This window comes from Coregonus clupeaformis, chromosome 35 (assembly GCF_020615455.1).
Source record: "Coregonus clupeaformis isolate EN_2021a chromosome 35, ASM2061545v1, whole genome shotgun sequence".
Classification (NCBI taxonomy): domain Eukaryota; kingdom Metazoa; phylum Chordata; class Actinopteri; order Salmoniformes; family Salmonidae; genus Coregonus; species Coregonus clupeaformis.
In genome coordinates, this window is record NC_059226.1 from 7,843,418 (window position 1) to 7,987,596 (window position 144,179).

Sequence of the window (144,179 nt, forward strand, 5' to 3'; positions counted from 1 at the left end):
TCACCGGGTCCCTCTTAAAAAGTGCCCCTTTCTGTGTTTAATCAGCAAAGCCAAAGTCTAAATACTCTGATTTAAACACGATTAAATTCTATCACAGTGTGATTTCTAATTCATTTATGGCCATCTGATATCAATAGCATGGTGAAGTGTTCCCTTTGTTTGGATAAAGCAGAAGTATACAACAAATGTAGTTTTTGATTTGCCCTAAGAGCCACATCCCTGTCTTTTAAACTCTGAATGAACCCAAAATGACTGGCCACCTAAAGTTAGTTGTGTCTGTCGCCAAGGTAACCGGCTAAAATAGCAAACACACAATAACATCAATGAGCAGTGGTAAAAAAATTGTGATTATGTAGGTGTTGGAACTGCTTGCCAACAATAAACAGAAATCTATTTGATTCCTGTATGTTGTCTCCCTAAAGTGGGGAAACTCTTGTTCCTTTTAACCGCAGACAATATGTGAATATCCACCTTCTTATTCAGGGAAAGAAGGCAGCATGACATGCTACAGTATCCTACGAAGATGTAAAGGAAATCCCAAAGAGCTGTTTCATCCTTTGTATTCATCACATTTTCTTGCACAGTGTATACTAGGTGATATTAGAGTGCTTTATTTCAGTCAACCTTCACAGGTAAAAGGAATCTGCTGCAGCAGATGGGCACAGAGAAACACTGGTATTTCACAAGGCAAACCCCGCACTCCGATAAGGAGGTGCACCTGGGCAAAATTAGCCTAGATGTGACACATCACACATGTAAAGAAACAAATGAGTGCTTTAGTAATTTGGGTGAACTATCCCTTTCAAACTACTCTGTCCAGTGACAAATGAAACTCCACTAGTTATGTTACAATTAATCTACTGTAGGCAAATGTTCTATTCATGTCCCTCAGATCCTCCATATCTTCATTCCTGCCCCACAGCAGTTCTATTGCCAGATTTTGATGTTGGATTTCCATATAAAAATGATGGGAAGAGCAACAGTACTTATCGCTATGGAGAGGCAGCTTTATGGTAGCATTTATTTGCACAGAGGGAGCTGTGTCACTTAAGAGGATACACCAGTCTCAAAGATGAGAGTTTTAAGCAGTGAAATGCGCAGTACTTTCATTTCCTTAGTGACTCAAACGGTCTTTGTTGACAAGCTGTCTCCATTTTGCTTCTTATTATATACTGATGGTGTGAGCAGATTTCAGCTAATAGATATGAGAGAATAGAGAATCAGGGTTGACGTAAAGTAGGCACTGTAGACTAAAGAGGGAAATGTAGAGATGTCCCTCAACTGTACACAAGATCCTGGAGATGGCCCAGGCAGTCATTAGTCTTTATTGTGTGTTGCGATTTCAGCATGGATTGCAATCAACTCAAACCCCAGAGTCTCTTCCTCTTTGCTTGAATCTTATTCGCACCACAAAAAGGGTAGTTACTATGTAAATAGCAACAAAATGTATTCAAATTTGTTTTGATATATTAATTCAGGCTTTCGTTCTATACGGTACCATAGATACATTATCTCAGTTGGAGACTCCAAGTCAAAGTGAATTGCATTCATCATTACTTGATTATTCACAAATATAGTATACTATTCAGTAGGAAGCCATTTCTGATCTGCAGGATGCTTCAAAGATAGCTAGCTGCCATACAAACCAAAGATCTGTCTGTTCTGAGATGGCAAAGTCATCCTCCATTTCCTCTCGCATAAGGAAGAAAATATTGTGACCAACAGTAAAGATGGGGATTTGCTAAAGGCAATGACGTTGCTAGCATTGTTGAATGCATAAGTAGTAATAATAGCCAACATGTAATGTATGATTTCCTGGTCCCAAACGATAATACTCAATTCAATTCCATTTTGACTACTAGCGTGGTCTCACTGAAATTTATATTATTCTGTATGTAAATCTGTGACACTCCATTTAGTATAATATGTTACGTTACATACATTATGAATGGAATAGCAGTCATACAATATCATACGAATTAGAGGATGTATAGTATCACATGTCTTACCCGGACTTACAAAAGCATACGAATTGGATGATGTAACTTATCATACATCTTGGAGGGTGTATAGTATTATACATCTGTCTCTGATACCAGGTTGCTTGTTGCACCACAACAACAAAGGATAATTACAAGGGCAATTTACTTTGGTGGTTAGGTCAACTAACGACAAAGGTTAGAATAATTTACTTGGAAAGTTAGGGGAACTAAAACGACAAGGGTTAGGTGAATTGGGTTAGTTTAGAATATGGGTTAAATAAAATGCTACAGTTGTCCACGACGAGACTCGAACACACCTTTGGATTGCTAGACAGTCGCGGATTACAGCTACCCATCCTCCCCAACCAACCTCCCTACTTTCGTTTCTGTCTAAAGTAACTAGACCATTAGTAGGTATCATACGTCTTGGTTGTGCTCAGAAATACGTATAGTATGTTTCGCATGGCTCTGAGGCCAGGCTAGTATATCCAACATACATTCAGAGTGAATGAATAGTTATCTTGACCATACTCAAAAAGGTATAATTTCTTCCAATCACTACACTGCCTGTATTACAATCAGTGACAGCTTCTGGACACTGATTGTTGGACAGATTTGAAGAGTAGACTTTGGCATGTGCATCAGAGAGGATTCAGCCCAGGAAGGAACGAATGAGTGCCTCAGAAATCACAAATGAACTCCCGCAGGGTCAAAATCAAGTCTATGATTGAAGTGTTTGATATATTAACACTAACACACCACAACAATAACAGGTCTGTAGTAGGTGTTCAAGGAGGGTGCTCAACAACCGATTGGTTTAAGTCAACAATAGAATTATGATTATATTATAACGACAGAGAATGAGAACATTTGCCTTCTTTCCGGTCGGTTTTTATATCTTGACAATCAGGACGATTATGTTTCTGTTTATGGCATTAAGCACAATCTCAGACTCATAATTCCAGGTGTATTGATTGATAGTCGATAGAGAGGTTGTCTTGATAGTGGAGGGATTCTGCATTGAGGAAGTGTTTTCAACCTGCCTGTTACACAGTATGTTGGATAGTTACCTTGCTATGTTTACCCACGTGTCAGCCACCCTTTACATTCTCAGCACTTTAACTGTAAACACTTGCATTTACTGTAATCGTTATCTTTGTAAGTGTGTCAGATATTATACAATATAATTAATTTCCTGATGTAAAGAGAAGTGTGATACTCAGTGTTTTGTTTTGTGTAGTAGCCTACATGATCTGTAGGCTAACTAATCGTGCATATCTGCGGGCAATGTTGATAGAACATCAGTGTACTGACCAGAGTTATCCCTAATATACTCTACTGTTTAATGTCTTTTTTGAAAGGAAAAGCATTTCATCTATCGTAAGCATTTGCAGGGGAGCCCTCACCTCTGAATTGAGTGGTAAGCAAATTAATAAAGCTACAAGGGGGACATAATTAAAGCCTAAAAGCTGTTTAACTTCCACAAGAATGGAGCCATTGATTTTTTTCCTCAGCTTCCTCTCGTTTGTACTCATCTATGATCAGAAGAGTCTTTGTTTGGTGAAAAAAATTAATGAGGACCAAGATGTGGAGAAGAGACAGGCGCGCTCATTATCACCAGAAGCAAAAGTTCCTGGAACAAAAAGTAATGTGACCTGTGTGGGCACTCTTCTAATTTTCTCCTGTCTGCCATGTGAAGACTCTTTGATTTGCTCACTCTTTTATATCTTAATGAGCAATACGGTTTAATCCTGCTCCAGCGATTCCCATTCTTTCTACCTGCCACTGGTGTTGACTGGCGGTCCCTGTGACCTGCCTTTGCACAGCGCTCATTTGAGGGTTGGCTCACTCGCTCTCCCTGCTTGTCACTGGGGCTTCACTCTGGCTGCAGTGCCTTGTATTAATGAGCAGGTCCTGGCTCCTTTTGCAACATCCATCAGCATCCATCTTTTTTAACTAGAGTGGAGGGATTCAACCCAACAAGATCGAGACACTCATACATCACAGGCCAAGACTCCCCTTTGGTAATAAAACCCTAATAGATTTGCTTATGGATAGACACCTTTGCATAAGGCAGCAAATGCATCGAGATTGACTGATATATTTTAGGATGGTTCCTTTTTTTGCTTCATAGAAAGTGAAAGGGATTTTCAGATGAATTTAGACCTGATTTGGACTTAAGAACTTTCAATCAAATTAGCTATAAGCAAATATATGAAGTGCATACATCAAATCACACAGTGGAGTTTGATATTCGAAAAGCTTTTTAAGTGAGGCTGTATAGCTAGCTATCTGTAATCTTCTGAATATCATCACATCCTTCAGCTGTTAGCTTTTCTTCTTCTCTTAAGAGTTTTATATGGGCACGACATAGTAATTATACCATCCATTTTAGCTTTGAGCTTTGCCAGTGGAGATCTCATTTCGAAGTGCACTGTAGATCCTGTATACTCTGTACTTGATCACCCATATCCTATTAAACATTAGCTACATCTCTGAAGAGTGGAGAGGAACTTTTGGTGTTTTCTCTCTTTTTCCACTTTTCATAACTTTTCCTCTCTGAGCCTTAGTCACGCTCTGTCTACAGCTGATTAATGCTCTCTCCACCATGTCCAGGGGAAACTCGTTGGCTTCCATCTCTAAACTTTGTGGTGGGTGATGACGGAGAGGCTGGCTGGGAGAAAAGAACCATATCTTCCCTAGTGGGAATGGATTTGACGAGACAAAATGAACGTTTGTTTTAGCCCATTGCAGCCTTAATAAAACTTATATATTCCAATTCATTTTTCCCCATTATAAGAACCTTGTGAATTCAAATGAATGATGATCAGACCTGCCTATGATGTACAGCCATTGCAAAATTACAATGGCTTAGTGGGCATATCCCCACTTTGAGACTCACAATTCAAAAGAAGTGACTCAGCTCTGCACCACCAGCTCTTTACTATTTGACAATGGATAATGTGAGGGTTGTAAGTGCTTAAGAGTTTGACAATGTACAGTAGTGCACGCAAAGTGCTTCTCCTCACACAACTAGCTGTCGACACGTAATAGTAGTTCATTAGTAAGACATTTAGTGCTTAGAGACATAGGCCACACATTAATAAATTACCTTTTGAACATTTTGCCAGTAAAACCTAATACACTTCCCTGGATGTGGTATGGTAGAAGAAAGAGGCATGTGCTGACTAATTATTTAACTGTGTGAAGTTTCACTTTATCAATGATTCATTTTGCATAAGGTTAAAAGCAGCAAACACAATTCTTGAATAAAAATCTGATTTGGCCACATAAGAACATCTCATACCAAACTATTTATTTACACTTCCTTGTTAAATGCTGCAATATCTCTACGTGTACTACTACTAGCAAGATTCAGCTTCCTGAATTAATTGGGGCAAACCCTAAGGTTGGGTATGTGCTCTCTCCCTGACAGTGCACTTTCAATTCTGATATTCCTTTATAAAACTGGAGCCTGGCTAGATTAAAGGCAGCGTGACGTTGACGCTTGGATGCTTTCAAAGAGGGCCTGGTTTATCTTATTTTCCATAAAGCCCTAAAGCAATGGTTCCATACTTATCAGTTCTTTCCAGAATAATCTCTGATGACACTATCCATCCTATTATTTCTGCTGTCAAAAGTACCATACCTTCCTGGAGATATGAGTCCCTAGTTTTAGATGAATTGGATGAAGATTGATATTGACAAGGGATTTACAGAGGAGTAAAATGTAGTCTATTAACTGTATCACACTGAGGAAACATTTTAACTACTCATAAGTGTTATTTTTCTAATTCATTCAAAGCCTCCAGCAACAATATGCTTATCAAGTCAACATAATTTGCCCTTGACTGAGCAATCAAAGAACACCTTCCTGTTAGATACAAATTGCCTGTAATAACATTGGCTAATCGCAACCATTAAGAGCAGGTCGAAGCACCGGCATTATACTTTCCAATAATTACGTTCTTATAAAACCAGAAAGTATTCATACCCCTTGACTTATTCCACATTTTGTTGTGTTACAGCCTGAATTCAAAATTGCTGATTTTTTTTTTCTTTTTCTCACCCATCTATACACAATACCCCACAATGACAAAGTGAAAACATGTTTTTAGAAATGCGTGCACATTTATTGAAAATTAAATACATAAATATCTCATTTACATAAGTATTCATACCCGAGTCAATACTTTGTAGAAGCACCTTTGGCAGAGATTACAGCTGTGAGTCTTTCTGGGTAAGTCTCTAAGAGCTTTCCACACCTGGATTGTGCAATATTTGCCCATTATTATTTTCAAAATTCTTCAAGCTCTGTCAAATTGGTTATTGATAATTACTAGACAACATTTTCAGGTCTTGCCATAGATTTTCAAGTAGATTTAAGTCAAAACTGTAACTCGGCCACTCATGAACATTCACTGTTGGTTGGTAAGCAACTTCAGTGTAGATTTGGCATTGTGTTTTAGGTTATTGTCCTGCTGAAAGGTGAATTAATCTCCCAGTGTCTGGTGGAAAGCAGACTGAACCAGGTTTTCCTCTAGGATTTGGCCTGTGCTTAGCTCCATTCCGTTTCTTTTTTATCCTGAAAAACGCCCCAGTCCTTAACGATTACAAGACATTTTACATTTTAGTCATTTAGCAGACGCTCTTATCCAGAGCGACTTACAGGAGCAATTAGGGTTAAGTGCCTTGCTCAAGGGCACATCGACAGATTTTTCACCTAGTCGGCTCAGGGATTAGCATACCCATAACATGATACAGCCACCACTATGCTTGAAAATATGGAGAGTGATATTCAGTAATGTGTTGTATTGGATTTGCCCCAAACATAACACTTTGTTTTCACGACAAAAAGTACATTGCTTTTGTTGCAAACAGGATGCATGTTTTGGAATATTTTATTCTGTACAGGCTTCTTTCTTTTCACTCTTTCAATTATGTTAGTATTGTGGAGTAATTACAATGTTGTTGATCCATCCTGCTTTAAAGTCACCATAGGCCTCATGGTAAAATCCCTGAGGGTTTCCTTCCTTTCTGGCAACTGAGTTAGGAAGGACGCCTGTATCTTTGTAGGGACTGGGTGTATTGATACACCATCTAAAGTGTAATTAATAACTTCACCATGCTCAAATGGGATATTCAATGTCTGCTTTTTTCTTTACCCATCTACCAATAGGTGCCCTTCTTTGCGAGGCACTGGAAAACCTCCCTGGTCTTTGTGGTTGAATCTGTGGTTGAAATGCACTGCTCAACTGAGGGACCTTACAGATAATTTTATGTGTGGAGTGCAAAGATAAGGTAATCATTCAAAAATCATGTTAAACACTATTATGGCACACAGAGTGAGTCCATGCAAATTATTATGTGACTTGTTATGCACATTTTACTTCTGAACTTACAGTGGGGAAAAAAAGTATTTAGTCAGCCACCAATTGTGCAAGTTCTCCCACTTAAAAAGATGAGAGGTAATTTTCATCATAGGTACACGTCAACTATGACAGACAAAATGAGAAAAAAAAATCCAGAAAATCACATTGTAGGATTTTTAATGAATTTATTTGCAAATTATGGTGGAAAATAAGTATTTGGTCAATAACAAAAGTTTCTCAATACTTTGTTATATACCCTTTGTTGGCAATGACACAGGTCAAACATTTTCTGTAAGTCTTCACAAGGTTTTCACACACTGTTGCTGGTATTTTGGCCCATTCCTCCATGCAGATCTCCTCTAGAGCAGTGATGTTTTGGGGCTGTCGCTGGGCAACACGGACATTCAACTCCCTCCAAAGATTTTCTATGGGGTTGAGATCTGGAGACTGGCTAGGCCACTCCAGGACCTTGAAATGCTTCTTACTCCTTCGTTGCCCGGGCGGTATGTTTGGGATCATTGTCATGCTGAAAGACCCAGCCACGTTTCATCTTCAATGCCCTTGCTGATGGAAGGAGGTTTTCACTCAAAATCTCACGATACATGGCCCCATTCATTCTTTCCTTTACACGGATCAGTCGTCCTGGTTCCTTTGCAGAAAAACAGCCCCAAAGCATGATGTTTCCACCCCATGCTTCAGAGTAGGTATGGTGTTCTTTGGATGCAACTCAGCATTCTTTGTCCTCCAAACACGACGAGTTGAGTTTTTACCAAAAAGTTCTATTTTGGTTTCATCTGACCATATGACATTCTCCCAATCCTCTTCTGGATCATCCAAATGCACTCTAACAAACTTCAGACGGGCCTGGACATGTACTGGCTTAAGCAGGGGGACACGTCTGGCACTGCAGGATTTGAGTCCCTGGCGGCGTAGTGTGTTACTGATGGTAGACTTTGTTACTTTGGTCCCAGCTCTCTGCAGGTCATTCACTAGGTCCCCCCGTGTGGTTCTGGGATTTTTGCTCACCGTTCTTGTGATCATTTTGACCCCACGGGGTGAGATCTTGCGTGGAGCCCCAGATCGAGGGAGATTATCAGTGGTCTTCCATTTCCTAATATTTGCTCCCACAGTTGATTTCTTCAAACCAAGCTGCTTACCTATTGCAGATTCAGTCTTCCAGCCTGGTGCAGGTCTACAATTTTGTTTCTGGTGTCCTTTGACAGCTCTTTGGTCTTGGCCATAGTGGAGTTTGGAGTGTGACTGTTTGAGGTTGTGGACAGGTGTCTTTTATACTGATAACAAGTTCAAACAGGTGCCATTAATACAGGTAACGAGTGGAGGACAGAGGAGCCTCTTAAAGAAGAAGTTACAGGTCTGTCAGAGCCAGAAATCTTGCTTGTTTGTAGGTGACCAAATACTTATTTTCCACCATAATTTGCAAATAAATTCATAAAAAATCCTACAATGTGATTTTCTGGAAGAAAAAATCTCAAATTGTCTGTCATAGTTGACGTGTACCTATGATGAAAATTACAGGCCTCTCTCATCTTTTTAAGTGGGAGAACTTGCACAATTGGTGGCTGACTAAATACTTTTTTCCCCCACTGTATTTAGGCTTGCCACAACAAAGGGGTTGAATACTTATTGACTCAAGACATTTCAGCTTTTCATTTTTAATTTGTAAACATTTCTAAAAACATAATTCCACTTTAACATTCTGGATTATTGTGTGTAGGCCACTGACAAAAACATCTCTATTTAATCCATTTTAAATTCAGGCTGTTACATTTTACATTTTTTGTCATTTAGCAGACGCTCTTATCCAGAGCGACTTACAGTTAGTGAGTGCATACATTTTCATACTGGCCCCCCGTGTGAAACAAGTCAAGAGGTGTGAATACTTTCTGTAAGCACTGTATGCAGGGCAATACAAATATTATTCGAAGTCGAATTTGAATATTTTTCATGAGTCTTATAAACCGTATAGGCTAATACATTTATGAATACATTTAAATCTAGAAGTCTTTGCAGCCCACATACAACCTGTTTTAAATATGGAGTCATCTATCATTGTCCCTTTTTATAAACCAGAGGAGCCCGAGACAAAATGCTTTACCAGTTTCAATGAGCATATGGAGTTGAATTTGAACAGAGAAGACATTACTTTGTTTTAATTAACCCAAATGTGCAAATGTACATGTGTTTTTAATCTTACCTAAGAAACACTGTCAGCTGGTTTACACCGAGTTTCATTTCGACACTTATAAGAGGCCTCTTTCACTCCATCAGAATTAGAAACAATAGATGGCAGGTGTGTTTTACAGATAAATTAATCAAGAATATTAGCTTCCTTTTTGCTTACAGTATTATCTGTATAGCTGCTGAAGCGTGCAAAGGCTAGCATTTCAGTTGTAATTTCTGAAACAGAGAACATGATATCACATGCAGAAGTCAGTGTGTTATATATAGTGCATTCGGAAAGTATTCAGACCCCTTGACTTTTTCCACATTTGTTACGTTACAGCCTTATTCTAAAATGGACTAAATCTTTTTTTTTGGGGTCATCAATCTACACACAATACCCCATAATGACAAAGCAAAAACAGGTTTTTAAACATTTTTGCTAATTAAAATAAAAACGGAAATAATAAATTTACATAAGTATTCAGACCCTTTACTCAGTACTTTGTTGAAGCACCTTTGGCAGCAATTACAGCCTCAAGTCATCTTGGGTATGACGCTACAAGCTTGGCACACCTGTATTTGGGGAGTTCCTCCCATTATTCTCTGCAGATCCTCTACAGCTCTGTCATGTTGGATGGGGAGCGTTGCTGCACAGCTATTTTCAGGTCTCTCCAGAGATGTTAGATCGGGTTCAAGTCCGGGCTCTGGCTGGGCCACTCAAGGACATTCAGAGACTTGTCCCAAAGCCACTCCTGCGTTGTCTTGGCTGTGTGCTTAGGGTTGTTGTCCTGTTGGAAGTTGAACCTTTGCCCCAGTCTGAGGTCCTGAGCACTCTGGAGCAGGTTTTCATCAAGGATCCCTCTGTGCTTTGCTCTGTTCATCTTTCCCTCGATCCTGACTAGTCTCCCAGTCCCTGCCGCTGAAAAACATCCCCACAGCATGATGCTGCCACCACCATGCTTCACCATAGGGATGGTGCCAGGTTTCCTCCAGACGTGACGCTTGGCATTCAGGCCAAAGAGTTCAATCTTGGTTTCATCAGACCAGATAATCTTGTTTCTCATGGTCTGAGAGTCCTTGTCACGGTTTCGGCCGAGGCTGCCTCTCTCCCTTGTTCGCGCAGGCTTCGGCGTTCGTTGTCTCCGGAATACTAGCTGCCACCGTTGTATGTTTCATGTTCGTTTGCTTTTGTCTGTTTGTTGTCACACCTGTTCTCGTTTAGCGTAATTAGTGTCCTATAAGTTTCTCGTTGTGTTTGTCTAGTGTTGTGTGTTATTGATTTTGGTCTGTCGTGTGTAGGGCTTCATTTGTGATTTCGCTCGGTTGAGCTTCCCTCCACTGCGTTGGAGTGTTACGCACCTGTTTTGTGCGCTTTCGTTTTGTTTCGCCTTCGTGCGTAATTTCGCCTTCGGGCAAGAGTTGTCTTATTTCCTTGTTGGAGATTACTAAAGTCTGTTGGACTATACTTCGGTGTCCTGCGTTTGATTCCACCACTGCACCCACCTACAGCACGCGTGACAGTCCTTTCATGTGCCTTTTACTGAGGAGAGGCTTCCGTCTGGTGGTTGGTGGTTCCAAACTTCTTGGTGGTTCCAAACTTCTTCCATTTAAGAATGATGTAGGCCACTGTGTTCTTGGGGACATTCAATGCTTCAGACATTTTTTGGTACCCTTCCCCAGATCTGTGCCTCGACACAATCCTGTCTCTGAGCTTTATCGACAATTCCTTTGACCTCATGGCTTGGTTTTTGCTCTGACATGCACTGTCAACTGTGGGACCTTATATGGACAAATGTGTGCCTTTCCAAATCATATCCAATCAATGGAATTTACCACAGGTGGACTCCAATCAAGTTGTAGAAACATCTCAAGGATGATCAATGGAACAGGATGCACCTGAGCTCAATTTCAAGTCTCATAGCAAAGGGTCTGAATACTTATGTAAATAAGGTATTTCTGTTTTTATTTTTAATAAATGGTCAAACATTTCTAAAAACCTGTTTTCATTTTGTCATTATGGGGTATTGTGTGTAGATTGATGAGGTATATAAAAAAAAAATCAATTTTAGAATTAGGCTGTAACGTAACAAAATGTGGAAAAAGTGAAGGGTTCTGAATACTTTCAGAATGCACTGTAATCTGATAACACCTGGGATATTTTGGTGACAGTTACATTATGTCTGAGAGAAAAGGAAATCGCTTTTTTCAAATGGTACCACAACTGCTAACAATCTCCCGACCTCTTATCTATTGGACGCTTTCCAGTCAGTTGCAGATGCTGAAATGTAATCTGAGATATAAAGATACACTTTCATAACAAATACCTGTGTTATTTCCCATCATTCCTCACACATTTCAAATATAAGTGCTGTTTTAACCTACAAACAAATCAAATACATATATGTATTAGGTGACCCTTACATGTTGTGAAATTATAGTAATTTTTCAAGAAAAGCAAGAACTGTGTTCCCTGCTTGTTTTTGATGTGTTGAAGACATACTAATAATGACTATTTTTGCTACCCCTCCACTTTTGCTGAAATATTGGCATGACCTCAAAAGGTAAATTAAAATATCACTTTCTAAGCCAAAAACCCTTAAAGGGATAGTTCACCCAAATTAGAAATGACATATTGGTTTCCTTACCCTGTAAGCAGTCTATTGACAAAGTATAACTGCAATCCATGCTTTCAATTTTGTTTTGTAGGTTGGCATTTATTGTCATGAATCTTGCCCTGGAGGCAGCTCTGCAGAGAGGTCACTAGCTGGCACAGCCAGAAAGTCGTAAAATCTGATTTTAAACCTAACCTTAACCCTAACCTTACATTTTGTTTTCAATAATTGTTTTGATATAGACAATTTTGACTTAGCAGTTGCCCCTATAGCGGAAATCGCTCTGTTCTGCCTCCAGGGCAAGATTCATGTCAATAAACATCAACCTGCTTTTGCTTTGGATGCTTTGGAAACATATTGGTTTACTTACCCATTCCATGGTCCTGTGTAGATTGTCAAACAAGCGTGATTGACTCTAAGAGCATTCCTTATAGAAGTAACACAGTATGTGTAGTCAGTATGGGGTTTCAGGTTTTTAAGTTCAATGTTCCCCAGTTGGCACTTTTAAGGTTAAAATATCTGACAACCATTGGGGACAAGACAAATTGATGTTATTTTTTTTTCAAAGGAGAGGCAGTCCTAGAGCTTGATTCAATCCATGCAGCTGAAGATAAGCGCTGTAGTACGATTGAAATGTAAAGGTAATTTCCGATTGAGACGACATGTAGCTTTACCGTGAATGCAGTCTCCGCGAACGCAGGAACGTTAAATGAAATAACATTTCTATCACGCTTCAGCGCAGGTCTTCAGCACTACAGATTGAATCGAACCCTCAACATTTTGTGAACGTAATAAATATATTCAGCTCCCAAGATAAATGCATGCAGTCACTTCTTCATAAGCACTTGCTTTGATATGTTCAGCAGAGCATTGGAAACACAGATGGAAAAGGTTTAGTATTACAGGGCAGCCTACATTTGAATGTTTAGCTATACATGAATAATGGTATAGTTGCTTAAATTCCTGGACTACAGAATATTATGAAAATATTCTAATTTGGTAGAACCACTAAAATATCATAAAAACATGTTAATGATGTGTGTGATACAAAGAAGCAAGTTTACTCATACATTCAGGATTCCATACATTCAGGATTCATACCATGATTCAGAATTCAAAAGCAACAAAATAACATAATGAAGATACTGATGGGTGCACCCTTTATTTCACAGTACTTTGTCTGAAAGCAGATAACATAGTATTAAGAAATAAAATAAAAACACTTTATTGTGCTCTTGTTTGTTTCTGGTGTACTTAAACAACAGCTGTTCACTGTTTTTTCCACCGGTTTCCCAACAATTCTAACTTTTATGAGACACAGAAGTGCTACAATATGCAGTATAAAAACATGTAGCTTACTTGCTAATTTATCTATAAATCTGACAGCTCTTGGAATCTATTGAAATGCATTTAGAAAAATTACAACAAAAAAAGACTTGTCAACAATATCAACACTGAAAGAAAAATAATGAAAATTACAGTCACACACATATCCCAGAAGTTTAAGGCGGTTGAAATAAGAACTCAGACAGCCAAGTTACCTCTTGTATCCACTCAACAAAAGTGTATAGATAATATACAAATCCAGCGGCAGATGTTTCATTCAGGCATTCATGGGACATTTTTTAATAGTGAACCCAGGCATGTTGATATACCTCTGATAGGTGGCTTCTTAATTTACAAAAGTTTCATAACAGCCACACAGTATAGGAAAATATCCTTCAACAAGAGCCTTCAGTGAAACCAATGACTTTGCTGTTTTTGACTTTGTTGGCTGAGAATTGTAGACAAATATTAAATATGATAAGTTATGGGAAATATATTCATTGATAAACTAAGTAGAGACAAAGGAAACTGGAGATTATGGTTGTAAATAGCAAATAATAAAAATCTCTCTGAAATAAAATTAAAAAGCTGCCATATACAGATTTCATCATCTATGTTGTACATTCATCCATCGGGCTATAGGACAGATATTCCAGTAGAGAATGTGAACTGCATTCTCAGTATTCTGCCTAAACAACAGGTGAGAAACTACGGTTGCCTTCTGTGGAAAATATTGGTAATATAAAGGTGAACGGTCAATTACACTTTTAACAAAAGTAACTCTTAAAATGTTTTGGCTCTTTGAAACACAGTAGAACAAATTCAAATGAAATGCATATGGAACCTGATTTACCACGTTAACACACATCTTAGACCAGTGTTTCCCAACACCCCTGTACATATTTTTGTTGTAACCCCGGACAACCACACCTGATTCTACTTATCAGCTAATCATCAAGCCCTTGACAAGTTGAATCAGGGGGTTTTGTGCGGGGCTACAACTAAAATGTGTGCTGTTGGGGGTACTTGAGGACCGGAGTTGGGAAACACTTTCTTAGACCATGCAGAAAGAAAATGTTGTAAACATTCAGCTTTTTCGACTTTGGTTCTAAAGATATAACTAATGGCTCACAATGCCTATGCCTAAGACAGACCATCAGCATCAGAATAATACAATGAAGTGTCTTATGTGGAATATTACATGTAGAAAATTCCAGCCTTTTAATATTGTGCAGTTTGTTTAGTGGCCTCTAAAAATGTATTATGTGATAGTGCTGTAAATAGGGGAAGGAAAAGTTAAGAGGTCTGGGTAAGATAATACCAATTATCTGACCAGTGTAATGTTTAGCAGTTAGGACATGGCAATCATTAGTGAACAAATAAAGTAGCTGTCTTTGAAATTCATGGGCTAAACCTGATTCAAACACATTATATAATTTTTTTTCTTCTGTTCTTAACAGCAAACATTGCAGATATAGAAACTGTATCAGTACATAGTTCCGTTGTAGAATGAAATATATGTGGGGAGAAAAATTGTTCTTTTCGTATGATTGTTCAGTAGTTCTTCAAGAAAAATATTGAGGTTTCAGTAGACATGTTTTTCAATGTTTGTTACAGTATTTTCTCAAAGTACACAACAGCAAATCCACTGTCACAGGACTTGGCCATGCGATACCCAAATACCTATAATCCATTGCAACATATAATATGTATATTCTTAATTTGCAATATGTTTTCTTCTTGAAACGTTAGATTACAGTTTATTCCCATAAATTCCATACATAATGTGACAAATGTAAGATGGTAATTTCCAAGATGGTCATTTCCAAGGTTATTTTCCTATTTTACTCACAGTCAAAATATGTTGCTATATATAAGTTTAAGTAGTTGATCGCAATATGGAAGTATCCATCCAATCAATAGTGAGTTTCACATATAAGGTTTCAGTGTCATTTCTGAAAGTTGTGGTCCAGTAAAAAACACTTGGAGAGATTAAGATTTCTGTTGAGCAGATACACCTTTCCAGTAGTCTAAAATGTCATGCAGGTCCTCATCCTTGGCAAACTGCACTTTTTTACGTAGCGCATGCCCTGCAGCCATGTACTCATCCTCGTCTTTGTGCCGTTTGCCGCGGAGTTTGAAGCGCTCCCAGAAAGTGTGATGTGGTTTGCAGTAGTACTCAGGACTGGAGGAGTAGCTGAGGTTATGGTACTGAGGTGAGAGCGGAGAGTACGCCATGTCTCTGGGGCGGGGCCGAGTTAGGGGCTCCAGGATGGAGGGCTTGTGGCTTCCGGGCCCTTCCAGCTCCTCGATCTGCAGCTGGTGGCTGTCGGGATAGGAGTGCCGGTGCTCATTGTACTGCCTGATCTTCTCCGCCTCTGCCCTAAGAATGGCAGCGGCTGGTGTTACAGTGAGGATAGTCTCACCCGTTGGCGAGGTCTTCTCTATGTACTTGGACTCCGAGCGGTAAGGCCTTGGGCTCCGCATGGGACCTCCAGTGGCGGTGCTGGGCCGCTTTGGCGGGACATCCGAGGTGTGGTGCCTCTGTAACGAGTGGTGGTAGCTGTCCTTATACACTGGGGACAGGAAGCCAGACTTGCTCTGCGGCTGCTCTGATATTAGAACCAGCTGGGGCTCCTGGGTGGACACAGCTCCTGATTTCACCCCTTGAAACGATGTGGATTCTGACTTCAGAGCATCAATACAGTTGTTAATGATCTGATTGACCTTATCCACCTCTTTTGCAATGGTTGAAATCTCAGCCACTGACCCTTGGCTGTTCCCAGGCATGGACATCTCACACTCTCTGCGTTCATGGTGGTCCCCGGTTCCTCGCACCTCTATGTAACTTCCCTTGGCCATTTTAGGCGTGTCATCTCTTATCTCCTGCAGTTTGTACTGCTCCATTTCACTACCAGATGGTAGGTATGGCATGCGGGACATAGTCTCCCCAGTCATCATTTGCTTCTGTGACATCCTGGAAATGGTTCCCCCTTCGAGCTCTTGTCCGTACTTTAATTCAATTATACTTTTCTTTAGGCTGCCTGCCTTTTTGTGCTTTTCATCTTGCTGACGTTTTTTACGCAAGCAATAGTAGACCACTCCTAGGACAATCACCATACTAAAGAGACAACCTAGGATGGTCATAATGTAGTGGGTAGCTGTTGCATGGTTTTGTGAACGCTCGTTCCCATTCCAGGGTCCTGTGGAGACTGCCAGACAAGTATGATTGAATCTAAGATTATTCTTTATAGAAGCGACACAGTATGTGTATTCAGTATGGGGTTTCAGGTTTTTAAGTTCAATGTCCTCATTCTGAATTTTGAGGTTTTGAATATCAGTGAAAAAGCTGTTATTGTAGAGAACCAGGCTGTACATCTTCTTGAAGGGATGGGGGATCTGAACAGTGATGGTGGCGCTTGTTTTAGAGACTTGCTTCAGCTTCATACTGGGTTTTACATCCACATGAATCACTGTTGGGTTGATACTCATACTCTCATCTGGCTCAGTTCCGGAGGGACAGTCCTCCAGCCCACAGGGAGTGTAGTCTGGTGGAAGGGTGGTGGTCTCAGGAGGCACAGGTATGTACGGCGTCACATAGTCGTCTGTACACACAGTGGAGAGCATATGGAGGGCATTCCGAAAAGTCGGGTTGTTAGGGTTCTGGCTGAGTAGACTGTAGCCAGAGACACCTGATGGGGAGTCACAGACCATCCGTTCATTTGTCCTGTTGGGGAATGTAGAGAGCCACTTCACAAAACCAAGTAGTTCACAGGAGCAGTTGAAAGGGTTTGTGTAGAGCTCACAGGTGGTCAGTTTAGTCAGGCTGGTAAACGTGGTCCCATCTAGCTGCTGGATACGGTTCATGGAGAGGTCGATGTTTTCGAGGCTATAGCACTCCAAAAAGGCATTGGGTGTCACAGTCTCAATCAGGTTGGCCTGAAGGTAGAGGTACTGCAGCTTGCCCAAACCCCTGAGGATGCCCTCAGTCAGGTTACGGAGTTTGTTGAAGCCTAACTGAAGGACCTGTAAGTTGAACTGGGCAGAAAAGGCCCCGTCGTCTATGTAGTTGATCTCATTCTTGGTCAGGTTTAGGTACGTCAGGTTGGCGAAGCGGCTGAGGGCAGAGAAATGGATACTTTTGATCTTGTTTTCATTGAGCCGAAGGTCCACGATGGTGCTATTGATATGCGTGGGGATGGCCTCGTATGGAGGCTGGTTTTGGCTGCAGATGGCCAGCCACACAAAGCCCTTCTCGCCTTCGATGAGCCAGCAGTCCCCATTGACTTTGCCTGTACAGGTCAAATACACTATGGCCACAGACCAGAAAAAGGCACTCATTACCATACCTCCACCGCAGGCCATTGGTGCTCCTCTTGATGTCATTGGCAGGGCCAAAAGCTCTAAGATGGGAACACCACTGTGGTTTCTATAGATGCTGAACTGAACTCTTTGTAATCTAGCTGGACTTTCAAGTGTTCTCCTCAGTGAGGACAATCAATAAATTGGCCTTCTGTCCAGTGAAGGATAATTCTGTCCTAATGTTCCAGCCATTTACAAAAAGATGTTAGGCATGTGCATTTATACCAGCATCCATCCAATGACTTTAGCCTGGAGTGACGTTTTAGAGATGGTTCACTGAGATTCAGTATTTCACCACCTCAAATTGGCTTGTGCTTATTTCCCCAGGGCTAACATCGTTGATCGGTCTCATCCTGTTGTTTCTTCCGCTGTCTTTCTTGCTGGGTTGCATTCATGGGCTCAGAGGAACTCCCTGAAGAGAGAAACAGGCACACGTTAGGGGAATAAATAACTGCTTAAATGTGAGGTTTACAATTTGAATATAACCACATTTACACCACTAAATTAAAAAATAGATATATATTTCTTGCCAGAAATATTCAGAATACATGCCATGCTGCACAAATATAATAATATTTATCCTGAACATCTATAGACCATTTGTAGCAGACAAATAACGTGTTACCCAATCTGTATTTATATTCTACATTCTATTAATCTGTCCTGTATACTGAACATATGGATCCAAATAATCAAGACACATTTTTGTTTTGCACATTTATTAAAAATAGCAAATATAATTGTAAAGGCAAAATAGGATTAATGTGTATGCTTCCTCTTTCATGACCATCCAATTATTTTGTACACAATTTCAGAGGTGATGTACGGTCCCTGTGGCATATTGCTATTAAAGGAAACCTTTGGCCAATTACCACTTGACAGGTTGGGGAAAGCAGGGTCTCTATTTTCACACCATTAACCTGGGGACTGTCAAACACAACTGAGTCCAACTAATGTTAAGATGCCGCATTAAATGAATTACTCTGCACCATTATGAAATGTTCCTTTGAAACTGAGTCCTCTCGAGAACCTTATAGAATCTGACAACATAAATAGAACTTAATGACTTTCAATGCTATGGATGTGTCCCCTAAACATCTTACGGAAACTACTGAGGATACAAACCTTGAACCAAAAATAGCAAACTGTTCATTATCAATTTGACCCTGTCAGATTGTTCCCCCGGGAAATTGCAGTGTTCCATTGGGTCTGGTTAAATCATTTGACACAATAAATGTAATCAATTAAAGACACAGCACAGACAGTCCCAACATCCCAATGTTTACGAATAAAGTTGATAGCTGCAGGAGCAAACCTTGGAGCTGGTTGTGTAGCCTATAGATCCTGGTTTTATGGAGATGTATTAATGAATTATTAGTCCTAAACGGCAGGTGACCTCAGCATGGGAGGTGCTGAGAGGAAGGAAAGTCAAATGTTTAAGTATCTGAGTCATTCTCATAATAGTCTTAGGTAATAACTTGCACCACGGACGACCAGCACAGCCGTGGTCATAATCAGCAGCAGTGGCCAGAGATGAACACTGAGACACTTAGTCTTCCTGCAACAATACCTTTGTGTTTGGATTACGAATTGCATACCCTATTTCCATTCAAAGAACTACCTTATAACTTTGACATTCCCACAATACTAAATCATGATGCTTTTTCCATTTCTTAACGAATTTCATTGTGCTGCAAATAAAACATCATGGGATAGGCTACTGCATGTGCCAATTTTCGATATTGATTTATATGTTATGACTGCATGCCATATATAAAAGTATTTGTTCTCCTTTTTGAGAAAAATAACTGAGGCTACAAAATGCCGATGGAGGAATGAAAATGATTTACTGCATGCCGGACATTTCCGACTGAGAGGGGAAACATTTCATCTGCATTCACTAACGTGTAGTCAATACATTTTGCTGACCCAAGGGCTATACTTCATTGTCAGTGGCACCTAGTATTGCTTTTTTATCCAAACTTGAGCCACTTAACTAGCTTTCAAATCAGATTGGACTCTGTCAGTTATTAATTTTTTCCTTGTTAAAATTCAATATGAAGGCAAATATAGCCAGAGGAGGAACGCTCACCACCAAGGCAGGGGTCTCGGCTCAGAGCGATGAATGACATTTTCTCTTCTCCGGTCCACTTAAAGCAGCCCAGACATCTCAGAGGGAGATATTTGTTTAGACCTCGTTGAGATGTGTAGCCTACTGTACACAACAATACCCAGTACCTCATGCTTACTGCTGTCACACTTGAATATTTATAAGAACAATGAGAATTAAGAAGCCATCCTACCTCTACCCTGCAAAGACAGAGTGTCTGTATATTAATAATTTAACAAAGTCAATAAGAGATGTTTCAATTATGAAAATTCTGTTTATGAGGAGCAGTCATTTATTTTTCATATTTTACAAATGCTCTTAAGACCTGGAAGGAGTCCTACTGTAGATAACGTTTTTTTATAAAGAAAGCAAATCAAATTTTAATCCAATCTAATCCAATATATTAGAAATGCATGTCACTGTTCAAGTAACTGTTAAGTAACATCAAATATTCAACTCTTCTAGATCCTATGACTTTGTTACTACAGCCATTAATTAATTGCGAATGGTGTGGGAGTGACTGACCATGAAAGTGGGCTGCAAACTCAAGTGATGGATAGGTTAATCATAGAGGACAGCAGTTGAATACTTTAAACCCAGAGGTATGTGCCCTCACCGCTAGCCTCTCTTAGCCCTCTGATGCAACTGCTGACATAGGCCCGGAAGTGGATGTGTTGCCTTGTGGGAGACCACAGGGGGTGAGAAGAAAGGTGTCCCTAGGTGGTAGAGGACATGGGCCTTTACATAAAGGGGGCAATCATGTTGCTACAACAGGATAATTGTGACAGTTTATGGCAGAGGGAATATACCTCCAGCAGTCTGTTGACCTTTTGTATGGTCTGCCCAACACGCTCCAATTAGGCCTAAACAAATGTTGTGTTGCCATCTAGCATTGCTATCATAAATGAGGAAGTGAGCATACGCTTTCAGGAAGTCAAAATAACCAACTGCCATACCATGATCTCTAGGGCACAATACTGTACTGTTCATATTCAGAAACAAAACTGCCCACATTCCACGAACTAAAGGACAATATGACTAGAATTTTCATTGTTTAGTATCCTCTTACTACACAGTGTACACGATGCTGGCTTGATTGGATTGGGAGTCACTGATAATAGAGGAAGTATGTCCATTGTTCAACATAAACCTATTCAGGACTACACTGGTCAGCGTGTTTGCACATAAGTGCTGATTGGGACAGAAACAGGGTTGTTGAGGCTAAGATTCATCACTATGCATTACTGATACAGTCATCAGTCAGTGGAAATGTTACAATGATTTCATTTTTCAAATATGCTCTACCTCAAAAATATCATTTGTTATATCTGTGCAATGATTAATTATACTTGTAGCACCTTTCATTCAAATCACTGCTGTAACTGAGTCAAGCTACTTCTACAACTAATATGTATTTTCCATTTTAATTTAGATATTTAAACCTAACTAAAACAAAAGAGTGGAGCCTTTCGTAACGCTGTCTTGTATGGGGGAAAAGCACACTGGGGCTATGGATGAGTTCTGACAGTAAATATGTACCACCGGATCGGAGGGAGCAGTGCTAAAGTAACCTACTGAGGCACTGTTTGTTTTGCTTGGATTTGTATGAGCCCTGAGGGAGATATTACACACAAATCTAAAGCCCAGCTTTATCTACTCGTGCCTGGGTTATGTGTGAATCGGAAACCCGATACATTTGAATACTAAATTAGGAAGGACCCTGTAATACAGTACAATAGCACACTGGGTTGTCTCCCCTTCTCATATTTATGCACCCTCACCATTCCCATACACAGTCTGTCCCCATACATACCAAAGATCCTCCATTTTGGGTATGCCTTTTGTGGGGGACGTTGAGCACTGTTACAAAAATGTACTTATTTTCCATTGAGCTTGGGTGGATGTTTGGGTCTGACAGGCTTCTATAAGGCTGGGGCCGTGCCGGCCCCCTCACATCACTGAGTTCCACTGCTGTGTGACATGGTCACCAGAGGAGGCTGGTAGGAGGAGCTATAGGAGGATGGGCTCATTGTGAAGACTGAAATGGAATTAATGTAACAGTATCAAACACATTAAACATATGGAAACCGTTCCATTGATTCAATTCCAGGCATTACAATGAGCCCGTCCTCTATAGCTCCTCCCACCAGCCTCCTCTGATGGTCACACTTTATGTGGAGCACTCTTTTAATGTCTGTCCCTTGAAACTAGAGGGTTTTGCTCGCACTGAAGAGGACTGTGCCTGTTGGCTGAAAAACGCATGTGGCCCAGATTTTTTAATCAAAAGCACATTAAGACTGCCTTTTTTGAGTACATGGATGTCATCTGTCCAAAGTATTTAAGGGTACATTTTGTTTAGCATACCTATTTCCCACTATATCATGGGCATGGTAAAGTGGGTGGAGTCACTCTGTCACCTGCTAGCCTAGACATAGAACAGGGAAATACATTCTGCACCTCCATGCACTGTGTGGAAGGCTCTGCAAGGAAATGCCAAAGGCTACCACTACAAAACCACCTCTTTAACAACAAAAGTGCATTTACCAAGGGGCATTCAAATATAATCACTATTTAAACCCTCTGAAAGAAAGAAGGTTCCCGTTTGGAAACCCAAACCAAATGTTCCATGAAATGAATATGAAAAGTACAGCTCTGGGAAATATCTGGCATGGCGAAACTTTTAAAGAGAAAATTGTCTCCTATCATTGTCCCCTCATTCTCTGACCTTTACTGTAAATACCGGCTGGCAGTGTCTGAGAGGCGGTCTGACCCGACCTCAGCTCTCTCTCAGCATGGTGTTGTTGCAGGATCCCTTTAGGTGTTAAATGGAAGTTGAAGTTAAACCTGAAAAGACTTTCTCTCATTAATAATGCATAGAGGGGTTTGTTTGTTCGCTGTGACTCACTCCAATAGGCTCCGCATCAATTCCACCACCGCTACTGCGGTCCACAGCATAAATTACAACCCTGCTAGTTCGCCTTGTTACAGTAACCCGCTGTTGCATATGTATGTTAGCAGTGATTTAGCTACCCTTTGCATAAACAAACCTCTGATCATACATTCAGGTTTAGTGTCTTCGAGTGCTTTAATGCCGCCCCGGTTTCTATATGCTTAAGCAACAAATCCTACAGTGCTAACTAATAAAAATACATTGGAGACGGTGGGAAAAAGAACAATCAATGGTGAAATCCAAATATATGTATGCATTAGTTTCACCTAAAGCGTGGCACATACTGCAAATGAGCTTAAGGCAGTTAGGGCAGCATGTTCATCCTCATATGAGCCTATAGGTCTATTTGCAGCCCTGGACTCTGCTCACTTTCCCTAATGGCAGCAATCTCTATGGTCCAGTGGTAGTGTAGCCCTGGACTAGTAGGCCAGAACACCCAGGGCATCAGCACCAAGCTCCTCTCCCAGTGGACACGCAGGCAGCCCAGGCAAACATTCCCCAGTCTACTTGCTCCCATTGGGGCCCTGCTGCATGCAGGGTAATGATGGATTTTCTTGTCATCCCCTATGAACAACTAATGACGCCCTGCTCTTGAAGACTGATTCAATGGCTGTACATTAAGTTGTTGTAAATTCCCACTGTTTTGCTTGCTCAGGGCACTTTCATACACTTAGATAGCTACACTTTTTGCATTGAATATATTATTGGTGGATTTTGTTTGAGAGACCTACTGTATTCTCCATAAGCAGTCAACGTTGAGGAAAGATACATCTTTCAATTGATGTTTAACTCAGAGTGTAGATGCTATTTGATCTTTGATTTGAGTAGTTTCCTTCAAAGTGCCTACAATTAACATATTGGGGCAATACATAGAGCCAATGTTTACCATATGACAACTGACATAACACAGCGTAACTGTGAGGCCAAATAGTATTACTGTTTGATAGAAGCAGGCAGACGAGGGTGCTTTGGAAGCTGAGAGCTCATGTTACCTTGAAGGGAACTCTTTCAGTGCTCTGAATTCAAGTCTGTGATTGCGAGACAGGCTTCTGCTCTCATATGCGGAGCCTCAGGGGTTCTCTCCTCCGCAACAGAGAGCCAGGGCTTCAAGGCAAAGACATGACAGAATCTCCCATAAGCCTTGTGGATGAAACAGATACAGTAACTAGTGTAACTGTCTCCCCATGAGGTACACTGTATATAAAGTTGTCATACTGTATCCTCTCTCTCTCTCTCTCTCTCTCTCTCTCTCTCTCTCTCTCTCTCTCTCTCTCTCTCACTGTCTCTCTCTCTCTCTCTCTCTCTCTCCTCTCTCTCTCACTTCTCTCCTCTCCCTCTCCCTCTCCCTCTCCCTCTCCCTCTCCCTCTCCCTCTCCCTCTCCCTCTCCCTCTCTCTCTCTCTCTCTCTCTCTCTCTCTCTCTCTCTCTCTCTCGGAGGAAAACGCACATTTGCAAATCCTATTAGACAGTCTGTATTGGTCAGAAGGACACGGCAAGACTGGATTCTCAGTTTAATCTGTTCATATCTGTCCTGTTATATATAGTCATGTTATCTCACTCCCATATCTATGTGTCCCCCCCCGTCTCTGCTGTTCGTCTTTATATCTTGTCCCAACTGACGGTGAAGGTGCCTCAGTCCCCTGAGACCGCCCTCATCCCTCCCAATGACTGCCCTTTATTTGATTTCATTGAAAATGCATGCACTTCTTGCTGGGAAATAATGAAAAAGGTAAAGTTGGGAGAATCAATTGAGCTGAAATGGAACTGCTTCTCTTGGGGAAGGAAAACATTGTGCTCACTGATGTACTGAATTGCTTTGGAGAGAAAGGGAGGAGGTGGATGCATGCTTCAAGTCATGCATTAATTACTAAAAGGAATATTGCCTGGAATTGAATGGAATGTTCTCTCTAGCCCGGAATCCTGTTTGTTTGGAGATGTGCTTGCTTCCTTTGTGACATCGATGGCGTACTTTGTGGACATGCCAGGCCTCTTCAGAAAAAGGGCCTCGTACAGGAGCACGGACAGCTGCAAGGCACTGCACACTAATTTGTTTTTATCTAACTTTACTTCCCTGATAAGTGAGAGGTATTGTGCTGCAGCTCTGTGCGTTGAATTGTTTTTCAGACAAAGCCCTTTTATTTCCCCATGACAATTGGAATCGCCTCATATAAATTCAGGCAGGAAAAGCTTTCACAATGGTATTTATCTCAATGGAGGCGAATGAATGTCACCACAGTGATCAAAAACGTGACAAAAACAGATAAAGGAAATACGTAATGATAAAGTACTGTATGTGGAGATGCACACAATTTACAGCTTTGTGCTCTCAACGTGCTCATCAGACATTCTTTGAGACCACTTGAAATACTCATGACCTTCTACAGCAGAGGCAGAAAAGGAGGTGTAGCAAGAACTATACCAGTTTCCTTAATGTTTTGCTAGATTGCTTTTCAGTGTTGTCACATACGGTATATCCTGTGGTGGTGGTGGTGGTGGTGGTTGTGGTGGAATGACACGCTTGCACTATGTATGGAAAGTGCAATACAAACCAGCTAACAACTTCAGCACGATGGACAGCAGCAAGGGAAAGAAAAGGTCAACCAATGCATAAAGACATAGGATCTTAATTTGAGCCAGTTTTTTACAGCAGGAACATAATCCTGCAGCAACAGGAAATGTGGATTATTATGTGGATTATAATTAATCAATATTTTTGTAGGGGTTGATACATTTTTCGTAAGGGAAAATCAAGTCTGAAATTTGCAACAGCTAATGGTGTCACGCCCTGGCTCTGGGGACTCTTAATTGTTGAGCCAGGGTGTGGATTTTCTATGTTTAGTTTTCATTGGTTTTTGTTCTAGATCGTTTAGTTTCTATGTTGGCCAGGGTGGTTCCCAATCAGAGACAGCTGTAGCTCGTTGTCTCTGATTGGGGACCATACTTAGGCAGCCTTGTGGCATGTTAGGTGGTGGGATCTTGTTCCGTAAGGTTTGTGTTGTAACCTAGGACTTCACGTATCGTTCGTTTGTTGTTTTGGTTCGTGTGTGTACTAAATAAAGAATGTACGCTTATCACGCTGCGCCTTGGTCCGTCTCTTCATCAGTCAACGATCGTGACAAATGGGGATCTTAATAAAATACAAAATACCAAATGAGGTGCTGGTAGAAGAAAGTAAGGCTTCGTTTAAACAGGCAGCCCAATTCTGATCTTTTGCCCAATTGTTGGCAAAAGAGCTGATCTGATTGGTCAAAAGACCAATTAGTGGAAAATATCAGAATTGCGCTGCCTGTGTAAACACAGCCTTACACAACTCTTCCCCACAGGGGTAATCCTAAAGAGCACCAGTTCTCCTTTCGTCGGGATGAACTCTGATATATGTAAATGTTGACGATTTGTGCGGCATCTATTTCAAATGCATATCTGCTGAGAGCACTTTTTAAGTTGCTGAAAGGCATTCTGAAAAACAGCTCCACTTGCCCAACCAAATGAGGGTGAAACTCTGTGCACACCCTTTTGCATGTTTGTTTCCATCTCCCCTAGCTAATTACTCTGAATAGCCAATTAGCCACATATATTAGCATTTCATACATCCACCTCTGTCATAAATCTAGCTTAAGTGTAGTGTATTTGGCCATTTTGAAGGTAGAAAATTGGCAAATGTCAAATAGTGAATGATTGGGCTAATTAAGTGCTTGAGGGCCAAGGGATGAGGCCAACTATGTAATTCCAGACCTACAGAATTTGAATTTTACACAAATGTTCTATTCTACAATCATATTCAACTAAAACTTTAAATGACTTACTGCTCTGGCATCTCTTGTAAATTCCCAATACCACACTCAATTGTTCTTCAGTGGATCGAGTCCTTCAACAGGCTGATGACCTAGTATGATTCTCACCTTTCCAGGGAACAAGAAATCTCATTACAAAGCACAAACTCCATTCTGGATGGCACTTTAAAAAAAGATGATAAGCCATGGAGAATGGCTTAGAATTACAGTGTGCACTGATGGAAACGGTAGCCTTAATGGATAGAGCTTTTAGAGCTAAAGTCAAATCCAAGGTGGAGTTATTGGGAACTGCAGTATGAAAGCGCTTCGGACAGTTTGCTCAGTTGGTACTATGAGCAAAAAAAGAAAATATAATGGTCTGAAACTGTAGATCTAATACGCAAAACCTTCCTTTAACGACATTCATTGATTTGCAACATAAACCAACAAAACAGTAATGGATTTGTCCCAACAATAATTGTGCATTATGCCACAGACTTGTTTTGAGTGAATCTGTAGATAATTAAATTACACTAAGGCCTACTACAGACAGACAAACCAATTGAGGTATTGTCAGAATTGGCTTAACCAACAACAGGAGAACGAATCCAATGAGAAAACAATTAGGTTGTAGACAGCCTGTATTTGTCATAAGAACAGGGAGAACACAACACTTACAGTTTAATTTCATTACGTTCATGTAAGAGTAAGATACAACTTGGGATAATACCTGCAGGTTTTAATGCAATTTTCCAGACCATCAACTCAGCACTCACTTCTCTGGCCTTTGAGCCTACAAGCTGCCGACGGGCAGGAGGATGTATGCCGACACCTCTCCTGCTGCTGACTCAAGACATGTCGGGCTAAACTGGGATCTACAGTCTCACATGGATAGTTCACCCAAATTACTAAATTACATATTGGTTTCCTTAAGCTGTAAGCAGTCTTTGGACAAGGTTTGGCAGCAACCCATGCTTTGGTTTAGTTTCTCTGGCACTGTTTCCAAATGCTAACGTTTTAGCATTTGTGGCACAAATCACATTCAAGTCATGGTACTGTTATTAGCATTTTTCGCACATCGTATTCAAATAATCTATGTGACTTTGTTAAGCTTCACAATCAATTTCGATACTTTCGGATGGATTTGGACATGATGCGCAAAAAATGCTAATATCGGTACCATGACTTGAATGGGATTTGTGCCACAAATGCTGGAAACTGTACCAGGGAAATAAAACCAAAGCATGGATTGCTGTCATACATTTTTACATTTACATTTTAGTCATTTAGCAGACGCTCTTATCCAGAGCAACTTACAGTTAGTGAGTGCATACATTTTCATACCTTGTCCATAGACTGCTTACAGGGTAAGGAAACCAATGTGTCATTTTGTATTTTAAGTGAACTATCCCTTTAAGTGTGATGTTAGATTGTACGATAGACGGAGCACATATTGTACAATAGACGGAGCACATTTGCCTGCTGCACCGTCCTGCTGCTGTTGTCAGTACATGCTGTGTCATACTGTATATAGGGCCTGTCTGTGAGGTAAAATCAGTGCATACAGTTCACGTATGCTAACTATGCGTGTACAGGAATAACGCCACTAATTCCCTCTTCTTGTCAATTACTTTGCTCTGCCAATGCAGCTTTCTACCCCACTAATTAACCTTCTGAAGCCGAGTGGAGTTCCTCAATCAAATTATGCTGTGGGAGAACCCGGTTTCTGAGTGACAGCTAACCCTGCCTCAGCACTCTCATTAAGAGGATATGAGCAGCATGATTCACTGACTCCTCCTTTTTCTCCACTCACGTCTATCAAATTATACATGAACATTTTTATCCGTTCAGGAACCTGTGAGGTTACATGGCGTGTTTAGGGACAGAACACTGACACTGTGTGATATCCAGTTTGGCCAAAAACAAATGTCAGCGTGGCCAAAAACAGAGTGGTGGGAGACAGAGAACACCTGGGGGTCTGAGCTTAAAGGTCATGAACAGTCAAAATCATGTTTTTCATGAAATTGGATGATATTTTAAGGAAACCAGATGAAAATATGATGACCAAAGTATGAAAAATGACTGTTGCTTCTACATTGATAAAGGTTGATCATAAAGTTACTGGTCCCCTCCCCCATGTCAAACACTTGGATTCATTATTCATTAGTAGGCCGTCATTGTAAATAAGAATTTGTTCTTAACTGACTTGCCTAGTTAAATAAAGGTTAAATAAAATTAAAATGACATTATTAAGGGGACAATGTGACATCACCTTAACTCTCATTTTAATACACCAATGGTAACATGATATTCTCTTACCTAATTTAAGTAACCAACATCGGTGTGTTTTCAGAGGGGCATAGTTTATATAGCTAGATATAAAAATTGGACTAGGGTGTCAGCAAATATAATTAAAAGTTTACCCTATTCATTTATGGCAAAGATACTTCTATGTTTCCCCTTTCATCTGTGTCTGGTGTTAGCTAGTTACTGGCTAGCTAGGTCTTCATGGAACAAAATCGTTCAAAACTCAGACGCAGTTGTCAAGTCAACACATCCGTCAGTGCTGCTGTGAACCTCATCAAAAGAAACATGGCAAATGGCAGATGTATAGAAATATATATATATATATAATTGATGCAATTTCAATGTTGTTTGAGTTGCTTTGTGTATCACCAAATTAGCTTGAGATGATTTTACTGCAACACTGCATCCAAGTTGTTTGACATAGGTGTTTCAAAGAGCTGTCAGTCAAGGTGAGCTCATGAATTTAAGCTCTCCGCCCACTCAGCCTGTCTTTTCAACCTTCCTGGTAGTTAGCCATGACAGAAAAAGTACTTTTCAGAATGACTGTTCAGGACCTTTAACCTAGCGGAGAGATTCACTCTGCTTAAATCCCAACAGCACCTGGATCCACTAGAGCAGAGTACATCGTATGTCTGTGACTCTGTGACTCACCTGACCAAGGACCAAGTACCTACATCAACATGACATTGCAGAATGTGGGGTGAAGCTATTTCACAGCCAACATGTAGGGCTTATTTCAGAGATGTATTTGTTGTGTCCTTGAATCATTCCTCTGCCAGATTCTTACGCACACAGTCTGTAGTCCTTGTGCCAAACATTCTACGTTATCAGCAATCAATAGAGTTACTGTATATAATGTACATACAGTGAGGGAAAAAAGTATTTGATCCCCTGCTGATTTTGTACGTTTGCCCACTGACAAAGACATGATCAGTCTATAATTTTAATGGTAGGTTTATTTGAACAGTGAGAGACCGAATAACAACAAAAAAATCCAGAAAAACGCATGTCAAAAATGTTATAAATTGATTTAAATTTTAATAAGGGAAATAAGTATTTGACCCCTCTGCAAAACATGACTTAGTACTTGGTGGCAAAACCCTTGTTGGCAATCACAGAGGTCAGACATTTCTTGTAGTTGGCCACCAGGTTTGCACACAGATCTTCTCCAAGTCATTAAGGTTTCGAGCCTGACGTTTGTCAACTCGAACCTTCAGCTCCCTCCACAGATTTTTTAAATGGGATTAAGGTCTGGAGACTGGCTAGGCCACTCCAGGACCTTAATGTGCTTCTTCTTGAGCCACACCTTTGTTGCCTTGGCCGTGTGTTTTGGGTCATTGTCATGCTGGAATACCCATCCACGACCCATTTTCAATGCCCTGGCTGAGGGAAGGAGGTTCTCACCCAAGATTTGACGGTGCATGGCCCCGTCCATCGTCCCTTTGATGCGGTGAAGTTGTCCTGTCCCCTTAGCAGAAAAACACCCCCAAAGCATAATGTTTCCACCTCCATGTTTGACGATGGGGATGGTGTTCTTGGGGTCATAGGCAGCATTCCTCCTCCTCCAAACACGGCGATTTGAGTTGATGCCAAAGAGCTCGATTTTGGTCTCATCTGACCACAACACTTTCACCCAGTTCTCCTCTGAATCATTCAGATGTTCATTGGTAAACTTCAGACGGGCCTGTATATGTGCTTTCTTGAGCAGGGGGACCTTGCGGGCGCTGCAGGATTTCAGTCCTTCACGTCGTAGTGTGTTACCAATTGTTTTCTTGGTGACTATGGTCCCAGCTGCCTTGAGATCATTGACAAGATCCTCCCGTGTAGTTCTGGGCTGATTCCTCACCGTTCTCATGATCATTGCAACTCCACAAGGTGAGATCTTGCATGGAGCCCCAGGCCGAGGGAGATTGACAGGTCTTTTGTGTTTCTTCCATTTGTGAATAATCGCACCAACTGTTGTCACCTTCTCACCAAGCTGCTTGGCGATGGTCTTGTAGCCCATTCCAGCCTTGTGTAGGTCTACAATCTTGTCCCTGACATCCTTGGAGAGCTCTTTGGTCTTGGCCATGGTGGAGAGTTTGGAATCTGATTGATTGATTGCTTCTGTGGACAGTTGTCTTTTAAACAGGTAACAAGTTGAGATTAGGAGCACTCCCTTTAAGAGTGTGCTCCTAATCTCAGCTCGTTACCTGTATAAAAGACACCTGGGAGCCAGAAATCTTTCTGATTGAAAGGGGGTCAAATACTTATTTCCCTCATTAAAATGCAAATCAATTGATAACATTTTTGACATGCATTTTTCTGGATTTTTTTGTTGTTATTCTGTCTCTCACTGTTCAAATAAACCTACCATTAAAATTATAGACTGATCATTTCTTTGTCAGTGGGCAAACGTACAAAATCAGCAGGGGATCAAATACTTTTTTCCCTCACTGTATTAAGTAGTGGTATTTTAACTATTGATCTTAATAAATGTAATGTTGGGAGATGTGGAAGGTACTTCGGCAATATATCGTTGATGATTTGTAGACATGTTAAAACAAACAATACATAATGCTCAAGGCAAAAGCACTGTTGGTTCGGGAAAAAATGTAAACTCCCAAATATCAATCTTTTTTTAAATATGAATACACCAACAAATTGCTCTTATATTTTCAAATACTAATCACAATTCCCTGACAGAATATTTCATGCTGCATGTCTGATGATAATGGCTTTGTGTGGTTGTTTACGTTTTATATGTACGCCAATAATGGAACTGCAGTTTGGACTCTTAGGCTAATTGTTACAAGTCACTATTCAGCTTTAAAAGCTCCAGCGATCCAGAGAACTGCATTACACATATCAACCCCCAATGCTCTCCCAGTCTGTGGTGACAAGGAACTATACCAATAATAGACATGGCACATCTGATTCACTCTGACCTTGGCAGCCCTCAGAGGTCACCATCCCTCTCCAATAGATCACCCATAAAGAAACCCAGCCTGCCTGATAATAATGCTATGGCAGCTGTATCATAAACACATATGGTCCTGCAGCCACCACCATGATGTGTGATGCATCTTCATTAAAGTTGCCCTAGGAGTTAAGACATGGAACATAGAATCATTAACATAAGAGCCTACAGGTAGTGAGCCTTTATTTGTATTTATTTGTTTAACTTTAGTTTCATACAGTATTCTGCAGTGCTCATATTTCAAACTCTCTTAAATAATTATCTGAGCATTTCCTTTCAGCTTGTAATATGACTCCTCAATCTGATTCAGTAGAGTTGAAGATGGAAATACCTAGAGTGCTTACTGAATATACAGTGGGGAAAAAAAGTATTTAGTCAGCCACCAATAGTGTGTCAAGGCGTGCTGTAGGTGCAGTGGCGGAATCAAATGCAGGACGCAGACGGATAATCCAAAAGACTTGTATTGAGCCGAAACACGGCAAACGGACAACACTTGCCCGAAGGCGAAATACGCACGAAGGCGAAATGGGAAAAAACAGCGCACAAACAGGTGCGAATAACTCCAGCGCAGTGGAGAGAAGCTCAACCGAGCGAAAACACGTCTGACAACAAACAATAATACACAACACCTGACACACACAACGGGAACTAAATAGGACACTAATGACACTAACTGAAAACAGGTGTGACAACACTCAGACAAAAGCAAACGAACATGAAACATACAACGGTGGCAGCTAGTACTCCGGAGACAACGAACGCCGAAGCCTGCCCGAACAAGGGAGAGAGGCAGCCTCGGCCGAAACCGTGACAGTACCCCCCCCTTGACGCGCGGCTCCAGACGTGCGCTGACTCCGGCCTCGGGGACGACCCGGAGGACGCGGAGCCGGGCGCGTCGGGTGCCCACGATGGAATTCCGTCAGGAGAGACGGGTCCAAAATGTCTCCCCTCGGCACCCAGCACCGCTCCTCCGGACCGTACCCTCCCACTCCACTAGATACTGGAGACCCCCCATCCGACGTCTCGAATCCAAGATGGACCTCACGGAGTACGCCGGTGCCCCTCGATGTCCAATGGGGGCGGAGGAGTCTCCCTGATCTCACTGTCTTGGAGTGGGCCAGCTACCACCGGCCTGAGAAGGGACACATGGAACGAGGGGTTAATACTTTTATATTCAACAGGTAGCTGTAATCTATAACACACCTCGTTCAACCTTCCCAGGACTTTAAATGGCCCTACAAACCGCCGACCCAGTTTCCGACAGGGCAGGCGGAGGGGCAGGTTCCTGGTAGAGAGCCAGACTCGATCACCAGGTGCGTACACCGGTCCCTCACTGCGGTGGAGATCAGCGCTCGCCTTATGACGTCGGAGGGCCCGCTGCAGGTGGACGTGTGCAGCGTTCCATGTCTCCTCCGAGCGCCTCGCCCACTCATCCACCGCAGGAGCCTCGATCTGGCTCTGCTGCCAGGGTGCCAGAACCGGCTGGTAACCCAACACACATTGGAAAGGGGTTAGGTTAGTGGAGGAATGGCGTAGGGAATTCTGGGCCATTTCGGCCCAGGGAACGTACCTTGCCCACTCCTCCGGCCGGTCCTGGCAGAATGTTCTAAGAAACCTGCCCACATCCTGGTTTACACGTTCCACCTGCCCATTACTCTCCGGGTGGTAACCCGAGGTGAGGCTCACCGAGACCCCCAACCGCTCCATAAAGGCCCTCCAGACTCTGGAGGTAAATTGGGGACCCCGATCAGACACAATATCCTCGGGTACCCCGTAGTGCCGGAACACATGGGTGAATAGGGCTTCGGCAGTTTGCAGGGCGGTAGGAAGGCCCGGCATGGGGAGCAAACGACAGGCCTTAGAAAACCGGTCCACAACGACCAGTATAGTGGTATTCCCCTGTGAAGGAGGAAGGTCAGTAAGGAAATCCACCGAGATGGGACCATGGTCGTTGTGGCACGGGCAGGGGTAGTAACTTACCCCTAGGCAGATGTCTAGGCGCCTTACACTGGGCGCACACCGAGCAGGAGGAAACATAAACCCTCACATCCCTTGCCAACGTGGGCCACCAGTACTTGGCACTAAGACAGTGCACTGTCCGGCCGATACCCGGATGTCCAGAGGAGGGTGACGTGTGAGCCCAATAGATCAATCGATCCCGAACCTCGAGCGGAACGTACTTCCGACCCTCCGGGCACTGTGGTGGACTAGGGTCGGTGCGTAACGCCCGCTCGAGTTCAGCATCGACCTCCCACACTACCGGTGCCACCAGACACGACTCCGGCAGTATGGGAGTGGGCTCCACGGACCTCTCCTCCGTGTCATACCGCCGAGACAGCGCATCTGCCTTACCATTCTGTGACCCAGGGATGTACGTGATCTTAAAAGTAAACCTGGTCAAGAACATATTCCATCTTGCCTGGCGAGGGTTCAGCCTCCCCTCGCCGCCCGGATGTACTCCAGGTTACGGTGGTCCGTCAAAATGAGGAAAGGGTGTTGAGCCCCCTCAAGCCAGTGCCTCCACACCTTTAGGGCCTGTACCACGGCTAACAGCTCCCTGTCCCCTACGTCATAGTTCCGCTCCGCCGGACTGAGCTTCTTAGAATAAAAAGCACAGGGGCGGAGTTTAGGTGGCGCGCCAGACCGTTGTGAAAGCACGGCTCCTAGACCGGCCTCTGACGCGTCCACCTCTACCTGGAACGGCAAAGAGGGATCCGGATGCGCCAGCACCGGGGCCGAGGTAAACAGGTCCTTCAGCCTCCCAAACGCCCTGTCCGCCTCGGCCGACCACTGCAGACGCACCGGACCCCCCTTCAAAAGAGACGTGATGGGAGCTGCCACCTGTCCAAAACCCCCGGATAAACCTCCGGTAGTAATTCGCAAACCCCAAAAACTGCTGCACCTCCTTCACAGTGGTTGGTGTTTGCCAATTACGTACGGCCGACACTCGGTCTACCTCCATCTTCACCCCTGACGCAGACAACTGATACCCCCAAAAGGAGACCGACTCCTGGAAAAACAGACACTTCTCTGCCTTCACATACAGGTCGTGCTCCACCAGCCTCCGCAACACTCTACGCACCAGGGCCACATGCTCGACACGGGTAGGCGAGTACACGAGAATGTCATCAATGTACACAACCACCCCCTGCCCCTGCATGTCCCTGAAGATCTCATCCACGAATGATTGGAAAACTGACGGAGCGTTCATCAACCCGTATGGCATGACCAGATACTCGTAATGGCCCGAGGTGGTACTAAAGGCTGTCTTCCATTCATCGCCCTCCCTGATGCGCACCAAGTTGTACGCGCTCCTGAGATCTAATTTAGTGAAGAAACGCGCCCCATGCAACGACTCAGTCATGGTCGCAATCAGCGGGAGTGGATAACTGTACTTCACCGTAATCTGATTGAGACCACGGTAATCGATGCACGGGCGCAAACCACCATCCTTTTTCTTCACAAAAAAGAAACTTGAGGACGCAGGGGAAGTTAGAAGGCCGTATGTATCCTTGTCTCAGAGATTTGTCTATGTAAGTCTCCATAGCTTTCTTCTCCTCTTGAGACAGAGGATACACATGGCTCCGTGGGAGCGCAGCTCCTGCCTGGAGGTCTATCGCACAATCTCCCTGCCTATGGGGCGGCAACTGCGTCGCCCTCGCCTTACTAAACGCAATAGCCAAATCCCCATACTCAGGGGGAACGTGCAATGCGGGCACCTGGTTTGGACTCTCCACCGAGGTAGCCCCTACGGAAACGCCCAAACATCTACCCACACACTGAGCAGACCACTCCATCAGAGCCCTCTCCTGCCACGAAATGGATGGGTTATGGGTACTCAACCAGGGCATGCCCAGCACCACCGGATACGCAGGAGAGTCAATCAGGAATAGCTGAATCATCTCCTGATGACCCCCCTGCGCACACATCCTAAGTGGTGCCGTGACCTCCCTGATCAAGCCCGTACCCAACGGACGGCTATCTAGGGCATGAACGGGGAAAGGAACATCAACAGGAAGAAGGGGAATCCCTAACGCTAAACAAAACTTTTTATCAATAAAATTCCCAGCCGCGCCTGAATCTACCAGCGCCTTATGCTGGGAATGAGGTGCTACCTGTGGAAAACGCACAGGCATACAAAAATGTGCAACAGAGAGCTCTGGGTGAGTGGGGCGCCTACTCACCTGGAGGGAATCCCCAGTGCGGGACCTGTCGTCCTCTCCCCTAGGAGGCCATCCCCAGCACCTAGCCGCGGTGTGTCCTCCCCGACCACAGTTGGTGCAAGGGATGGACCCCCTAGTAAGCCGACCCCTCCTCTCTCTAGCGCCAGCGCCCCGAGCTCCATGGGGCACGGCTCGGAAGCGCTGGAGGGTGAAATGGACGGACCCCCTCGGAACGCCCACGGGTAGCTAGCAGGTTATCCAGCCTGATGGACATGTCGACCAACTGGTCGAACGTGAGGCTGGTGTCCCTACAGGCCAGCTCCCGACGGACGTCCTCTCGTAGACTACACCTGTAGTGATCGACGAGGGCCCGATCATTCCACCCTGCATCTGCCGCTAGAGTCACGAAATTCGAGGGCGAACTCCTGAGCACTCCTCCTCCCCTGCCGGAGGAAGACCAGACGCTCCCCCCGCCGCTTTCCCCTCCGGGGGATGGTCAAACACCGCCTTGAAGCGGCGGGAGAACTCGTTGTACGTGATGGTGTCCGCGTCGATCCTCCTCCACTCCGCGTTGGCCCATTCCAACGCCTTCCCGGACAGGCAGGAGATCAGGGCGGACACGCTCTCATGTCCCGAGGGCGCCGGATGCACGGTGGCCAGGTACAGCTCCACCTGGAGAATTAAACCCTGGCACCCGGCCGCGGTCCCCTCGTAAGCCCTCGGGAGCGAGAGACGCACTCCTCGGGGTTCTGGTGCGGGACTAGGCTGACTGGCCGATGGTGCTGGCACGGAGGGTGGCGGTGGAGGCGTCCCCCAGCCTCGGATGGTGGTGATCACCTCCTGCAGTGCGGTCCCCATCTGCAGGATCTGGTCCCCTTGCTCCCGGACCCTGTCCTCCAGAGTCGCCTGGGCTGCTGCGGCTCCTGCTGATTCCATAGGTGGTGTATTATTCTGTCAAGGCGTGCTGTAGGTGCAGTGGCGGAATCAAATGCAGGACGCAGACGGATAATCCAAAAGACTTGTATTGAGCCGAAACACGGCAAACGGACAACACTTGCCCGAAGGCGAAATACGCACGAAGGCGAAATGGGAAAAAACAGCGCACAAACAGGTGCGAATAACTCCAGCGCAGTGGAGAGAAGCTCAACCGAGCTAAAACACGTCTGACAACAAACAATAATACACAACACCTGACACACACAACGGGAACTAAATAGGACACTAATGACACTAACTGAAAACAGGTGTGACAACACTCAGACAAAAGCAAACGAACATGAAACATACAACGGTGGCAGCTAGTACTCCGGAGACAACGAACGCCGAAGCCTGCCCGAACAAGGGAGAGAGGCAGCCTCGGCCGAAACCGTGACATAGTGCAAGTTCTCCCACTTAAAAAGATGAGAGAGGCATGTAATTTTCATCATAGGTACAAGTCAACTATGACAGACAAAAGGAGAAAAAAAAATCCAGAAAATCACATTGTAGGATTTTTAATGAATTTATTTGCAAATTATGGTGGAAAATAAGTATTTGGTCAATAACAAAAGTTTCTCAATACTTTGTTATATACCCTTTGTTGGCAATGACACAGGTCAAACGTTTTCTGTAAGTCTTCACAAGGTTTTCACACACTGTTGCTGGTATTTTGGCCCATTCCTCCATGCATATCTCCTCTAGAGCAGTGATGTTTTGGGGCTGTCGCTGGGCAACACGGACTTTCAACTCCCTCCAAAGATTTTCTATGGGGTTGGAATCTGGAGACTGGCTAGGCCACTCCAGGACCTTGAAATGCTTCTTACGAAGCCACTCCTTCTTTGCCCGGGCGGTGTGTTTGGGATCATTGTCATGCTGAAAGACCCAGCCACGTTTCATCTTCAATGCCCTTGCTGATGGAAGGAGGTTTTCACTCAAAATCTCACGATACATGGCCCCATCCATTCTTTCCTTTACACGGATCAGTCGTCCTGGTCCCTTTGCAGAAAAACAGCCCCAAAGCATGATGTTTCCACCCCCATGCTTCACAGTAGGTATGGTGTTCTTTGGATGCAACTCAGCATTCTTTGTCCTCCAAACGCGACGAGTTGAGTTTTTACCAAAAAGTTATATTTTGGTTTCATCTGACCATATGACATTCTCCCAATCCTCTTCTGGATCATCCAAATGCACTCTAGCAAACTTCAGACGGGCCTGGACATGTACTGGCTTAAGCAGGGGGACACGTCTGGCACTGCAGGATTTGAGTCCCTGGCGGCGTAGTGTGTTACTGATGGTAGGCTTTGTTACTTTGGTCCCAGCTCTCTGCAGGTCATTCACTAGGTCCCCACGGGGTGAGATCTTGCGTGGAGCCCCAGATCGAGGGAGATTATCAGTGGTCTTGTATGTCTTCCATTTCCTAATAATTGCTCCCACAGTTGATTTCTTCAAACCAAGCTGCTTACCTATTGCAGATTCAGTCTTCCCTGCCTGGTGCAGGTCTACAATTTTGTTTCTGGTGTCCTTTGACAGCTCTTTGGTCTTGGCCATAGTGGAGTTTGGAGTGTGACTGTTTGAGGTTGTGGACAGGTGTCTTTTATACTGATAACAAGTTCAAACAGGTGCCATTAATACAGGTAACGAGTGGAGGACAGAGGAGCCTCTTAAAGAAGAAGTTACAGGTCTGTGAGAGCCAGAAATCTTGCTTGTTTGTAGGTGACCAAATACTTATTTTCCACCATAATTTGCAAATAAATTCATTAAAAATCCTACAATGTGATTTTCTGGATTTTTTTTCTCATTTCGTCTGTCATAGTTGACTTGTACCTATGATGAAAATTACAGGCCTCTCTCATCTTTTTAAGTGGGAGAACTTGCACAATTGGTGGCTGACTAAATACTTTTTTTCCCCACTGTACTGTATTCTCCAGAAATACAATCTACTTAGTAATTCTGCTAGGGTACTGTAGTCATTTCAGTACAAGAAGCATGTTCAGAATAATCTATGTTTCTGACTGTTCATGATAGGCTACATCTCTTTGTCACTATGGAGATACTGTACAATATCTCTAACCTCCATTCCCAAACATATGAGTAGCAGATGATAGCAGTCAGCAATGGAATGAAGGAAAGCTTCAGGATTGGATGAGATAGTAAGGAATAGAATCAATCATTGAGAGGCACAACGGCAGCAAGGACATTGGGCTTGTCCGACTATTCCACTGGCCACATTTGATCTATACAGAAAGCCTCAGACTCTAGGCTGGAGAAAACGATGGATGTGGGAAGGTTGGAGGCAAAATGGAAACATTGAAAGCTGTCTAGTGAGATGGCTATGTTGGGGAATAAAATTGTTTCCGTCTTTTGAATTTGACAAGGCATATATTCCAGAGGGGACAATATGGAAGGGAAAACATGTTTTAGTTAAAGTTAAGCTATACTGAACTGACGGGATAGGATGTCTGGTGTACAGTATCACAAAAAAAGAAGAATAAAGTTATATTCTGAGAGGGGAGGCAGGCAAGAACATGCTGGTGATAAGGATATTATCCCAGTTAAGGTGTGATAGATGCAACAGTGTAAAAAGCATTTAAATACTGACTGCTGGTAGAATTTATCAGCATTTGCATTTTTATTGCTATTGTCCATTTGAGTGTTCTCTCACAAACTCATCGATAATGGGATGTGCATTTGCGAGGCTGTGTATGAGCAGATGCTACCTCACCTAAAAGGCAGAACGGACATCAAATGCGATGCTACATTCCCTGTGAAATGAAATAATCTAGTGCTTAAATTATAGCCCTCCCAAGTAATGTAAAGATGTCACAGCTATGCCGGCACCCTTCTGGTTCGATTTACAGCAGTTCCCTTCCCTGGCAGCATGTCTTCTTCCACAGCAGCAGCCTGGCTGTGGAAGCTGCACCCTCCATCCGCCCACCCACAGTGATCCACAGGTTCCCTCACAAACAGGGATGGTGGAGTCACCAAACCCTAACCAACCAACGGCAGGTGTTCCACTGTCAGGTATTCTACCCACCATCATGTCACTTCATAATGTATTCACAGTGGCTGGTGCCTTCATGGCCTGACAGCTTCATAGCTACTCACACTAACAATTATACATACAGTACAAGTGCCATGTATTATTATTTCTGACATTTTCATGCACTTACTGGAGTTACTTCACATCAAAATATGAAGTTAGGAGGGCTACTTTTGTGCAGTACAGTAAAATTGAATATTTTGAGTTATGTAAAGCAAAAATAGATAGTCCCCATAATACTGAAATATATCTATACCAACTTCACAAAAGATTCAAACAAATACTTGTTCTGTAATTTTGAGACTCTCTCTTTAATAATTGCCTCAACAACATTCATAATAAAGTGTATCCGGTAGCTGTGTCCTTTGTAAAATATGAATACTGTAGGAAGTTTACAAAGGGTACATGTGCTGTAAGCATCCCTCGATTCATAATGTTCTGAATTTAATTAGCTATCGAGTATCTTTGTTGAGTTCCCTTGAACCGAGTTATAATACAGGTCACTGCAGAGATATGTTGCACAATCAGGTCACATAGCTGTTTTGTTCACATGGTGACACATTCAAGATCTTTGCCTGTTACATAAATAGTTGAGAGACAATAAGGTGCATATTCAGAAAGAGACAGTCTAGTAGAAAATACTCCCTCCACACTCGCTGGAATAATCATAGAAAGCTAGGATTGATGGCTCCAAGGCGGGGGCCACTTAAATAAAAAAATCCACATATATTCCGACACACTCCTGGTCTGTCTGACAGCGGTTTATTTTGTCGGTTGATGTGATGATCCGATTAGAGTTGATAGTCATGACATTTATCTGTAGCGTATGTCTGATGAAGTATAAACCAGCTTACAGTGCAGAATGTGTCATAGGGAAGCTGCTGAAGAATGCTGGCTTATAGTCAGAAACTGTAATCAAATCTATTCTGAAGGAGAGGCTCAGGTATAGACGTAAAGATCAAGACTAGATTGGATGCCATTCTCTAATCACTTCTGACACAATTACCCTTATAGAGCAATATGGGAGTCCTCTCTAAGGTCCTCTTATCTCATCCAGAGTGCTCTACTCTGAACTTTGTCCCAGACCCAATCGTTTGAGCAGACAGGGCACTCGCCCAAATTAATTAAGGTTGACTCAGATCACGCTAAATGGACCCTCATCCAATACAGATTGGATGGGTTACAGAGACTCGTGCCTTTAGGCCTACTTCTAAAAGAAAGAGTTGTGAACTGAGTCATCCTCATCAAAATAATCCAGGACCCATTCAAGATGCAGGTTTGATACCTGCAGGGAAATGAGAAGCCTGAACTGTAGCTTTCTTCCATTGATCGTCAGTATTATTCCAAATAAGAGCAAGAGTCTCCCTTGGGGGTAAGCATCTACTATACACCACAGTATGTGGTGGAATTTAGGTTGAAGTGAATTTAGACACGGAATGACTGTCCTCATCCATTCATATTACATTGATGAGCTAACTACAGTATGTAAAGATTGGGCGGCAGAAATGTAGTCTTTCATACCAGTTAGAACTCTGGAAAGGCTTATTACATTGAGGTGTTTGCCAAAATAGTAAGCTATTGTTAGAGCCTAGGGTTGACTAAGCCCTGGTGTGAGGAAAAACAGAGTAGGATAACTAGTGTTCAAACAAAGGTAAATAGGATTCTTCTGCCAGTAGATGGCACTTTTCCCACTTCACACAGTCTACTATCTCACCTCCCACAATCCGGTTATCACTGAGATCACTGAAAACATCTCAAAACCACTACTATGGCAGCCTAGACATGTAAAATGGAGCATGTAAAATTTAGACAGTCTATGATATGTTCTTTCTTCAAGTACTGTACCTTTAGCACCAACAGTTCCCCCCCCCCCCCAAAATGTAAACCCTTTCTAGCTATTTTAAGGAAATGATCAACCCAAGATCACAAGAAATTACATTAGAAAACACCTACACACATCTCTTTGTCCAGTCAATACCCTGTTCTCATGCAGTTAAGGAGAATAATGTTCTCCTTCAGAGAACCATGCATTCATGTTCAGTGTTGCAATACATTATTTACAGAACAGACTTATTTAACAGTGGTTTATGTCTGAGACAATAGTACCAATAGTCACCAACAGCAGCTATGACCGATAGGGTCTCACAAAATATTATTAATGGTTTTAAGTACAGGTATGCCCAATTGTTCCTTCAATGTGTTTTCATACACAGTCTCGGCATTTACGAAACTGGCTTCAGCAGAACGATTCTCAGTGTTCTCACAACACAAGATTGAATAGTAAATGTTACAAATACATCTTCAAAGGAAATGCACCTCTTGACGAGTGTGGGGGAGGGGAAGCATAAAAACAGATGGTCAAAGATCCTACTTTAAAGGTGAGTGGCCTCAGGTCTAAGCTTTTGTTGTGAGCTGAAAAAGATAAACCAAAGCCTGTACCGTCCCTTTCCTCGCCTGAGTACGCTACAAAGTGAAGTGAAGGCAATTCTTCAATCTCATGTACTATGCGAGTAAATAAAACATTCCTTTTGCAATCCGTCACTCATTATGTGAATCAGAGCATCAGATATTTCTATGTTAAATGGATTTCTAAATGTCACAATATTACAAAGCCCCACTCCACCCCCAACCAACCCTTCAATCTCTAACCAGGAGCTTGACATGACTTGAAGGTCAACTGGGGTGGCTAGCTGGCTTCAATGTGAATGGGATGTGACGGAACAGAGAGCACAAATGAAGTTTCACGCAGGGCAACCTAGTCACAGCTTACTGTCAGCAATGAGAAGAGAATGATCAGGGGTGTCTGTAATAAATGGGTGACAGCTGTCTCTCAACGCAGCATCCATCGCCCTGTCTTAACTCACATTTATTGTCCCCATGATTGCCTCTCTCAATGCTAATTTGCATGTGGAGAAGGATGCGCCAGCCTCCATTAACAAGCTAGTTTGCGCCGCGACACTAATCACACTCATTATTAATCGTGAAGTGTAAACCAACCATTTACCCTTTTCAATATGGACGATCCCCCCATAAGGAATACAGCATGTTTCATCCATCTTGTGGCAAGGTCACAGTAAAACAGTAAGCAACGATATCCCACTTTGGTTTTATAATGTCACACTGCATTTAAGCCATTACCATAGTGATATGGCGCTAACGTAATCATTAATAATGCCTGCGGAGCACATAAGCAGGTTTGATCACTGTTCTCAGGGCTGAATGAAATAGAATGACTGAGAAATAAACAGCCATTCTATTTCGTTCCACCCCTGAGAGCACTGATCATTTCTGTCTCCACATTACTGGAAAGCAGGGACGGAAAAATCACCACAAGAACAAGGCCTATATGCGTTCCAGCTTGCATGAGAGCATGCCTTTGAAGAAAGGGAAATAAAGGGTTAAATTCCCTCTCTGCTGAGTTTGAGAAGCATCAATGGCTGACTCTATAATGTTGTTTTATGATCACTTTATGTGTCCACCTAAAGGCTCCCCCCGGAACTCCGTCTTTCATAGGCTAATCATAGATGGTCTCTTCAATTCAATTAATTACTGGTCCAGGTAGACTAGAACCAGGCACTTAAAGCTAGAATTCTTAACGATAACAAAGCGGACACCCCGCCTGTGTTTTGGTAAAAAGCTGAGGGGTGGGCCTGGAGAAATCTAACCACTCTCAAATTCTTAGACTGGGCTATGGATGCAAGGACTGACCATCCATGATATCAAAATTATAGTTTTAACCATTTGTTGAGGCTATACAGTGTTTGTTTACATGTACATTGTTTACAAACATTGGAGTAAAACAAGCTTGCATTTTGGGTAATGATGGGGTATGACTGTTGAACTAAGCTCATGAGGCATTTACAGTATAAGTTATATTCTTCAAGAATCAATGGGTATACACTGAGTATAGCAAACATTAGGAACACCTTCCTAATATTGAGTTCCACCCACCATTTTGCCCTCAGAACAGCCTCAATTCGTTGGGGCATGGACTCTACAAGGTGTCAAAAGTGTTCCACAGGAATGCTGGCCCGTGTTGACGCCAATGCTTCCCACAGTTGTGTCAAATTGGCTGGATGTCCTTCAGGTGGTGGACCATTCTTGATGCACACGGGAAACTGTTGAGCATGAAAAACCCAGCAGTGTTACAGTTCTTGACACAAACCGGTGTGCCTGGCACCTACTACCATACCCCGTTCAAAGGCACATAAATATTTTGTCTTGCCCATTCACCCTCTGAATGGCAAAGATACACAATCAATATCTCAATTGTCTAAAGCCCTTAAAAATCCTTCTTAAACCTGTCTCCTCCCCTTCATCTAAACTGATTGATGTGGATTTAACAAGTGACATTAATAAGGGATCATAGCTTTCACCTGGATTCACCTGGTCAGTCTATGTCATGGAAAGAGCAGGTGTCCTTAATGTTTTGTATACTCATTACTCAGTGTATATAATTAATGTCCAAAAATGGATGTAGCAACTAAGGATTACAGCTTTAACAGCACATTAGGACTGAACGCTTCTTGACCACCATGTCCTGGTGGCTAGTAGTGGGTAGTGTGGTGTATAGGTCCATTCCGTCTTTACATTCAACTGTAATATTTGACAGCTGTTTCTTGTAGACTAAATATAGAACATGGAAAATCAATTGTGTTGATTGAGCACCACTGGGCCCTGGCCTTTTCACAAGTGTTTATGGATGTTTTCATTTGAATTCTCATAACTGTGTTTTTCCTCGAATTCAGGCTATAGTTATATGAATCGCAATGCATCACATTTAGCAGGCTGCAGGAAAAAAGCATTGGCAGAATGCATCTTCAAGCCTGTTTGTTGATTAAAATGTTGTTCTCTCAATCCAGGCTCTGTCAGGTGGATAGGATTGCACTGGGGATGTTACATATGTTTGCTTTACTGCAAGTGATAAAAGCACCTGAAATAAATCACAAGGTCACTCCTATGCCTCCAACCCTTGACCTGTCTCAACACTGAAAACATAGCCCTCACAGTATCAATTTAGTTTTGATACCTGTATCAGGTATGTATGAAACTGACAAAAAAAACAGGTGCCATTGTCTTTCTCTGGGTGCCAACATATATATATATATATATATAACCTGCTCAGAAGACTGGTATCTGATAGTTCCAACCTGGCCGCAGAGCGTTTCGTATTATTCTGTACGTAAACCCGAGACGCTCCATTTAGTATGATATGTTACATTTGGTATGGTATGTATTAATTTGTGGTTGTCCATCACCCATTTCATATGATATGTTATGAATTACAATTCGTATTATATGTTACGAATTTTTCGAAACTGAAAATATGTTACAAATTTGCAAAACGTACTATATGTTACGAATTTGCTAAACTTATGACATGTTACGAATTCTAGCTAGGTGGCTAACATAGCTAGCTGGCTAACGAGGGCTTGGCTAGGGGTTAGGGCTAGGTGTTAGGGTTAAGGTTAGGGTTAGCTAAAAGGGTTAAGGTTAAGGGAAGGGTTAGCTAACATGCTAAGTAGTTGCAAAGTGGCTAAAAAGTAGTAAGTAGTTGAAAAGTTGCTAATTAGCTAAAATGCTAAAGTTGTCCATGATGAGATTTGAACTCACAACCCTTGGGTTGCTAGACATTTGGGTTATGCACCCACTTATCCACCTCGACCAACCACACTACTTTAGTTTTTGCCTTAAGTAACCATCCATCTTATGTATTTTTTGATGTATTTTTATTTTATTTTACCTTTATTTAACTAGGCAAGTCAGTTAAGAACAAATCCTTATTTACAATGACGGCCTACACCGGCCAAACCCGGATGACGCTGGGCCAATTGTGCACCACCCTACGCCACTCGGGAGCCCATCTTATGTAACCATACCAAACGTAACATATCATACTAATTTAAGTCTCCCAGATTTACATTTACTATGTTACGTCTAGTCTATGAGACCAGGCTGATAGTTCTTGTTCCTCTCACCATGAGAGGTTAACATGGAGATAAGCTTTCACAACCTGCACCTTATCAGAGGTGTGATTGGTGTTTATTAATATTCTCACCGTCCAGTGTGCAGTGGCATTATGGTGCTAAATGCCAGTCAGTAGAGATGAGGAGCAGTTTAAAGCTGATGCGGCACAGACCTACTCTACTCTTTTTAAATGACTCATATAGATAAAATGATTGTGCAGGGGAGTTAATGCCTGTGGGAGGGACAAGCACCAGGGATCCCCTTGATGATGGAAATGGTGACATTTGGCATATGCAAATGTACAGATTTCTGCTGCAGAACAGCGTTCATGACACAGTGGAAACATATATATATAACAAACAGTATTTTGTTGTGTGAGACATCCTGCATGTGGCTTGAAAAATAACAGCCGTACAGGACAGCAACGGATCTCATCATTTCAATTCTCGCTTGAGGTTATTTTGCAATAAGGTCACCTATAGCTTTCACAGAGTATGATATACTTATAATGAGTATTTTTTTCCAGCTAAATGCAATTTTGAGGACATATACTGCACAGTATATGTATGAGGGATAGTATATTGACAATGCAACCATATGAGACAAACAATAAATAGTAAGCCTCTATGTGATTCAAGGCCATAGGTGAAGGGAGCATGAAGATTTTTGCCAGTGGAAATCTATTCCCAGTCTATGTCAGTCAACGTTCTCTGATGTCATGAGCATGTCTTACAGGGGGGGGGGTTCTCAGTCCTCTAATCTCACTAGCAGTGGAAGATTTACTGTCCCCACTGGGGCTTTAATGAAGGGGCCTGGATGTACAGAATAAACAAATAAACAAATAAAACCTCCCCTGTCTCTATAACTTAGAGGGTAAAGGTTTTAAACATTGTCATACTGGTTTCTTACTATTCTCCATTTTGTGTCATATTGTACATAATGCCACTGTGAATCTTGATCTCAATCGCCTCTACAGTATCATGGGAACAATAGGCGATGTTCCATTGTTTTACTACAGCATGCTTTCTGGACAGGCTCTGTCCCTTGTGACACGTGTCAAAGAAAGCAGCTTGGCACAGAGGGCCCTCACCTCTTTTCAACTGTTTAACTCCCAGACATGTCCTCAACATCCGTCAAAGCAAAGCGTCAATCACGGGTTCAAAGTGCTCATTAAAAACCATACTCACGGTCTCATCAGTTCCAAGGCTACATCAGTTAGAGGAGCTAAATAGAATGAGTGCATGGACTTGAAGTTGACCCCTTGGATCATCTTCAGATGAGAAGTCAACACGTTGCTTTTTGCTAAAGTAGCGCTCCTGAGGGCAGTACATCACCACTGTCTATACTGGAGAGATAACACAGGATTAAATCAACGCCAGTCAATTGATCTAGCTATCCAGGCGTTCACATTGATGTGTTCAAGTGTGATAACATTTTGAAGTCCTTCCAAATGTGCCACTCTTGCTCGTGATTGACAAAGACACATCAAAAGGCGATCTGGCTCACATTGAAATCTAGTTGCCATGGACACTGACATTCTTTGAGATCAGAGGGAAACATTGTCAATATTAGCTCCAGTTTGAAATTATAATCAAAAACTGTAACAGGTCAAAATTATTAAAACATGAAAGACTAATAGATTTAAGAGTTCTAATCCTGCTCCGCATTTGCATAATCAATATTATATCTTTCAATTTTACATTTGAGTGACCCTGCCATTGATCACTCTTGCAACTATTGACGGTTTGACCAATTCAGTCCATACACAATTGTAAGTTCTTAGATGCCTTCTCGAAGATTGACAGAGAGCAGCATACCACAATGTGTTGTATTGTATAAAAAAAACGACAGAGATTTGAGCCTTTACCTTTGCAGCAGACAACATGTATATCTGTGGTTCTACCAACAGATTCCATCCCTTTAGGGTTTAGGAGAGTTTGAGGCTTTCTAGCAGGAAACCTTGGTTAAATTCCTGTCACCATGCTGTTTATTCTCCACTGCCCTCGGATTCTCCACAATGTGAAAAACATGACAATTGAGGTACTGACTACAAGTTCTAAGTGAATATGTTCATAGTAGTGGTATGTATTTTAGGGAAATTCCACCAAATAATTTCAAGATTGCCCCTTTTGAATCACTTTACCATTCAGTCTCTAGATTGCTGGTACTCAAGCAAAGGGAGGGTAGTGTGTTTTTTTATTGGGCACAGGGGAGGGTAGTGTGTTTCTTCCCTGGTTTACATTCACTCTTTTGCCGTGCCAATATATCCTCCAAACACCGGCTTCGAGGGCATTATCACTTTTAAACAACGGGTTACCAACATATTCAAATAATGATTGACATATTTTCATTAAAAACATTATTTTTAGGAATTTATTCATACTATTTAATCCTTCCACAAGATATAGTCCCGACACAAATCTAGGGTTGCTACCCAAGCCGGCTGGTAGTTCGTTCTATCGGTTAGGTTGCCAGAGACGCGACCCAGTCGTTCAGTCTTCTTGTTCTGTATCTTTTGTTCTAAATGTTCCATTGCCATACTAGCTGGCAATGTTCTTATCCCTTGCTTGCTAGCTAGCCAACTACGGCTAACTTACAGTCACGTCAAACAGTGCAGACAGAATAAAACAGTAGCTGCATTTGCATTTGTTTAAGCTGTTTCTAGTGACATTTATTTGGATACATCCATAACAATGAGCTAATGAGGCACGATTTCGCCTGGCATAGAAAATGTGTTCTCTCATTAGGACACTGTTGTTCAGAGGAGCTAACCAACAACACAGCTAACAATTTCACTTCAAACTGAAGCTGGAAAGACTGCAAACTAGCTGCACATCATTTCGTTTGACCTTTTTTAAATTGACATTTCTTTGTATATATCCATAAATGATGCCAGCTATATACCCATAAATGATGCCAGCTGATTTCAACTGGCTGAGAAACGCTGCCTGCCTGTCTGTCTCGTCCCAACTCCCAACCCCTACATGTTCATTACAATGGGACAGCTGGTGATCGAATTTGAATATTGAAACAAAGTTGCAAATGTCGGAGAGACAGACAGCATGGTTTATACAAATCTCCGCTGTTTAAAACTAAATGTTAGTCTAAAAGAAATGTGAGATAATGTCTAGATGCTTTTTATAGTGGAGATCACGTTTATAAATTGCCTGGTTGGGCTGATGAGACATTGGATTGAGCAGTCAGATGGCAATTTTAATGTCATAGATTTAGCCGGTGGTAACTTGTGGAATAGACACCAGCTGGAATACGCTTTTAACCAATCAGCATTCAGGATTAGACCCACCCGTTGTATAAAGTCTACCAGTCTAACTGTCTATCCTGCCTTCTATCCACCATTCATAGTGACAATAGTGGTAGGTGGATCGTTTGTCCAGATTGGCATTAGGCTAACTAGCAATCATACCACACATAAAAGCATTCAAAGCTGCATAAATTTTCCATATGAATACACAATAACAAATAGGTATAGCTGATAGGCAGCGGAGAGGCCAGGTGCATAATTGCGCATGAAAGGACAGTGAAGACATTAGACATGCAGCTCAAAAAGCGGCCCTATTTATCTTGTTTAGGGACAATACAATTATCCTACCTATAGTAGCCTACAACACCACAATACAATGAATAATTGCATTATCATACTCTAGGCTGCAGTGAAAATGTAATTTGAATAACAGCACAAAAGCCCTGTGATTTGAATGTTTCATTCAATTTGGATCAGTTGTGGGTCTTCTCTCTACAGTTTATAAGGTCTAGAAAGGCACAGTAGCAAGCCAGTCTGTGTGTATTTTTACTTCTATTTTATTTGATATTTTACTAAGATGCACTGTCTGTTGCAGATCATCATTCTCCCAAGTCCTCCTATAATAATGTGGCTACATATGCTCGTGGCAGTCCCAGTTATTCAGGAACACTTAACACATGCTCTGCCTCCTCTCCAACCTGATCCGCTATTCCTCGCGCACCTACAGTAGAACCTAATGCTTCAATATAGCCTAAATATGTGTAATTTAACTATTAAAATGTATTACTTTCTATATGCGGCAGAAACACAACCAGTCACAATGTTTAAATCTGATTAGGCTACTTCAAAAGTCTCCTGTTGGCATGCGCATGTTCATCCCAAATACAATTTCAGAATCCTCAAAATGGCTTGACATTAACCAGGTTTCCATCCAACCTCTTTATGCGAGTAAAGTACATGTCAGATGAAAAATGTCAGAACATCATGGGAAAGCATACCATTTATTAGGCTACAGATGAAATAATGATGAATTTTCACAGGGTGGTAAAGTGCACAGCGATGAGCTTGATGCTCCTTTCAATAAATATCTAGGGTCTTATTCTGGTGTCATAATGATCAATGCTTGGCTGCTGTTTGACAAATAAAAATAATATCACACTTTTGTCCATAATGATCTGATCATGTAGCCTATACCCGCTCTGTATCTGCGAGCTGTTGGCTACAGTGCACATGCCAATACCAGAGTGGGCACATTCACTATACCTACGCAACATTTTTGATGACAAAACCATCAGCAGGCCTAGAGTTGAAAATGCAATGGAAACCATTTTAACTTGTGTTTTTTATTCAGTACATGAGAATTTAACCACAAAAGTTATTGTTATTTTATCCACAACACATTAAATTAGATGGAAACTCTACTCTGATGGAACAGCACAATCTCACACTCAATATGTGCAAATATGTAGAAAAGTACAGTACTAGTCAAAAGTTTAGACACACCTACTCATTCAAGGGTTTTTCTTTATTTTTACTATTTTCTACTATTGTAGAATAATAGTGAAGACATCAAACCTATGAAATAACACATATGGAATCATGTAGTAACCAAAAAAGTGTTAAACAAATGAAAATATATTTTATATTTGAGATTCTTCAAACAGCCACCCTTTGCCTTGATGACAGCTTTGCACACTCTTGGCATTTTCTCAACCAGCTTCATAAGGTAGTCACCTGGAATGCATTTCAATTAACAGGTGTGCCTTGTTAAAAGTTAATTTGTGGAATTTCTTTCCTTATCAATGCATTTGATCCAATCAGTTGTGTTGTGACAAGGTAGGGGTGGTATACAGAAGATAGCCCTATTTGGTAAAGGACAAAGTCCATATTATGGCAAGAACAGCTCAAATAAGCAAAGAGAAACGACAGTCCATCATTAATTTAAGACATGAAGGTCAGTCAATACGGAACATTTCAAGAAATTTGAAAGTTTCTTCAAGTGCAGTCGCACAAACCATCAAGCGCTATGATGAAACTGGCTCTCATGAGGAACACATATTTTATATTTGAGATTCTTCAAAGTAGCCACCCTTCGCCTTGATGACAGCTTTGCACACGCTTCGCATTCTCTCAACCAGCTTCACCTGGAATGCTTTTCCAACAGTCTTGAACGAGTTCCCACATATGCTGAGCACTTGTTGGCTGCTTTTCCTTCACTCTGCCGTCTGACTCATCCCAAACCATCTCAACTGGATTGAGGTCGGGGGATTGTGGAGGCCAGGTCATCTGATGCAGCACTCCATTACTCTCCTTCTTGGTAAAAAAAGCCCTTAAACAGCCTGGAGGTGTCCTGTTGGAAAACAAATGATAGTCCCACTAAGCCCAAACCAGATGGGATGGCGTATCACTGCAGAATGCTGTGGTAGCCATGCTGGTTAAGTGTGCCTTGAATTCGAAATAAATCACAGACAGTGTCACCAGCAAAGCACCCCCACACCAAAACACCTCCTCCTCCATGCTTTACGGTGGGAACTACACATGCAGAGATCATCTGTTCACCCACACCGCGTCTCACAAAGACACAGCGGTTAGAACCAAAATTCTCAAATTTTGACAAATTTCCACCGGTCTAATGTCCATTGCTCGTGTTTCTTGGCCTAAGCAGGTCTCTTCTTCTTATTGGTGTCCTTTAATAGTGGTTTCTTTGCAGCAATTTGACCATGAAGGCCTGATTCACACAGTCCCCTCTGAACAGTTGATGTTGAGATGTGTCTGTTACTTGAACTCTGTGAAGCATTTATTTGGGCTGCAATTTCTGAGGCTGCTAACTCTAATGAACTTATCCTCTGCAGCATAGGTAACTCTCTGGGTATTCCATTCCTGTGGCGGTCCTCATGAGAGCCAGTTTCATCATAGAGCTTGATGGTTTTTGCGACTGCACTTGAAGAAACTTTCAAAGTTCTTGAAATGTTCCGTATTGACTGACCTTCATGTCTTAAAGTAATAATGGTCTGTCATTTCTCTTTGCTTATTTGAGCTGTTCTTGCCATAATATGGACTTGGTCTTTTACCAAATAGGGCTATCTTCTGTATACCCCCCCTACCTTGTCACAACACAACTGATTGGCTCAAACACATTAAGAAGGAAAGAAATTCCACAAGTTAACTTTTAAGAAGGCACTCCTGTTAATTGAAATGCATTCCAGGTGACTACCTCATGAAGCTGGTTGAGAGAATGCCAAGCGTGTGCATAGCTGTCATCAAGGCAAAGGGTGGCTGTTTGAAGAATCTCAAATAAAACATTTATTTTTATTTTTTTAACACTTTTTTGGTTACTACATGATTCCATATGTGTTACTTCATGTCTTCACTATTATTCTACAATGTAAAAAATAGTGAAAATAAAGAAAAACCCTTGAATGAGTAGGTGTGTCCAAACTTTTGACTGGTAGTGTATTTTTGCGTTTTAGTGTTTTGTGTGACTTCATTCATAGGAAAATAACAATTTGGGAGGCAAGCTTTGGAACAATCTTTTGAAAAATATTGGAGCAATGCATTTTGGGCAATGATGTTCTACGCTGCCTTTTTTTGTATCCCACATTTATTTATATAAAAAACCAAACGTATTAACAACCCAATATTGTTAATCAACTAGGTTGTCACAGAAATGCTTACAATATAATAGTAGCCTTAAGTTTTTTTTTTTTTTTTTTTTTTTATTAATGCCAATGCTGTTTTCTATGCTTGTTTTCACTTAATATTTTGTGATACTGGTACTATATCTGATTTTATGAGGGTTGCCAGATTGGAGTAAGAAGCTGTATTTGTCTGTTTTTTTTTTTGTGGTATCGATGAAGGTATTTGATTGGGTAATGGGGATACATTTTCATGATGGGAAAATAATTCATCAATAAATGTGGGGAAACCATCTGTTTGGTTTAAATTCCCCTGGTGCAACTGTGTGGTATTTGCAACTATAACGAGTCTGGACTATGATCAATTAAGCCATATCAATGCAGTTAAACAGGTTAATGTAAAATAATGAATTATGTTGTCTTACACTTATGGCACTTCCAAGGCCGTTTCATGATGATTATTACGGTTGTGTCAATCATGTTATATAGTTAGGCTATTGTAACAAAGCATATGCCAGCATTGTAGGCTTACTGCCACTGCCCAGAGGCCTACTAGGCTTTCATGGCAACGGCCGTTAGAGCTCACTTTGCCACTTATTAGCCCTGGTTAGAGTCCCTGTTGCAGCTTTCACTTTCTTCTGCTACACTGGTGGCAGGGTTAGGATCACATCCAGCTCACGCCTAGTTATGTGATCTAGTGGTGGGAAGCATTCTGTTCTTCAACATTGTGTTGGGTGTAATTACATTGATATATCTAGTGAACAATGGATAAGCAACAATGGATAAGCAACAATGGATAAGCAACATTATTCACATTTACAAACTACCTGTTTAAAGTGTTATTACAACCATGTTGTTATTTTGTTACTGAAGCTTATATATCCAATAACCTGACAATGATCCACATCATATGGGTAGACAAATAATGTAAGTGCATTATACCGCAAAACACAACTATCCTTTTTTTAGGATGCAAACCAGTAATATGAATCACTGTTGATCCAGCCTTTTCTGATCTAATGAGATGGATGTAGGATTTTCTACGGCCTAGAATCGAGGCCTTTCACAGTCATGAAGGACGAAGCTCCACTTGGTTCTCATTGGTGAAGACTGATATGTCAGACTTTCTCACTGGAAATTGCTGCTGACATTGAACATAGCTTTGGGTTAGGGTATTTAATTCATTTCAGACTCTCCTATGCCAATATTCCCAACATCTTAGGTTGTAAATAAACCATTTAAAAGTTGATATAGCTTGTAGCATTATTATAGGGCTGTGAAACCCATAGCTGTCACGACTTCCGCCGAGGCTGCCCCCCCTCCTGGTTCGGGCAGGCTTCGGTGTTCGTCGTCACCGGAGTACTAGCTACTGCCGATCCCATTCTCATCACTCCACTTGTCATGTCTTGTCAATCACACACACCTGGTGCTCATTCCCCTAATTAGTATGTGTATAAGTGTTCCCTCTGTTCCCTCTTGTCTTTGTGAGTGATTGCTTGTTGTGAGAGCGTGTAGCTCGGTTGAGCTACATTTCACTGTGTTATTGCCAAGGTGGATGTTTTCCCTTGTATAGTTTCGTTTGACGCTTGGGGCGTTTGATTTATGCAAACGGAATAAACTCTGGACTTCGGTATTTTACCTCCTGCGCCTGATTTTACCTCCTACACCTCGTCACAATAGCCAAATGGCTTCATTTATTTATGGAGAGCAATTTACATTTTATAACAGGTAGTGTCCATTTATTTACAGTAGTGTATTGATTAATTGTTGCTTTAGTCAGTGGAAATACAGAATGTGTATAAAAATCCAAATATACCAAAAGCTAAATCAAGCAGAGATTTAGGACTATTTAACCATGTTAATCATTACTGAAACATGCAAACTACAAACATTTAACCAGTTAAAGATAATGAATATATGACAACTACATGCAAATATTTAATTAAAAGTAATTCATACAAAAGTCAAGAGTTGGCTATAACATTATAACAAACAAAGTGAATGTGTGTATATGTGTGTAAGTGTTTGTGTGCGTGTGTGTGTATTATGGTGTGTATTATAATTTCCCATCATAAAATTGTATCCCCATTCCCAATCAAATACCTAAAGAAATAAAATAAAAATCTGTATTTTTTCTCCAATCTGGCAACCCTCAGAAACTTCGACATGGCCTTGTATAAAATGCATTATGAAAGAAATGGTGTAATGTACAGGAAAAAGTGGAGCCTTTGTATTAAATGCATTATTAAGAAAATTGTGTAATGTAGGCTTCACGAAATATGAAATGTGTTATGAAGAACATGGTGTAGGCCTACTGTTGCCTACATTAATAAAGGGCCTTTCTGACTACAAGTGCACCAGTATCCCAAAGTATTCAGTGAAAACAAGCATAGTAAACAGTATTGGCATTAATAATAAAAAACAACAACATAAGGCTACTATTATATTATAATTATTTTGGTGACAACCTGATTGATTAACAATATTGGGTTGTTAACACGTTTGTTTGTTTTATATAAATAAATGTGAGACACAAAAAAAAGGCAGTGTAGGTCACCATTGCTCTAATAAGTTTGCCCCCACAATTTTTTTCTTTACTACAAAAACGTGTGTCTTTCCTTACGAATTAAGTCGCACAAAAATGTTTGTCTTTCACACAATAATGCACGAAATCTGCTGAAATACTTTTTGTACATATTTGCACAAATTGAGTGTGGGATTGTGTTGGATGGGAAAATATTTTTTTAATGCATTCTTTTTATATTTGCATTAAAATCTTTTGCCAATTGGATGGCAACCTAGCTATAGACACCATAAAGACTCTGGCAAGTGGGCTAGTCCAGTGTCACTTTGATTATGCCTGCACATCCTGGTTCACCAGCAGCCCCAAACATATAAAGAATAAGCTACAGACCAGCCAAAACAAGCTTGTAATTGTGCTTAAACTACCCCCACATACTCATCTGGAGGTCAAGCATTTTAAGCATTTAGGCTGGTTGTCTGTAGAAAAAAAGAGTAGTATTAATTCAACTTGGTCTGGTCCACAGAATTATCACGGATTCAGCCCCCAGGTACCTATCCAACTATTTTTCATTTGTTAAAGATGTCCAGCATCATAATACCAGAGCCAGAGACTCCAATATTCACTGTTTTAAATATAACAGTCTACCTGGTAAGAACACATTTCTATATACTGCCGCTGTTGAGTGGAACAAACCACCACAGCAAAGCCATACCAACCATAAACACTTTTTTAAATAATGTCAAAAGCTGGCTAATGTGTGAACAGTAGAACCTTTATTTGTCTGTATCTTTGTAATTGTACACTGAGTGTACAAAACATTAGGAACACCTTCCTAATATTGAGTTGCACCCCCCATTTAACCTCAGAACACCCTCAATTTGTTGGGGCATGGACTCTACAAGGCGTCAAAAGTGTTCCATAGGGATGCTGGCCCATGCTGACTCCAATGCTTCCCACAGTTGTGTCAAGTTGGCTGAATGTCCTTTGGGTGGTGGACCATTCTTGATACACTGTTGGAAACTGTTCAGCGTGAAAAACCCAACAGCGTTGCAGTTTTTGACACACTAAACCGGTGCACCTTGCACCTACTACCATACCCTGTTCAAAGGCACTTCAATCTTTTGTCTTGCCCATTCACCCTCTGAATGGCACACATACACAATTCATGTCTCAATTGTCTCAAGGCTTAAAAATCATTTTTTAACCTGTGACCAAGTGACATCAATAAGAAATCATAGCTTTCACCTGGATTCACCTGGTCAGTCTATGTCATGGAAAGAGCAGGTGATCCTAATGTTTTGTACACTCAGTGTATATGAAAATGCAAACCATGATATTGAAGCACCGAAGTCAGTATGCTTTATTTATTGGTTGTGTGGTGCATTGGTACAGAAAGCTGTTAGTGGAACATTTGTTGCATATATTTTATATAATTATAAATGCGCCATCAAAATGTAGCAAATCTGATTTCCCCCTAGCTGATCATGGTCTGCAGCCGGCTCTGATCGTAGTGTAGGCCTAGTGAAACAGGCAGGGAGAGCAAGCTTGTCCGTGGTGGTCGGCGAACCCTCAACCTTCTGGCCCGTAGCCCTGCGTGGCATCGACTGTGCCACAAAAACATGCCGAAGTGGCAAAGTCGACGTTTATCCACATTTATAAACACAGGGTCGCTACAGTTATTGTTATTTGTGGTCATAAACATGTACAAAGGGAGGGTCAGGTGAAAATATTTGTAACGTTGGGGAGGGGGGTGCTTTTTTTCATGACCCCCCCAGTGAATTTAGAACTGTCCCTTTGAATGTATTTTATTTTGTTGGGAATGCCATGTCCTGTGAGTGCATGTCTTGTCTCTTGTAGTTATCCAAGCGTATTGTGACCGGTAGATTAGAGATAGATTCCCCGGGATCCTCTTAGGGACACACATTACAGGGCAGCGTATCATTGGGAGGGAGTCATCCTAAGGTTGAATCCATGCCAGTCACTGGACTTACCTCTGCTATCTGGGTTAATGTCTCTGATAAGTAAAAGCATCTCTGGGATCCTCCAGCAGCATCAGTCCAGTCCTCATGGATCCTTCTTCTGGTCCTCTGGGGAAACACACAGATAATCGAAGGCTAAATCCAACTGCTCTTGTTTGCTCTACGCACAGGAAAACATATGGCAGAGTGCAATGTGTGAATGAATCTCTCAATAACGTTTGAGTGGTTTTAAAACATTTCTGTCCAAACAAAGATAGAAATCCTGGTAGAAATACATATTTTAGTATCTAGTATCTAGCCAGCTCACGTATGCGGCACACTGCTGTTTTGGTTCAGAACAGGGTCATGGGTTTTAGTAGGGCTCATAAAGCAGTGGTTCCCAACTCCGGTCCTCCAGTACCACCAACAGTATACATTTATGTTGATTCACTCTATAAACCTCAATTAACAGGAACAAGCTAATGAAATCCTGTATACCATATTCTGGCCATGCAACTTCCTGTGATCAGCAAACCCCTCGTACTAATTAAACAAAACTCAATTTGCTTTCCTCCCTCTAAATGGCTTCCCGTATAAACCCAATGACTAGTTTCCATACTCACTGCCAAGGGGGAACATGGGTGTTCTCTCTGTTCATATTACAGGAAAGCAAGACAATGATGGGAAACGGATGCTTTGTACCCAGTATATGTAATTTGCTAGCTAAATAGAACATGTTGTCTTTACTCATGTTGGTATGATCCTGTTTATGAAGTCTCTACACAACACTGCACTAATGAAAAGTTCCTATATAGAGACACTTACATACATATTAACGCAAGCTTCAGATGAGTGCGCTATCAGTATTCATATCTGTACTCTTGTTCAAATGAAATGATTCTCTATTCCCCTCTCCTGTGATCCACTGTTTGCGTGACATGCAGTGACTGGAGAAAAACACAGACAGAAATGCAATGTTGAACAGCAGCTAATGGACATCTGAAACACAGCTAGAATTTCAATAAATCCGAGGACGATAGATAAAGCCATTCAATTAGTTGGTAAGGATGCAATTTGCATTCTGTTGAAAGAGGTGATAGTTTGAGTGCCCGAGGCAGCTGCCCTAACGCCTATGAAAACCCCCAAAAGACGGCGGAACCAAGAACCAAAAGAAGAGTTTGGGGAGTCTTGGGCGCTATTCTTTTAATTACTCATCATAATGACTCCATTTAGCTGTTCAAAGACCCATTTTATGCCATTGAACAGGCCTGGGAAGCCCTGTGTCCTTGGCAGGATCGATCCTGCAGCTGCCCCAGCTAGCCTACACTGCAGAACTGAAAACCCTTCCCTCGGCTCAGACCCCTGAGGGAATACAAAGGGTCTCGCAAATATTTATATAAAAAAACAACACGTCTACATGGGTCTTCACTGTTATTAAACACATTCGTAACTCAATACATTATTTTCCAGAGAAAAAATTTTAAACCGAGAATAAAATATAAACGGACGAGAAGTGCAAAACCCCAGGAGGATTTCAAATGAAAGTAAATGTTGTTTCTTGCACATATTTGTAAAAATCAGTTAAGTAATTAAATTAAGGAAACAGAATGTCACGTAAACAAGAATCACATCACATCTCCTATTAGAGCAGAATCATCCCCTCCCCCCATGTTATCTCAGATGCTGATGCTCTTCTCTACTGATACGTGTAGTTTTGACAGAAATCTGACCTATTTGTGATGTAAGTGTTTCTGAGGTGGGGCATGGGGCAGGGGGTGGGGAGTGGGCCTCAGGGGGGAGCAGGAGCCCAGGAGGAGGTGCAGGCCCCATATGGTCTTGGAGAGAGAGAGCAGGAGTTTATGGCACATCACCGGCACACTGACCCTGAGCACTGAAAGGATGGGCATCAACTCAGTCCGATCTGACTGACTGACTCTGCTCAGCTGCTGACAAGTGCAGAGGGGCACACATGGGTATGTGGACCAAAATAGCCCTGCTGTGGTCCACTTCAGTTTGACGCAATTGCTCACAATTTCTAAATCACTGCCATGCACTTTCCTCCAAGATAGTATTCCATAAAATAAGCTATGTTGCACTGGAAATGCATTCCCTTTGTGTCTGAAATAATATACTAATGTATTAATTATTGAGGACACCCTGGACACCCTGTTTCAATTCGTGATAATGATAGCAATATTACAGGACATTGCTACAAGCGATTAGTGAAGTCCTTAGGTATTACTGTCTCAAGTTAATGATGTTCCCCATGGGTATGGGGTTGAATTTCCTAGACCATTAATAAATTATTGCTATGAAGATACTGCACGTATAACATTCTGTCTGCCAAGATACACAGATTGCATTACAATCTGTTCTATGTCAAATATCACACAAATTATTGTGATGAGTGTGATGAACGGAGTCAGGCGCAGGAGGGTAATCACCGAATACAGAGTTTATTCCTTCGTTGACACACAAATGCGCTCAAATAGCGATCAATGAAACAGGCACAGGGGAAACTATCATCCCTGGCAAATACACTGTAACGGATATCCAATAATACATAGGCACAGGGGGAAATCTACCCTGGCAACAATATGTTACGAGTAGCTCCACTGAGCTACACTACTCTCACAACTAACAATCACCCACAAGGACAAGGGGGCAGAGGGAACACTTATACACTGACTAATTAGGGGATAGGAACCAGGTGTGTGTGATTGACAAGACAAGACAAATGTGATGATGATTGGGGCGGCAGTGGTTAGTAAGCCGGTGACGACGAACGCCGAAGCCTGCCCGAACAAGGAGGGGAGGGAGCATCGGCCGAAGTCGTGACAATTATAAAGGGAACCACAGAAAGCAACAGTAATGTCATAGCATTGGTTATACATAGTGATGGAATTAAGTTAAGGCCGGGATTCAAACCACACAGATTACACGCATCACACCGATTAGTTGTCTTGGATGGAATGTCAACAATATGGATTCCCAATACATTGTTTTGTCTGGCTCGATTGTACTTGTACTTTATTCACTGTGAAAGATGTGTAGTAGAAAGATGTTGCCAGTTAGTTGTGAGATAACCATCTGTCCATTCCACTCCCTCGGTCTGTCGAGAAGAAAATACAATTAATTTTGTACTAAAGAAGAACATGACAAGGCTGAACAATAGAACATTAATACAATGTCAGCTGTGCCTTAAGAACATTTTAAACTGGGGCTTTTAATGTGGAAATCCAACATTTGCCAATTACAAACTTTGTTGTGTATTCCCCTCTATGTTAAATACTTCAAAGCAGTGCAACACAAAAGAGTGAATTCAATGAATAATGAAAGAACCATTCCCTGGCCAATTAATTTTAAAGAGCATTTTGAACAGAAAGTAAATATGGGTTAGTATGTGTATCTTTTGTTATTCCTTTGCTCTGAAAAGATCCTATATTCACCCTACTTAAAGCAATCACAATAATGTGTGATATGTGTTATTTGCAGAAAATACAAATACAAAAAAAATTATAATAATCTTCCAGGTATGAAAAAATGCCATAGGCTCACAAAAGCTTTGTAGAAGAAGAAAGTGAATTGCTAAGTGCGGTGGCTTTTTGTACAAGAGCGTAATTCCAAGGGAATATTCCCAAAAGGCAGAGCTGGAGACAGGTGCAGCACTACACAGCACAGTAACATACTGTAGGATGATGTAAGGTTTACAGCATTTTTAGGACCTAGTAATATTAGCATTTCACTGCACCTGCTATAACACCTGCTAAATTGTGTACGCGACCAATAAACTTTGATTTGATTTGAGGTGTCTTAAAAGCAAGACCGCCATAAGAGAGGGCTGAGGGCTTTGCCTCTAGTGGCTGGCCTTCTTGGAGGTCATTTTAAGAGGAGAAGTATGCAGTCGTGTGTTCATGAGTATCACCATAATGCTTCTTGGTGATGGGCTGAGATGCACACACTGGGTTAATGCTTAGACAATCACCACGAGGACACCCTATGAAAATGAACAGCCTCCACATGATGGAAACAGAAGCCCCGTTTATACCTGATTTTGTTCACATTCTGATTGTGCACACATTTTTAGACACGTGTAGATGATTTAAAGATGCATTGCGATCTGATTGTGATCAGATCTTCCTGACTACCTCCGGAGGTAGTCAGGGATCCATTGTATCTGGATATCAATCAAGTGTAAACAGATCTGGATAGTCAAACCATTTAAATCATAATTATACTGGTCTGTAAAATGGAAATATTTAGACCACACAATGAATCATCAGTTGGATTGAAAAGTGACTATAGAGATATATATGTGGTGGTACAATGCAACCAACCTCTCTAAATGCAATGCAACCAATCTAATCTAAAAACAATGGATTCAGGCAATTAAGTTAAGTTTGGGTGGAAAATACTGATTCCAGGAAGACCACATGGATCATTTTCCAAGGCAACTATTTGTTTCGTATTTGTTGAACTCTCACTTTGTTGGGCTATGCTCAAGATCCAGTAGGAAAACAGACCCTGTTTCTGTAAACTTGATTTCACATCTGAGTGAGTCAGTCTCTCCATTAGACCTGGAGGCAAGGATGCGAGAAGCCACACTGTTAGTTCCCCCTAGGGAGACTGAGAGAGTACGACTTTTCTGATGGACACGCAAACAGCAAGCCACTAGGAAAACAACACACACCGAAATCCTTGAAATGAACATGCCAAAAATAGATTTTATAGTGTTATTATCTACCATCAGGCAATGTAAATATTCTCTGGCCCTTCCAAACACATTTCAAACAAATTGGTTTTCCAGATACTTTTAGTACAAGTTTACTGGTTCAATATTGAAGGTATATGGCATTATTGTACAAGCTTGTGTACTTTAAATGTTAAGATGGGTTGTTATACTGAAAGAAGTGTGAGAAAAGTTAAGTTAAATTCAAACCAACACAACACGTGTGAGATACATTTCTTTAGTCCATGGGGAGCTGGAATCTTCAGGCGATCTCATTTAACCAACCACCAAAGTGCTAATAAGCAAAATAATTAATCATAACAACATGCTTAATAACGCACTACCTTAGTTAAAGGAAGGACCTCAGGACACAAGGGAGGAGAACACTGTTCATGTTTTTTATTTGGTATTTTTGTGAGAAATTAGAGATGGAACTTCAGCTTGACTCTAACTCATTTTCAAGCTTAATGCTCATGACCAGCTGTAATGGTGAGGTTGACTAACTACTCTAGAGAGAATTGATAACAGCAGCGGATATTGGCATCATGTACAGTACGTCCTTATTGGACTCTGGAGGTGTAGTGGAGCATTTGTGTAATGTGATACAATGAGGACTATACTGCATATAACCATATTTTGTAACGCCTACATGTTTGCTAATGTTGATGCTCTGACGAACGCTAGAATTACAAAAAAAGTGAAACTCTTCAACTATGCTGTGATAAAATAACATTCCATCATTACTTAATGGCTTTCACCTTTTGCGACCAGTCAGTTGAAATGCTAACGTTCATATGACATTCATGAGCCATCTAAAAATGTAATCATGTCATGAATACATCAAGATGACATTGTCATGACTGTAAGGAATTCACTGCCCCCCACTGTCATTTTAGAAGCGCTTCATGTCCAAATATGATGTCTGCTAACTATTCCATTATGTAAAGTTAATGCTTCAACCTGTCAACGTAACAAATGTCGCGCTCAATATTATTGTCACGCCCTGATCTGTTTCACCTGTCTTTGTGATTGACTCCACCCCCCTCCAGGTGTCACCCATCTTCCCCACTATCCCCAGTGTATTTATACCTGTGTTCTATGTTTGTCTGTTGCCATTTCGTCTTGTCTCGTCAAGCCTACCAGCAGTTTTCCCATACTCCTATTTTGCTCTAGCCCGTTTTCCAGTTTTTCCCGGTTTTGACCATTCTGCCTGTCCTGACCCTGAGCCTACCTGCTGTTTTGTACCTTGTGACACTGTTCTAGATTACCCAACCTCTGCTTGCCCCGACCCTGAGCCTGCCTGCCGTTTCTGTACCTTTCGGACTCTGCTCTGGATTACTGACCTCTGCCTGCCCCGACCCTGAACCTGCCTGCCGTTTCTGATCTGGATTACTGACCTCTGCCTGACCTTGACCTGTCGTTTGCCTTCTCCATTTTTGTAAATCAAGTTTTGCTATTTTGAACTGTCTGCATCTGGGTCTTATAATAATAATAATAATATGCCATTTAGCAGACGCTTTTATCCAAAGCGACTTACAGTCATGCGTGCATACATTTTTGTGTATGTCTTATCCTGAGTCATGATAGTTATAGCACCTAAAATCTGTATACTTAACTCTTGCCCTGTAAAAGGGCACTATGCAGATCTGTGTAAGGCTGAATTTGAGACATTGTTTCAACATCTTTTGTTACATCCACTTTCATGGAGTATAGGGACTGGTGGTTGTGAACATGGCTGTTCTACTCTAAAGTAAAAAGGAGTGAATGGCGCACTGAGGAATGCTAGGGGAAGCTATTAAATGACATGTTTTTTCCGTGTACTTCGCCGGGGGAATTATTCATTTAGTAGCTGATCTTTGCCTCTTTGGGAAGGCTCTGTGTCTGAATAGTAATATGCTCCTGAGAATGGCCTCATACACACAGATGCCTGTTTTTGCTCTCAAGGATCATTCACCAACAGTATCTTCATAGAGATTTCTAATGGGCCATAATGACTTTTATACTTAATCAAAGCAGGATCTCTTAAGTGACACAGGCAATCATGTGTTATTATACTGGATATGTAGGGTGGAAATATTAGCATGACAGTATAACAGGCTCTCTGCATGTGTTGTTTTTTTTTACTCTGGGGCTATTATTGCTTTGAGCAGCTTTTCTCCGGGGCCTCAAAAGCTACGGAGAGTTGCATGGAAATCCAGTGTACAATGGTGATCTAGAATTGCTTCTGAGGCACAAAAAGGAAAGTGTGGGAGCCCTTAAGACACTAATGGATCAAGATTCTTTTCAGGAATAGAAAAGATTCTTTCAACATTGTGTGCTTTCAATACAACAAAGACGAAGCTACATGAAGACACCAAAGTGATTGATGCAATGGGTATTTTTCAAACATGAATGGCACACTATAAGGTAACACTTTATTTGGATAGATCAGTAACATTTCAGCTAACTACAGTGAGGGAAAAAAGTATTTGATCCCCTGCTTATTTTGTACGTTTGCCCACTGACAAAGAAATGATCCGTCTATATTTTTAATGGTAGGTTTATTTGAACAGTGAGAGACAGAATAACAACAAAAAAATCCAGAAAAACGCATGTCAAAAATGTTATAAATTGATTTGCATTTTAAAATTACAGACTGATCATGTCTTTGTCAGTGGGCAAACGTACAAAATCAGCAGGGGATCAAATACTTTTTTCCCTCACTGTATCTACTAACCCTGACCCTAGTTCTAACCATAACCTTAACCCTTATCCTAACCCTAAACTTAACCCTAACCCTTATCCTAACCCTAAACTTAACCCTAACCCTAACCCTAAACTTAATCCGTATCCTAACCCTGATTCTAAACCTAACCCTAACCATAACTGTAACCTTAGCAAGCAGTTGCTTATCAACAGATAGTTTGTTGATAGTATGACCATCTGTAGAGCATCTATAGATTGAAAATCCAGACTATGCTAATTAAGTGTGACCCACTATAATTAACGGAAGAGATAGCTTGATCAGTGACGAGATGAGCTTTAGAATAGTTTCCATTAAATCTCTTAACCCATGACTTCATCCATTAACCTCTGAAACACCACAAGTCAACATGCTGACACAAACAACTGCCCCCCTTTTGTGAAGTCCTTTTCAAGTCGCGTTAAAATAATTATTAGATAATCCATTGAAACTAGAACACAACACCATGAAACGAGTAGCCTGCTCACTGGTGCCTGATGCATTTTTCATCACAGTATAACAGCTTGAAGAACATCTATTTTTAACCAGCTCTTGGTATTCAGTTATTAATGAAACATATCAAGTAACACATCATATTTATGTGGAAGATGACTTTCCTTTGTAATCCCTGCTACAGGGTTGGAGTACTGTAGCAGGCTAATCAGGAAACAAAAAACAAAAGTGAGGCTAATTAACAGTCCTCATGGGGTACAGTTTCTTTGAGGGATACAGCTAAGCCTGCTACCTGGATCACAACCAAGAACGTCGATAACCGACACGTCTCACTGAAATGTATATTCAATGAAATGTTATAAGGAGGTCAGGTGGGAACAAATTTGGTAACAAAACTCTGGAGGCACAACAGAACTACGTCCAAGAATAAGATCTTATCTAGAGAATATCAGTAAAACATCAAAATAGTTAGGAGTAGATCATCTCCTGATATGCCCCAAGCTTGAAATGAGAATGAGAAGGCCTGCAGTGCCTCCTGATCTCTCAACAACTCTCCCTGCCAGAAAAAGATGGAGATAACTATTGTCATCAGTGCCATTAGTGGGTTTGGACTCAGTGGAATTCTGGGGACATTGAGCAGGACCACTGGAGCACTGCAGAGCATCACAGTGCTGAGTCATAAAGTTCATCTCTCTGTCTGAGAAGAATATGAATCAGAGTAAGTTGGACATATTCAAAATGTACTATTCTAGACTTGGAGAACAAATAGCTAATCCAAAATGAACTCCTGGTGACATTGGCCTGCAGATGTATTGTGTCAGACTGCACAATGCCACATAATAATGAGCTACAGCACCATGGAAACAAATATCTTCTCATTTAAACATGTATAATAAATGCCTCCCTTATGTGTGGAATTTCAAGTTATGCATGTAGATCTGAAGGAAGGATGTGGCCTGTAATGTGCAAACAGCATTGATATGCCATGAGGATATTGTATAGTCAGCCCCCCATTAAGGCCAGTTGCACTCTAATTGATGGAAGCAGAGCACTGTGAGGTGTAAGTCCCTACACCCTGTGCTGCATGTTGATGTCCATCACATTTTCAGAAAGCTTGAGGGATAATGCTGGAAGAAATAGCAGGGTCCTCTCCAAATACATAAACAAAACAATTGCAGATTGCAAATGACTTGAAGAGCGTTTACTGGTGGTGTGCCTGCGGCTAGACTGAATTGTACTGTACTGAACGATGCGAGAGGTTTGTACATTCTTTGTGGACAATCCAAAATGAGGAAATGACCTGAGCTGTCTTTCCCCTATTTCACCTAACTCTTTTTAAGTATCGAGTTGAAGGAAAGGAAGTGCAACGTTGAGGGTGGCTGACTGTAGGGCTGCACCAATCATTAGGGCTGTGTTGAACAAGCCCACTGCACACAGAGAGAAGTGCCCTGTACTTTTAACACATCCTTGTCCAATGCTCCAAAGCAATGAGTGAAAGTGAACAGTCATCCAGCCATCCGGCCAAGCTCTCCCACACTGTTAATGTATGCCCATTCAAATATTCAACATTGATAAAACTAAAAGTGGAAAATCAATTTGCTGCTTCTGATTCCGTTATGAGCATGTTATCATTCAGAGCACACTGGGCTTCTGCTGCAATGTGGCCCACTGAAGCCTCTGGGAATCACTCACCACCACGACATCCTACTTGTCAGGTTAGGGCACTTTGTTCTGGCTGCAGTATGAGCTCAATAAATCACCACACAATAACCTGGATCTTTCACAAGAGCTGTGTGGCCCTTCTGAATATAGACACCAATGTCAATAGCCATGCACATATTGCTGGACCAAGTCTTGACACAATTTTTGCACACTAGGTTCTCTAAAACGATGAGCCTCTTGGATTCTCTAAGTGATCAAACACAAATGGATACATAAATCAAGAAAAGGACGAATTGTAATAAAATCGTCCCGCAGCTGATTTTTTTCAGTTTACTTCAAGAGCGCTCAATAGTGGAAAGATTCAGTAGCTGAGCGTTTGCACTCTAAGCATTACACAACGTCTTCATATTAATGACTGTTGCCACAGTTGATTCATTAAAGGGCCTGAGAGAGCTGGTAATGTGCTTTTGGGTCTGATAAAGCCACAGTGTTGACGTCTAGCTTAGAATCCAGAGCAGCACAGTGCAACAACATCTTCCAAACACAGCTGTGGCGTAGCATTCGATACCACACACCATACAGACATTTTGGTTTGATACAATAACTAGGAGATATCAAGATTTTTGGACCTCTTTAAACAGTTGCTTGACATGTTTACCATTCCTTAATAACCCTAGCCTATTTAATCATGCTTTGATACAAGGGGTAGATGCCATTCAACTATTAAGATAGAGGAATTCATTTTCTTAAATTTTATTGAATTATAATTATGCCGAATTAAAGTGAATTGGACATTCTCAGCTATTTGAGAGGACACAAAACACGAAACGGGACACAAATAAATCATCATATTTATTTTGGGTCAATGTCATGTATCTAGAATGATTCTGAAGTATGATTGAACTTGCACAGAAGTGCTTACAAAGGAAAACATTATGCATTAAATTATTTAGAGTTTCAAATAATAATATTGACTCACTGAAAGTGTTCTCTTTCTAGGAGGAAAACCTGAGGCAATGCTTGAGCCCAACGATCCAGTGTTGATTTTTATTAATTTGTTAACACTGCTGCAAGACACTCCACAAGTGACTTGTGACTCGGCAAATTCACACAATTCGTTGTTTGCTTGTCGCCGCCACACCTCTCTGCCCCCCTGCCTGCTCCAGGGCTGTATTGTGTTCGTGTGCCTGAAGCGTGAGCCCTTCATTAGAGAGACACTCTGAGAGCCTGCTGAGGCTTAGCCCAGACTGGGTCTCCTGCCATGTCAATCAAACAGCAGTACAAGGGGACAGAGCCGTTTACAATCTCAAAGCAAAGAAACGCCAGTCAATGCACCCCAAAATAGATTGATGAGCTTGCCTTTCAACGGTGCAACATGTATAGCACCTGGAGCGCAGACAAGGAGTAGCTACAGATTGGAGTAATTGGCAAAAAGATGGCCACAAGCTTTACTCTGTACCAGCATCACCAGCATCCTTCATTTTGAGCGGACTGCTGTTTGTTAGCCCGCAGTAACGGAAAGGTTTCGACTACAATTCACAAGAGGTGAAGCTAAACCCTCAAGGCCAAATGCTTTGTCGTTTCTTATGCACCACTACCATTACTGTAGGTAACTCTGGTGTACAGTACAGTAGTGTTACTGCCTCTGGTGTACAGTACAGTAGTATTACTGCCTCTGGTGTACAGTACAGTAGTGTTACTGCCTCTGATGTACAGTACAGTAGTATTACTGCCTCTGATGTACAGTACAGTAGTATTACTGCCTCTGGTGTACAGTACAGTAGTATTACTGCCTCTGGTGTACAGTACAGTAGTATTACTGCCTCTGGTGTACAGTACAGTAGTGTTACTGCCTCTGGTGTACAGTACAGTAGTATTACTGCCTCTGGTGTACAGTACAGTAGTATTACTGCCGCCTCTGGTGTACAGTACAGTAGTATTACTGCCTCTGGTGTACAGTACAGTAGTGTTACTGCCTCTGGTGTACAGTACAGTAGTATTACTGCCTCTGATGTACAGTACAGTAGCGTTACTGCCTCTGGTGTACAGTACAGTAGTATTACTGCCTCTGGTGTACAGTACAGTAGTGTTACTGCCTCTGGTGTACAGTACAGTAGTGTTACTGCCTCTGATGTACAGTACAGTAGAATTACTGCCTCGGTGTACAGTACAGTAGCATTGCTGCCTCTGTATTGATTTGAAATCACACCTACTGCATGACAGCTGCTCTCTGAGCAATATATATATAGCTTTCTCTTTTCTATTCTTCCAGTGCTAATGGGTGGAAACACTATTAGCACTAGTGCATACTACTGTACCAGCTAAACCATCTAACAATACGTGCCTGAGTGACATGGTGCTTAATATGGTTATATAAGCACTTAGTAGTAGTAATACTGTTTCTATGCTGAGAACCTAAAGAGCAGTCCATTAACACCCCATTAACAAACCATATCTCCTCACCACCATTCAACAGCCATGGGCTGGCTATATTAAAGAACCAAGAACCAATGTTTTGCCTAAGGCAATCCCACACACTCAACATAATGTAATTTCCCTCAGTACTATCTGAGGTATTAAGGTTCTAGCTTTGAAGGACACTCCCACCTTATCTAGGGAAGTCTTGACCACGCCTTGCTATGCCATAAAGGTACCATACCTTCTGATCCGAGAGGTGGATTCATTGAAATGTAAAAAGTGCCTGAGTATAAAGTAGACTCAGATTCACAGTTCACATGGTTATTACGCAAGCCTACGTCAGAAAATGAATAATTTACCAAAGTAAGTAATATGAAATGGAACTTAAAAGGTATTTGTCTTTGCTCTTGGGTAATCCAAATGTTTTCCTATGAAACAATTGCATTATTCATGTCACCTTTGAAAGTCATGGCAGAGACTGTGTGTACCTGAGAGTGTAATGTGTAGCACATACTGTAGCACTTCTCACGCTTTCTCCCCAACCATACTGCACTGTGCCTGGCTGGGAACCAGGCACATAGAGAACCACTGTGCTTACAGTGGATGGGAGGTGAGAGATTTGCCTCAAACACCCTTACCTAGACAACCATCAGGGGACTGATGGGACATTGGTATGTTGCTACACAGAATGACTTTCCTTTCTGCCATTATGGCAGCAAGTAGACTAGCAGTTAGAGAGGCGAGCCAGCAGCCGTAGGGTTTCCAGTTCAAATCCCAGGTCCGCCCTTCACATGTCAGTGGAGATGTGGCTCTGCTAATGTGACTATAGATCAGGCTTATGAACCGTGCTACTGCCCATGGGGCAAAACACTAATGTTACACTAGCAGCACTGTACATGTAGCTCCTCCTACACGATACTGCTGTTAGGAGGCATTCATACACATGAGACAGATCTTAAACAGTCAGAGGAAACTGTGTATTGTATGTAGATTAATTTCTGCAAATTCAATCAACTATCTACATCATATCGAGAGCCTATCTGGATTTTTGTCAAAAATGTGTTATTGACATAGCCTTGTTCTGTTCAATGTTCTCTACCTATATAGTACTGTAAATACTGTACCCCCAATTCATGTTAAGTTCAAAAGAATACTAGATCAAAATTGCTGACACCTTTCAAACCAATGAGGGTTCAGAAATGATAAAGCCAATTATCTAAGAATCCTTGTTTTAGAACCTTACAGTCCCAAGCTCTCAATATGTTGATGCAACGTGATTACTTTGATAAAGCTCAAATAACAAGGGAACCAACAGTTTTTTGCCCGGAGGGGGGTAACCTTTAATAGATTTGAAAAGTTAAGTTAGAGAAGAGATGTCTACTTCCCTTTCCGCCAAAGAGAAAACTAGAGTGCACCATTCCCTGACACACACATCTATCTGTAATGTAATGGATATGGTGGGCATTTTACTGTTTGTCTTTAAAATGCCTCATTTAGTGGAAGCTTGACAGTGATTTGTCACTGTCCTGGCATGGGGAAACATAGTGCCAACCTCATTAGAACAATGATTCCATGAGCATGCTCCGTCCTGTAGGAGCCAGCAGGATGCACGATCCACAGGCCCACAAATGGCTTGCTTCTCTAATGAGTGCCCATTTGGTGTCTTTCATTTAATTATTTCTCCCATGCCTGCAATCAGTAAATAAGCCTGACATTTACCCAATCCAGATATTAATATGAACTAAATATCCCCTTGAAGATATCTTTTATTGGTTGTGTCAGTGGGTGCTGTAGGTGGGTGTGGTGCAGGAATCAGATGCAGGACGCAGAAAAATAAGTCCAATAGACTTTAGTGAACAGCACACTCAAATTCACGAGTCAAACGCCCGGAGGCGAGAAAGTCCGCACACAGGCGAAAACCAAACGGCGCACAAAACAGTGCGTAAATAACCTCCGAACACAGAGGAGGAAAATATGAAATGCACAAGGCAAACAGTAGCGCACAAAACACGACAGCGAAACAATAACACACAAACACAGACACACACAACGAGAACTAAATAGAACACTAACGAGGACTAACTAGACACAGGTGTACAACATCAAGACCAAACCAAACGAACATGAAACATAGATCGGTGGCAGCTAGTACTCCGGAGACGACGACCGCCGAAGCCTGCCTGAACCAGGAGGAGGCGCAGCCTCGGCCGAAACCGTGACAGTACCCCCCCCTTGACGCGCGGCTCCAGCCGTGCGCCGACCCCGGCCTCGGGGACGACCAGGAGGACGCGGAGCAGGGCGCGCGGGATGGTCCCGGTGGAACTCCGACAGGAGAGATGGGTCTAGGATGTCCCTCCGCGGCACCCAGCACCGCTCCTCCGGGCCGTACCCTCCCACTCCACGAGATACTGGAGACCCCCCATCCGGCGTCTGGAGTCCAAGATGGACCGAACGGTGTACGCCGGAGCCCCCTCGATGTCCAATGGGGGCGGAGGAGTCTCTCCTATCTCATTGTCCTGGAGTGGACCAGCTACCACCGGCCTGAGAAGAGACACATGGAACGAGGGGTTAATATTCTTATATTCAACAGGTAGATGTAACCTATAACACACCTCGTTCAATCTTCTCAGGACTTTAAAGGGCCCCACAAACCGCCGACCCAGCTTCCGGCAGGGCAGGCGGAGGGGTAGGTTTCTGGTAGAGAGCCAGACTCGATCTCCGGGTGCGTACACCGGCCCCTCACTGCGGTGGAGATCGGCGCTCGCCTTGTGTCGAAGGACGGCCCGCTGCAGGTGGACGTGGGCAGCGTTCCACGTCTCTTCCGAGCGCCTCATCCAATCATCCACCGCAGGGGCCTCGATCTGGCTCTGCTGCCACGGTGCCAGAACCGGCTGGTAACCTAATACACATTGACAAGGGGTTAGGTTAGTAGAGGAGTGGCGGAGAGAGTTCTGGGCCATCTCGGCCCAGGGAATGTAACGCGCCCACTCCTCAGGCCGGTCCTGGCAATACGACCTCAGAAACCTACCCACATCCTGGTTGACACGTTCCACCTGCCCGTTACTCTCCGGGTGGTACCCCGAGGTAAGGCTAACCGAGACCCCCAAACGCTCCATAAACGCTCTCCACACACGGGAGGTAAACTGGGGGCCTCGATCAGACACTATATCCTCGGGGACCCCGTAATGCCGGAAGACGTGGGTAAATAGGGCCTCAGCGGTCTGTAGGGCAGTAGGAAGACCCGACATAGGGAGAAGACGACAGGCCTTAGAGAACCGGTCCACAACGACCAGGATGGTGGTATTCCCCTGAGAGAGGGGAAGGTCTGTTACAAAATCCACCGAGAGGTGGGACCATGGTCGTTGTGGAACGGGTAGGGGCTGTAACTTACCCCTGGGCAGATGTCGGGGCGCCTTACACTGGGCGCACACCGAGCAGGAGGAGACGTAAACCCTCACATCCCTAGCCAAAGTAGGCCACCAGTATTTAGTGCTAAGGCAATGCACTGTCCGGCCAATACCCGGATGTCCAGAGGAGGGTGACGTGTGAGCCCAGTAGATGAGTCGATCCCGAATCTCGAGCGGAACGTACTTCCGACCCTCAGGACATTGTGGAGGGCTGGGGTCGGTGCACGCAACGCCGCTCGATCTCGGCATCGACCTCCCACACCACCGGTGCCACAAGGCAAGACTCCGGTAGTATGAGTAGGCTCAACGGACCTCTCCTCCGTGTCATACCGCCGGGACAATGCATCTGCCTTGCCATTCTGGGAACCAGGGATGTACGTGATTTTAAATACGAACCTGGTGAGAAACATACTCCATCGAGCCTGGCGAGGGTTCAGTCTCCTCGCTGCCCTGATGTACTCCAGGTTCCGATGGTCAGTCAAAATGAGGAAAGGGTGTTGAGCCCCTCAAGCCAATGCCTCCACACCTTAAGGGCCTGAACTACAGCTAACAGCTCCCTGTCCCCAACGTCATAGTTACGCTCCGCCGGGCTGAGCTTTTTGGAGTAAAAGCACAGGGGCGGAGTTTAGGTGGCGAGCCGGACCGTTGAGGAGCACGGCCCTATACCAGCCTCAGACGCGTCCACCTCAACCTGAAAGGGAATCGTGGGATCCGGATGCGCCAGCACCGGAGCCGACGTAAACAGGTCCTTCAGTCTCCCAAAGGCCCTGTCCGCATCAGCTGACCACTGCAGGCGCACCGACCCCCCTTCAGAAGGGACGTGATGGGAGCTGCCACCTGTCCAAAACCCCGGATAAACCTCCGGTAGTAATTCGCAAAGCCCAAGAACTGCTGCACCTCTTTTACAGTGGTTGGAGTTTGCCAATTACGCACAGCGGACACACGATCCACCTCCATACTCACCCCTGACGCTGACAACCGATAACCCAAAAAGGAGACCGACTCCTGGAAAAACAGACATTTCTCTGCCTTGACATATAGGTCGTGCTCCAACAGCCTCCTCAATACACGTCGCACCAGGGTTACATGCTCGGCTCGGGTAGACGAGTATACCAGAATATCATCAATGTACACGACCACCCCTTGTCCCTGCATATCCCGGAAAATGTCATCTACGAAGGATTGAAAGACTGATGGAGCATTCATCAACCCATATGGCATGACAAGATATTCGAAATGACCTGACGTGGTACTAAACGCTGTTTTCCATTCATCGCGCTCCCTAATGCGCACCAAGTTATACGCGCTCCTGAGATCCAATTTAGTGAAAAACCGCGCCCCATGCAATGACTCTGTCATGGTCGCAATCAGAGGGAGTGGATAACTGTATTTCACAGTAATCTGATTGAGACCACGGTAATCAATGCATGGGCGCAACCCTCCATCTTTCTTTTTCACAAAAAAGAAACTCGAAGAGGCGGGGGAAGTGGAAGGCCGAATGTATCCCTGTCTCAAAGATTCGGCTATGTAGGTCTCCATAGCTTTTCTCTCCTCTTGAGACAAAGGATACACATGGCTCCGTGGGAGCGCTGCTCCTGCCTGGAGATCAATCGCACAATCCCCCTGTCTATGGGGAGGCAACTGCGTCGCCCTAGTTTTGCTAAACACAAGATCCCCATATTCAGGCGGAATGTGCAGTGCAGGCACTTGGTTTGGACTTTCCACCGAAGTCGCCCCCACGGAAACACCCAGACATCGCCCCTCACACTGAACAGACCACCCATCGAGAGCCCTCTGTTGCCACGAAATAGCAGGGTTATGGGTGCTTAACCAGGGAATCCCCAGCACCACTGGGTACGCAGGAGAGTCGATCAGATACAGCTGTATAGTCTCTTCATGACCCCCCTGCGCACACATCCTAAGTGGCGCTGTGACTTCCCTGATCAACCCCGACCCCAACGGACGGCTATCTAAGGCATGAACGGGAAAAGGTTTGTCAACAGGTAGGAGAGGGATCCCTAACTCTAAACAAAACTTTCGATCAACAAAATTCCCAGCTGCGCCTGAATCTACTAGCGCCTTATGCTGGGAATGAGGTGCAACCTGTGGAAAACCAACAGGTATACAAAAGTGCGCAACAGAAAGCTCTGGGTAGGTGGGGCGTCTACTCACCTGGGAGGCCCCCCAGTGCGTGGCCTGTTGTCTTCTCCCCGGAGAACCCTCCCCAGCACCTGGCCACAGTGTGCCCTCCACGACCGCACTTGGTGCAGGAGACAGGCCCCCTTGGGCTCCTCCTACTCCGTTCTCTAGCGCCGGCACCCCGAGCTCCATAGGGCTCGGCTCGGAGGTGCCGGAGGGCGGAATGGACGGACCCCCCCTCGGGGCGTCCACGGGTGGCCAGCAGGGTGTCTAAACGGATGGACATATCAACCAACTGGTCGAAAGTCAGATGGGTATCCCTGCAGGCCAACTCTCGTTGAACGTCCTCCCGGAGGCTACACCGAAAATGGTCAATGAGAGCCCGTTCATTCCACCCTGCATCCGCCGCTAGAGTCCGGTACTCCAAAGCAAACGCCTGTGCGCTCCTCCTCCCCTGTCTCAAGTGGACTAGCCGCTCCCCCGCCGCTTTGCCCTCAGGTGGATGGTCAAACACGGCCTTGAAGCGGCGGGAGAACTCGGCGTAGGAGATGGTGTTGGCGTCCATCTTCCTCCACTCAGCGTTAGCCCACTCCAACGCCTTTCCCGAGAGACAGGAGATGAGGGCGGAAACGCTCGTGTTCCGAGGGCACCGGGTGTACAGTGGCCAGGTAGAGCTCCACCTGCAGGAGGAACCCCTGACACCCGGCAGCTGTTCCGTCATACGCCCTGGGAGCGAGAGCCGAATCCTCCTGGGTTCCGGACCTGGGGCTGGTGGACCGGCCGATGGGGTGGACAGGGTAGGTGGAGGTGTGGGTACCCTGCTGGCTTCCCATCGGTGCAGGGTGTTGATCACGTCCTGTAGAGCGGTCTCCAGTTGTCTTATCTGGCCCTCCTGCCAATGGATATGCTCCTCGAGCGACACAGGTGTCACAGCCGATCCTGCTGATTCCATAATAGTGTGTTATTCTGTCAGTGGGTGCTGTAGGTGGGTGTGGTGCAGGAATCAGATGCAGGACGCAGAAAAATAAGTCCAATAGACTTTAGTGAACAGCACACTCAAATTCACGAGTCAAACGCCCGGAGGCGAGAAAGTCCGCACACAGGCGAAAACCAAACGGCGCACAAAACAGTGCGTAAATAACCTCCGAACACAGAGGAGGAAAATATGAAATGCACAAGGCAAACAGTAGCGCACAAAACACGACAGCGAAACAATAACACACAAACACAGACACACACAACGAGAACTAAATAGAACACTAACGAGGACTAACTAGACACAGGTGTACAACATCAAGACCAAACCAAACGAACATGAAACATAGATCGGTGGCAGCTAGTACTCCGGAGACAACGACCGCCGAAGCCTGCCCGAACCAGGAGGAGGCGCAGCCTCGGCCGAAACCGTGACAGGTTGTTTGTTTTAGCTCCGAGGCCCCGAGAGTAAACTTCAGGGAATGGAATGTTTGACCTTTTCCAAGCTGGAACAATAAAGGCCTGATGACTTGTACCAGATTGTTCTTATCTCACAGCACAGCTAATTAACAATAGACAGAGAATGAGCTTCCCCTGCGCTTTTATAATCTCTCTGTAAACATGGTCCAGTCACAATACTTTAAAATTCTCCTTTGATGTTCTGACACGTGCCATTGATTATGACGCAGCCTATCCTGTTAACAGACAATTTACATGAGGGAAAAGGGACACAACGTGAGACGCAATGTGGGAAAAGCATGTCTGAACAAATTATTGAGGGAAGAGGACAACCTTTTCTGTTCACAAACAACTACAAAGCAGATCTTTATTTTCTGTCTAGAGTGAAATAAATCCTTACTACTCAAGCTGGCATTACTTATTTCTATTTTTATTTGTATTATTCTATGATACAACACTATAGTCATGTAAATGTATCAGTACTTTGTCTTTTATTTAAATGTTTTTACACATCTCTAAAGTCGTGTGGAAATGCTTTTACTGTAAATAGACCTTGTACATGGCGTTTTAACTGAACCCTTGCCTGTACATACAGGTGAGAAGTGTTTGACAGGTAAGCTTTAGGAAGAGGTGAGTAGCACAGCTTGTCCTGGTGAACTGTATCTCCTCACCCTCCATGCCTCTCCTTCAGCTCTCCTGCCACTGGGTTCCATTAAGCAGCTGAGATGTAAGACAGCAAATTATCCCCGTACGTCACCTCCCTGATCCACGCTGGCTGACACACGTCCATCACTCTAATGTGTTAAAGGAACACTGCGGAGAAAGAGAGCCCAGAGATGGACGTCCTCCTCTCTCCCCTCTCCCCTCTGCCTTGAGTTATGATTGACTGGGCCTTCTTTTGGGAAGGTACTGTAAGAGTCTGTCAGGGAGTTAGACATCTACCAATCAGTAGAGTCTGTTTTTTTCTCTCTCTCTCCCACGCCCTCTCTTTCTTACTCTGCCTTAGCTCTTCCTCTGTGCACAATACAGTGTGGATCGAAAGTGGCCACAAACCAGCACAAGTATCTTGTTATCTCTGTATGCAGGTCAAAGTTTCACACCTGGAACTTACAAATCCGATCAAATTCTCAGTGTGACAAATGTACCTTTCAGTCTGGGAATACGTTTTCTCTAGTCCTCAGGGAAGAGGGATCTGCTTAACACATTATCCCCAGATGAAAATGTCATATTGTTTGACTGATAACCATGAGTCTCTCACAAATGAGTCAGACTCCAGAACAAGAATAGCTAGTCATTTTGCATCTCACTGTTGAGGTGTTGCCAGTGACAGTATTATGTTTAGATGTCTTCATATGGCTGACTGAATTCACATAATGTAACAGGATTTAATATCTTGAATTCTTCAACAGTATGGTTGAAAATTGGTGTTAAAAGGAATTGATCCAGTAAAGGTGAGATAAAAGGTTGTAGCGAAGCTACAGTATATGAACATTTTTCACATGCATTTGAGCAGAGCAGATGACCATTTTCATTATAATATACTATGAAGAATGTCTAAGGGCTGTGGGAAAGGCATGTTGTGTTTGCGCCCTAATGTTGTATGGAGACCCCAAGATAACGACTAAAAGAGTTCAAGGAACCTTGCTGTCACGGATCCCCTCGGTACTGCAGCTCATTCCGTTCACCAGCTCCGGAGGTCTACGTCACCGGCCTTCTATGTGTCACTGAACTAGATCATTACCACCAACCCCGGACTGTCTTGTCTAATTACGCACACCTGGTTCCCATTCCCCCTGATTAGTATGTGTATATATGTGCCCTCTGTTCCCCATTGTCCTTGTCAATTATTGTCCCATGTCCGTTGGTCTCGTGAGTACATTGTATTACAGATTACATACCGAGTAATTGTGCACTTGTTATTTCGGGTACCGTGCAATATTTAGAGCTTTACACCTCGCTCTTTTGTTTGGGTTACATCCCTGTGTTATACACTACCGGTCAAAAGTTTTAGAACACCTACTCATTCAAGGGTTTTTCTTTATTATTACTATTTTTTACATTGTAGAATAATATTGAAGACATCAAAACTATGAAGTAACACATATGGAATCATTTAGTAACCAAAAAAGTGTTGTAGTATTTTATATTTGAGATGTTTCAAATAGCCACCCTTTGCCTTGATGACAGCTTTGCACACTTTTGGCATTCTCTCAACCAGCTTCACCTGGAATGCTTTTCCAACAGTCTTGAAGGAGTTCCCACATATGCTGAGCACTTGTTGGCTGCTTTTCCTTCACTCTGCGGTCCGACCCATCCCAAACCATCTCAATTTGTTTTAGGTCGGGTGATTGTGGAGGCCAGGTCATCTGATGCAGCACTCAATCACTCTCCTTCTTGGTAAAATAGCCCTTACACAGCCTGGAGGTGTGTTGGGTCATTGTCCTGTTGAAAAACAAATGACAGTCCCACTAAGCCCAAACCAGATGGGATGGCGTATCGCTGCAGAATGTTGTGGTAGCCATGCTGTTTAAGTGTGCCTTGAATTCTAAATAAATCACAGACCGTGTCACTAGTAATGCACCCCCACACCATAACACCTCCTCCTCCATGCTTTACGGTGGTAAATACACATGCGGATATCATCCGTTCACCCACACCGCGTCTCACAAAGACAATGCGGTTGGAACCAAAAATCGCAAATTTGGACTCCAGACCAAAGGACACATTTTCACCGGTCTAATGTCCATTGCTCGTGTTTCTTGGCCCAAGCAAGCCTCTTCTTCTTATTGGTGTCCTTTAGTAGTGGTTTCTTTGCAGCAATTCGACCATGAAGAACTGATTCACACAGTCTCCTCTGAACAGTTGATGTTGAGATGTGTCTGTTACTTGAACTCTGTGAAGCATTAATTTGGGCTGCAATTTCTGAGGCTGGTAACTCTAATGAACTTATCCTCTGCAGCAGAGGTAACTCTGGGTCTTCCATTCCTGTGGCGGTCCTCATGAGAGCCAGTTTCATCTTAGCGCTTGATGGTTTTTGCGACTGTACTTGAAGAAACGTTCAAAGTTCTTGAAATGTTTCGTATTGACTGACCTTCATTTCTTAAAGTAATGATGAACTGTCGTTTCTCTTTGCTTATTTTAGCTGTTCTTGCCATAACATGGACTTGGTCTTTTACCAAATAGAGCCAGCTTCTGTACACAAAGCGACTTACAGTCATGTGCGCATACATTTTTACGTATGGGTGGTCCCGGGGATCGAACCCACTACCCTGGCGTTACAAGCGCCATGCTCTACCAATTGAGCTACAGGAGGAGGTGTTATGGTGTGGTGACACAGTCTGTGATTTATTTAGAATTCAAGGCACACTTAACCAGCATGGCTACCACAACATTCTGCAGCGATACGCCATCCCATCTGGTTTGGGCTTAGTGGGACTGTCATTTGTTTTTCAATTATTCCAACATAATTGCAAAAGGGTTTTCTAATGATCAATTAGCCTTTTAAATTGATGAACTTGGATTAGCAAACACAACGTGCCATTGGAACACATGATTGATGGTTGCTGATAATGGGCCTATGTAGATATTCCATTAAAAAATCAGCCGTTTCCAGCTACAATAGCCATTTACAACATTAACAATGTCTACACTGTATTTCTGATCAATTTTATGTTATTTTAATGGACAAAAAATGTGCTTTTCTTTCAAAAACAAGGACATTTCTAAGTGACCCCAAACTTTTGAACGGTAGTATATATATATATATATATATATATTTATATTGGATTACCTGACAATTTCCAGGAAAAGAATGGAGAGGAAAGAAATACCATTGAAAGCAATCCCAGTGAGTGTGCTATGTATACTGCCCACTTGGTTTGAACAGTCTTGCACTTAATCCAACTCTGTGCCAACACGACATGCTGAGAACCTAATTTACGATGCTCTGTAGGAAATGGAGAGGTACTAGCCGATGCAGCCTCCTGACTACTTCAAGGAGGCAAAGTGAAGGTTTGACGCAGGGCAGGGGCCGTTTGAGGGAAAGGTGTCCTGTGTAACATTACTTCTGTGTACTACTCCCTAAGTCCCTGGACAGTTGGTTGAGGCACCAGCCCTCAGAGGGATCTTGGGAAATCTAAGATCAATGGACAGTACTGGGGTAAATGGTGTCAACCTCAGGGAGGGATCTGATCAAGGCACTGCAGCCTGTGATCTGATAATGTCAGCTAGCAGGGCCCCAAGTCCTGTTCTCCAGTCCCACCATGATCTGCTTTTCCACCTAAACTTTAATATTTACAGCGCACTCTAAGCATGACAAATAATGGATTAGAGTGGATTAGAATCAGACAAACATGAAAAGAGAAATATGTTTTGAACCTCCATCTGACCTAGATGTATGTGCATGCAAAGGGGAGACAAACTTAGTGTGCGTGTGGTGTGTGTGTGTGTGTTCTGTCCGGAGCAGTTTTATGTGGGCATGTGTGAGTTGTTACAACTCTGCATGTGGTAGAAATCAATTTACAAAAGATAATTGTATATTTCCGGAGGGAGGAGAGGCAATAAAAGGATGAGTCTACATCATTGTGCACAACTGGTGTTAATGAGGACGATGATCATCTGCAAATGAATCCAATTAAGGGAGTGTTATTCTCAGACCTCATGAATCTGCAGAGTTATTCATTTGGGGACAGTTTGTCACCCAGGGAAAGACAATGAAAAGTTGTTGACCATCACCATCCAGTGCTAATGAACATATCTGAGCCAGACAGTTAAATGGAGAAAGAGAGAGAGAGATTGAGTGAGAGAGTGGGAGTTAGCTGTCCAGCAATGTTCCCTCCCCCTGGAAGGTATTGGCTTTGTAGGCATAATGTAGTCAGTCGATGGGATTACCTGGGGGATTAGGAATGATAAACACAATAACAAAATGGCTTGACGAGGACACTATCATTTGACGGTGCTGTGTTTGAATCCAGCTGATAAAGGCTCTAAGAGTCCGTCTGCAGAATGTTAAGGGGCTGAGTCACTCCCACCCACCCAGACAGACTGACAGACCGACAGGAAGTCGCGGCAAAGCAAGAGGCCACTGGAGTCTGCTGATTTGAAAGGAGAAGACTGCAGGATAGGAATAATGATGTAACATCTAATAAGCCTTTGCACACCATTTTAACTTGACACTCATTTCAGGTTAGATACAAGACTAACGTTTTATATAGAGCTAAAATGACTGTTTCCTGTATCATGAACTGTGATATTTTGCTACAGGCTAAACACTTACATTTGGACTATGCACTTTAATGCTAATTGACCATTTTCAAACCAACGTCATGTGCTAAATGAGCTAGATGTTCTGCATCTGCATGGTAATGAGTCACACTTTAGAATTCCCTGCCAACATATTGTATCTACCATTTTACAAAAGAGAGTGAGAGAGAGAGCATGAGAGGTGTGGAGAGTAAAGGTGAGGACGAATGAAAAGTGACAAGTGAGGTAAAATAGGGGAGGGGAGATAAGAATAACTGAAATAAGAAGTGAAAGATAAGGTGAGAGGAGATGAGGATTGGGGGCAGAGTGGAGACATGAACAGATGAGTGTGTGCGGTGGAGAGATTCGCTGTGTGTGGCTGCAGGATATTAGTGCTGGGGGACCAACAGCAGAGCTAACAGACCTCACATCACATTCTCAAGGAGGGTCAACAAGGGGCATCACAAACAGCGAGGCGGGAGATTATCTTAATTCTGAAGGCAAGAAAATCCAAGATACCGTCCATGCTGACTCCCTGTAATCGATGCCGACAGGTAATTCAGACGAGTGAATGGGAGAGCTTACAGCTTGCAGCTAGCCGCAGCAGAGCATTCATAGACGTAGAGCCCCCTCACACTCATTCTGGTTCAGCCACGGCAATTCATTCAGGAGCACTTTGCTCCTCTATTATAGACCACAATGGGCAGCATTATGTAATATATAATAACCACATGAGTGGACGTTAAGGGTACTAACAATATGGGAGAATAAAATCTCCACCACTAAACGCTGAACATTGACAGGAAGTCGTTTGTCTATAACAGGGGTATTCAACTCTTACCCTATGTGGTCCGGAGCCTGCTGGTTTTCTGTTCTACCTGATAATTAATTACACATACCTGGTGTCCCAGGTCTAAATCAGTCCCTGATTAGAGGGAAACAATGAAAAAACACAGTGGAACTGGCTTCGTGGTCCAGAGTTAAGTTTGAGGGGTATATAACAATTGACTCTGCCAAAGCTCTGCAGGGTTTTCAGCTGCCTTCCAAATGTTCCAAAGTAGTGTTGTGAATGTCACTGTAGCGTCTATCACACTGTCTACTGACAATAGGCCCTAGAACTCCTTAGTTGCTCCTAAGGACGGGATAATTGTTACATTCACGGTGTAAAATCATACACAACGCCAGCTGTATTAAACCAATGCAAATAACACAGTGTACAGAATGAGTCAAGGCCAGAATTTTACACTAACAGCTTAACCGTTTGGAGTGAGCACATCTCTAAATAGGGGCCAAAACGAATGGAGGAAAATGGAGGACGTGTTACTAGGGGAGGTTGCTACCAGAGTATATCCTGAGGGCATTATAGAGAGAAAAGAGGCCCAGCCTAGCTGGTGTCTCACGGCTGTCACTGGCACTTCTCCAGGGTTGTGAGAGAGGCACTGTTATGTCATTCCACAAGAGCCTCTTTCTCTCATACTTGGCTATTGCTTTTCAGTACAGTGCAATATACCTGTGCTGCCAATTCACCGTTTTGTTAATGTGTTTGAGAAGCTGGATGAAGCCAAGAGTGTTAGGATTTTAACATTCACATCACAGGTAGAACTATAGACAGACTAGGGCTCTATATTTGGAAGTCAAACCACAAAATACTCAAGGACATACATTGTTTAACACCTAAGAAAAACCGCCTCATAGATTGTCTTTGTTCTAAACACACAGGTATTCTAAAATAAATCCATAAAAAAGACAAGAATCATGACTGAGATTCTGACACTGTCAGACAGTAAATGGAACAACTCAGGAAGTACATAAATACCCAGGAGATTTGGAAAAGTAAGCATTTTTGCACGCAAGAAAAAGGTCTGCTGATCATGAAAATAAGATATGTATGTTGGTGCATCATGCAGCACATCTTTGTCTCTGCAACAAAAAAACACATGTTTTCATTCTCATATGAGATAGAAAGACTACCCCACAGAATTAGGAATTAGATAGGATCTCTATGGACTACCCCATGCAATTTAAAGGACATGAATATCTCTGTTTGTGAATGTGCAGCGAGAGTGACACATTTCACCCCCTCTGGCTGTGTATCTAAAGAGATTGGATTCATTCATATCTTTCAAAGGAATATTTTCAAACTCTTACTTGGCAAAACATCATGAAATAAACATAGCCACCTGTGTTTATTTCATGATGTTTTGCCAAGTAAGAGCTTGAAAATATTCCTTTGAAAGATATGAATGAATCCATGTTCATGTATAAATCTAGGATAGTGTCACCTGCAACCAGGCAAACAAAAGCAATGATGGTGTGCATGGTATGAATGCAAACGGTCTGCCTGGTAGAGAAATAACAAAGAAACAGACAGCAGCCCCATGACAGTAGTTCCATTACAGCCCCAGGGCTCACAGCCTGGACATCTCACCTACACTCTTAGAAAAAAAGGTGCTATCTAGAACCTAAAAGGGTTCTTTGGCTGTCCCCATAGGAGAACCCTTTGAAGAACCCTTTTTGGTTCCAGGTAGAACCCGTTTGAGTTCCATGTAGAACCCTTCCCACAGAGGGGGAGAGCTGAAGAACCCTTTTGGAACCCTTTTTTCTAAGAGTATAGGTCCACACACACCTAAACCCATTGACTTTGCCACTTCTACCCGAAGAGACCATGACGCACAAACACGCATGCAAAAACTTTTAAGTCCCACTTTTCTTCTGTCGTAGTAAAAAAACTGACACACTCAGGTTCTTCTGCACACCTCACAACGTGTGTGAGGAAAAGCACCATCCGTCTATAAGAGTGATTAAATAAAACAATGTGTCACGTGACACGCCTTTGCTCATTTCTGTCGGACAGGTTCATGGCCAACGGAGTTGACATGAGGAGTAATCGAAGTGGAAAGGCAGGTATGCTCAAAGCGATGTGTGTCTACAGTATGTCTCCTCGCAGTAGAGAGACTGCAGGTGAAGGCCTATAGGTTCTGGATCATGTGGAAATGAGTCGGAGAGCAGAGCCTGTTGCATATTTAACCACCATAGCTGCTCCTGCATTGGTCATGCGTTTCACTATTCGGCATGCCTTCGGACTTCAGATATGCTCTTAGCAGACTGAGACCAGCAGTATACTATAAACACTGAGGCATTACTATCTCTCCCTGGTAGACCCAGCCCTGTCTCAGCACAGCTGTATATGCTGGAGAACATAAACATCCAGGGTAATGAGAAGCGAAAGACCAAAACTGGCCTAATTAAAAGTAAACCAGCATGGGCACGTAGCACCCAGGATAAGCAATTAGCCATGCAAATCTGATTAGACAGTATGTAAAGATACAGTTGTTGAGCTTAAATCTCCTAAATAACAGGGGGCAAAGCCGAGCATCGGCCGTGGTGCACTTTCTTCTGCCCCTCCCGGATGAAACAGGTTCCTGTGTTTGGGGTGTGGGTAATGTGGCTTTCCATGGCGGTCAGAGGGATTATAGTTGATAATCAGCTCCAGATCTTATAGGAATATCAAAGAGAATTAATTGGATTTTCAGCCTTTTTCTATGGTGTGATTAATTTGCCAACTTCATTTATGCATTACAGACCACTTTAGATACCCTTATTTACTGCTGTGTTTCTAGGGATGTGTTTACACTCTTATTACTGGAAAGAAGTAATTGAATACATACCTCACATTACGTAATTTATACTGGTGGTGGATAAATAAATAATACTAGTTGATGATTAATTCAAAGATCAAACATATTTTAATCTGGTAATATTTAAGTGAATCAAATTACATAATGCAATCAGACATGGTTCATTATGATCCAGTAATATGATTATGGTGTGCAGTTGTTAAACTACAACATGGCCACTGGGTTACTGCCTGTAGGTACAAAGAGTAAAGGTTCAGTCCAGTCACTGCAATAATACTAATAAGAAAACAGAAAACTGGAGGGGGTGCAGTTTAATTAAGGAAGGCTGATTCTAACACAGATGTGGATTCCAAATGGATTTTGTTTAATAAATGTAACTTTTAACTTGCATTCTCATTCTCAATGGTGCCCCGAGAACAAACAATTCACAAATCAACATGATAATTCAATAAAACAGGAAAAAAATAAGAAACTACAAAATACAACATTTCAACAACACAAATCAATTATTCCAATCAACCAAAACACTCGCAAACCTCAGTGAATTCATTCCTCATTCTTAACTACGCTACTGGCACCAGGGATTCAAGATGTAATGAGGATTGTAAATTATTCCATACATGGGTTGGGTTGGTGGAGACACGAGGGACCTCAAGAGTTAACCAACCCTGTGCCTCGTATTTTTATACTTTAACAGAGAAGTGAGATATTTTGGAAGCTTGTGCAGCAGAGCTTTGTAAACAAAATGGGAGAAATGAAGTGATCTACAGGAATTTAGAGAGGTCCAGCTGACCTTTTGATAAAGGATGCAGTGATGAGTATTAAACCTGTCACCTGTGATAAAGCAAGGCGCGCTATGGTACACAGCATCCAAGGGTTTTAGAGTAGTTGCTGCTGCATTCTGATAAATGATGTCACCATAATCAAGAGCTGGCAGGAAGGTTGCCTGTACAACCTGTTTCCTGCTGTGTAGGGAGAGGCATGCTCTATTTCTATAAATCTCAGCTTCTTAACTAGCTCATCCGTATGTTTTTAAACGTCAAAAAGCCCAGATATTTATAGGCATAAATGTGTAAACCATCTGAAATATTTCTATGAGAATTAGAAAACATCATACATTCAGTTTTTTCCTCATTGAGTACCAATTTTAAATCAACGCCTTTCTGCTAGGCAACAAAGTCAGATTGCAGCTCTAACATAGCCTGGTCTGCAGTAGGGGCAATAGAGTACATAACAGTGTCATCTGCATACAGATGAATATTACAGGTTTTTGCAGATAGACCAATATTATTTATATACAGGTCCCAAAATCGACCCCTGCAGGACACCTTTATTAATATTGAGGTAACTTTGCTTGACACCATCAGAAAGCACACATTGTGTCCTGTCTGACAGATAGTTCCCAAACCACTTGCAAGACGCCTGGTCGAGGCCCATTTCAGACAACCTTCGAATGAGTAGGGGATGTTCAACAGTATCAAAGGCCTTGGATAGGTCTATAAATATGGCAGCACAGTGATTCCTATGATCTATGCAATTTAACAAATAACTTAGGACAAGCGTAGGCGCTGAAACGGTGCTATGTCCAGGTCTAAAACCAGACATTAAGAATATCATTTGAAGTTTAAAAAGTTATTAGCTGAGAGTTTGCGAGTGATTCTGATATTTTTGCAAGGCAAAATAGTTTAGAAATCTATCTCCATGTCCGCTTGATCTGGACATATCCTTCTATCTTTCTCTTCCCCATCTCACACTGGCTCGGCACAAAGACCCAGGTGGTCTTGATAAAACGGTATGATGGCATAATTGACATGCAGGATTTACTTAGATCTTCACATTTATCTCAGGGATAACACCTCACAGGCTCAGTAATCTGCCACCCCAGATCCCTTTCTCTCTCCTCTTTCCCTCTCCTCTCCCTCTCTCTCAGTGCTCTGGTCTCACAGTGGGTGATCACCAGGCTGAGCTGATGCGGCCTGAAAGGCAGCATTGTTTAACGAGCAGTGCAGGGCGTGTGAGTGAGGAGACAACAGGTGGACCGTCAGACTGATGCGCCACAGCTGGGGAAGCACCACTATTCTTGCCAGCTGTCGGCCTGAATAATAAGGGATATTTGCAAAGAACCTAGCATGCTGGCAAGATGTTTGTCTATTCCTACATCACATATGGAGGAAGGGAAAAAAAATAAGTTATATACATAGAGATGTTGTTCCTTCCTCTGGTTTAGTGACACTGCATGGCTTCGCTCAAGGCGGTTGCATCATGTAAATTTTGAAATGTGTTTGGCTCCCGGCTACAGAACATGCACCCGTTATAGTGCCTAGTGAAAATCTTCACACCGCTTGCACAGTCTTCACATCTTTTCCCCCTCCAGATCTACACAACCTACTCCACAATTTCAAAATGAACGATTTGTTTTTATTTTAATAGAAAATTAATAATAGAAAATACAAATACGAAAGATGTTTTGATTGCGTATGTCTTCACACCCTCTTGGTGGAAGCACCATTGGCAGCCATTACAGCTGTGAATAATTTTGAATGAGATTCTAACAACTTTGCACAACTCTTAGGGGAACATATATTGTTTTTGTCAAAATTGCTCAAACTCAGTAAATTCTGTTGGGAATCATTGATGGACAGCAATATTCAAACCTTGTCTCTGATTTTAAATCTAATTTAAGTCAGGACTGAGACTGGACCACTCAGGAACACTCAACACCTATTGGAAAGCCATTCTGGTGTGTCTTTGGCATACAATGTGGTGTAATTGTCCCACTGAATATTTTTTTTATATCCCAGGGTTAGGTTTTCAAAAGACTAATGTAGGTTTCCTCTAACTTCTTACCTTGGCTTTGCTCCTATGATATTTCTTTCAATCCTGAAAAACTCCCCAGTTCCTGCCACTGACATGATGCTGCCACCACAATACTTACACTCTGTGTTGTGTTGTATTGGATTTGTCCCAAACCTGTAGTTTTTAATTTAGGCCAAAAAATGTATTTATTTGCGGTATTGTCTTGCAGTATTACTTAATGGCCTTGTTGCAAACAGAACAGATGATTTGGAGTGGATTCATTCTTTTGACTTTGTCATACAGGCCAGTAATGTGGAGTGAATGCAATGTGGTTGATACTCTGTATTTTTCAAATATTGTGGTGGCAGCGCCATGTTATACGTATGCTTGTCACCGGCAGGGACTGGGAAATTTGTCAGGATCAAAATCAGAGACAAGGTTTGAATATTGCTGTCCATCAATGATTCCCAACAGAATTTACTGAGCTTGAGCAATTTTGACAAAAACAATGTATATACAGTGGGGAGAACAAGTATTTGATACATTGCCGATTTTGCAGGTTTTCCTACTTACGAAGCATGTAAAAATCACGAAGCACAAAAATCCAGAAAATCACATTGTATGATTTTTAAGTAATTAATTTGCATTTTATTGCATGACATAAGTATTTGATACATCAGAAAAGCAGAACTTAATATTTGGTACAGAAACCTTTGTTTGCAATTACAGAGATCATATGTTTCCTGTAGGTCTTGACCAGGTTTGCACACACTGCAGCAGGGATTTTGGCCCACTCCTCCATACAGACCTTCTCCAGATCCTTCAGGTTTCTGGGCTGTCGCTGGGCAATACGGACTTTCAGCTCCCTCCAAAGATTTTCTATTGGGTTCAGGTCTGGAGACTGGCTAGGCCACTCCAGGACCTTGAGATGCTTCTTACGGAGCCATTCCTTAGTTGCCCTGGCTGTGTGTTTCGGGTCGTTGTCATGCTGGAAGACCCAGCCACGACCCATCTTCAATGCTCTTACTGAGGGAAGGTGGTTGTTGGTCAAGATCTCGCGATACATGGCCCCATCCATCCTCCCCTCAATACGGTGCAGTCGTCCTGTCCCCTTTGCAGAAAAGCATCCCCAAAGAATGATGTTTCCACCTCCATGCTTCACGGTTGGGATGGTGTTCTTGGGGTTGTACTCATACTTCTTCTTCCTCCAAACACGGCGAGTGGAGTTTAGACCACTATATTTTTGTCTCATCAGACCACATGACCTTCTCCCATTCCTCCTCTGGATCATCCAGATGGTCATTGGCAAACTTCAGACGGGCCTGGACATGCGTTGGCTTGAGCAGGGGGACCTTGAGTGCGCTGCAGGATTTTAATCCATGACGGCGTAGTGTGTTACTAATAGTTTTCTTTGAGACTGTGGTCCCAGCTCTCTTCAGGTCATTGACCAGGTCCTGCCGTGTAGTTCTGGGCTGATCCCTCACCTTCCTCATGACCATTGATGCCCCACGAGGTGAAATCTTGCATGGAGCCCCAGACCGAGGGTGATTGACCGTCATCTTGAACTTCTTCCATTTTCTAATAATTGCGCCAACAGTTGTTGCCTTCTCACCAAGCTGCTTGCCTATTGTCCTGTAGCCCATCCCAGCCTTGTGCAGGTCTACAATTTTATCCCTGATGTCCAGAGGTTGGAGTCTGTTTGATTGAGTGTGTGGACAGGTGTCTTTTATACAGGTAACGAGTTCAAACAGGTGCAGTTAATACAGGTAATTTTTACATTTAGCAGACGCTCTTATCCAGAGCGACTTACAGTTAGTGAATACATATATATAATATATATATATTTTTTTTTTATACTGGTCCCCCGTGGGAATCGAACCCACAACCCTGGCGTTGCAAACGCCATGCTCTATCAACTGAGCTACATCCCTGCCGGCCATTCCCTCCCCTACCCTGGACAACGCTAGGCCAATTGTGCGCCGCCCATGAGTCTCCCGGTCGCGGCCGGCTGCGACAGAGCCTGGATTCGAACCAGGATCTCTAGTGGCACAGCTAGCACTGCGATGCAGTGCCTTAGACAACTGCGCCACTCAGGAGACCTCATGAGTGGAGAACAGGATGGCTTCTTAAAGAAAAACTAACAGGTCTGTGAGAGCCGGAATTCTTACTGGTTGGTAGGTGATCAAATACTTATGTCATGCAATAAAATGCAAATTAATTACTTAAAAATCATACAATGTGATTTTCTGGATTTTTGTTTTAGATTCCGTCTCTCACAGTTGAAGTGTACCTATGATAAAAATTACAGACCTCTACATGCTTTGTAAGTAGGAAAACCTGCAAAATCGGCAGTGTATCAAATACTTGTTCTCCCCACTGTATATGTTGCCATAAGAGTTGTGCAAAGTTGTTAGAATCTCATTCAAAATGATTCACAGCTTTAATGGCTGCAAAATGTATTTTCATCAAGCATTAATATAAGTAATCAATACATTTTTATTAATTTTGACAATTTTCTATAATTTTTCTTTCACTTGTGGAGTAGGTTGTGTACATTGGTAGGAAATAAATCTAATGTAATTCCTTTTGACATCAGATTTTAAGGCAGCAAAATGTGAAGACTGTGCAAGGGGTGTGTAGACTTTCACTTGGCACTGCAACTGCTGAGAGGAATCTAGAGTCTGATCTGAATCATGATGCATGGTTCTATGCAACGGCACTCTCCAAACATGGCACGGTAAGGGATCGACTTCATTACTCAGGGCACACAACATATAGTGAGCTTAATTTATTTAATTCATTTGGTGTTGCTGTGGGAAGTTGTTGCCCTGAAAGCCCAATGCTGTGTCCACCTTCATTACTCTTCAATCGATCATCATCTGGGAGGCCACTTCTTTGGAAATGACTAGGCTGTGGTCTACATGCTCTTAAAGATATCAGCCAAAACAATAGTGACAACAGAAACTGTTTCTAAATTGGGACAAAAAAGGATTACGTTATTCCAAAGTTAATTTTTTTTTGTTTTGTTTTTTTGCAAGGATTTCAACACACACAATACTAGCAAATCACGACAGCACTACTGTTCTAAAATCAAATCAATATACAAATCATGTTTTATTTCAAATGTGCTACCAAGCACAAAAGTAGTTGAAAGACAACTACATTATAATGTAATTACATGTCTCCAAGGATGAGGGAGGACCAATAGTCAAGCATGCTCTCCAACATAATTGTTATCATACACCGTGGCCATCAAACGGTGTGAATACTGGCACATTTTAGTAAGTAGATGCTAGTATGTTTAGAGGCAGTTTCTATGGTAACAATGTCATCTCTCCACTCTCTTGTTGACACTCAGTTAGATTCCGCCAGTAATACTGATGGAAATCATGAGTTTTAGATTAGATTAGTTTAACAGTCACATGTACAGAGTTGCAGATGTAATTACAGGGTACAGTGAAATTCTTGAGCTCCAAACTCCAACTATGAGTGAAATAAAACAATACAAAATATAATAAAAAATAGATAATAATACAAATAAAAATAGAAATGTCCATAAAAGGGGGGGGTGTTATCTTAACTCCTATTGCAGACATTGCATTAATTATTTTAAATCTCTAACAGTCTTTAATCATGAATAGATACTTGCGCTTAGGTAAGTACGAAGCCTCAGCGGGCCAAAACCTTGAATTATGGTGCATCTTGACAGAAGTACTTAGAGACCCTTAAAAATTGAGAGATGCATTAAAGCTACAGTATCTTGGCAGCTGATTCAGTCTGCAGTCAATAGAATTTAAAATACATTTTGCTTAATTATCTCACTGCCTTAAAAATAGACTTTTGGTCCTAAATGGTGCCCCTACAAATGGGGCTCAATGCTGCAGACATTGAATGGAGAACATGGATATTGCACATGAAAACATAGGGACTGTAGCTCCCTGTCCATGGCTTTGTAAGCTATCAATCATCTTTCTCCAAGCGACGTAGGCAAGTGTCATCCCCCTTCTCTGGTTTGGTGTGACACTGTGGTTACTGATGCTCTGTCTGAGGCCAAAGGTCGCTCATAGAGGCTCAACATAGAAGGCATGCTTCCCTAACCCTGCTCACATTACCTATGACTGATGATGGGATGGCTCTAGCGGTGCTGTCACCACTGTTTACTGCCATGCCTCCTATCTCACCTCATCCATCAGAGGGGTGCTCATCTAGCCACACGCCCATCCAAGCACCTCATTGGACCAGGACAGACACTATTGATGGTGCGCCAAATGAATATTCATGAATCATAGTTTTGTTTTGTTTGGAGATCCATTTTTAGAGAGAGGGAAAATCACTTAGGCCTTCTACACCAGAGGGCTCCCAGTAGTTCAACAGATGCTGGCCTTAACCCTCGCACAGCAGATGTTAATGATTTATTCTATTTTTGCCAGATTAAAGCACTTTGCCTCGACAGCCGCACTGTGGCCTATCGGAGGAATCAAGCATTTGCCATTGGATGAAATGGTTCATCACCAACAGCCACCTGTGTAGCATTACTCTTCATTAGGAAAACGCATCATACTGATCCAGTTAAATGCTTGACTCATAATAAAACACTATGATACAAAGGGATGTGTTCCATCTAGGATCAACAACTGCAACTCTTTAAAAATAGCAATAACATGATTCATATTAAGACGTTAGAGACTTTGATACGGCACAGCTTCATGGAAGAAAGGAAAAATAACATTGTTTTGTGACCACTGTCCCCAAAGAACCAACATCCTTGACATCTCCTGATTTTTAATGCCCCTAATCCAGGAGTTATCCTTGAATTTCTCCCTTGGTACTTAAATGTGCAGGGCAATGAACTAAGTCAATCTTCCGTCTACGGTCCCTTATGGGTAAAGCATTACCTTTCATTCCCTGACGACGGGCGAGATAAGAAATCGTCAGAAATCAAAGGGAGTGTATTTTCTTCAGAGCCACAGGCGCCAGATTACCCATCAGCGATGGCCGTGCACAGATGCAAAACGGATGTTGAAAGAATAACCCGTTGTGATTTGTCAGATGGGGCGGAAGGATAATTTGTACTGATAAACAAGCCAGACTCAACGTGTGTAAATGAGCCTTACATATGGGTGGGAGTACAGCTACATGATATCAAAAGGGGGAAAACATTACTGCGTTTGTCTGCTGCTGTGCTGTGGTGGTGGCAGAGCCAATTTGGACTTTTCTCTAAGGCAATGCGAGGGGAGTTCCTTTCAATTCAGTTTCTCTTTCGCTCTCTTGATTTCCCACGGTATAATTCACAGAACTACAGTGTGTAACATTCATATTTTGGCAACTTTGCCTTGTCTGTTTAGCAGACAAGCACATTAATTAGATATGCAGGGTATTAGACAATCCATTCCAGGGGCAGGAAGTATTTCATGCCAGATGGCAGTGTGGCTGTCCCCATCAAATCACACCTGTTCCATTGACTTCACTTTTTAAAACATACCTGTTGTCTCAGATGTTGGATCAATGGGAGTAATGCTTTGCATCATAAAAAGCACAGACCAGTTGCTTTATAGGAGGGGCATCATAAAAAGCCCACACACATAGATCCATACTAAACACCACAAAGACATATACTATTGCATGCATTTCACATTGCATTTAATCTCTTAATACTTCACTTAAAAACTGAAAACACTGTCAATCTGATCCATCATATAATCTCTCTCTTCCAAAGACAAGCATCTATCCACAGCATTAGCATGCACAGGGGCAGATCTGAGGCAATGTGATCACTTGACATTCAAAGAGAGAGAGATAAGTATTGATTATGGTGAGGAGGGTTTGGCACCTCCATGACGTAAAAACATGTACACAGGGTTGGGCAGTGCACACTCAAGTCTCTGCCGGAACCTCAGACATTACTGTGATTCACCCACCTACACTGTGATGGAACTCCATATGGAAAATCCATCTAGGTAGGCGAGGGTTTATCTTAATGATGTATTACATGCTCTTGCTGAGAGGCTTTGTAAAGACAATAGAGTATATTAAATAATATATTTACAGTTCTGATTCGCACACCATGATACCATACATGCCTTTACTGTAATTATCAAACTATCATGAATCCAATCTCATCTAAAGGGGAGATGTTAGACTTCAGTCAATACAGATATATTTTCCTGAAGTAAGACATAGCAAATTCACTGCATTTCTAAATGTAAATGTTTTAAAGGACTTACTGATAGTTCACCTTTTTTTCCTGGTTGCTAAAATTCGCTGTGACAAAACAAGCAAGTATAGTATAGAGAATCATTGTACCATCTAAACCGCTGTGAAATATATTTTCCATAACCAAAAATAAAACATTTTCAGCTGTTTGAAGCTGGTGTACAAAATCTAAAGTAAAAGACTCAAAAACGAAATAGCGCACATAGAACAGATCTACCGCTTCTTAGACTTGCTTTCAACGAGAATGACAGATCTATAACACACATTTCTATGTGAATTTGATCAGTGGCCCAAAAAGTCACATATTGCAGCTTTAATACATTCATGCAATTTATTTCCTAGCTACAGAGGAACCAGAATTGTTTGGACTTTACAGGTCTTACTCCTGAGGTTTTGTATTTCCCAGAGGAACTAATTAAAGTGAATGGTATCCAGTCTTTTCATTGAACAGGATGTTGCTCCTGAGAGTGTGTGTGTGTGTGTGTGTGTGTGTGTGTGTGTGTGTGTGTGTGTGTGTGTGTGTGTGTGTGTGTGTGTGTGTGTGTGTGTGTGTGTGTGAGTGTGTGGGTCCCACCTCAAGTCTTGCAGTAGTGTCCAGTCCCCTTGCAACCAGTCTAATCACTTAAGGGTGAATAATAGACTCAAGCATCATACCTAGTGGAATACATATTTTGCTATACAACTGAACAATATCAGCAACATCAATATAAATTCGGCTTCAACTTCTTTAGCTTTTCCTATCATCTGATATGCATAACACATTGGCACAAACAATGTTTTCAGCCAGAGATTTCACAGACAGTGTGCCGTTTAAAAACGGCAATGTTCATGTCATTCGTAAATGTATGCATATGACTACTGTATAATGTATTGAAGAAAACATTTTTTGACAGGTTTTTAAAACAAACAAACAAAAAAGATCATGTGGTGTTGTTATGCCTGATTTAATATGTTTTAAAAAGAATACATTAGCTATTATTGTCACTATTTCTGACAGTTTCTTGGCATGTACATACAATGCTTTATCTTTCCTCTGTATGATGCGGTTGACCTTTTCACCCTGAAAGCACTGCAATTTCTGCTGTGTGCCTCGTATGCATATTCTGCCATCCAAGAGTATGTCATTCAATGAAGGAAGGAAATACTTTTTCTCATACACTCACTCAAAAAAGCCCAATCAATAAGAAAGCCTCTGAAGTGAGCACATTGACAAACCCGTTATGTATCGCCAGTGTTAATGGTTTCTCATGCACAGGATATTCATCAAGCCGTGCGGCGCTGCAGCCTGCAGGTATACAGCCGCCGTGCTATTTTGTCGCCCTGCCCTGTAATTACTTTGCAGAGAAGATGGTAAGGGAGAGGGAGACGGGGGGAGGGGGAGAGGGACGTTCAATATGCCTCGCTGCCGTGCCACTTGTGTGATGCTTGTTTACTAAAGGTTTTCTTCCGTCATAAAGCAGTCAGCAGGAGGCTGAGGAACTACATCGAGTCATTTCTCCCTGGCACACCAGAACGATTTTCATCTTTGTGCACTTGTTTATGAGTTGTGACTGATTAAAATTACCCCCTGAGCCAACCCCAGCGAAGGAAAACTTCTCAACAATTAGACTCCTATTATAATTTATCTGTCTCATTTTCACACGGACACTCTTCTTCAGCAGGGTTGTACAGCATGATCAGGGGCTCAACTGCTTTTAAACAACAGTGATCTTGAGGAAATTAGACCTTTGTTAACTGGAGACAGCACTTCATTGTCAACCCAACAACACTCTGAAACTGACACTGGAAGCAAACTTTTCTCAAGTACAAATGTTTTGCATCATCTGGTCCCATTTGTTTGTAAATGTATCAGGGATCTAAATGGCCATCTCTGCCACCTTCAATAAAGTCTCCTGAGTAAACAGCAACACATTTCTTCTTGAGACGGGTCCAGGTCACAGCTCAGTAAACGCCATACACAGTTAATGAGTCACACAAGCTGCTGATTCAAGGTGAAGTTTGCGAATGCCATTTTGTATGCTTTCTAAAAGATATTATCTTAGCAATTGTGCCATCTTTGCTTTGCAGAATTGAAATAAAACAGCACCCAAGGGCAACCATCCAGCTTTAGGACATCAGCTTTGTATTTCCAACTTATCTGCAACTTCCAGGCTCCATTAGATACAGAACGTCCTCAACCTTCAGTCATATTGTTTCTTGTCACTGAATGCTCAGAGACTGTCAATAGACTTTATTTTGCATTTCAATTGTCCCGAGATACAATTCAGACAATGCCTATATGACAAACATGTCCTTCAAATTAGAGGCATTTATAGACCCTCCATGTTTCAATTCAATGTTGAACTTGTGTATTACAGTATAGAACTACGCAGTTTCTTCAATTGGGATTTGACTACAGAACTGTGGCTCAATCTAGTATATGCCACCACAGTCTGGTGAAAGGCCTGTGTCACAGCATTCATTGTCTTTAAATGACAAGAGACAGGGGGTGATGTTGACTATAATGGGGGGGTTTGAACACTGTCAACATTTACAATTTAATTCACAAATCATTTCCATCCATTTCAAACCCACAGATTACAGTCTGTGTATGTTAATGAGATACATTTATCAAAGGCACATCCCACTGGGCACAAACTGGTTGAATCAAAATTGTTTCAACGGAATTTGTCAACATATTGTGACGTTGAATCTACGTGGAAAATACATTTTACCAAGCCCAGCCGTGCTTACCTACGATATTGGTCACTGACTATCACCAATGTGCTATTGTGAGAATAACTTTTGAGAGTTCTCCACTAAATAGATTCACTGTTGCTATCGAAGTCATTCCAAAGGGTAGGTTCAACAGAGTAAATGAAATGTGACCATACTTTATCACATACACGACAGTATATCATCAATGATGATATATTCAGGCCTATATAGCATTTGCAAAGTCTTCAACAGCATTTGTTTCAATTCAACACAGAATTCAACCAGAAATAGACAGTACAATAGGCATAGGGTGTCAAGCTCTGGTAGATTTCAAACGTATTGATTGGTTTAAATAATGGTTGAAAGCACAGTGATAGACATTTGGGTGACAACTAAACCAAAAATCCAACATTGTTTTTCCATTTGAATTTGGTTGTGCTTTGAGATGGTTGAAAGAATAGTGATGACAAATTGGAAATTCAACTAACTTTTTTGGCTGTCTATTTGAGTGGGTGAATATAGGTTGTAATTTCATTGATCAACGTCTCAACCAAATTTGACCCAATTATCCACGTTGAAATGACATAGTGTGCCCAGTGGGATGCTTGCTATCCCAAAGGAGAGGGAGGAATTGCAGGACATATGCTACTTCAAGCAGATATCTTATTAGCACCACAGACAGTTCCCTCATATGTGCCATTTCATTATCTTGTCTGAATTTTAAACATGATTATTTCACAATTACAGCAACTTTTCTCATAATCCTGCCATGTAATATGTTTGACATGATAGCATCTCAGATACATATTTTCCATAGCAGGCCTAATACTATTCCTCATCAGTATGAGATGAGATGAAATATGCAAAGTAAAGCACATAACGTATTATGCCCCCTGCATTAATATTGAGAAAAAAAATCTGATTCTTATAGAATCCAGCTAGTGTTTTAATAAGTCATCATCACAACTGTTAGCTAGCGAACTGATTATCTCTTTAGTTGTGTTCAGTATAACCTACATGTTGTTGAAAGGTTATCTAGCTTCTATAAACTAAAATTTTATTTTACAACTAAGTTACGTTTACAACATTCCTGTGATAACTGTCTGGTGGTAGCTGGCTAGCTAACTTGTCTCATGTTGCTATGACAACAACTGCATAGCTAGAGAAGTCATCTTTACCACTGAATTATTTTGCAAGTTACTTCTCCATATTTGTGCTATGGTAAGGCTTAATCATTCAGTCAGTTGAGCTTTTCTTGCCATTCTCATTTCTCCATTGTGTCAGTTAATGGAACATACAGTTGAAGTCGGAAGTTTACATCTTAACCAAATACATTTAATCTCAGTTTTTCACAATTCCTGACATTTAATCCGAGTTCAAATTCCCTGTTTTAGGTCAGTTAGGATCACCACTTTATTTTAAGAATGTGAAATGTCCGAATAATAGTAGAGAGAATGATTTAATTAAGCTTTTGTTTATTTCATCACATTCCCAGTGGGTCAGAAGTTTACATACACTCAATTAGTATTTGGTAGCATTGCCTTTAAAAACGTTTCAGGTAGCCTTCCACAAGCTTCCCACAATAAGTTGGGTCAATTTTGGCCCATTCCTCCTGACAGAGCTGGTATAACTGAGTCAGGTTTGTAGGCCTCCTTGCTCGCACACGCCTTTTCAGTTCTGCCCACAAATATTATATAGGATTGAGGTCAGGGCTTTGTGATGTCCACTCCAATACCTTGACTTTGTTGTCCTTAAGCCATTTTGCCACAACTTTGGAAGTATGCTTGGGGTCATTGTCCATTTGGAAGACCCATTTGCGACCAAGCTTTAACTTCCTGATTAATGTCTTGAGATGTTGCTTCAATATATCCACAGAATTTTCCTTCCTCATGATGCCATCTATTTTGTGAAGTGCACCAGTCACTCCTGCAGCAAAGCACCCCCACAGCATGATGCTACCACCCCCGTGCTTCACGGTTGGGATGGTGTTCTTCGGCTTGCAAGCTCACCCTTTTTCCTCCAAACATAAAGATGGTCATTTTGGCCAAACAGTTCTATTTTTGTTTCATCAGACCAGAGGACATTACTTCAAAAAGTACGATCTTTGTCCCCATGTGCAGTTGCAAACCGTAGTCTGGCATTTTTATTTTTATGGCGGAGCAGTGGCATCTTCCTTGCTGAGCGGCCTTTCAGGTTATGTGGATATAGATACTTTTGTACCTGTTTCCTCCAGCATCTTCACAAGGTCCTTTGCTGTTGTTCTGGGATTGATTTGCACTTTTCACACCAAAGTACGTTCATCTCTAGGAGACAGAACACGTCTCCTTCCTGAGCGGTATGACGGCTGTGTGGTCCCATGGTGTTTATACTTGCATACTATTGTTTGTACAGATGAACGTGGTACCTTCAGGCGTTTGGAAATTGCTCCCAAGGATGAACCAGACTTGTGGAGGTCTACAATTCTTTTTCTGAGGTCTTGGCTGATTTCTTTTGATTTTCTCATGATGTCAAGCAAAGAGGCACTGAGTTTGAAGGTAGGCCTTGAAATACATCCACAGGTACACCTCCAATTGACTCAAATTATGTCAATTAGCCTATCCGAAGCTTCTAAAGCCATGACATCATTTTCTGGAATTTTCCAAGCTGTTTAAAGGCACCGTCAACTTAGTGTATGTAAACTTCTGACCACTGGAATTGTGATACAGTGAATTATAAGTGAAATAATCTGCCTGTAAACAATTGTTGGAAAAATTACTTGTGTCATGCACAAAGTAGATGTCCTAACCAACTTGCCAAAACTATAGTTTGTTAACAAGAAATGTGTGGAGTGGTTGAAAAACAAGTTTTAATGACTCCATTCTAAGTGTATGTAAACTTCTGACTTTAACTGTATTTAGGAAATGGAGTGAGTTATTCAGGGGTATTGGGAGGGTTTTAGTGATAGATACCACTGCGTTCAGTCACGGGTCTAACATTGAGTGGACAGGGAGGACTGTTGTGTCCTAACCTGTCAGGGAGGGGAGGGATTCTTTGTTTCAATTGTTTTTATACGTTTTGCAGGGTTATTGGGGTGGAATGGCAATCTGAAGGGTTTTGTAATTTTATATATAATTTTATCCAACAATGGATATGTTTACTGTTTTTTTCTGGAATAACTGGTTCACAATTATTTAGTTGGCAACTGAATAGTCATTTTATATCTATCATAAGTTACTCTTCTCCCCTTTTATCCATCAAACTGGTATTCACATCACCACAGATGGATCATGGCTAATTTAGTGATCATTTCCTGTAATCTGAGGGGTTCTAATGAGCCAAATAAGCGAATTAAATGTCTTGACGTATTACATAGGAATAAAGTTGACATTGCTCTACTGCAAGAGACACATCTTTTAGAGGGTGATGCCTATAGACTTCAAAACAAATACTACAAACTGGCAGCTGCTTCCTGCTTTACATCTAAATCTAAAGGGGTGCTTATTCTACATAAAGCAATCTACCCCTTATAATTGAAAAAAGTGGAAATGATAAACAGGGAAGATTTACTTACATATGTTCCACTCTGTATGGAAGGAAAATAGCATTTGTATCTATTTATGCTCATAACTCATTTGACAAAGATTTTCTCCCTTCTGTAACCAGAAGCCTGCTCAATTTATCGGATTATACGCTTATTATTGGAATTGACATGAATGCCATTATTGATTCTAAGTTAGAATTCTCTGTAGCTCAATTGGTAGAGCATGGCGCTTGTAACGCCAGGGTAGTGGGTTCCATCCCTGGGACCACCCATATGTAAACATGTATGCGCACATGACTGTAAGTCGCTTTGGATAAAAGCGTCTGCTAAATGGCATATTATTATTATTATTATTATTATAGATAGATCTGGACCAATGCACTTCAACTATTTCTTAAAGATCTTAATCTCATAAATTGTGGGATTTCATAATCCCACAACTAAGGACTATACATGCTTTACGCTAGATTTAAGACTATCTCGAGAATTGACTATGTTTTAACATCTACTGATATTACAGGCAACATGGAATTTACAAAAACATTACCGGCCATTCTATCTCATCATAATCCCATTCTTTGTAAATTTCAAATCTTCCCAATGAAAAAGCGTGCACTGAGATGGAGGTTTAATAATACTTTACTACACAACTCTGACTTCATCTTTCAGTTTAGATCCAATTTGTATTTATCTTTTAGAAATAAATGACCACTCAGTGGAGGACTCAACTATGGTATAGTTAGCTGTAAAAGGTTTCATAAGAGGAAACACTACACATTTTTCCTCTGATTTACAGTAATTAAGACTTCAGAAAATCAGTGAATTTTAAAATCATTGTAAAATGCTGGAAGACTCTCTTAAAAACAACTATTCAACAGAGAGAGAAATTGAGCTAAAAACAAGTAGACTGGAACTTAATGACCTGTTGCGACGTAGAGCAGAATTCTTTATGTAGAGGGTGCGACCAAAATACTATTTTCAAGGGAGTAGGCGTAGCCACTTACTGGCGCTGCAGTTTAAACATGCTGAAACAAGATCACCAATACAGCTGATCAGATCTCCTACTAACGGACTGATATCTGATCCTACAGAAATAAATACAACTTTTAGAGCATAATATTCAGATTTATACAGTTCCTCACATAGCTTTGATACTTCTGCTTGTTGGCAGTTCCTGGAGAACCTTACGTTGCCCAAACTCTCTCTCAAGAAGAAGCTGCTCTTTTAAATATGAAGAAAGATAAAGCGCCAGTTATTCTTGAATCGAACAACATTGCTATTGAAAAAGGACAATTCCACAGAGACATCAATACAGCTATTATATCCCTAATCCCTAAGAAAGGAAAAGACCTCACAAATTGTGCAAATTTTCGGCCAATCAGTTTAATCGGAACAGAAATGAAGATGTATGCCAAAGTTCTAGCCATGTGCCCAGAGGAAGTTATTAACAAGCTCATACATCCTGACCAAACAGGGTTTATTAAGGGTCGTCAGGCAGCCGATAACATAACGCCCCCTGTTTCATGTGGTTGCTGAGGCTTCCAATCTGGATACCCCGTGTCCTGTGTTATCATTAGATGCAGAGAAAGCCTTTGACCACTTAGAGTGGGAATATTTATGGCTTGCTCTTGAACATTTTGGTTTTGGGGCTAGATTTATACATATGATTCGCACCATGCATGTGAATCCTTATTCTATTATATCTACAGGCACTACCCATTCTAATCCATTTACCATACAACCGCTGGCACAAAGCATACGTCAAAATTCGGCTTCCTCACATATCTAAATCAAACAAACTGAACAAGCAATTTCTCTGATGTCACGCCCTGGCTCTGGGGACAATGTTATGTTGAGCCAGGGTGTGTAATTCTATGTTTGATTTTTCTATGTTGGTCTGAGTGACTCCCAATCAGAGGCAACGAGTGTCAGCTGGGTGTCTCTGATTGGGAGCCATATTTAACTGTCTGTCTTTCACGTTGTGGTTGTGGTTTCTTGTTCGTGTTGGTGTGTGTTTAACCATAGACGTCACGTTTTTCGTTTGTTGTTTTGATCGTGTGATCATTTAATAAATATAATATGTTCACCCGCAACGCTGCGCCTTGGTCTCTCCATGACGATCGTGACATCTGAATGCAGATGACATACTGCTCTACGTTGCAAACGCTCTGAAATCCCTCCAGCCAATAATGTCTATTTTCACAGCATTCAGCTCATGGTCTGGTTACAAGATCAACTGGTCTAAATCAGCTCTACTACCTCTTACAGTGGGGAAAAAAGTATTTAGTCAGCCACCAATTGTGCAAATTCTCCCACTTAAAAAGATGAGAGTGGCCTGTCATTTTCATCATAGGTACACGTCAACTATGACAGACAAAATGAGAAAAAAATTCCAGAAAATCACATTGTAGGATTTTTAATGAATTTATTTACAAATTATGGTGGAAAATAAGTATTTGGTCAATAACAAAAGTTTCTCAATACTTTGTTATATACCCTTTGTTGGCAATGACACAGGTCAAACGTTTTCTGTAAGTCTTCACAAGGTTTTCACACACCGTGGCTGGTATTTTGGCCCATTCCTCCATGCAGATCTCCTCTAGAGCAGTGATGTTTTGGGGCTGTCGCTGGGCAACACGGACTTTCAACTCCCTCCAAAGATTTTCTATGGGGTTGAGATCTGGAGACTGGCTAGGCCACTCCAGGACCTTGAAATGCTTCTTACGAAGCCACTCCTTCGTTGCCCGGGCGGTGTGTTTGGGATCATTGTCATGCTGAAAGACCCAGCCACGTTTCATCTTCAATGCCCTTGCTGATGGAAGGAGGTTTTCACTCAAAATCTCACAATACATGGCCCCATTCATTCTTTCCTTTACACGGATCAGTCGTCCTGGTCCCTTTGCAGAAAAACAGCCCCAAAGCATGATGTTTCCACCCCCATGGTTCACAGTAGGTATGGTGTTCTTTGGATGCAACTCAGCATTCTTTGTCCACCAAACACGACGAGTTGAGTTTTTACCAAAGAGTTATATTTTGGTTTCATCTGACCATATGACATTCTCCCAATCCTCTTCTGGATCATCCAAATGCACTCTAGCAAACTTCAGACGGGCCTGGACATGTACTGGCTTAAGCAAGGGGACACGTCTGGCATTGCAGGATTTGAGTCCCTGGTGGCGTAGTGTGTTACTGATGGTAGGCTTTGTTACTTTGGTCCCAGCTCTCTGCAGGTCATTCACTAGGTCCCACCGTGTGGTTCTGGAATTTTTGCTCACTGTTCTTGTGATCATTTTGACCCTGCGGGGTGAGATCTTGCGTGGAGCCCCAGATTGAGGGAGATTATCAGTGGTCTTGTATGTCTTCCATTTCCTAATAATTGCTCCCACAGTTGATTTCTTCAAACCAAGCTGCTTACCTATTGCAGATTCAGTCTTCCCAGCCTGGTGCAGGTCTACAATTTTGTTTCTGGTGTCCTTTGACAGCTCTTTGGTCTTGGCCATAGTGGAGTTTGGAGTGTGACTGTTTGAGGTTGTGGACAGGTGTCTTTTATACTGATAACAAGTTCAAACAGGTGCCATTAATACAGGTAACGAGTGGAGGACAGAGGAGCCTCTTAAAGAAGAAGTTACAGGTCTGTGAGAGCCAGAAATCTTGCTTGTTTGTAGGTGACCAAATACTTATTTTCCACCATCATTTGCAAATAAATTCATAAAAAATCCTACAATGTGATTTTCTGGAAAAAAAATTCTCAATTTGTCTGTCATAGTTGACGTGTACCCATGATGAAAATTACAGACCTCTCTCATCTTTTTAAGTGGGAGAACTTGCACAATTGGTGGCTGACTAAATACTTTTTTTCCCCACTGTAACTCCGCTATGGGAAGCGTGCAACTACCATCCATGATCCCAGTAAAGAAACAAATCACCTACTTAGGCATTACCATATCCCCCTCTATTCACACTACTTCAAGGAAGAACTACTTAGAAACCTTTCAAAAGTTACATAAAAAGATTGTTCACTATGGCCACTTCTTTGCATGCTAGAATCTCAATTATTAAAATGAATGTCCTCCCTCGGATCAATTTTATGAGTTCCATTTTACCACTGCCTCCTATAGACTATTGGTCTAAACTTGACTCTGTCATAAAGAAGTTCATTTGGGGGAGAAAGAGACCACAGATTAAATATGCAACACTACAGAGAACTAAAGCATCAGGTGGACCTGCAGCTACAAATCCATTTTTTTATCACCTATCGTTCCAAATGAATTTCCTGAAGACCTGGTTAAACCCAGAGACTTCTGTTCCTTGGCGTGCTATAGAAGAGTCAATAGTTTCACCAATTAGATTACAAGATTAATTATTTTCTGGATTGACTCCTAAAAAATTTGCATTATTATTTGGACCCATTATAGCATACTCAGTAAATGTGTGGAAAGCTACAGAGAAGCATATGAGATCTAATCTTAAATGGCATTCATACTCTCCAATATGGTGTAATAAAGAATTCTTAGCATGTAAGAAATCATTTATATCAGATTCTTGGTCTAAGAAGGGTATTTATACTTTCAAAGACATATTCAATTTGAATGGACTCCTCAGTTTCCAGGAAATCCGCCAGTGTTTTAATGTCCCAGGTTCATCATTTTGTCTTCACCTTCAACTCCAACTATCCATGCGAGCCTATGGGGTCCCCTGGGGAGCAGGACTAGCAATACACCCATTGGTCAAACTTCTAACGAACAGACGCCCCTCAAAATGAGTTTTTTCTAATATCTATAGTCAATTAATTCTAGCAGCATAAAAACCGTTAACTCTATCCACTGTATGGGAAAAGGATTTTACACATGCTGACAGACAAATCAATTGGGAGACAGTATGGAAAAATATATTTGAATAATCTAGAAACCCCAATCACCAATTAATTAATTTACAAATTTGCCATAGATCTAACACCTCAAAAAAGACATCACATGGGTATTAGTCAATCGCCATTATGTGAGTTCGGCACCACAGGGGACATTGGTACTTTTCAGCATGTGCTGTGGAAATGCCTAGGGGTGGTTGAATTCTGGGGGAATGTCAACGATGTGATCTCTGTACTTAAATAGATAAAATACTGCCATTAGATCCAATAGTGATGTTGCTTTGTGATGACTCTGATTTGCACTTGTCAGAACGCCAACGGAGAGTGTGGTTGGCAGAAACCACAGCTTCTAAGAAAATTATTGTAGAAAGGTGGATTCCACCTCATCAGTTACCATTGCAGCTGTAAGTCTTTTTGGGTAAGTCTCTAAGAGCGTTGCACACCTGGATTGTACAATTTTTGCCCATTATTCTTTTTTAAGTTCTTCAAGCTCTGTCAAGTTGATTGTTGATCATTGCTAGACAGCCATTTTCAAGTCTTGCCATAGATTTTCATGCCGATTTAAGTCGAAACTGTAACTAGGCCACTCAGGAATATTCAATGTCGTGTTGGTAAGCAACTCCAGTGTAGATTTGGCCTTGTATTTTAGGTTATTGTCCTGCTGAAAGGTGAATTTGTCTCCCAGTGTCTGTTGGAAAGCAGACTGAACCAGGTATTCCACTAGGATTTTGCCTGTGCTTATAGCTGTATTCTGTTTATTTTTATCCTAAAAAACTCCCTAGTCCTTGGCGATCACAAGCACACCCATAACATAATGCAGCCACCACCATGCTTGAAAATATGAAAAGTGGTACTCAGTTAATTGTTGTGTTAGATTTGCCCCAAACATAACCCTTTGTATTCAGGACAAAAAGTGAATTGCTTTGCCGCATTTTTTGCAGTTTTACTTTAGTGCCTTATTGCAAACAGGATGCATGTTTTGGAATATTTTATTCTGTACAGGCTTCATTCTTTTAACTCTGTCGTTTAGGTTAGTTTTGTGGAGTAACTACAATGTTGTTGATCCATCCTCAGTTTTCTCATATCACAACCATTAAACTCTTTAACTGTTTTAAAATCACCATTGGCTTCATGGTGAAGTCCCTGAGCAGTTTCCTTCCTCTCCGGAAACTGAGTTAGGAAGGACGCCTGTATCTTTTTAGTGACTGGGTGTATTGATACACCATCCAAAGCCTAATCAATAACTTCACCATGCTCAAAGGGATATTCAATGTCTGATTTATTTTCTACCAATAGGTGTCCTTTGCGAGGCATTGGAAAACCTCCTTGGTCTTTGTGGTTGAATCTGTGTTTGAAATTCACAAACACAGATTCAGGGACCTTACAGATAATTGTATGTGTGAGGTACAAAATCATGTTAAACACTATTATTGCACACAGAGTGAGTCCATGCAACTTATTATGTGACTTGTTAAGCAAATGTTTACTCCTGAACTTATTTAGCCTTGCCATAACAAAGGGGTTGAATACTTATTGACTCAAGACATTTTAGCTTTTCATTTTTGTTACTTTGTAAACATTTCTAAAAACATAATTCCACTTTGACATTATGGGGTATTGTGTGTAGGCCTGTGACACAAAGTCTCAATGTAATCCATTTTAAATTCAGGCTGTAACACAATATGTGTAAAAGGTCAAGGTGTATGAATACTTTCTGAAGGTACTGTATGTCTTTCTCCAATGGCAATATATCGAACAGGACAGCTTCGTCTCCTCCACTCCTTACCGTCATGAGAAGCTGTCATTCTTTTCAGTATCCGCAGCACGATCTCACTCTCTTCCACAAATAACCAAGCTAAAGCAACTTGCATACAAAATAGCTGACTCAATCTTCAAGCTGCATAATCAAGATAAGAAAGACGGGGACAGGAAAAGGGAGATGCGGGATGCTAATGTGAGGCAAAGCTCCAGCGACAGCAGCTATGAAACTGTGTGAGGATGTTTTAAAACCATCAAAACTCTCCCGGTTTAGTAGCAAATATCAAGTTAGGTTGCTCATCCCACCACCATTCACAAAGATGTGGAAAGTAAATGGTGTCATGAAAATGAAGGGTGAACAAGAGGAAGAAAAAAGCGTAGATTTTTTTATTATTGTTTTCGTAGCCTACTGTCGGTATGCATACATGTTTCGTTCAACATATTGATATAGCACTTGTGCCAAGTGCCAGGTGTGCGCGTAATAGATGAGTATACCTTTTATTTTACTTGTCAACTGTGTAAGCCGAGGGTTTACGCACCAGCTCAAGCTGTTGTCGTAATATGTTTGGGTGAGTATCAGCTGAGCATTAGGCTCTTGTCATGGCAACCTTTGTAAGCGAACCATTGCTTTCTCAATACTCATGCAAATAAGGCCTACTCAATATCGTGAATCAATTTAGAATTTCATTATCAATGTCACACATTCATCAAAGTGGTGCAGTAGATACACAAAAATAATACAATATTTGGATATATATATATTTTTAAACGATTTGCAAAAAAAGGCATATAGACAGATATTGCAACAAGACTTGTAAACAATATTTACAAACACATAGTCTATACAATATACATTTGCATACAAGGTGAATAGCAAATACCCCTTATATTCAACCAAGTAGATGTAGGCTGCACCCCCTGTCCCAAGCGCTAGCTCTGCCTATATCGATAGAGGGCCATATTGTTGTCTGTATAGGTCTTACTTCAACCATATGAATATGTGACAATGGACAAATATTTGTCATTGAATAAAATCAACTGCACTTCAAAATCTCTGAGATAATTCAATCATATGATGCCACTTTTATGGGGATAAATCCATACCCTAACTTAGCCTGCATGGGTCTTTATATACGTCACAAACCCTTCTTTCACATTAATGACAAAATGTATTACCATGCTCAGAGGCATGCAACCAAGAGCCTACATAGTCACCGATTAATTATACCTGCGATGTACTAACTGCACATGGTGCAGCAATATGTTACAGTAGGCTAAGTATTTCTGTGTACTGTAGGCTATGTCATGCAGACTCACCCGTACAGATTAGCCCTGTTGACTGGGTCAGTTCCTAGTGTCCTCACGGACTTGGCGTGCCTAGCACATCGGGCTGTACTCTGGATGTCATACAGTATGTTGCTTATTCTGTAGCCTACCATCCTGCATGCAAACTTTGAACATTTAAAACCTCTGAGAAATTATCCGATAAGGTTACGCCTTGACGTCAGCAAGGATGTGCGCACTAGTGGTACATTTAGCACATTTTTCATAATTTAATTAAGTAGGAAAGCAACACAGTTGTCATATAATTCTCAGAAAATCAATGAAGCGTAGGCATGAGAGAAATATATTATATGGTTCAAGGCGAACTCTAGCGGTAAAGAGGGTCCGTTCGCGCTGTCCATGGTGCTGAAATGCATTTCAGGCAATAGTGGCTACTTCTATGTTTGCGTCCCTTTTACTTTTGCGTTTCAATTGCATATTACATACAAGGAACATAAAATGATATAAGATCAATAGGTTTGGGGGACGGCAACGCTGAATTTCTATTTAGTCAACATGATTGTGTATTTCCCTTTATGGGACAGATTATTATAAACCTAGCTATATGAAATAACTTATAAAGCACTCTACGTGAATATTATTTTTAACGCCCTACAGTTTAGATGCCTAGATTTGATCGTTCACTGATCAAATAAACACATTCCAAACAACTTCAACAATGCATGTTACCATAAAGGCATGTGCAAAATTAGTTTTAGTTTTATGCATGAATATGCAACTTCAAATCTACATTTTACACTGCTAACTCAAGGATAAGTGATATGCTACAATGTGTTGCTAACACAGGTAGCCATTGGAATATGGCTCATGTTTGAAAACTATTCTTGCTAATAACATGCAATCACTGACTTTCAATGTACTGTGCCGATATTTAAAGACACGACTGAAACGTGTACGTTGAATTTGTTTGAGAATTAAATCGTATTATGTTTACTGCGGCATTGAAGCGTATTAGAGGACAGCATTCCTCCACTACCCAGAAACATTGAATCGCTTACCTGCTTACAACAGCGGAGCAGAAGCCCTCTAGCCTTTCCCGATCCAAAACTGGAACCCTATGTCACCATGAACCCCAAGACATTTTCAAGGAGGCAGCAGATTTCTGATGAAAAATCCAGGGTTCTGTCGGTCTCGGAATACAAGAAATGCAGCTCCTCACTGCGTCAAGCACAAGCCTCAAAGATCCATTAAACAGTGAGTGATTAATTCAAGGCAGAGAGCCCTGATCGAAATCTCTTTCACTCCTTGCCTTTATGTATTCCGAACAGACCAGGAGTCGGGAGTTTCCATTACGCCACGACAGGACTCTTTTCTCAATCATATCGGGGCTGACACCAAGTTTTAACCATAATCGGCGGGTTATAATTTCAGTTAGGAATCGGATTGGAGAATTAACTATGATAAGGAGAAGAAGCATGTTGATCCTCAAGCCCAGTTGGGGTGAAGTTAAATCTCATAATAAGATTGTTTGTCACCGCAAGGCTATAAATGGTGGAGTTCAACACAGTCTGGAGGGTAATTGTAAATCCTTTTGTTGAAGTGTGCCACTGCACCTCTAAATATAGTATTGATCAGCCATATATATTATAGGACCTATATACAGTGGGGGAAAAAAGTATTTAGTCAGCCACCAATTGTGCAAGTTCTCCCACTTAAAAAGATGAGAGAGGCCTGTAATTTTCATCATAGGTACACGTCAACTATGACAGACAAATTGAGAAAATAAAAATCCAGAAAATCACATTGTAAGATTTTTAATGAATTTATTTGCAAATTATGGTGGAAAATAAGTATTTGGTCACCTACAAACAAGCAAGATTTCTGGCTCTCACAGACCTGTAACTTCTTCTTTAAGAGGCTCCTCTGTCCTCCACTCGTTACCTGTATTAATGGCACCTGTTTGAACTTGTTATCAGTATAAAAGACACCTGTCCACAACCTCAAACAGTCACTCTCCAAACTCCACTATGGCCAAGACCAAAGAGCTGTCAAAGGACACCAGAAACAAAATTGTAGACCTGCACTAGGCTGGGAAGACTGAATCTGCAATAGGTAAGCACCTTGGTTTGAAGAAATCAACTGTGGGAGCAATTATTAGGAAATGGAAGACATACAAGACCACTGATAATCTCCCTCGATCTGGGGCTCCACGTAAGATCTCACCCCGTGGGGTCAAAATGATCACAAGAACGGTGAGCAAAAATCCCAGAACCAAACGGGGGGACCTAGTGAATGACCTGCAGAGAGCTGGGACCAAAGTAACAAAGCCTACCATCAGTAACACACTACGCCGCCAGGGACTCAAATCCTACAGTGCCAGACGTGTCCCCCTGCTTAAGCCAGTACATGTCCAGGCCCGTCTGAAGAGTGCATTTGGATGATCCAGAAGAGGATTGGGAGAATGTCATATGGTCAGATGAAACCAAAATAGAACTTTTTGGTCAAAACTCAACTCGTCGTGTTTGGAGGACAAAGAATGCTGAGTTGCATCCAAAGAACACCATACCTACTGTGAAGCATGGGGGTGGAAACATCATGCTTTGGGGCTGTTTTTCTGCAAAGGGACCAGGACGACTGATCCGTGTAAAGGAAAGAATGAATGGGGCCATGTATCGTGAGATTTTGAGTGAAAACCTCCTTCCATCAGCAAGGGCATTGAAGATGAAACGTGGCTGGGTCTTTCAGCATGACAATGATCCCAAACACACCGCCCGGGCAACGAAGGAGTGGCTTCGTAAGAAGCATTTCAAGGTCCTGGAGTGGCCTAGCCAGTCTCCTGATCTCAACCCCATAGAAAATCTTTGGAGGGAGTTGAAAACCTGTGTTGCCCAGCGACAGCCCCAAAACACCACTGCTCTAGAGGAGATCTGCATGGAGGAATGGGCCAAAATACCAGCAACAGTGTGTGAAAACCTTGTGAAGACTTACAGAAAACGTTTGACCTGTGTCATTGCCAACAAAGGGTATATAACAAAGTATTGAGAAACTTTTGTTATTGACCAAATACTTATTTTCCACCATAATTTGCAAATAAATTCATAAAAAATCCTACAATGTGATTTTCTGGAAAAAAAAATCTCATTTTGTCTGTCATAGTTGACGTGTACCTATGATGAAAATTACAGGCCTCTCTCATCTTTTTAAGTGGGAGAACTAGCACAATTGGTGGCTGACTAAATACTTTTTTCCCCCACTGTATATAACCTGGCCTCACAACATTTTCATGTAGAAAAATGTTATCCACATATTTGTTCAATGGTGGAACTTCATCAAGATAATGTTGATAGGCATGGTTAATTTGCATGCACACATGGCTTGTACATACTGAGGTACATTATTTGACTAAATACTTAATGGGAGACTGTTTTGTAATAAGTATATATTTTTTTTATAAATCAATGACATAATATTTCCCCTTCATTTTGTGTTTGTCAACATGGCAGAAAGATAAGCTGGTATAGCTTTCCAAAATACAAACACAAATGTATTGAAATTGATATAAAGACGTTGAAAATAACTGTACATTGAGACCATCCAGTACTACTTGGGCCATGCCATAACAACCACAGGTCGTTCAACACCTTAAGCTAGATATTGGCAGCCATTGATTCCATTAGAGCTCTTACATTTGATTTATAGAAAGTGCAGCCTGATGTCCTCTATGGTGACGTAGGCTGGATGGGGGATGACCGGTGCGGCCGGCCAGCACAGCAGCCAGGCTGCAGATGCTTGTCTGTCAGAGTTAGGGAGCGGGCTTGTGAGGAGCTGGCGCAGGAGGCTGCATTGCCCCTGTCTCATTGCAGCACTCAGGCTCTGGACATAGGCAGGCGGGCGGCCGGGCAGCATGGTTCTGCTGCTGCAGCACTGGGGTTGGCAGGAGCACTGTGTCACTCTCACTAATATCTTTATGATACTGGGGGAAGCCTGCTGCTGGGCTGGGCTGGCCTGTGTTTCCCTGGCTCTGGCTGTTGCAGTGCTGGATGTCTTTGGCCTGGTGCAGCAGCTGCCCCTCCGTCAGGCATCAGGGGCTACAGCACTCTCTCTGAGACATTTGGGTTATTCCTCCATCCTCCCTTGGCCTCCAGTCAAACACTAATTATTCTGTTTCAGCAGGCAGAACTAATTAATTTAGGTTGGAACCTGCCTAGGTTGAACCTTCTGAACCCCCCCACCCCAATTGAACATTAATACACTAACCACAAACAACATACCCAATTCTGTTTATCTCTGCACAGTCCATCAAAACCTATAGTTCAGGAGCTGCTGTGCTGTATCTTTTCGATAATAATTTATTTCCCACAAAAAATGTATTTGATCATAACCAAAGTGAATGGACTGTCAACCAAAGTTTGCTGCGTAGCTAACAGTAAACATGGCACTAACATCAAATGAATGAGGAAGTAGATGTCAATGCTAGTGATCTGATCTGAACTGTTTTAAATGATACATCATATGAACAGGAACTTTCTTCTCTATACTGTTTCTGTTCTATTCTGTGACAGAACAAATGGGATTGATTTCTGAGGCAGTGAAGCAGTGAAGTAAAGGGGAAAATGACAGTACCACTGCATGTCATCTACAGTACTTTGATATGTTTGTCTGTTCATAGACATTGACACCAATATGCACTGGGGAATACAGTACAGGTTCTAGGAATAACTGCTTAAGCATGTAAAGCCAACATGAAATATTTTAAGTAGCTTTCAATGGAAAATATCATATTTTAATGTCAGTAAATGGAGTATTGGGGAAAGAAGGCAATGTCAGGACACGGTGAGTGGCAGTTGGTATAATGGAGCATCTGCTGACACTGAATGCTCCAGATCCATCTTAACATCTGGGCGGTGGGACAGACGAACAGACGCCTACTTCAGCAGCTCTCCTATTGATGGTGTTGAGTCAAGGTAAATTAGATCCCATCAACTCGGAGGTTGTTTGAAATGTTTGTTTAAACACCCCCTGTAACATGGTTGTCATTGTCTGCGCATTAAAGCATTAATCCGGTGTAACAGATGAAGTACTACGACACCTTTGATATAGCCCAGTGGAGAATGTATTGATTCAGGTTTTGAAGTGACATGGATGGGATTGTTTCGTCTTAAAAAGAGCAACCGAAAACGGTATTTGCCCTTTTCTAAATGATTTCATTGCCCCATGGTATTGCGTATTGTCTAAACTGGATTGAGTAAATCCATGTTTAGAGGATTAGAGGGTTTGAGCCCTGTGACCAAAGCACCACTTTTTAGGAATGTAAATCTCAATGCATAAAAAAATCAATTAAATGGAAGAGATTAAAGGAGGGTCTTTCTATACAAATGGGCATAACTATTAAAATGTTCGAACTTGTATTTCACTTAATACCAACACAAGTAATCCAGCTCATCCAAACCTAAATCAATATTGCTCAGAAAAGTCAGTGAGGATAATGTATGACTGCTGTCCTGACTTTATTCTTATGAAAATCAGATATGAATTATGCACTGGCCTATTATAACAATATTCATAAGCATAAAATAATGTTTGCCTTTGTTAATATGTAAATACGAATGGAAGTGTAGATAAAGCGAGATAAAGCTATTAATCCAGATACATAAAGAAATCATACAACCAAAGCATATCTTTGTTTGACACTGACAGTGTTTTTAATAGAAAATGAATGTGTACTCTAACGTGAAAAACATATTGCAGATTCCAGACCATCTAACGAGTACAATGGAAACCATGTTTAGTCTCAAAAATGTCTAACATTATGTGATAGTTCTCAAAACATTCGTTGGGTTGCGGCAAATGTTCTCCTTACACAAAAACTGTCCAGTTCTGTTGATGATTATACAATGTTTGTATGAAACATTCACCTGATGTTGTGTTTTCAGAACACATTTTGTCTGTTCTTTACCTGGAAACCTAATGAGAACGTTTGGGGAACGTTCTGTGGTGGTTGTTACAGATGTTGTGCACAACGTTTTAGTGAATATTAGAAGATCATTCCAAGGATATTTAAATTAAAACATTTTCTACAAAAAAAACATTTTGTTATCAAAAACATTCAAAAAAAATTTTGATGTAAGAATTGGTAATATCCTTGGAATGTTCTCCTAACATTCACTAAAATGTTGTGCACAACATTTGTAACAACCACCACAGAACATTTCCCAAACGTTCTCATTTTCATGATATCAACTATCACTCAAAATGATACTATGAGGTTAATTTGAGTGTGTTTTCATCCATATCGGGTGAACCGTTTAGAAATTACAGCACTTTTTGGACATAGTCCCCCCATTTTAGGGGACCAAAAGTATTAGGACAAATTCACTTATGTGTATTAAAGTAGTAAAAAGTTAAGCATTTAGTCCCATATTCATAGCACGCAATGACTACATTAAACTTGTGACTCAACAAATGTGTTGGATGCATTTGCTGTTTGTTTTGGTTGTGTTTCAGATTATTTTGTGCCCAATAGAAATTAATGGAAAATAATGTATTGTGTCATTTTGGAGTCACTTTTATTGTAAATAAGAATATAATATGTTTCTAAACACTTCTACATTCATGTGGACGCTACCATGATTATGGATAATCCTTGAATTAATCGTGAATAATGATCAGTGAGAAAGTTACAGACACACAAATATAATACCCCCCCCCCTCACTCGTCATTATTCACGATTCATTCAGGATTTTCCGTAATCATGGTAGCATCCACATGAATGTAGAAGTGTTTAGAAACATATTCTATTCTTATTTACAATGAAAGTGACTCCAAAATGACACAATACAGTATTTACCATTCATTTCTATTGCTCAGAGAGTGAGGCGGATACATAGCGTTTTGCAACAAAACATGATTATTTGTCTCTCTGAAATGACATCATCAAGTGATAGATTTCAAACAAATACATGTGTCATTGAGCAACCCCATGCCATGATTAGATTGTGAAAAAACACACCAATCTCTTTCATAAGTTCTTTAAACAATAAAAGCAAATTTTTGAATATTTCTGAAAATGGATATATAGCATTTTGGAATGAAACTCTTCATATGTATTATTATTATTATTATTATTATTATTATTATTATATGTACACATATAATGAGCGCCAATATGGTTCTCTTGAATGAAGGCAATAGATAAAATAAATTGTTGAAAGGCCCAAGGAAAAAATTAAAACCTGAACCAATGCTGCTGTACCAATTTCTGTTTGGTAGCGTCCGAATCGTTTGGGTTACAAACTAATGGAAAGGGGAGATTCTCACGAGTGTCATGGAACTCATCTGAAGGTAACAGGTACAGGTAAAAAACAACAACGAATGGAAGTATAAAGGTAGTTTTGGGCCTACCCAAAATAAGGGGTAAAATAAATAATATATACAGTACCAGTCAAAAGTTTGGACACACCTACTCATTCAAGAGTTTTTCTTTCTTTTTTCATTTTTTTCTATATCGTAGAATAATAGTGAAGACATCAAAACTATGAAATAACACTTATGGAATCATGTAGTAACCAAAAAATTGTTTAACAAATCAAAATACATTTTATATTTAAGATTCTTCAAATAGCCACCCTTTGCCTTTATGGCAGCTTTGCACACTCTTGGCAGTCTCTCAACCAGTTTCACCTGTAATGCTTATGGAGGCCAGGTCATCTGATGCAGCACTCCATCACTCTCCTTCTTGGTAAAATAGCCCTTACAGAGCCTGGAGGTGTGTTGGGTCATTGTCCTGTTGAAAAACAAATGATAGTCCCACTAAGACCAAACCAGATGGGATGGCGTATCGCTGCAGAATGCTGTGGTTGCCATGCTGGTTAAGTGTGCCTTGAATGCTAAATAAATCACAAACAGTGTCACCAGCAAAGCACCCCCACACCATAACACCTTCTCCTCCATGCTTTACGGTGGGAAATACACATGCAGAGATCATCCATTCACCCACACCGTGTCTCACAAAGACACGACGGTTGGAACCAAAAATCTCAAATTTGGACTCATCAGACCAAAGGACAAATTTCCACCGGTCTAATGTCCATTGCTCGTGTTTCTTGGCCCAAGCAGGTCTCTTCTTCTTATTGATGTCCTTTAGTAGTGGTTTCTTTGCAGCAATTTGACCATGAAGGCCTGATTCACACAGTCCCCTCTGAACAGTTGATGTTGAGATGTGTCTGTGACTTGAACTCTGTGAAGCATTTATTTGGGCTTCAATTTCTGAGGCTGGAAACTCTAATGAACCTATCCTCTGCAGCAGAGGTAACTCTGGCGCTTCCATTCCTGTGGCGGTCCTCATGAGAGCCAGTTTCATCATAGCGCTTGATGGTTTTTGCGACTGCACTTGGAGAAACGTTCAAAGATCTTGAAATTTTCCGTATTGACTGACCTTCATGTCTTAAAGTCGTTTCTCTTTGCTTATTTGAGCTGTTCTTGCCATAATATGGACATGGTCTTTTACCAAATAGGGCTATCTTCTGTATACCCCCCTTACCTTGTCAAAACACAACTGATTTGCTCAAAAATTCCACAAATTAACCTTTAACAAGCACACCTGTTAATTGAAATGCATTCCAGGTGACAACCTCATGAAGCTGGTTGAGAGAATGCCAAGAGTGTGCAAAGCTATCATCAAGGCAAAGGGTGGCTACTTTGAAGAATCTCAAATATAAAATTCCATATGTGTTATTTAATAGTTTTTATGTCTTTATTCTATTATTCTACAATGTAAAAAAAAGTTTAAAAAAAGAAAAACCCTTGAATGAGTAGGTGTGTCCAAACTTTTGACTGGTACTGTATATCTATATTTCCTGAGTTTTTTTTTTAACATCTCCTAGATTTAGGACATACACTTCAAAACCCCTATGTTAGCTTAGCACCCTCCCTCCCGTCGTTAGTGCGCGATGAGCCAAGTAAAGCCCCCCCTCCAAACCCTCCCCTAACCCGGACAACGCTGGCCCAATTGTGTGCCACCCTATGGGACTCACGATCACGGCCGGTTGTGATACAGCCCGGGATCGAACCCGGGTCTGTAGTGACGCCTCTAGCACTGCGATGCAGTGCCTTAGACCACTGCACCACTCGGGAGGCATCTAAAGATTTATTAACGAGAAACATAGTTGTGTGAGACACAGATGGCTAACATAGGTACTCTAAAAGCGACAAGTAAAAAGTGAAACAACCAGAGTCATTTCAAGTGTCTTCATTGAACCTTCTGGACTTCATCTACAAAGTGCACAACGAAACAGTAACGAGAAACAGAAAGATGTAGGAATCTCTGACTAAAAGATTTATGCTGCAACTAATGTAATCTTTACCATGCTGACCAAATAATTGAAATGAGCTAACTACTGTAACTCTGGGGTAGTTAGATGAGGTGCAAGGAATGATTTACATAAACACTCTAGGTATTACAGTGAGTGGGGCTGGGTTCAGACACAGAGCCAAAGCAGTTTATTTCGTGGGAGTGCCATTTGCATTCATTTAAATATGCCGTCTGAAGCGATAGACTCTATGAACAATAGTATCCCTGTTCAGATTCACCCTCACATTTCACTCTCTATAAATTTATAAAAGTTTCTAAATTAAATTAGTCAAGGGATTTATTTACTGAGGAGAATATCCAGCATCCATTCACCTACTGAAACACTCAAGAGATGCTACACGGTTCTCTTTCAAGGAAAACCTGTCATGCAAAAGGCAAACCCAAGAAGACAACACAAAATCTGATACAATCACACCATGGGTTTATCCCTACTGTTTAACATGTAGCCAATACAATCCATCATTGATATAGAAGATACAGCAGAGTCAAAAGCGTTCTAGAGACTTGCCTTCTACGGTGCAATGTCCTTAGCAGCTTCCTGGATTATACTTTATGTTTATTTCAATGGCTTATGTCTATGCTAAGCATCAAACAGCGGAGGTGTCCGTTTTTTTCATAATCTTTCATCAACCCTGAGTGAATCAGCAGGGGGTCAAAATCACTCTATTATTTAGTGCAAATTATTTTTCCCCCTCTAAATTTACAGTAAAGGCTTTTGACGGCTTCAGCACAGCATGAGTAGACATCTCAGAGGAGAGGAGTGGAGAGCTGAGCGTGGGCTAACTCAGTCAGACTTCACTCAGTTAGGAACAGTGGGGCCCCGTGGTGGCTCCCTCGGCCTGGCCGGTGGGATAAACACACCACCTACACTAGAAGCCTTGCAAAAGACACACAACTTTTCAAACAGCTGTGACATGTTGCCTCTGAGACCACCCATGACTCTGGAATGAACAAGGTTTATTTGTGGCTTAAATGGAGAAGGGAAAAACAGTCAGAAACGGCCTGACGTCTGTACTTTCAGCTCTCTGGGTCTGGAGCTCCTCTGGAGTGCAGCATGGAGCAGGAGCTGGGGCTAGGCTCCCGGTGGGGCAGTGCTCCATGTCTGGAAATAGTGCCAGCCTCAGATTGATACACTTACAAGGAACAAGCAGAATGGTTATTTTGACAGCGGATGCAGACCATACATAATTAAAATTGGCTAAGTGCCTGGGCGTACTGCCTTGGTCATTTTTACCTTTCACTTGTTCCCTCTCTCCATTAGCCGTGGGGCAAAGGGGGGGAAATATGGCATATGCTATGGCTAAATTTCACGCATCCCCTGATAGCTCAGCTGAGAATTTCCTGTCCTGCAAGGTTCAGAGATTTGCAGGGTCTATATTTGACTTGTCCAGGCTTGAGACGTACTGTATTTGACAGAGACATATGAGTCTCTGGGAGGAAGGGGTTAAACGGAATGTATGGCTAGCAGGAGGGTTTTGTGAACAGTAACAATCGAGGGGGGGAAATGCTTGCTAGTGCAGGTTCCTTTACATCAATTGACACCCTTGTAAAAGTGTAAAATCTCCAAAGACAAGTGTGATGTACAGTACCCTAGATAGTTGAGGCAGTGTATGAGGAAGTGTTTCAGATCATTGCCCTGACTGTGTCGTTGCAGGGGTAATGATGTTGTATACACTGATCAAGAGCCGAGAAGGTAGACTGAGCCTTTCAATTTTTTGGGGTTTAGATCATATAAATCTGAAAGCAGCAGGCTGCATTTAAATGTGGTATATGCCTAGAAAGAAGCAAGGCATTAATTAGCAAGCTTGGCTGATGCCTGTGAAACCATGGGATCTTCTGACTCCCTGCCAGTGCAGTCATTTATGGAGTCCACAATCCTCTCACCTGTCAGCACACATACTGGCACCTCATTCATGCCCAAGAGAGTTAAAAAACTGGATTAATTATTCAGGCCTAGGAAACGTCATTATGGATATACAGTATAGTGAATACTTCACCGGTGACACCGTGAACAATTTTTATTTTATTTTTTATTTAACCTTTATTCAACCAGGTAAGCCAGTTGAGAACAAGTTCTCATTTACAACTGCGACCTGACCAAGATAAAGCAAAGCAGTGCGATAAAAACAACAACAACACAGAGTTACATATGGAATAAACAAAAACAAAACGTACAGTCAATAACACAATAGAAAATCTATATACAGTGTGTGCAAATATAGTAAGTTATGGAGGTAAACAAACAAAATATAATTATTGTAGAATTTGACTGTGTCCATAAAATGTATATAGTATGCATAGGATGGAAGTATAGACCTAAGCGTTGTTGTTCACTAGTTTACTCCAATTGGGGAAGGGGTGGTGGGGTTGGAAAGTAATGAAGGGAAATATAATTTTAAAAAGGATATGTGTGTGTGTATGGATGGATGTATATATGTATGTAAATATATATGTGTGTGTATGTGTGTGTATGTATGTACAGTGGGGAAAAAAAGTATTTAGTCAGCCACCAATTGTGCAAGTTCTCCCACTTAAAAAGATGAGAGAGGCCTGTAATTTTCATCATAGGTACACGTCAACTATGACAGACAAATTGAGAAAAAGAAATCCAGAAAATCACATTGTAGGATTTTTAATGAATTTATTTGCAAATTATGGTGGAAAATAAGTATTTGGTCACCTACAAACAAGCAAGATTTCTGGCTCTCACAGACCTGTAACTTCTTCTTTAAGAGGCTCCTCTGTCCTCCACTCGTTACCTGTATAATGGCACCTGTTTGAACTTGTTATCAGTATAAAAGACACCTGTCCACAACCTCAAACAGTCACACTCCAAACTCCACTATGGCCAAGACCAAAGCGCTGTCAAAGGACACCAGAAACAAAATTGTAGACCTGCACCAGGCTGGGAAGACTGAATCTGCAATAGGTAAGCAGCTTGGTTTGAAGAAATCAACTGTGGGAGCAATTATTAGTAAATGGAAGACATACAAGACCACTGATAATCTCCCTTGATCTGGGGCTCCACGCAAGATCTCACCCCGTGGGGTCAAAATGATCACAAGAACGGTGAGCAAAAATCCCAGAACCACACGGGGGACCTAGTGAATGACCTGCAGAGAGCTGGGACCAAAGTAACAAAGCCTACCATCAGTAACACACTACGCCGCCAGGGACTCAAATCCTGCAGTGCCAGACGTGTCCCCCTGCTTAAGCCAGTACATGTCCAGGCCCGTCTGAAGTTTGCTAGAGTGCATTTGGATGATCCAGAAGAGGATTGGGAGAATGTCATATGGTCAGATGAAACCAAAATATAACTTTTTGGTAAAAACTCAACTCGTCGTGTTTGGAGGACAAAGAATGCTGAGTTGCATCCAAAGAACACCATACCTACTGTGAAGCATGGGGGTGGAAACATCATGCTTTGGGGCTGTTTTTCTGCAAAGGGACCAGGACGACTGATCCGTGTAAAGGAAAGAATGAATGGGGCCATGTATCGTGAGATTTTGAGTGAAAACCTCCTTCCATCAGCAAGGGCATTGAAGATGAAACGTGGCTGGGTCTTTCAGCATGACAATGATCCCAAACACACCGCCCGGGCAACGAAGGAGTGGCTTCGTAAGAAACATTTCAAGGTCCTGGAGTGGCCTAGCCAGTCTCCAGATCTCAACCCCATAGAAAATCTTTGGAGGGAGTTGAAAGTCTGTGTTGCCCAGCGACAGCCCCAAAACATCACTGCTCTAGAGGAGATCTGCATGGAGGAATGGGCCAAAATACCAGCAACAGTGTGTGAAAACCTTGTGAAGACTTACAGAAAACGTTTGACCTGTGTCATTGCCAACAAAGGGTATATAACAAAGTATTGAGAAACTTTTGTTATTGACCAAATACTTATTTTCCACCATAATTTGCAAATAAATTCATAAAAAATCCTACAATGTGATTTTCTGGAATATTTTTTCTCATTTTGTCTGTCATAGTTGACGTGTACCTATGATGAAAATTACAGGCCTCTCTCGTCTTTTTAAGTGGGAGAACTTGCACAATTGGTGGCTGACTAAATACTTTTTTTTCCCCACTGTATGTGTATATGTGTATGTGTGTATGTGTGTATATATATATATATATATATATATATATATATATATATATATATATATATATATATATATATATATATATATATATACAGCTGTGGAAAATATTAAGAGACCACTGCACATTTTTCTCAAATCAGCATCTCTACATATATGACAGCCATTCCATTCCAGTGTCTGTTGAATTCCAACACAGGCACACCTCATTCTACTGAATTAGGTACTAATTAGGTGATCACCTGAACCAAATCTTATTTAACGAGGAAAAGTATAAAAACCACTGCTGTGGTCATCACTATCCTCTTGCAATAGGACCAGCTGGATGGCAAAAACAGTGCTAATAGTACCTCAAAAGTAATGTTAATAAAAAAATAACTATTGACCATGCCAAAAGAGTTGAAAAGGATCGTTTTCAGTGAGGAAAAGAACGGTTCAATTTTGGCTTTACTGGCAGAGGGATACAGTGAGCGTCAGGTTGCTTCCATCCTTAAAATTTCAAAGAATGCGGTTCATAAGAACAAGGTCAAGCAGCAGACATTGGGGACAACAAAGCTACAGACCGGCAGAGGGCGAAAACAACTCTCTACTGACCGGGATGACCGCCAACTCATTCAAATGTCACTCAACAACCATAGGATGACATCAAGTGACCTACAAAAAGAATGGCAAACGGCAGCTGGGGTGAAGTGCACGGCGAGGACGGTTCGAAACAGGCTCCTAGGGGCAGGGCTGAAGTCGTGCAAAGCTAGAAAAAGCCCTTCATCAATGAGAAGCAAAGAAGAGCCAGGCAGGCTGAGGTTTGCAAAAGACCATAAGGATTGGACCGTAGAGGACTGGAGTAAGGTCATCTTCTCTGATGAGTCCAATTTTCAGCTTTGCCCGACACCTGGTCGTCTAATGGATAGACGGAGACCTGGAGAGGCCTACAAGCCACAGTGTCTCGCACCCATTGTGAAATTTGGTGGAGGATCGATGATGATCTGGGGGTGCTTCAGCAAGGCTGGAATCGGGCAGATTTGTCTTTGTGAAGGACGCATGAATCAAGCCACGTACAAGGTTGTCCTGGAAGAAAACTTGCTTCCTCTTTCTCTGACATTGTTCCCCAACTCTGAGGATTGGTTTTTCCAGCAGGACAATGCGCCATGCCACACAGCCAGGTCAATCAAGGTGTGGATGGAGGACCACCAGATCAAGACCCTGTCATAGCCAGCCCAATCTCCAGACCTGAACCCCATTGAAAACTTCTGGAATGTGATCAAGAGGAAGATGGATGGTCACAAGCCATCAAACAAAGCCAAGCTGCTTGAATTTTTGTGCAAGGAGTGGCATAAAGTCACCCAACAACAATGTGAAAGACTGGTGGAGAGCATGCCAAGACGCATGAAAGCTGTGATTGAAAATCAGGGTTATTCCACCAAATATTGATTTCTGAACTCTTCCTAAGTTAAAACATTAGTATTGTGTTGTTTAAAAATGAACATGAACTTATTTTCTTTGCATTATTTGAGGTCTGACAACACTGCATATTTTTTTGTTATTTTGACCAGTTGTCATTTTCTGCAAATAAATGCTCTAAATGACAATAATTTTATTTGGAAAATAAGGTAAGGCAATAAATAGGCCATAGTGCAAAAATAATTAAAATGTAGTATTAACACTGGAGTGATAGATGTGCAGAAGATGATGTGCAAATAGAGATACTGGGGTGCAAATGAGCAAAAATAAATAACAATGTAAATAACAATATGGGGATGAGGTAGTTGGGTGGGCTAATTACAGATGGGCTGTGTACAGGTGCAGTGATCGGTAAGCTGCTCTGACAACTGATGCTTAAAGTTAGTGAGGGAGATAAGTGTCTCCAGCTTCAGAGATTTTTGCAGTTCATTCCAGTCATTTGCAGCAGAGAACTGGAAGGAATGGCGGCCAAAGGAGGTATTGGCTTTGGGGATGACCAGTGAGATATACCTGCTGGAGCGCATACTACGGGTGGGTGTTGCTATGGTGACCAATGATCTAAGATCAATCAATCAATCAATTTTATTTTATATAGCCCTTCTTACATCAGCTAATATCTCGAAGTGCTGTACAGAAACCCAGCCTAAAACCCCAAACAGCTAGTAATGCAGGTGTAGAAGCACGGTGGCTAGGAAAAACTCCCTAGAAAGGCGAAAACCTAGGAAGAAACCTAGAGAGGAACCAGGCTATGAGGGGTGGCCAGTCCTCTTCTGGCTGTGCCGGGTGAAGATTATAACAGAACCATGCCAAGATGTTCAAAAATGTTCATAAGTGACAAGCATGGTCAAATAATAATCAGGAATAAATCTCAGTTGGCTTTTCATAGCCGATCATTAAGAGTTGAAAACAGCAGGTCTGGGACAGGTAGGGGTTCCATAACCGCAGGCAGAACAGTTGAAACTGGAATAGCAGCAAGGCCAGGCGGACTGGGGACAGCAAGGAGTCACCACGGCCGGTAGTCCCGACGTATGGTCCTAGGGCTCAGGTCTCTCAGTTGGCTTTTCATAGCCGATCATTAGGAGTTGAAAACAGCAGGTCTGGGACAGGTAGGGGTTTCGTAACCGCAGGCAGAACAGTTGAAACTGGAATAGCAGCAAGGCCAGGCGGACTGGGGACAGCAAGGTGTCATCATGCCCGGTAGTCCTGACGTATGGTCCTAGGGCTCAGGTTCTCAGAGAGAAAGAGAGAACGAGAGAATTAGAGAGAGCATACTTAAATTCACACAGGACACTGGATAAGACAGGAGAAGTACTCCAGGTATAACCAACTAACCCCAGCCCCCCGACACATAAACTACTGCAGCATAAATACTGGAGGCTGAGACAGGAGCGGTCCGGAGACACTGTGGCCCCATCCGAAGAAACCCCGGACAGGGCCAAACAGGAAGGATATAACCCCACCCACTCTGCCAAAGCACAGCCCCCGCACCACTAGAGGGATATCCTCAACCACCAACTTACAATCCTGAGACAAGGCCGAGTATAGCCCACAGAGGTCTCCACCACAGCACAAACCAAGGGGGGCGCCAACCCAGACAGGAAGATCACGTCAGTAACTCAACCCACTCAAGTGACGCACCCCTCCCAGGGACGGCATGAAAGAGCACCAGCAAGCCAGTGACTCAGCCCCTGCAACAGGGCTAGAGGCAGAGAACCCCAGTGGAGAGGGGAACCGGCCTGGCAGAGACAGCAAGGGCTGTTCGTTGCTCCAGAGCCTTTCCGTTCACCTTCACACTCCTGGGCCAGACTACACTCAATCATATGACCTACTGAAGAGATAAGTCTTCAGTAAAGACTTAAAGGTTGAGACCGAGTCTGCGTCTCTCACATGGGTAGGCAGACTGTTCCATAAAAATGGAGATCTATAGGAGAAAGCCCTGCCTCCCGCTGTTTGCTTAGAAATTCTAGGGACAATTAGGAGGCCTGCGTCTTGTGACCGTAGCGTACGTATTGGTATGTACGGCAGGACCAACTCGGAAAGATAGGTAGGAGCAAGCCCATGTAACGCTTTATAGGTTAACAGTAAAACCTTGAAATCAGCCCTTGCCTTAACAGGAAGCCAGTGTAGGGAAGCTAGCACTGGAGTAATATGATCAAATTTCTTGGTTCTAGTCAGGATTCTAGCAGCCGTATTTAGCACTAACTGAAGTTTATTTAGTGCTTTATCCGGGTAGCCGGAAAATAGAGCATTGCAGTAGTCTAACCTAGAAGTAACAAATGCATGGATTAATTTTTCTGCATCATTTTTGGACAGAAAATTTCTGATTTTTGCAATGTTACGTAGATGGAAAAAAGCTGTCCTTGAAACAGTCTTGATATGTTCGTCAAAAGAGAGATCAGGGTCAAGAGTAACGCCGAGGTCCTTCACAGTTTTATTTGAGACGACTTTACAACCATCAAGATGAATTGTCAGATTTAACAGAAGATCTCTTTGTTTCTTGGGACCTAGAACAAGCATCTCTGTTTTGTCCGAGTTTAAAAGTAAAAAGTTTTCAGCCATCCACTTCCTTATGTCTGAAACACAGGCTTCTAGCGAGGGCAATTTTGGGGCTTCACCATGTTTCATTGAAATGTACAGCTGTGTGTCATCCGCATAGCAGTGAAAGTTAACATTATGTTTTCGAATAACATCCCCAAGAGGTAAAATATATAGTGAAAACAATAGTGGTCCTAAAACGGAACCTTGAGGAACACCGAAATGTACAGTTGATTTGTCGGAGGACAGACCATTCACAGAGACAAACTGATATCTTTCCGACAGGTAAGATCTAAACCAGGCCAGAACTTGTCCGTGTAGACCAATTTGGGTTTCCAGTCTCTCCAAAAGAATGTGGTGATCGATGGTGTCAAAGGCAGCACTAAGGTCTAGTAGCACGAGGACAGATGCAGAGCCTCGGTCTGACGCCATTAAAAGGTCATTTACCACCTTCACAAGTGCAGTCTCAGTGCTATGATGGGGTCTAAAACCAGACTGAAGCATTTCGTATACATTGTTTGTCTTCAGAAAGGCAGTGAGTTGCTGCGCAACAGCTTTTTCTAAAATTTTTGAGAGGAATGGAAGATTCGATATAGGCCGATAGTTTTTTATATTTTCCGGGTCAAGGTTTGGCTTTTTCAAGAGAGGCTTTATCACTGCCACTTTTAGTGAGTTTGGTACACATCCGGTGGATAGAGAGCTGTTTATTATGTTCAACATAGGAGGGCCAAGCACAGGAAGCAGCTCCTTCAGCAGTTTAGTAGGAATAGGATCCAGTATGCAGCTTGAAGGTTTAGAGGCCATGATTATTTTCATCATTGTGTCAAGAGATATAGTACTAAAACACTTAAGTGTCTCTCCCGATCCCAGGCCCTCGCAGAGCTGTGCAGATCCAGGACAGCTAAGCCCTGGAGGAATACGCAGATTCAAAGAGGAGTCCGTAATTTGCTTTCTAATGGTCATGATCTTTTCCTCAAAGAAGTTCATGAATTTATTACTGCTGAAGTGAAAGCCATCCTCTCTTGGGGAATGTTGCTTTTTAGTTAGCTTTGCAACAGTATCAAAAAGAAATTTTGGATTATTCTTATTTTCCTCGATTAAGTTGGAAAAGTAGGATGATCGAGCAGCAGTGAGGGCTCTTCGGTACTGCACGGTACTGTCTTTCCAAGCTAGTCGGAAGACTTCCAGTTTGGTGTGGCGCCATTTCCGTTCCAATTTCCTGGAAGCTTGCTTCAAAGCTCGGGTATTTTCTGTATACCAGGGAGCTAGTTTCTTATGACAAATGTTTTTCGTTTTTAGGGGTGCAACTGCATCTAGGGTATTGCGCAAGGTTAAATTGAGTTCCTCAGTTAAGTGGTTAACTGATTTTTGTCCTCTGACGTCCTTGGGTAGGCAGAAGGAGTCTGGAAGGGCATCAAGGAATTTTTGTGTTGTCTGAGAATTTATAGCACGACTTTTGATGCTCCTTGGTTGGGGTCTGAGCAGATTATTTGTTGCGATTGCAAACGTAATAAAATGGTGGTCCGATAGTCCAGGATTTTGTGGAAAAACATTAAGATCTACAACATTTATTCCATGGGACAAAACTAGGTCCAGAGTATGACTGTGGCAGTGAGTAGGTCCAGAGACATGTTGGACAAAACCCACTGAGTCGATGATGGCTCCGAAAGACTTTTGGAGTGGGTCTGTGGACTTCTCCATGTGAATATTAAAATCACCAAAAATTAGAATATGATCTGCTATGACTACAAGGTCTGATAGGAATTCAGGAAACTCAGAGAGGAACGCTGTATATGGCCCAGGAGGCCTGTAAACAGTAGCTATAAAAAGTGATTGAGTAGGCTGCATAGATTTCATGACTAGAAGCTCAAAAGATGAAAACGCCATTTTTTTTTTTGTAAATTTAAATTTGCTATCGTAAATGTTAGCAACACCTCCGCCCTTGCGGGATGCACAGGGAATATGGTCACTAGTGTAACCAGGAGGTGAGGCCTCATTTAACACAGCAAATTCATCAGGCTTAAGCCATGTTTCAGTCAGGCCAATCACATCAAGATTATGATCAGTGATTAGTTCATTGACTATGACTGCCTTTGAAGTGAGGGATCTAACATTAAGTAACCCTATTTTGAGATGTGAGGTATCACGATCTCTTTCAATAATGGCAGGAATGGAGGAGGTCTTTATCCTAATAAGATTGCTAGGGTGAACACCGCCATGTTTAGTTTTGCCCAACCTAGGTCGAGGCACAGACACAGTCTCAATGGGTATGGCTGAGCTGACTACACTGACTATGCTATTGGCAGACTCCACTAAGCTGGCAGGTTGGCTAACAGCCTGCTGCCTGGCCTGCACCCTATTTCACTGTGGGGCTAGAGGAGTTAGAGCCCTATCTATGTTGGTAGATAAGAGGAGAGCACCCCTCCAGCTAGGATGGAGTCCGTCACTCCTCAGCAGGTCAGGCTTGGTCCTGTTTGTGGGTGAGTCCCAGAAAGAGGGCCAATTATCCACAAATGTTATCTTTTGGGAGGGGCAGAAAACAGTTTTCAACCAGCGATTGAGTGCTGAGACTCTGCTGTAGAGCTCGTCACTTCCCCTAACTGGGAGGGGGCCAGAGACAATTACTCGATGCCGACACATCTTTCTAGCTAATTTACACACTGAAGCTATGTTGCACTTGGTGACCTCTGACTGTTTCATCCTAACATCGTTGGTGCCGACGTGGATAACAATATCTCTATACTCTCTACACTCGCCAGTTTTAGCTTTAGCCAGCACCATCTTTAGATTAGCCTTAACGTCGGTAGCCCTGCCCCCTGGTAAACAGTGTATGATCGCTGGGTGATTCGTTTTAAGTCTAATACTGCGGGTAATGGAGTCGCCAATGACTAGGGTTTTCAATTTGTCAGAGCTAATGGTGGGAGCCTTCGGCGTCTCAGACCCCGTAACGGGAGGAGTAGAGACAAGAGAAGACTCAGACTCAGACTCCGACTCGCTACATAATGGGGAAAACCGGTTGAAGGTTTCTGTCGGCTGAATGAGCGACACCGGTTGAGCATTCCAACAGTATTTCCCTCCAGAAGCCATGAGAAAGTTGTCCGGCTGCGGGGACTGTGCGGGGGGATTTATACTAACGTTACTGTCTGTACTTACTGGTGGCACAGACGCTGTTTCTTCCTTTCCTACACTGAAATTACCCTTGCCTAACGATTGCGTCTGAAGCTGGGCTTGTAGCACAGCTATTCTCGCCGTAAGGCGATCGTTCTCCTGTATATTATGAGTACAGCGACTGCAATTAGAAGACATCATGTTAATGTTACTACTTAGCTTCGGGCTGTTGAAGATGTTGACGAACCATGTCCAGATAAAGCGTCCGGAGTGAAAAAGTTGAATAAGGGAAAAAAAGTTGCGATGGAAAAATGGAAAATAAAGTAAAATTGGCAGCTAAAACGCACAGGAAAATGACTCTTCTGTCTCGGGATAAAACGGGATAAAACGTCCGGGGTGAAAAAGTTTAACGAAAAAAGATGAGTGAGGACAAAACTAAAAAGTTGGTAAATTTGTTGAACACAGAGATTGATTAAACGTTTATTAAAAGTAAAACGTGAATAGTTTGGCAGGTAGCCAAGTAGCAACAAACAGCACAGCAGCACGGAGACAATGCGGAAGCGAGACGGAAGTTAAGGCGGGGATTTGCCTAGAAGTGATTTATAGATGACCTGGAGCCAGTGGGTTTGGCAACGAATATGTAGTGAGGGCCAGCCAACGAGAGTGTACAGGTCACAGTGGTGTGTAGTATATGGGGCTTTGGTGACAAAACGGATGGCACTGTGATAGACTACATCCCATTTGCTGAGTAGAGTGTTGGAAGCTATTTTGTAAATGACATCGCCGAAGTCAAGGATCAGTAGGATAGTCAGTTTTACGAGTGCATGTTTAGCAGCATGAGTGAAGGAGGCTTTGTTGCGAAATAGGAAGCCGATTCTAGATTTAACTTTGGATTGGAGATGCTTAATGTGAGTCTGGAAGGAGAGTTTACGGTCTAACCAGACACCTAGGTATTTGTAGTTGTCCACATTTCTAAGTCAGACCCGCCGAGAGTAGTGATTCTAGTCGGGCGGGCGGGTGCAAGCAGCGTTCGATTGAAGAGCATGCATTTTGTTAATACAGTGTCCAATGAAGGGCCAGATGTATACAAAATGGTGTCGTCTGCGTAGAGGTGGATCTGAGAGTCACCAGCAGCAAGAGCGACATCATTGATATACACAGAGAATAGAGTTGGCCCGAGAATTGAACCCTGTGGCACCCCCATAGAGACTGCAAGAGGTCCAGACAACAGGCCCTCCGATTTGACACATTGAACTCTATCTGAGAAGTAGTTGGTGAACCAGGCGAGGCAGTCATTTGAGAAACCAAGGATATTTAGTCTGCCAATATGAATGCAGTGATTTACAGAGTCAAAAGCCTTGGCCAGGTCGATGAAGATGGCTGCACAGTACTGTCTTTTATCGATTGTGGTTATTATATCATTTAGGACCTTGAGCGTGGCTAAGGTGCACCCATGACCAGCTCGGAAACCAGACTGCATAGCGGAGAAGGTACGGTGGGATTCGAAATGGTCGGTGATCTGTTTGTTAACTTGGCTTTCAAATACTTTCAAAAGGCAGGGCAGGATGGATATAGGTCTGTAAAAGTGTGGATCTAGAGTGTCACCCCCTTTGAAGAGGGGGATGACCGCTGCAGCTTTCCAATCTCTGGGGATCTCAGACGATACAAAAAGAGGTGGAACAGGCTAGTAATAGGGGTTGCGACAATTTCGGCGGCTAATTTTAGAAAGAAAGGGTCCAGATTGTCTAACCCAGCTGATTTGTAGGGGTCCAGATTTAGCAGCTCTTTCAGGACATCAGCTATCTGAATTTGGGTGAAGGAGAAGCGGGGGGGGGGGCATGGGCAAGTTGCAGTGGAGGGTGCAGAGCTAGTGGCTGGGGTAGGGGTAGCCAGGTGGAAAGCATGGCCAGCCGTAGCAAAATGCTTATTGAAATTCTCCATTATCGTAGATTTATCGGTGGTGACAGTGTTTCCTAGCCTCAGTGCAGTGGGCAGCTGGGAGGAGGTGCTCTTATTCTCCATGGACTTTACAGTGTCCCAAAACCTTTTGGAGTTAGTGCTACAGGATGCACATTTCTGTTTGAAAAAGCTAGCCTTTGCTTTCCTAACTGATTGTGTATATTGGTTCCTGACTTCCTTGAAAAGTTGCATATCGCGGGGGCTGTTCGATGCTAATGCAGTACGCCACAGGATGTTTTTGTGTTGGTCAAGGGTAGTCAAGTCTGGGGTGAACCAGGGGCTATACCTATTCTTAGTTCTGAATTTTTTGAATGGGGCATGCTTATTTAAGATGGAGAGGAAAGCACTTTTGACAAACATCCAGGCATCGTCTACTGACGGAATGAGGTCAATATCCATCCAGGATACCCGGGCCAGGTCAATTAGAAAGGCCTGCTCGCTGAAGTGTTTTAGGGAGCGTTTGACAGTGATGAGGGGTGGTCGTTTGACCGCGTACCCATTATGGACGCAGGCAATGAGGCAGTGATCGCTGAGATCCTGGTTGAAAACAGCGGAGGTGTATTTAGAGGGTAAATTAGTCAGGATGATATCTATGAGGGTGCCCATGTTTACGGATTTAGGGTTGTACCTGGTAGGTTCCTTGATAATTTGTGTGAGATTGAGGGCATCTAGTTTAGATTGTAGGACGGCCGGGGTGTTAAGCATATCCCAGTTTAGGTCACCAAGCAGTACGAGCTCTGAGGATAGATGGGGGCAAGCAATTCACATATGGTGTCCAGGGCACAACTGGGGGCTGAGGGGGGTCTGTAGCAAGCGGCAACAGTGAGAGACTTATTTCTGGAAAGGTGGATTTTTAGAAGTACAAGCTCAAACTGTTTGGGCACAGACCTGGATAGTATGATAGAGCTCTGCAGGCTATCTCTACAGTAGATTGCAACTCCGCCCCCTTTGGCAGCTCTATCTAGATGGAAAATGTTGTAGTTCGGAATGGACATTTCTGAATTTTTGGTGGCCTTCCTAAGCCAAGATTCAGACACTGCTAGAACATCAGGGTTGGCAGAGTGTGCTAACGCAGTGAATAACTCAAACTTGGGGAGGAGGCTTCTGATGTTAACATGCAAGAAACCAAGGATTTTACGGTTACAGAAGTCAACAAATGATAGCGCCTGGGGGGTAGGAGTGATACTGGGGGCTACAGGGCCTGGGTTAACCTCTACATCACCAGAGGAACAGAGGAGGAATACAATAAGGATATGGCTAAAGGCTTTAAGAACTGGTCTTCTAGTGCGTTGGGTACAGAGAAAGGGGGCAGATTTCCGGGCGTTGTAGAATAGATTCAGGGCATTATGTACAGACAAGGATATGGAAGGATATGAGTACAGTGGAGGTACACCTAAGAATTGGGTAACTATGAAAGAGATAGCATCACTGGAGGTACCGATTGAGCCGGTCTCCGCGTGTATGGGGGATGGGACAAAGGAGCTCTCTGAGGCTGGTTGAGCTGAACTTGGGGCTCTACAGTGAAATTGTATAATAAGAACTAACCCAAACAGCAATAGGCTAGGCATATTGACATGGGAGAGAGGCATAATGCACCTGATTATGATATTGTGATTTTACTTACCATAAATCTGGGTCCACATTGATGTTCTCTTCAATACAGTCCAAGTACTGTTAGACTCATTGTGCACTGCGAACACCCACTGCAAAGGAATATATCTAGTGATACAGTGCAGGCCTTTTGTAGGCTACTCATTCAAAGGGTTTATAAGATAAAACATTAATGTGCACTCTCTCTCATCTCATGTCATTTTCTATTCCCACAGACGATGTAGACAAATACCAGACCTGAAGCATATACCGTTAGCTACTACTAGGGGTCAGGGGACAAAAGGCAAGCAAAGCTTGAATTAGAAAGATCCACATGCATATTTATGTCCATTTCCAGAGCTTCTTTACATCACTCTACATTGGCATGGACTGTGGTTCTGTCTGTCTCTGACTGGAGGCGGTTAGATCCCATCGGGGCACCCACCAGTATGCATCTGTCTGTGAGAAGCAGCAGAAGCAGCAGCCGGGGAGTGTGTGGTTCTCTGTGGCCCTTCAATGAGAGCCACAGAGAACCAGCCCAGCAGGCCTCCCACACAGATGCTCAGCGCACAAACAAAAGGGACATCCGCCTACGCTTGGTTGGCCAAGTGATTCCCAGCTCACGAAACAGTGGAGAGAAGAAAAAAAATAGATTTAGTGCCGCATGATGATAGGGAGGGGGTGGTGATTTTGAAAAATACCTGACTCATTTTCTCAACTACTTTTTAATGTTTTTGCACAATGTCTCTCGGGAAGTTGGAAACAATGTTGCTGAATATCCAAGGGGTACTAGTATACTCCCACGACTTTAGGTCTACACAAGTGATATGTTGTTTTTTAATAAATGCCTATACGTTGTTGGTAAAGGAAGATTCTCAATCAACTTAGTTGAAAGGCCTTTCTCTCCTGTGGAGGAAAAGGTCTCTGACCCTGTGCCCTGGAAACACTTACTTCTCAGCAGCTAAGACAGGTTCAAAGTGGATTAATGTACAGGTTACACACACACATGCACGCACAAACACACACACACACACACACACACACACTCACTCACACACAAACACTTCTTGTTGTGGTTTGATAATCCTCTAAAGGTGCTCCAACTGTGCTGAAAGTTTAATCAGGATTTGATGTGTCCATTAACCACAATCTCTAAATTCCTCATGAGCATTAGCTTGACGTGATAATCACTGTTCATTAAGGCATGAATTCATTCATGAAGTCCTGTTGGGCTGTAACTTTTCAGAATAATTACTTTCTTCCTTCATTTAAAAACTGCAGTTTGAAATGTTAATATGTCAAAGCTGTTCAGTCTAAGCTGTAATAATTACTTTTTGTCACAATTTGCTGCTCAGTTGAGTTGTTGGGAGCAAAATATCTGACTAAAGTGTATTAAAATTAATGGACTGTGCTTTCTGTTACATAATGAGGGTACTAAAACACAATTGTTATATTTAATATACCCATTTATAAACTGTTGGTTTAATTTTCTATAATTCCTTGTAATTGACATGCCTTACCATCGGATTTGAAATGGAGTTTCAATTTATGTCTGGGTTTCTTCTATGTAACAGATGCTTGAGGGTAGACTGACTCCTTCGAAGAAGATTGCTCTCTAATTTAACACTTTAATTTAAAGCAAGACAAAAATAACCCTGAGCGCTTTAGATCTGTAGAAAAGTGAAGGGAAATGTCTGCCCTTAACTGTTAGCACATAGAGGTTATGATGGTGCCTTAAAAGGATACTTTGGTATTTGGGGAATTATTTTTCCTACTTACCCAGAGTCAGGCGAACTCATGGATACCAGTTTTATGTCTCTGAGTGCAGTTTTAAGGAAGTTGAAGGTAGCATATCGTTAGCTTAGCCCAATTGCTGGAACTCTCCAGGAACTACTAGCCAGCTCCTCTCAAAAGCAGGGAAATAGACCTTGTAGCTACTCCAAAGCTGGGTGGTTGGTCATTTATAGTCTTACAAAGCTATACATAGTAATAGATATTTAATAAATGTGTTAATTTTATTGATAATCGTAAGAAACAAGATTCTATCCACTTCCTCATATTCTGTCCCGTTGTCACATAAAGATGTATAAACCAGTGGAGGACGGTTCATAATAATGTCTGGAATGGAGTCAATGGAATGGTATCAGCCACATGTAAACCATGTGTTTGATGTGTATGGCAGCGCCATTGAGACAGATATAATGGTGCGATCTCTATAAATCTCTATGCGACAACGGGACAGAATATGAAGAAGTGGATGGAATCTTGTTTCTTATGATTATTAGTCAAATGTATGAATTTATTCAATATTGATTACTATGTATAGCTTTGTAAGACTATAAATGACCAACCACCCAGCTTTGTAGTTATAAGGTCTATTTCCCTGCTTTTGAGAGGAGCTGGCTAGTAGTTCCTGGAGAACTACAGCAATTGCGCTCTACTAACGATATGCTACCTCCAACTTCCTTCAAACTGAATTCCCCAAATCCTGAAGTATCCCTTTAAGCTTCTCAGGATAGGATGATAGTCCCTCACATCAGATCTGATCTGTGAAATCCTCCTGTCCTGGTGTATGGTCCTCAGGACAGACAGCAGTCAGTACAATGGCCTCTCCTCTTCATCCCCCTCCTTCACCACCAGAAATAGTCTCTTTACATTTCATCCAGTCACACATATTAACACTCCAACTCAACACCACCACACACACTTCCATCCAATCTGAAATTGAAATTCCAGAGTTGTGTCAATGAGATTCTGTCTGAGGCTTGATATCTAAGAGAGATATGAAGTGACATGAATGCTTCCTTTTCGCATTCTCATCATAGGTCTCTCAAGGATGCATGAGCTATTTCCCACCTCAGTCCTTCACAACCCCCGTGTTCCCATATGTATGCAGCTTTAATTGGTGATGCTTTATGGAGGTAAAAATTCCTGGGCTCCTCCTGGTGTGTTGTATTAATGTGCCATGTCAACATGAAGTGTGCTATTAAATCCCTAAATTGCATTGATCCCATCTTCTGCAGTCTGTTGATGTGCCTTCAAGGGTAATTTGCTTTAGATCAGAGTAAAACAGTTGTGCAAAAGCTCTGTCTTATAGGCTAGTGGTGATGTTTCCTGATGGATAGGGAAACTCACTGATGATTTGACATAGAAACAATGTTTTTAAGGAGCTACCTGCTGTGAAATCATATTATATTAATAGCATCACAGCTGCTCAAGCCTGAGGAACCATGTGTCAGTGTAGAATGTTGCTGACAACATTAGGTCATATACAGTTGTGATCAACTTTTCTTACCACGACTTACTGTTTTCTCTTTTCTTTACAATACTTCTGAGACCTCAGTGTTTCTTCACACCCTCTGCGCTAGAGCATGTTAGAAATGTATTTGTTAGAAGTATATTAATTCTGTATAAGTTAATACACAGAGATAAAATGTTAGCAATGGATATTATGCAACATAAATAAAAACATGCTGAAGTTTGTTGCAAAATTATTCATTTGGCAAGCGGATTTAAGATTGACATTTTTAAGACGTCTTTTTTTATCAAACCAAAATGTTTTAGTAAGGCATGACCCAGAAATACATTTTAGTGTGCTGAACCGTACTTAAAATATTACCCAGTTAAATGCAATATTTACAACAAAGCTTTCAAAGGACAGAGTGATTGGACTGTAGTGAATGTGTCATGGCATAACTGTATATATTCATAGTACAGTCGCAGCCACAAAGAAATCTAAGATAAATATGTACTAACCAAAAATACATTGGCTAGGGTTGAAATAGCATGTTAGGAAAACATCTACATTTTCAATTATGTAAAGATTTGCATGCTTAAGATTTACATGCTTAACTATTTACTTTTATACTGTTTACTTTACCATATACAGTGCATTCGGAAAGTATTCAGACCCCTTCCCTTTTTCCACATTTTGTTACATTACAGCCTTATTCTAAAATGGATTAACTGAATTTTCTTCCTCATCAATCTACACACAATACCCCATAATGACAAACCTAAAACACATTTTTTTGATTTTTTTTTTGCAAATGTATTAAAAATAAAAAACGGAAATACCTTATTTACATAAGTATTCTGACTCTTTGCTATGAGACTCAAAATTGAGCTCAGGTGCATCCTGTTTCCATTGATCATCCTCATCATTCCATTGAGTCCACCTGTGGTAAATTCAATTGATTGGACATGATTTGGAAAGGCATACACTGTCAACTGTGGGACCTTATTACCTGTCTATATAAGGTCCCACAGTTGACAGTGCATGTCAGAGCAAAAACCAAGTCATGAGGTCAATGGAATTGTCCGGAAAGCTCCGAGACAGGATTGTGTCGAGGCACAGACCTGGGGAAGGGTACCAAAAAAGTTATGCAGCATTGAAGGTCCCCAAGAACACAGTGGAAGAAATAGAAGAAGTTTGGAACCACCAACACTCTTCCTAGAACTGGCCGCCTGGCCAAACTGAGCAATCAGGGGAGAAGGGCCTTGGTCAGGGAGGTGACCAAGAACCCGATGGTCACTCTGACAGAGCTCCAGAGTTCCTCTGTGGAGATGGGAGAACCTTCCAGAGGACAACCATCTTTGCAGCGTTCCACCAAGCAGGCCTTTATGGTAGAGTGGCCAGACGGAAGCCACTTCTCAGTAAAAGGCACATGACAGCCCGCTTGGAGCATGCCAAAAGGCACCTAAAGGACTCTCAGACCATGAGAAACAAGATTCTCTGGTCTGATGAAACCAAGATTGAACTCTTTGGCAGAAAACCTGGCACCATCCCTACGGTGAAGCATGGTGGTGGCAGCATCATGCTGTGGGGATGTTTTTCAGCGGCAGGGACTGGGAGACTAGTCAGGATCGAGGGAAAAATGAACAGAACAAAGTACAGAGAGATCCTTGATGAAAACCTGCTCCAGAGCGCTCAGGACCTCAAACTGGGGGCGAAGGTTCACCTTCCAACAGAACAACGACCCTAAGCACACAGTCAAGACAACGCAGGAGTGGCTTTGGGACAAGTCTCTGAATGTCCCTGAGTGGCCCAGCCAGAGCCCGGACTTGAACCTGATCGAGCATCTCTGCAGAGACCTGAAAATGGCTGTGCAGTGATGCTCCCCATCCAACCTGACTCTTGAGAGGATCTGCAGAGAATAATGGGAGAAACTCCCCAAATACAGGTGTGCCAAGCTTGTAGAGTCATACCCAAGAAGACTCAAGGTTTAATCACTGACAAAGGTGCTTCAATAAAGTACTGAGTAAAGGGTCTGAATACTTATGTAAATGTTATTCTTTTTTAAATATATTTTTTAACATTTGCAAAAAAATCAAAATACCTGTTTTTGCATTCTTATTATGGGGTATTGTGTGTAGATTGACAAGATAAAAAAAACTATGTAATACATTTTAGAATAATGCTGTAACGTAACAAAATGTGGAAAAAAGTCAAGGGGTCTGAATACTTTCTGAATACAGTCATGGTCAAAACTTTTGAGAATGACTCAAGTATTGGTCTTCGCAAAGTTTGCTGCTTCAGTGTTATGAGATATTTTTGTCAGATGTTACTATGGTATACTGAAGTATAATTACAAGCATTCCATAAGTGTCAAAGGCTTTTATTGACAATTACATTAAGTTTATGCAAAGAGTCAATATTTGCAGTGTTGACCCTTCTTTTTCAAGACCTCTGCAATCCGCCCTGGCATGCTGTCAATTAACTTCTGGGCCGCATCCTGACTGATGGCAGCCCATTCTTGCATAATCAATGCTTGGAGTTTGTCAGAATATGTGGGTTTTTGTTTGTCCACCCGCCTCTTGAGGATCGACCACAAGTTCTCAATGGGATTAAGGTCTGGGGAGTTTCCTGGCCATGGACCCAAAATGTCGATGTTTTGTTCCCCGAGCCACTTAGTTATCACTTTTGCTTTATGACAAGGTGCTCCATCATGCTGGAAAAGGCATTGGTCGTCACCAAACTGTTCTTAGATGGTTGGGAGAAGTTGCTCTCGGAGGATGTGTTGGTACCATTCTTTATTCATGGCTGTGTACTTAGGCAAAATTGTGAGTGAGCCCACTCCCTTGGCTGAGAAGCAACCCCACACATGAATGGTCTCAGGATGCTTTACTGTTGGCATCACACAGGACTGATGGTAGCGCTCACCTTGTCTTCTCCGGACAAGGTGTTTTCCGGATGCCCCAAACAATCGGAAAGGGATTCTTCAGAGAAAATGACTTTTCAGCAGTCCAATCCCTGTACCTTTTGCAGAAAATCAGTCTGTCCCTGATGTTTTTCCTGGAGAGAAGTGGCTTCTTTACTGCCCTTCTTGACACCAGGCCATCCTCCAAAAGTCTTTGCCTCACTGTGCGTGCAGATGCACTCACACCTGCCTGCTGCCATTCCTGAGCAAGCTCTGCACTGGTGGTGCCCCGATCCCACAGCTGAATCAACTTTAGGAGATGGTTCTGGCGCTTGCTGGACTTTCTTGGGCGCCCTGACTCCTTCTTCACAACAATTGAACCTCTCTCCTTGAAGTTCTTGATGATCCGATAAATGATTGATTTAGGTGCAATCTTACTAGCAGCAATATCCTTGCCTGAGAAGCCCTTTTTGTGCAAAGCAATGATGACGGCACATGTTTCCTTGCAGGTAACCATGGTTAACAGAGGAACAACAATGATTTCAAGCACCACCCACCTTTTAAAGCTTCCAGACTGTTATTCTAACTCAATCAGCATGACAGAGTGATCTCCAGCCTTGTCCTCATCAACACTCTCACCTGTGTTAATGAGAGAATCACTGACATGATGGCAGCTGGTCCTTTTGTGGCAGGGCTGAAATGTAGTGGAAATGTTTTTTGGGATTAAGTTCATTTTCATGGCAAAGGGGGACTTTGCAATTAATTGCAATTCATCTGATCACTCTTCATGACATTCTGGAGTATATGCAAATTGCCATCATCAAAACTGAGGCAGCAGACTTTGTAGAAATTAGTATTTGTGTCATTCTCAAAACTTTTGACCATGACTGTACAATGAGTGCACAAAACTGAGTGAAAGAGTCCAGCATGTCGACTTTGACAGTCAATTTATGTTCATAGTTTCAGCACTTTTATTATGTTAAGAATGATTAAAAATCCAACCCTCACTCCTGCAGTTTCTGGTGCTATCAAGCCTCATCCATTTCAAAGTAGGCTGGGAAACAGCTTCCAGGGGTTCTACTGACGGACCACTCCAGTTAAGTTTAAGGCTTGGTCCATTGTTTCCTCACAAAAGCCTGCGTCACTTCATGCCTTTATACACAGTCTATGCTGTTCATGATATCCTGTTTGGGAGAATTCAGTCCCATCCTTAGAAGAGAATGAAAATGTAATTCACCATGTCCATTATTTTCTAAGACTCCCAATACCTTTAATGGACTCATCTGTTTCTTTAGAACTAAATACGTTTCTTTACAAATGTGTGGTCGTAGAGTTCCCTGCACATTTGTACTACTTCAGTCAATATAAACTGTACACACTATGTTCCCCACAATATGAACGTTTCATTCAAAATGTTGCTGCCATGTTTTGACAGCCATATTTTATGACTTAAGGGAAATTTGACAATTTATATTCTCAAAAAGATTGAATCTATGCTGTTATAAATTCAACGATGGATGAACTCCCAGTGACTGTTAATAGGCTCCAGGAGATCTTTTCACTTTCAGCTCGCTGCAATAGCGAAGGTAATGTGTTCTAAAATGACATCCTCATAGAGTTCTCAGCCGAAAGCTTCTAGCATATCTAGCCTGTGTGGCTCAGTTGGTAGAACATGGTGCGTGCTACACCAGGGTTGTAAGTTCAATCCCATGGGGCACCAGTATGAAAAACCCAAAGTTCTTTCAATACCAGACAGTGTCTACAGATCTTTATTTTCTTAGTATTAAAAACAGGGGTTACAGGATAAAAGCAACACAGAACAAATCACAAGGACACCACATACAAACTTTGTTTGTTTTGTTGTTTAGCATGAAGTGTTCGTCGTATCGGAGTTGGCATCATGGGGTTCCGATGCGGTAGTCGTGGCCTCGGCAGTCTCGTCGTAGCATGCTACGTCTGGAGAGTGAAGAAAGCTTCATCAGTACCGTCAATATACTGGGAACCATTGGTACACACTCACACATCGTTCGGATCTTCATCCCGAGCTGGGTCGTTCCGGTCAGCTCTTCCCGAGCAGGGTCACACTCATCCAGGCCCCTCTCCCCAGACGCCGTGGTAGTGGTAGTGGTAGTAGCAGTAGTAGTAGTAGTAGTAGTAGTAGTAGTAGTAGTAGTAGTGGTAGTGGTAGTGGTAGTGGTAGTGGTGGTGGTGGTAGTAGTAGTAGTGGTGGTAGTGGTAGTGGTGGTGGTGGTGGTGGTGGTGGTGGTAGTGGTGGTGGTGGTAGTGGTAGTGGTAGTGGTAGTGGTAGTGGTGTGGCTGAGTACAGCCTGTGGCACCTGTCGTCTCCCGTTGCTGGCTTGACTCTGCTGAACAACGTCTGAGAGCTGCTTTTGTGCAGCGACAGCTCGTTAGCCCCAATGTTCCTCAGGTGTGGAGGGCGTAGCTCAGGTCCATTATTAAGACACTCATTCGCACAAGAAGACAAACACTCAAGGAGGTTGACCAATTAAAAGAAAAGGAAGTTACTCAAATAAGTAAATAAGAAATAAGCCAAAACACATGATAGGAGAAATATTTAAAGCACTTCTAGGTTAATACATTCAAAATAAAGTACACGATGGAATAAAGAAAAAGTACTAAATAGAGCCGCCGGCACACGTGACATATGTTCCCATTACTGTAACAGGCACTGCAAGGTCAATCCGACGTCTGCATTGGCCGTGCAGCATTTATGGTAATACGGCCTCTGCGGAAGTCAGGGCATTCATACTTCTTGCGCTTCGAGGAGCAGCGCAGAGCTGTTGTGAAGGAAGTTGTCAAGGAAGTGAGTTTGTGTTTATACAGGACCTACTGCTCCCACCTACCGTCAACCAATAATGTCATTGCGGAGCTATACGGAGCCCTCTGCATTGTTACAACATTTTGGAGGCGCACAGCGATGCGGTACGGAGCTAGATTTGGCCTCTGCATGCCTCTGGAGGCTCCGCAATTGCGTCACACCCTCCGTACGGAGCCTCCAAACACATTTTCGGATCAAGCATAAATTGGATTTAAGTCACTCTGGATGAGAGCATCGGCGAAATGACTAAACAGTAAATGTTATATCGCATTTCATATATTGTGGAGTAGGGAAACTATTGCCCTAAAATCACAATATCACAAGGTCCAAGATGTACCCAACATCTGCAACAAATAACAACCTTATCTTGAAATATCTCACTTGAGCACTCTCCACGAACTCAAAATTGGAATATGACTTCGAGGACATGCACACCGTGTTCCTTCACATTCCACATCATCGCTTAACTTTAAACTTTTTACCTTGTTTCTAAAAAGGTCCTGCTTTTGAACATATCTAAATATAGCCATTGATTGGCTTCTAGCAATTTACCAGCTCCACTAGTATAAGCGCCCATGGGCATGCAGGCAGGCATTAGATTAATGACACTGAAGAGATTTGCACTAATTACATGCATATATCTGTGGGCTTGGAGTCATCAGCTGAACTTGTTAACTAGCCTTGAGGAAACATATTGAAATCCACTCTATTCAATGCTAGAGAACATTCAATGTTAGAGAACATTCAATGCTAGAGAACATGCCATGCTAGAGATGCTAGAGAACATTCAATGCTAGAGAACATTCAATGCTAGAGAACATGCCATGCTAGAGAACATTCAATGCTAGAGAACATGCAATGCTACAGAACATGCAATGCTAGAGAACATTCAATGCTAGAGAACATTCAATGCTAGAGAACATTCAATGCTAGAGAACATTCAACAGTAGAGACAACTAGTACAGTTGTATGTCTGCTGTATTACTGCTATGTCGTTTCCCTCTCTCCTGGTAACGGGACTATAATCTGTGCTTTCCCTGCATTTCATTTGCACAGTAATGCACCCCGGTGCTTTGACACAAATCAGCTCTGTGTGGTATCTAAGGGATGAATTCCACTCTGGCCTGCTACAAACATTTGCATTATGAGACAATGGCACTGATTAGCATTAGCAAGCAAGCGAAAAATAAAAGAGCATGAGAACTATATCACCCCAAAATGAATTTTAAAGCAGTTTAGATTATTGAAATGACATTTGGGAACATATCTATGGTCCTCCTGTAGCTCAATTGGCAGAGCATGGTGCTTGTAACGCCAGGGTTGTGGGTTCGATTCCCACGGGGGGCCAGTATGAAAAATGTATGCACGCACTAACTGTAAGTCGCTCCGGATAAGAGCGTCTGCTAAATGACTAAAGTAGAAATGTCTCGTAGTTTGCATTTTAGAACGATCCTATGCCTTTGGTTCTCATGCAAATGATCAGAGACTGATTTAAATTGAGAATGATGGTTTCATAGAAGTCATGGAACCTTCATATAAACGATATGTAGTCCTTTCCTGCAGTCAAATTACCTAGTGGCCTCATGCGAATGTTATTAATATTTTTCATAATTTCATAATTATTAAACTTTTTTTTTTTTTTTAAGACGCTAAAAATCTGGTGTTTCTATGTCAAACGGTTGTGTTATATTTCAGTCTTCTGTGATGGATATAAAGTGTAATATTAGGATGCAAACTCAAAATTGAATACATTTCAACTCTATATCTGACATGGTAGAGGTATCTTGTTTTTTTTAAGACCATAACCATGTATGTGAGGTGTATACAGTACTTTTGTTGCAAAGAAGATTTGTTTAAGACTACCAAGAAACACTCTGTGTGACCCTGATTTAGCCCACTGCAGTTAAAGGTTAAGACATTTAGAAATGTTGTGAATACCATTTTCAATAATCTCACATTATAAAAATTACAGGTAACTGAACATTTTAGTGCATTGTATTCATGATGATGTTGAGGAGGATGGGTGATGATGATGGATATTCAACATGCAGACTTAGAACACAACATTTACATAACACAACAAGTCAACATAGTTAGATTAGCCTATATTTTAACACATCCACAGCTGCCATGTTACAACCCAGCCCACTGTCAAGTAAGGAGGTTGGATTGGGGGATCAGGAGCCCAAACAGCTGACACTTAACGTATGTCCCGCTGATGATAATCCTTACCACTTCTAGCCTGCTCCTTGTAACTCATTGTCTGCAGCTATTGTGAAACACCACTTTAATGTGTCTTTCAAATACCTTCTCTCTCTCTTTCTCATTCTCTACAGCTGGCTTTGTGCATTTCATGGCCTGAGGCAAATGCCAATTTTCCTGAAAGACTTAATCTGCCATTCTGAATGCTGAATACTTGGATACTGAAGTAAAAGCACAAAGCTGCTTACAAGGCAACTGTATATAGGGTCTGCCCCCCTAAGAGAGTGTTTTCCTGACTGCTTTACAATAGGGCGCTCATATATAGAAAGAGAAACATAGACAGAGCTTGACCCCTGTCCAGTACACACACACACACATACACAATGTGCATGCACACACACACACGCACACACACACGACAACCTATTCTTTGCCTTGTACTGC

General features: G+C 42.1%; 1 protein-coding gene across 2 annotated transcripts; it reads right to left on the reverse strand.

The window, feature by feature from the left end:
* Positions 1-13,287: 13,287 nt before the first annotated feature.
* Positions 13,288-109,921, reverse strand: LOC121551158 (protein ELFN1-like). 2 transcript variants are annotated; one of them, XM_041863708.2, is made up of 3 exons: positions 109,498-109,921; positions 57,495-57,590; positions 13,288-18,250 (listed from the first exon to the last, which is right to left on the reverse strand). In XM_041863708.2, exon 3 carries the CDS (start codon positions 17,860-17,862, stop codon positions 15,469-15,471), a length of 2,394 nt encoding a protein of 797 aa, XP_041719642.2. In that variant the 5' UTR covers positions 17,863-18,250; positions 57,495-57,590; positions 109,498-109,921; the 3' UTR covers positions 13,288-15,468. The 2 variants fall into 2 exon arrangements, with proteins under 2 accessions (XP_041719642.2, XP_041719643.2); XM_041863709.2 differs by lacking the exon at positions 109,498-109,921 and adding an exon at positions 108,473-108,571.
* Positions 109,922-144,179: the final 34,258 nt, after the last annotated feature.

What these genes read in the sequence shown, in the direction of transcription:
- LOC121551158 (XM_041863708.2), bottom strand. Translation starts at nt 17,862, where the DNA reads ATGACATCAAGAGGAGCACCAATGGCCTGCGGTGGAGGTATGGTAATG.